A 144,179-nucleotide genomic window follows, 5' to 3' on the forward strand; every position below is an offset into this window, starting at 1 on the left:
AAAATAATGCACGATTTTAGTATACAATGAAGAAAAATGATGGCCCCTTAAATGCAGAGGCGCTAAAAAAGTTATCTTTTTATACATCTGAGTCAGCTATGATACGAAGGACGCTCATTTATAGAAAATGTTGCAGGTTTAATGATTTCATATTTATAGATACTATTCAAGTTAATTACTGTTTTCGTCCTTGTGGGTTGTCAAAAATTACTATTTCAGTCCATTAGTTTCAAAATTGCGATTTTAGTCCCTGTGGTTTCACTTTCGTAACACTTTCGTAACCATTTCAATCCATTTATTCTATAAGTACAGGAACTGAAATGGTTACGAGGTAGACTGAAATGGTTACGAAAGTGAAACCACAAGGACTGAAATCACAATTTTTAAACTAATTGACTGAAATAGTGATTTTTGACAAACCACATGGAAGAAAACAGTAATTAACTCTTTTTACTCTACTATTTATTTATTTAACATATTCAAAGGTGAGTTTTAGGAATTAAAAATGTATATTTATATTGTTGAAATCATTTGTTGCATCAAGTAGTGTTCAAGTATGGCAACTTCATTATTACATTTGGTTTGTCATCATAGGCTTCTCATCGTTTATGTGTACATGGTAGAACTCAGAAAGTGTTATAAATATAAAGTTGTACATACAATATCCAAATAGGGTAAGGGTCACTATTACATCTAATAATTTATTGTTTGTCTTAGCTTATGTACGATTGATCTAATTAAAGAACTATTCGACAAAGTCTTAGCATAATAATATTGTCATATATTTAGAAGATATTGTATAGTATTATAGATAGAGATTAATTTCCATTCTTATCATGTATTGTTTCCCCTATAAATAGGGTATTGTATTCCTTTGATAGGGGATCAATAATATCAAACCATAAACCACTTTTATAGTATCAGAGCTACGGCTCAAACCCTAAATCTTTTTTTTTTTCGATCGGCAGCCTATCGCTTGCATCCGATCTCTGTTCTTTTTTTCTTCGATCATGAATAAAGATGCAGCAACCTCTGACTCGTCGGCCAAACCCACACCCCTCCATCCCGCTTACACCGTAACCAATATCAACACCAAAATCCGAACCCTAGATGGAACCAAAGTGACCTACACTGCCTGGGTCAAACTCTTTCGTTTACACGCGCGAGCCTACAAAGTTTTACATCACATCGATGGCAGTGACCCTCCGGCTGAGACCGATGCCGAGTACTCCATGTGGCTCGAACTTGACGCGTTGGTACTACAATGGATCATCGGCACTGTCTCAGACGACCATCTGCCTCGTTTAATGGGTCAGGTTTCGACCGCCCATGCCGCGTGGCTCAAACTAGAGAAGATGTACCTGAGTAACAAAAAGGCTCGGGCAGTCGCCTTAGAAACACAGTTCTGTAATCTGACTCTTGCAAGTTGTTCGTCTGTGGATGATTATTGTGAGCGGCTCAATGATTTGGCAAACCAACTGGAGGATGTCGACCAACCGGTCACCGAGTCTCGTCTCGTGCTACAGCTTGTCAGGGGACTCCCACAAGAATACGACACCACCGCGTCTCTCATCCACCAAAACAACGCGGATTGGGATACCGCTCGGATAATGTTACAGGACGAAGTTATACGCATGGAAGCTCGTAAGTCCGCTGCCTCCTCTGTCCTTCTTACTCAACAACAACCCATTAACGCCTCTTCGGCCACAAACCACCCGAGCCCCAACCCAAACCCAAACCCGAATTCGTATCCTACTTCTTATGGGATGCGATGTAGGGGGAGGGGACGAGGTCCGGGATATCGATCCAATAGAGGCGGACGCGGACGCGGGACAGGGAGAGCACAATCCGGATGGGTTCAACAAATGCAGATTTATCCTAACTGGGCTTGGTGGGCTCCTCCGCCTTGCCCGTACCCTACTCAACCCGCCTGGCAGCAGTCTAATTTCAGCCCACAGCAGCCCATGGCCCAGCAGCCCTTCGGATCAGCCTTCTCAGGCCCGTCACAGCCCAACAGCAGCCCGCAGCAGACTGTTCAGGCCCAGTACAGCGGCTTTATTCCTGCTCAGCATTCGGACCCTTTCGGTTATAGGTATAATGCCCTCTGTCCGTCCGACTTAAGTGCAGCACTTTCCTCTTTGCAGGTTAATTCACAAGATCCAACAAAATATATGGATACCGGAGCCGAGGCACATGTTACACAAGATCAAGGTATGATTCAAATCCCTTCATCATCTACTGCAAACACTTAAATTTTGGTCGGTAATGGTCAACGTATTCCAATTGTTCGGTCCGGTAATGGTTTTTACCCACTCCCAAACCGAACCTATATTTTACCAAACCTTCTTTATAGCCCCCAAATTATTAAAAATCTTATTTCGGTAAGACGTTTTACTCGTGATAATCAAGTTTCTATAGAATTTGATCCGTTTGGTTTTTCTTTGAAGGACCTTCACAATGGAAGAATTCTATCCCGCCACAATAGCACCGGGGACCTTAATCCAGTCACACCACCGCGACTTCCGCCTCAAGCTTGCTACCTCACCATTGTCTCTCTTTCCTGGCATGACCATTTAGGACATCCAGGCTCTCAAGTTTTAGACATTCTTTGTCGTAATTTTAATTTCTCATGTAATAAAGACCATGTGTCTAGATTTTGCAACTCTTGTCATATTTCTAATAGCAAGCGTTTACCATTTTATGCTTCTAATTCTTATACCTTTGCACCTTTTGATATTGTCCATTGCGATTTATGGACCCCACCTGTCACGAGTAAAACTGGCTATAAATATTATATGGTCTTAACTGACAATTTTTCCCATTTTGTTTGGGTCTACCCCCTTATATTCAAATCCGAAACTTTCCCCACATTTGTTAAATTTCACCGCTTAATTGCCACTCAATTTAACCGCCAAATCAAAACTTTTCAATGTGATCTTGGGGGCGAGTTCGACAATAATGCATTTAAAAACTTTGCTACACAAAATGGCCTTCTTTTCCGCTTCTCATGCCCCCAAACGTCCTCTCAAAACGGACGTGCGGAACGTATGATTCGTCGCCTAAACAACGTCATACGAGCCCTTCTCATCCATGCAAACCTGCCTCCTTCATTTTGGGTGGAGGCCCTTCACACCGCCACATACCTTCACATCCTACCCACCAAACACCTTAATTTCTTCACCCCTACCTTCGCACTATACCTTCGCCACCCAACTTATGAACACTTACGAGTGTTTGGGTGCGCCTGCTATCCAAACACCTCCGCAACCCAACCGCACAAACTGCACCCCCGGGCTATTCGATGCATTTTTTTTGGTACCCACCGGACTTTCGGGGGTACCGCTGCTTTGACCCGTCTACGGGCAAAGTGCACATATCTCGTCACGTCACCTTTGACAAGTCTTCCTTTCCATACACTATCCCAAACACCGTCTCCTCATATGGCTTCTTAGACGATGACCTCCCACCCTCCTTCAAATTTTCTCAAAACCCGACCATGCCTAGACCCACACAGACTGCCGGCCCAGCCCCTTCTCCTGGCCCAGCCTTCCCTCCGCCCCACCCATTACCCACCTCACGTCCAACCCCTTCTCTGACTTACACTAGACGCCCTAAACCAACCCAGCCATCGGCCCACATACCACAATCCTCCACTGTCCCACCCGGCTTTCCACCTTGGCCCAGCCCACCCACTACGGTCCAACCTCATACACCCACTAACACTCACCCAATGACTACTCGCTCAAAAACCGGCTCACTTAAACCTCAAACACCATCAAATTTACACACTTCTACCATCTCTCCTATTCCCGATACCTATGCCAAAGCCTTTACCGACCCTCATTGGACACATGCTATGCAGGCCGAATTTAATGCTTTGCAGGAAAATGATACTTGGGATTTGGTCCCAAGGCCTTCTGACCAACCCGTTATTCGCTGCATGTGGCTATTTCGCCACAAATTTCGGTCAGATGGATCCTTGGAGCGCTATAAAGCGCGTTTGGTGGTTAATGGGAAGTCACAAACTGTTGGGGTTGACTGTGAAGACACGTTTAGCCCAGTTGTTAAACCAGCTACTATTAGAACAGTTTTGTCTTTGGCTGTTTCGCGCTCTTGGCCCATCCATCAGTTGGATGTCAAGAACGCCTTCTTACATGGTCATTTGCAGGAGACAGTGTTCATGCATCAGCCTCCGGGATTCGTTGATAAACGTTTCTCGAATTTTGTGTGCCGTCTGAAGAAATCCCTTTATGGTTTGAAGCAGGCACCACGTGCATGGTATACTCGATTTGCCACTTATATTTTGTCACAGGGGTTTCAAAGCAGTGCTTGTGACAACTCACTATTTATTTTTAAGAAAGGCCCACATACCGCTTACTTGTTACTATATGTGGACGACATCATTCTTACGGCTTCTACGGATGCTCTTATTCAGGAGATTATTAGTGCACTCTCTCGAGAGTTTGCCATGACAGATCTTGGGCGTTTACATCATTTTTTGGGCATTACGGTTACTCACACATTGAATGGATTGTTTTTATCACAGTCTCAATACACTAAAGACATCATTCAATGGGCTTCGATGACTTCTTGTAAGCCTTGTACCACACCTGTGGACTTATCCGCGAAATTGAGTGCCACAAACGGCCCTCTATTTCACGACCCTACTTTGTACAGGAGCTTGGCAGGTGCCTTACAATATTTAACTTTCACTCGGCCTGATATTTCTTATGTAGTTCAACAGGTGTGCCTATTCATGCACGAGCCTCGTGATTCACATTTTTCTTTCATGAAGATGATCATTCGGTATTTACAGGGGACCATTCATTATGGTATTCGGCTTACCAAATCATCTGTCAACTCTCTTGTGGCTTATTCTGATGCCGACTGGGGCGGTTGTCCAGACTCGCGCCATTCCACCAGTGGTAACTGTGTTTTTCTCGGTGATAATTTAATCTCCTGGTCTTCCAAGCGTCAACCCACTGTTTCACGATCAAGTGCGGAAGCAGAGTACAGGGGCGTTGCAAACGCCGTGGCCGAAGCAACATGGATTCGAAATCTCTTACTTGAGCTGCACTTCCCTCTTTTGCAGGCATCCGTGGTTTATTGTGATAATGTGTCTGCAGTTTACTTGTCTAATAATACGGTTCAGCATCAACGGACGAAACATGTAGAGATTGACATTCACTTTGTTCGCGAAAAGGTCTGCTTTGGTCATATCCGTGTTTTACATGTCCCTTCCGCTTCTCAGTATGCTGGTATCTTAACAAAGGGATTGTCTCGCGAGTTATTTTAGTCTTTTCGGTCCAGTTTAACCGTCTGCTCCGCGCCCAATCAAACTGAGGGGGAATCTTAGCATAATAATATTGTCATATATTTATAAGATATTGTATAGCATTATAGATAGAGATTAATTTCCATTCTTATCATGTATTATTTCCCCTATAAATAGGGTATATTATTCCTTTGATAGGGGATCAATAATATCAAACCATAAACCACTTTTACAAAGTTGATACATTTTGTGCCAATTTCTACATATGGCAGACTTTTTTCCCAATGGCAAACTATTGAAAATAGAAAGCAGACGAGCAACAAACTGTGCAGCTAAGCCCTTTTTAAATAGCAAACTAAGTCTTTTAAAAACTATATTCATAGATTTTAGGGTCATAACATTACTATGCAAGAAAATCGAAACAATAAATGGTACAAACATGTAGTGATTGTGGAGGCACACTTTCTCATGATTGGTCCTCAAACCCACAAAAGAGGAGACCCCGGTTAGATCCATACACACGTATTTCCCTCCCATCCATCTAAAGACCAAAATGTCAGCTGGTCTAAGCGTTGACGTTCCTTCCAACGAATCGATCAAGAAATTCACAGGTGCTTCTTTTTTAACAAAAAACTTGGCACAATGGAATATGTTAAAAAGAACGTCCCTAACCAAATCATGTGGTACTTGAACCTTGGTAGCTCTCTACAATGTACTGCTTGCTCCCCAAATGGGTCCAAACACGCCTTGCGACAAACATGGCATGTCTTATCAGCTGAAAAAAAAAAAGAGAAATCATGATCGGCAATACTTAAGGATAGAACGCTACTCCATCAGTAACACATGTAGACTCTCGAAAACGGCCTTTTCAAATGAGAATACAAATGAAAATAACAAATACAATTTGAAATAAAATTACAATACAAATACAATTAAAATAACCAAACACGAAGTAGTAGAAGTAGATCGCCAAGGCCACGTCTTTTGCAAATTTCACTTAAAACAATTTTGTGTTTCCGCTAACAACGCATTAATCCCCCACGATGCAACAACTATACATATTTGTATCATCGAGCCTGAAACGCACCAAGAAAAAGTATGCTAAATATTGCTAGAGTATGCGTGGAGTGATTTGTGTGTGTTTGAGAGCATACAAAGTCTCTCAAAGTTCTAGCTCTTGAAAATTAAAAAAAAAAAACTACGATATCATTTTAGTTTCATACTCTTAACAAAAAACAATTTACCAAACACTTAACTCAATCATACATGATAGCTAAATTGTATTAACGATATCATTTTAGTTTCATACTCTTAACAAAAAACAAATTACCAAACATTTAACTAAATCATACATGATAGCTAAATTGTATTAAACATCTTTGGTGACAATTTAATGATTGGTTCGAACTGTTGGACTTTTACATTTCTACGTTGTCCATCAGCAGTGACTATGAGTAACCGAGCAACGATAACTCATGTCGTTGCCCATTAGCAGCCATAAGCAAGAACTTCTTGTTGTCCAACGTGCAACAAAGTAGTAACTAATCAACAACTATTTATAGTTGAGCTCAAAGTATTAAGTTGTTTGTTGAAATAACCTTAAAAGCATAAACACGACTCTGAATGTCGCGTCACAGAGTGCAAAGCATGGAATATTGTCGTCCTTCGCACCCTCTAAGGTCCCCACTTATTCTATATAGATAGTTAAGCAGTATCAAAGAAATTACAATTTCTCCAAAGTTCTATATTTCCCATATAGGACAATTTCTCACCCATTTCTAACAATTTCTCCATTTAGAACAACGATTTTAAGCATAAATATCAAATTATCTTAAATTGATTTTGGTAACCCTTTGATTCGTTGTGAAAACCACAAACCCCAAAAATTACAATCAAATAAATAATTAATTTTGTCCAAAATCAGTGAAAACCATTTTTTTTCATTTTCACTATTTTCCCAACAATCATAAAGACAGGAACAACCACTGTTTGCTAGCACGATTGACTTAAAACCAAAGGGTCTAGACACTCAAATAAAACAACATCTTCAAAAGTTCAGAAGTTAGACTAAAGTTACATTATTCTTCACCATCGTGACTAGCGACCCCCCCCCCCCTCTCTCTTGGTGCCTCGTAACGCCTGTGGGTAAGTAATGGTATTTGGCAGCGTTATTGAGTGAGAAGGCAAGTGGGTAACGTCGACTAAACATAATCTTAATTAATTATTAAACATGTAATTTTGAGTTTTATATGCACCCGCACACATTAGGCCTCAAAGATGTATTGGCCCAACATCGTTCAAAAGTAAATAAAGACATCTTGAAAGCAAATTCATAGTTTTGAAGAAACGAGCTTTGATTCATTTTTGAAGAAAATGTATTGAGTGCAACCACAATAGTTGAAAGATGTTTTCTAAAGTTGAAGTTCGTATGCATAATCGAATGGATGACGATCCTTTAAACACTAGTCTAGTTTGTGCTATATGAAAACCGTGTTAGTCAATGTTGTTGATGAAGATATAATTGGTCGATTCTAATCCATAAAAGAATGGCAGTCACATTTATAAGAGATACCTTAATAGTTTCTTTGTAGTTTTTGTTTAGTTTGTGCTTTGTTAATGTGATAGTTCTTACTTGACCCATTGTAGACCCGGGTAGAAAACTATAACAAGTTTTATGAAGAAAACTATTTGACAAAGCGTTAAAAATATATATATATATATAAAGGTTACATTTAATGTCATCAAGTTAATAAATCACACATATAAATTACAATACTTAAAAATTCAACCCCCCAAAAAGAAAAATAACAAAAGAAATTGCAAAACAAACCCATGTTCAAGAAAACCCACACAAACCACTAACATCAAATATCGACATCACAAGTAGTCCTTTGAAAACCCTTTGAGGAAGAAGAAAAATGAACCATAATAGGTGCACATGTAACTTTCATGTGGTAGTGTCTTGATTTCCAAGCTCCCACCTTGAACTTTATTCTAGCCTTCAACTTCACAACCATCTCGACCTGACCCGATGACCTCTCCGCTTTAAGATCATGTGCAATCCCATTAGTCAATGACACATCATGTGATGCAAGATTCAACTTAAATCTTGTCGCGTTTCTTTTAGGTTGGTGAAACGGATCAATAGTCCCTCTACTAACGGTTTCATCATCATATAACACATCAATATCAACTTTATTATAGTAAACAGAAACTTTCTTGTTAGGGTTGTAAGCTCGGAGGATGAAGTTGTAGGTTGCGTTTAGGTGGTTGGTATTGGATAAATTGTAGTTGTGGATAGAGGCGTCGTCGATGGAGTAGACTAGCTTTTTGGGTTTGATGGTTAGCCAAATAATGAGGATGGTTAGACCAACAAGGACTATGAGTGCAAGAAAGATTATTGCAATGAGTCGGATAAGCTTGGAGTGTGTTTGCCCAGCCTGATTTTGGGTTGGGGGCTTAGCATTAGCCATTTTTCTCCAAGAATTTGACAACTTGGTGAAGTTATGTTTTGGCTATTTATATTATGCAAAAAGGGGGAATTTTGTTTCAAGAGAATATCTTGCAATCAAGTCTTCACTTTTACTTTCCATCAATTCTTTTATCATGTTGTAATTACCTACATTTGTACATGAAACAAGTATTTGTACAAAATTTAAAAGAATTTAGCAAGAAGTTTCGGCAATAATACAACACACATATTTTAGGACGCAAGGAGATGTGTCCATTAAATTATAAAGTGCTTTGCACCGTTGATCATGGTTAAGATTGAGGCGTTAACAAAAATATTATTGATCTTTCAAATCTATATCAGTCATTTTTAATACTCAGTTAACATTTTTAAAAATTATTTTTAATAAAGAATCATACCATTAAATAAAAAAGTTTTTATCATTAATACGAGTGTGTGTATATATATATATGTGTGTGTATACACATATAGAAAACAACTTTTTAAAAAAAATATGACACTATATGCCATTGTGTGATTACGAATGACGCATCAAACTCTGTTATAATAGTATCCAAGCCATTTATAATGTGACACCTAACATTATAACGAGTCTAACACATTATAACGGTACTTATGAAACTAAGGGTAATATAACATACGCGTCTACCATCTCCCGTATATATATGTGAAAAAGGTATGCATGTTTAAAGTACCAAAATATGTACGTCTATTACATTTATATACATACACATACATATATGTATATCATGTGGGTATAAATATGTATGTATATGGGGAGAGAGAGAGAGAGATGGAGAAAAAAGAGTAATAAATGATGCTTAACTTGCATATGGAGGAAGAATGAATAAGTAGAACTCTCAAGTAATCCTTTTATTCATGTTTGGAACTTCCAACTTTTTGTGAATCCTTTCTTGATCTTGAAGGTTTCTAAAGAAACCCCCTTCAGAACTTTAGATAGTTTTAGCAAATAAAGTAACATAAAAAAATTGGTTGTACACATTTGTGTTATTCATTCTTATAGTTACAATGTTAGTGCAATATAAATTGACGCTTTTCCAAAAAAAAAAAATAGTTAGATTTATCAAGAAATAATGTTGTCACGATCATATGATCTATTCATTTAGCCAAAGCTTTGAAAATTAGAATAACTTTTCTAATCTGCTAGTTTGATTTATTTATTTTATTTATTTATTTATTTATTTTTTTTTGAACGTCAATTTTTTTTAACACATGTCGTCTATAGGACTTGAACCCAGGACCTTCCTCTTACAGACCCAGGTGTTTAAAGGTTTTACCTTTAAAAACAACTAAATCGTTCCTTTTTTTTAGTGAACCACACTAATTGAATGAAAAATTTTAACAAAACTATTGAAAAACTTGTTTCGTTTCCTGTACAATAAGGCCAAAGCCCATTTGTCAATGTTTTTGGGCTTAATGATCATACCACGCCCATGAAATTATGAAAATGTTATGGGGTAATCATTCAACCTAGAGAGCGCAAAAAAATCGTAACGGGAGCCGCATCCGGTAAAAAAACCTGAAATTGATTTTTTAATACCAATGTATTCTATACCCGAAACCGGAACCGACCCTATTCGTAGGATATAGATAGGGTATGCATTTGGATATTAATACTTGGAACCAGAACCGATCATACCTGATTAATACCCAGAACCGGACAAAAACCGGAACCGAAACCGATCATATCCGATAATGATTCTAACATTGTCTTTTAAATTTATGTTAGTGTATTTATTTTTTTTCACATTATACAATGCATATTTAATAGTAACAAACAAAAAACGAGAAAATAAGGTAATAAAAACTCAATAGTGTATTAAAAGAACCAGCAAAAAGGGTATTAAAAAAACTCAAGAGATAGGGTATAGGTTATTTTAATACCCGGTTTCTTAAGAATCAGAACTGAACCCTCCTCGGAACCAGGCACATAGGGTATGGTTTTTTAGTTAAATAACCGGAGCCAAAACCGAACCGGTATAGCAATAACTGATTTCAACCCGTAAAACGAGAAACCAAAACCGGTTCTATAACATGAACCGGTTATTAATACCTGGTTTGTGCACCTCTAATTCAACCTATCTGATCTTAAAAACTAATGGACAACGTTTATCTTTTTATCATCGGAAGTAACACATTTTTTCTTATCACTTGTAACAACATATTTTTATTTTGTTGTAGATGATAAAAGTATGATTTGAGTTTTTAATGCTAAAAGTTTGGGTTTTTTTTTTTTTTTTTTGATATTTGGTTAGTATAATTTTGGGTTTTAACATTTTATTTCCTTTTTACAAATATACCAACCAAACACTTTAATAAATTTGGATGGAATTAAATCCAATTCTCTCAAAACATTCCAATTTCTTTAAAAAATTTTCAGCGAACCAAACAACCCCTAAGCGAAATTAGTTTTAAGAAAAGGGTGACGGATAATCTTCAATTTTGGTGGAACGACAAAGCCATGATGGGCCTTCGTACACATTGTTCCTGGGCTCACCGGCTCGGTCAAGAAACATACCAATATATACATATATATTTTGTTTTGTACATGAGGCCCAACCCAACTGTTTCGATAAGTTATTTGCCAGCAAAACAGATAATGTAGATTTGACATATTCCATACCAAATAGTGTAGAGGGTCGTGCACAATAATTTCTCGACGTTAAGTAACCAAAGTTTTATTTCCGGTATAACTGGATTTGCTATACAAAAGGGGGTTGCGGCGCAGCTTGTTGCCCGTTTATCTACCATTCTTGTGTAATTTTTCTATCATTAATAAAACTATATAGTAGCAAACTGGGCGTACCCACACACAAAAGAAGAGGGGCAGTCGCCCTCCTAAAAAATTAGTGTTTTTTAGACAAAAATCCGGATCGACCCTCTTAGAAGTTCGCTTAAACCCCATGATTACTCATAAAAATCAATCCGAAGTCCGCTACCGATAACATATCAACCGATTCCTTTCTTTAGAATTAGAAATATATTAGCAAGTTGGTGGTTTAAGCCATTAATGGGCGCTTTATTTCCATTTACAAGTGGGCCAGCCAAACTAAATCATAACCCAACACGCAGTCTGAACCATAGTTTATCAAAGGCGTTGGGCGCACTCAAGGCGTATAAGCCCCGTCTAGGGCCTAGGCGCAAAGCGCCAAAAATACGAGAGCCCGAGAAAAAAAAAAGCGCACGTGAATGAAAAATTAAAATATAATATGTAATAAAAAATAATTAATATATCTTGTAGGTATATAAAATTAATATTACTCGCTGAATATATTTATATAACTAATATAATTAGATATTGAAATCATCTAACTAGTTTAAAAAATCAACCTTTTAAGATAATATTAACCTGTATAACTGTGTAAAAAAATATTAACATATGTGCAAAAGTCAAAATAGTGCCAAACTTTTCTCTGCAACACAGTTTTAAGAGTAACCTTTTAGCCAAGTCATTTTTCTCATTTCTCATCATCTTTCTCTAGTGATTCAACCACAAGTACATATCTGTTCTAGATGGATTTGGCAACAATTTGCAGAAGTTCGACGGAAATGGCAAAAATTTTGCCGTAAAAGTCACCGGAAAGTCGTTTTTTGGTCGGAAACTTGCCGGAAGAACGCCTTTAACGGGGCAAGGCGGCATGGTTGCAGCTTGTCTGAAAATTGCGCGTAGGCGCACCAAGCGAGCGCTTTTGATAACTATGGTCTGAACAACTGAACAAGTTATAATTTTGATTAAGTTTTACAAAAAAAAAAAATAAGTAAAATATCTTAGGGGTGTTTGGGATTATGAAATCTCCTTATGATTTTTCAAAAAGTTAGTAAGTCACAATGACTCCTTATAACTTTTCCCCTCACATATACTCACAATACCAAACACCAACAAAGTGCTTAAACCCCATGATTACTCATAAAAATCAATCCGAAGTCCGCTACCGATAACATATCAACCGATTCCTTTCTTTAGAATTAGAAATATATTAGCAAGTTGGTGGTTTAAGCCATTAATGGGCGCTTTATTTCCATTTACAAGTGGGCCAGCCAAACTAAATCATAACCCAACACGCAGTTTGAACCATAGTTTATCAAAGGCGTTGGGCGCACTCAAGGCGTATAAGCCCCGTCTACACAGTTTTAAGAGTAACCTTTTAGCCAAGTCATTTTTCTCATTTCTCATCATCTTTCTCTAGTGATTCAACCACAAGTACATATCTGTTCTAGATGGATTTGGCAACAATTTGCAGAAGTTCGACGGAAATGGCAAAAATTTTGCCGTAAAAGTCACCGGAAAGTCGTTTTTTGGTCGGAAACTTGCCGGAAGAACGCCTTTAACGGGGCAAGGCGGCATGGTTGCAGCTTGTCTGAAAATTGCGCGTAGGCGCACCAAGCGAGCGCTTTTGATAACTATGGTCTGAACAACTGAACAAGTTATAATTTTGATTAAGTTTTACAAAAAAAAATAAGTAAATTATCTTAGGGGTGTTTGGGATTATGAAATCTCCTTATGATTTTTCAAAAAGTTAGTAAGTCACAATGACTCCTTATAACTTTTCCCCTCACATATACTCACAATACCAAACACCAACAAAGTGCTGAAAAACTCCCACTAGAAACACCAACGTATTTCCTTCCTTTGATTTTGTTTCATTATAAAGTGGGTTGTTAAATTGGCCACACGAAATGAAATACCTGGTTTTAGCATGCTTGTTTTAATTTAATAAGATTAGGTTTATCTGTCGGTTTATATGTATAATTATTACTATATCTATCTACTATAATAAAAGAAACCAAGTTTTAGACACGTATCATTCATTGAAGTCATCTATTTTTATAGATAATTAATATCAATTAAAAGATAATTATACAATTAAATTTAATATAAATTTAAACAATTCATATAGGAGATAATATATATATAATATTTTAAAATAGAGTAAATTACAAAAACCATCCTTTATGTATGTCACTTATTGCAAACTATGTCCTTTGTCTTCAATAGTTACAAAAAACGTACTCGATGTTTGCAAACTCTTGCAAGTTATGTCCTTTAACCCTAAATCAGTTAATTTAAGTGATTTATTTATTTTATTAAACTAAAATAGTTAAGGGTAGAACCTATTTTAAAAATATTTAAAAGGTGTTTATTGGTTCTATACTTATATTTTCGTGTTCAATTCTCAACTCAAATACGGTAATCACTATGTTTACGTGACATTTATAAGAACAATCACCCTCCATCGTATATCGAGTATATCCGTTAGTTTTTTTTAAGATATAAATTTTTATTAGATTTATTCAACACGTGTAATAAACGAGGTTTTTTAAAGATATAACATTTATATTTTTTACTATACAAAATTACATTTATACAACTCGTGTAATACTCGGGTTTTTAAAAGTATAACTTTTTTTTATTATGTAGTATATAAAATTAGATTTATTCAATACATATAATACATATGATTTATAAATATATAACTTTTTATTGTTTGGTATATAAAATTACATGTGTTCAACCCGTATAACAAAGCCTCCCGCTTTAGTCTCCATAATGGTCAAACTTAGTCTCGCTTCTCAGCTCGACGAGGTTCTTAAAAATGTAACTTTTTTATTATTTAATATATAAAATTAAATTTACTCAACCAGTACAATATACGGGGTTCTTAAAGATATAATTTTTTTATTATTTAATATATAAAATTACATTTATTCAACCAATGTAATAAACGAGATTTTTAAATATATATTTTTTATTATTTGGTATATAAAATTGCATTTATTCAACCCGTGTAATAAACGAGATTTTTAAAGATATATTTTTTATTATTTGGTATATAAAATTGCATTTATTCAACCCGTGTAATACACGGGGTTTTAACCTAGTATTACTATATATTATTATTATTACTATTACTTTACTATATATTAATAAAGGAATTGAAATGAATAGTGATTTTAATATTATAATAATATATAGTTTTTTTAATACTTTATTATTTTAATATTACAATAATAATTATTTTCTTTACTTTTTAACTATAATCTCTCTTTTAATATCAGGGGTTGTGATAAGTTTTGTGTCACCCGGTATCGAACTAGTACTGGTATCGAAAATACCGGGACAGTCCTGTTCGGTATCAGTACATGAAGGTAAAAACCGGCACTAATACAGAAAAAGCCAAAAGTTTGTGCCGAATTGATATTGGAAATCTTTTGGTTCGGGAAAATCAGTGCTGCTACCCGGTACCATTTGTTCATCCCTGATCACGGTTACCATACGAACAACGGTATTGTACAACTTTTTTTTGTTGATTTTCTTCAACTTTTAATTTTTTCTTTATTAAGTTTCAAGGGTAGGGATGAGCTCGGTGCCAACCGATACAGAATCGGTACTGATACAGAAAATACCGGTTACGGTACCGGTAGGTAAAAACGGTAGTGAACCGGTACCAGGAACGCCAAAAGTCGGTACCAAATTGGTACTTAAGATCTTTCAGTTCGGCAAATTTGGTACCGGTACCCAGAACAATTTGCTCATCTCTGACCACGGGTTTCATACGAACAACATCGTTACTATACAACTTTTTTTGTTGATTTTCTTTCGGTTATCTTTTAGCGTTTTTTTCTACATTTTCTTTTTATTTTTGTCAGCAGCTCCGTTCGCAACACGCTCATAGTGATTTCAAAACACATGTAAACACAGGCTAAATAACAAAAGAAATTTGCCGCAACGCGTCGAACTTCTTTAAACCTAGTTGTTAAAAAAAATTGGCCTTTAATCAATTTGGTTTTTAACTTTTTATCAAGAAAATGACTATGACTTTTGGGCTTCAAACCAATTGAGCCCGTGAATCAGATTACATGTTGCTAGGGGTGTAAAAAAAAAAGTAGAAAAAGTTATAAATTTTGGATATCCCAAATTTTCGGATTCGGATAATGATTCTGAAAATTTTCGGATATTCTGATATTCGAAATATCCGAAAATTTATAAGAAAAAAATTTCGAATATCCAAAGTATCCGAAATTTATATTCGAATATCCAAAAATATCCAAAATATTCGGTTTCAAATAAATAAAAATATAAAATAAAAAGTTCGGATATTCGGATATTCGATTCACTATCCGATCGGATATCCGAATTTCGGATATCTAAAATTTCGGATGCGGATTCGGATAATGAAACTAGGTATCCGAAAATTTCGGATATCCAAAATTTGGATATCCGAGGTTTTGAATATCCCTACATGTTGCCTTGATCTGATTGTTTTATGATAATCGGATGGGTTTTATTCAATTAAATGACTATGACAATTGGCCTAATGGATTAATAACAGTTTTATTTGGGTCTTGATGAAAGTGGATGTGGATGTGTGAGGGCGTGAGGCTACGCATCTAATTGATTTTGGAAAGAAAGAAAAAAAACGATGGAAACATATATGAGTATATGACGGTGGGTTTTTTTTCTTGGTCGATACATACGAATAGAAATGGTACATGGTTTTCTTCTCAAAAAAAATCAAACAAATTCGTTTTTGGAAAACCTCTTGGTCTAATCTGATCGAACATTGATTTTTACTAAAAAAAATAGTTTGATCTGATAGTGTATCATGATTCCAAGAGAAATCCAAGCAATTTGGATGTTCATGTTTCTACTAAATTGTATTTCGTTCTCCAATAAATCAACACGAACTATTATTCAAATTGTGTCATTTTTATTTATTTTTTTTTCTAAAGGATATGTCAAAGTTGTATAATAAAGAATGTATAAATTATCGTGTTCTTATCCATAGTATATTTTTAAAATAAAAAATTTTCTTTATCATTCAATACGGTAGGTTAAAAAAATCCGATGGAAGAGCTTTTGTAGTAGGCAAATTAAAGAGAGAACAAGGGTTTGGGATAATTTTCTGTATATTTTTTTTTTCATGGGAGAGATTTTTTTCATTTTTATTTATTTTAAGAATCTTTCTATATCTTTCTTTCTTATACTAATAAACAAAAATCCTTTTTAGACACGTGTCATTCTCTGGTAATTTCTCACCCTTATTTTCCTAATTATCTCTTCTATTAAATAATTATAATAATAATAATAATAACATCAATTTAACTATATATATTTATCTCTTTTGTTTTCATAATCTAAAATTGATTTTCTTTTTAACTCTAAAGTTTCAATTTATGTCAATTTAATTCTAAAGTTTCAATCTTTGGTATTTTAACCTCTTTTGTTAATTTGAATTTTTACTTCTAATTTAAAAGTTTTCATCTTTTGCAATTTAACCCTTTCAATTTTTTTTTACTTTCAACCCAAAGCTTTTCATCTTTTTCAATTTAACCTCAACACTTTTTTTTTACTTTCAACCCTTATACTTTTCATCTTTCACAAGTTCTCTGTTTAATGTGTCGTTCTAACCCTTATTCCTACACCTGTCTTAAATACATGTATTTATGCCTATGGAATAAAAAATTATAATAATGACTCGATACACATTGAAATTTTGAAATGGTCAAAATAAGTTTAAATAAACTTTTGTGCACCGAAGAAACAGTGGTTCGAATGACCGGAATCGATCGGACCAGGGGTTTAGTTCTTCATAAAAGGGTTAGTCCTCTCGTTTGATTCGGGGTTTGGCTGAGCTTCTTCTCCGAACGATATTTGCAAAACGAACAACCGTTAGACTCGCCACGGAGAGAATGGGGGTTCTCTCCGTGACCACCCTCCGGCATGCTTTGTGAAGTTTTTGGCGCGAAATGTAGAGAATCTTCTTGGAGAAGATACTCTTTTGAATTGCTCATGATTTCAAATTTTGAAAAATGTGACCCTTGGCAGGTGAGTAGTACTATACTGACTGTTGACGTGTGACGTTTTGATAACAGGCTGTCAATTGTGAGATGTGCGTCGTCAATCGTGGCCTACACGCGCGCGTGAGGGTGTTTGTTGCTTCTCACTTGCCCCTAATGCTTCGATAACCGTGTTTTTCCGAAAAAGGGGCTATTACGGTTTTCTAGGGCATTTATGGCGGTGAGTATATAAACCTCTTTTAGTGCCTCATTTTTATTGTTTGCTCTTGATTTTCTTTCGTCTTCCCCACTATTCTCTAGAAATTTTTCCTTTATGTCTACCGGAGAACATCACGAACATTCTTCTGAAGAGATGTCTGCCAGTCTTCCACCACTGAAGTGGTCCTGAGAAACATTCGACAGTATGGTTCGAAATTTTAGGTTCCCTGGCAGTTGGGGTGCTCGATACCCCGATGAGGGTCAGACGGCGGCAGATGCTACGGCCGGGTATATTAACTTGTTCTGGGATTATTTTGCTGAAGGCAACTTCTGATTGTCGGTGACGAGGTTTCTTCTTGAAATCCTTTCATTCTACAAGTTTCATATTCCTCAAATGCACCCCATCGGAATGCTTCATATTCGCCATTTCGAATTCCTTTGTTGGTCGATGTATATTGAACCTACGGTAACCGTTTCCGAGTATTGTATCAAATGTATTGTTAGCAGGGTTTTTATTCCTTTGCCCAACGTGCTTCGGCAAAGAAGATCTTCTTGAACCCCCCAAAGTCCTTTCATGAGTGGAAACCAAAATTTTTCTTTATTAAAGCCGGAGTGATTTCGATAAAGATGACTTTTAGGGGCAAAGAAGATATTGTGCCAAAGACCACACAGACTCCTCTTTCGGAAACTTGGTACCAGGATTTGAAGGATGTTTCGTCGATTGAGCTTCTGGAGAGGGCCCTAGTTGCTGTTGGTATGAGTCTTTACTGGCGGATGGAGTGAGAAGACAAATCAATATACATGGAGGGCGATAACAGTAAGATTTGGGATTTTCTTACTATTTCTCCTCTTATATATATATATATATATATATATATATATATATATATATATATATATATATATATAGGTAGAGGATCCTGTAAAAAAGACTAAAAGTGTGAGAAGGATAAGAAAGAATACACACCATTAGATCTTTGATCTAATGGTTTAGATTAATAGGGACCAAAATGTAAAATTTATTTTATTTTTTGGACTGAATTGAAAATTATAGGGGTAATAAAGTCTTTTAAATCCATTCAAAAGAGGTAACTGTAATTAAAATCCCTACAATCTCTCTCTCTCTCTCCAATTGCACTACTACCAGAGAACTCTCTCTCTCTCCAATCGCAGAAATCGTTGGTAACATGAAACGAAAATCGGATTTCAGCAGTTGTTCTTGTGAATCGGCTTTATGTAGGTCATCGATTGGAGTTTTTTTTTGTGGTTTTTGATCCGATTGATGAAGATCGCATGTTTATTGTGGTGGTTCGAGCGGCGGCGGTGGTGGTTCGAGCGGCAGCGGTGGTGGTGGTGTTGGATCGGCAGTGGTGGTGCCGGAAGTGGCAGTGGTGGTGGTGCCGGAAGTGAAGAAGATGATACAGAGGTGTTATATTTTATTTTCTGAATGGTGTTTTTTTTTCTGAATGGTGTTTTTTTATTTTTCATTAATGGTGTTTTTTTTGTATTGAATGGTGTTATTTTTGTACTGCATGGTGTTATTTTTGTACTGAATGGTGTTATATTCTTTGTACTGAATGGTGTTATATTCTTTGTACTGAATGGTGTTTTTTTTTACTGCTGAATGGTGTTATTTTGTTTACTGAATGGTGTTATTTTGTTTGCTGAATGGTGTTATTTTGTACTGAATGGTGTTATTTTGTTTGCTGAATGGTGTTATTTTTTTCTGAATTGTGTTATATTTAAAACACCATGTATGAACATGCTATGAATGGTGTTATATTTATGGACGGTTATAAGTCCTAAAATCCAGGTTTTTCTCTCTCTAAATCCTTAAATCAAGGATTACCATATTTGAATTTACAATCTTACCCTTTTCAATTAATTTAGATCTAATGGTTGAGATTCTTTCTTACCTTTCTCACACTTTAGGCCTTTTTTACAATAACTCCACTCTATATATATATCTATATATATTAATTTGTTCCCGTTTTCCCTTTTGTAGTTATCTCTTTGTATGTTGTTGCGTACAAGAGAGAGAATGGGAAGATGGCCACCGTTCCGAAAAAGGCTGATGAGGAACGTTGGTACCTACAGATAGTTAAGAATTTTGCCCTTCCGCGGGATGAAGATCTGGTGGCGCAACCTCCAACTGGTGCTGGTAAGCTTGTTTTTTGGTTTTGATTGATATTGCAATATTACTCTTGGCTGTCTTTGCGTGTGGGGTAATATTGCAATATTTTCCTTTTTGAGTAGGTGAGTTGACTAACCTGGGCATAGGCCCTGAGAAGAAGAAACGTGCTCCGGCTGCTAATATTGCGCCGAAGAAGACTGATACGTCGAAGGCTCACTCCAAAAATGTCAAGGGAGGGAAGAAAGGTATGCGCCATTCCTCTATCTCCTGGTGTGATTATGTAGTGGTGTCTGATTCGTTGGAAGGACTTGCGCCTGTAGTTGTGAAGAAATCAAAAGCGGAGCCTCGGGATACCGCTAATATCCTTGCTTCGAATCCTTAAGATCCGATTGACTTGGAGTCGAGTCCAGAGCCCTTTGTGAAGACGAAGACAGGAAAGAGGAAGCAGGTTGAGGTTGAAGCTGAGGCACAGCCTACTAAGAAGGTGCCAAAGAGAAAAATTGGCAAGAGAGGCAACTTGGATTCCTTTATTGCAAAACCTCCTCCAGGTGAGTGTCCTCTTTATTTTGTCTTTTATGCATACCATGTGTTAATATGCACTTTGCTCTTGCAGGAAAATCAGCTCCAACTGCTCACACGGAGCCATCATCTGTTGTTAATGATGACCTTCCGCCTTCAGCACCTCATGCATCGATCAGTGAACAGCTAGAGGGTACTAAATCCGTTGAGCATGAGGCAGAGAAGATTGCTGAGGCGGAAAATCCTGAAGTGGAGAAGCCTGTTGAGGTGGAATCAGAGAATGTTGTGGATCTGAAGACTGCGGATGTTGGTGTTCCAACGTTATGCCATGTTACATGTTACGGGCATGGTGTTTTTTTATTCGGGTTGAACCGAGACATTGGACGTGATCGAGGTGAAGATCGGGTGTCCGTTAGATGTCATAGTGGTTCGAAATCGAGGTGATTCGGTTGCAGTGAAGAAAGGCGTAAACAAACCACGATTAAGGGGGTGAATGTTGGATTAATCGGGTTAGTTTACGGGTCACGGGTTCAGCTCGTGTAACACGTTGCGGGTCAAGTACGGTTTAACGGGTACAGGTCGATGGATAGTGGCATATTGTGCATGAGTGAATTAGACTTGGTAACTAGTTTGACCGAATTCCTTGGAAGTGCACGTTACAAAGCTGCATGTTAAGTTGAAGAGTGGGTCATCCCTATTACCGGTTCTTTAGGATATAGTTTTGGATTTTAATATTTTTAATTCCCACGTTCACATATTGTAGGCTATATATAAAGCCTTTTGTCTATTCAATAAAGAAGTAACCCTTCATTCGTAGACATTCTTTCTCAAACTTCATATTAACATATACATAATATAATTCTACGTGAGTTTTAGTGTGTGTGTGAAGTGGGACCTGAACCAACAGAAACATGATAGATAGGGTTTGTTGTGACGCGTGGGTTATATTGTAGACGTGTGGTGAGCCGAATCAATTGTACTATGTTGCGTTCAATATGTACCACGGTGTATGATAGAAGTAGAACGCTACTAAAGCTTCCTTCAAGGGCTAATGTGCATGTACAATGTATACGTGTGATTTCTTGTGTAACTATTGATTTAGATCTATTTTGCAATTCAAACAATATATTACAAGTTTAATATGAAAATAAAAAAATAAGTAATCTTTTTCTAATGGACAACACACACTTTAAAACTAGAGTGTATTAGTTATTAGAGGGTGTATATTAATTAATTAATTAATTAATTAATTAACTATATATTAATTTGCAACATTTTGTTGCATTGTTGGTTGTAATTTTGGCATAAATAGTTATACACTACTTGATTTACTTTTAACCATATATTAACTTGCCATATCTTGTTGCATTGTTGGTTGTAATTTTAGCATAAATGGTTGTACCCTACTTATTTACTTTTATTTTTAACTATATATTAATTTGCAACATTTTGTTGCATGGTTGGTTGTAATTTTGGCATAAATAGTTGTACACTACTTGATTTACTTTTAACCATATATTAACTTGCCATATCTTGTTGCATTGTTGGTTGTAATTTTAGCATAAATGGTTGTACCCTACTTATTTACTTTTATTTTACTTTAAACTAGTACTTTTACATCTTTTACAATTTAACACCAATATTTTTTATTTTCAACTTTGGTCAGTATACTTTTCATCATTTACAATTTTTTTTGTTGAACCTTTGGTTCTAAATTTTGCGAGTTAACACATCACAACGTGAGTGTGCGGTCAACGTTTTTACGCCTAATTTTCCCGTTTAACAGCCCCGTTGCAATGCGCAGGTCTTAGATCGACTTAGTTATAGTTTTCTATGTTTTACATTTCATGTGTGTGGTTCAATGTTTTTACGTCTACTTTTCTTTTCATTATGTTTTTTTTTGTTAATTTTGGTTGTAATTTTGGCATAAATAGTTGTACACTACTTGATTTACTTTTAACTATATATTAACTTGCAACATTTTGTTGCGTTGTTGGTTGTAATTTTGGCATAAATAGTTGTACCCTACTTATTTACTTTTATTTTATTTTAAACCAGTACTTTTACATCTTTTACAATTTAACACCAATATTTTTTATTTTCAACTTTGGTCCCTGTACTTTTCATCATTTACAATTTTTTTTTGTTGAACCTTTGGTTCTAAATTTTGCGAGTTAACACATCACAATATGAGTGTGTGGTCAACGTTTTTACGCCTAATTTTCCCGTTTAACAGCCCCGTTGCAATGCGCAGGTCTTAGATCGACTTAGTTATAGTTTTTTATGTTTTACATTTCATGTGTGTGGTTAAAGTTTTTACGTCTACTTTTCTTTTCATTATGTTTTTTTTTTGTTAATTTTTTTAATACGAGTTGTTCCGGTGTTAGTGGTCGCTCGCTGTAGTGTGATATTGATGCAACTTGACAGGGTTTTAGGCCCCCGCCGCAACGTAGGGGGCTTAATACTAGTTTAATACCCGTCCGGTGGACGAGTTACGTTGAACAACGTAGCAAACAAAGCTAATCAATATTAAGTGTACACAAATTTAAACAATTTTATATACGCACCATTCTATAATTTATAAAAAGAAAACGAACGTCAACAATTTATAACCACAAATCCATAGAAAATAAAACTGATACCAAAACATGAAAGTTAATTGTTGGATCATCTAAGGGTCTATCGTATGTTTCCTAGTTTACTTCTTAAAAGTTAATGGAAAGTTTACCTTTTGCCTTTATTTATTTTGTTAAACTCATTTGACTCGTATTGTAAACGCCTCCTGGTTCATACGACCCATATCATCTCAGGGCCTGCCGTATGGGTCATTCATATAGACTTGTTCGTATAAAAAAAAATCAGCCTGTATGGCTTTATGCATGCCATTCAACCCTATCAGTATGCTTTCTTTCACATATATAGTTGATCTTAACATTGTTCCATGTTAAAAGTTGTTCTTAAGATATGTAGATTTCACCATTCACACCAAAATCAACTATATGTGTGAAACCCCAACATTTCCGTAATAAAAACTAATGTGAATCATGGTTCTTTGGAACAAATTAAAAATTCGACACTCGTTAAAGTACCTTTAAAAAATAAGACCAGTTTGTTTGAAGATTGTGATCTAAAAAAAGCCCTCTTGAGCTTTTCTAATTACCAGGAGAGGGATGAATTTCAAGCAAATTATGGCTAGCAGTTTTTTCGAAAACCATCAAAATCACCTTAATTACCTAAAGCCCTTGATCCCTTATCTATAATAAAGGACACAACAAACATAGTCCAGATTCTAGGCTACCAGCTTCAACAAAAAAACGTGCCATGAGATGTAGTATTCCATTTGCGAGCAGGGAACAAAAGTATAAAGTATTGTACCGGTCCGCTGAGACGGGTTTTTTAGCTTCGTAATTACAAAAGTTTTTATTTACATTTACATGTATATGAGAACTCATCAAATGAGTTCACATAAGGTGCCACCTGTTTGAGAAAACAAACATTACTTTAGTGCAATTGCAAATAATAGCATGTAATTCAGATCTGTAAGAATTTCAAGGCGAACAAAAATCTCTTTCACTTTATCCGCCGCAGATCAATCACAAACCTTAGTATCATTCGGAGTTCAATCACCGGAAAGCTTGTTCAAAACCAGTTAAGCGGACCTTCTCTCTTTTCTTTTCTTCCACGAAGTTGTGTTTGTATATTGCTTTAGACCTGAGTTCAAGTGTGGTGCAAGAAAAGACATGTGGTAGAAAGGGAAAAGAAGCAGCTTCTAAAACAACGTACACGCTTGACTGGACGACCATGGGAAAGGAGAGATAGGCATACCTGAGAACGACAGAGATAGCAGTGGTAGACCTTGGTCTCGCTGACTACGATGGTTATCACCGTCAAGAGAGGTGATGACTCCGACTTCAACTTTTGCATCCTAATTTTTTTTATCCATTCCCAGACCCCAATCATCAACCCCATGGAACCTCTCCAGACCCCTAAAACGGGAGGCGAGGGGAATGGGCAGTTGAATTGTAGTTATGGTCAAGTGGGGAACCCTCTTATAGGAAAAAAAAAGGCAGGAGAACGTGTGAGCAACAAATTAGGAAACCACACCAAATGAGGAGAGAGACACCCAAACCTCCAAAAACTACTACTTTTTCCGTTATTTTTGGTGAGCTTAAATGGCTAGGATTTTCAACTAGAATAGTTGCCTGCCTACAATGGTACAAACAGAAGAAACTCATTTTATCTAAGTTAATAAGTTTAGAAAGTAAGCTCTATAGTTTAATCACTAATCATACTTAAAAAAATGATACGTAGAAAATTACCATACCAACCGTGACCTGAAATAGGACGTGTGCTCATGGCATTAGAGAAAGTAACATTGGTGAGGCTCCTTTGCCTGTTCCTGACATATCTTTGCCTAGCAAAATCTTTGAAAATCATTCTTTCATCATTTCCAGCTCTACAAGATGCATGATTATTAAAATATACAAATTCAGCAGAGCGATCAATTTGACCAATAACATAATACCTTTAGCCACTTTCTTATGATACACTTGTAGAAAGTATTGTAAGCGTATAACTCTTATTGTGATGTTGGAAAAAATATTAGTATTGATAAAACATATATACAATAGGAATTTTAGAGTGTCTCTTCATTTATAATAACTTATTTCTTTTAATTAACAATATAAATTGATCATTAGAAATTATGAATATGAAAAAATAGTAGTTTTGAATTAACAATTTATTCTTTGGTTTTTTCATAAGTTTAATAGCAACATCCACACCATTGTAACTCCCTTTATGAAGCTTCGATAATTACAAAGAAGTAAGAACCTGCATGATGTATTAAACAAATATTAAAAAAATAGTGTTACATATCAACCCATCCATTTTGTAAAAAGTAAAAGAAATAAAAAGAAAGAGTAAACTTCTGTTTTGCTCTCTGTGGTTTGGTCACTTTAACGGTTTTGCCCCAAACCTTAAAAAATAACCATTTTCCTCCAATAATTTGCTATGGTTTTTCCATTTTGCTCCCCGCCTCTAACTCCATCCAAATTGTCTGTTTTTCATTTTGCTCCCTATAGTGAGCAAAATGGAAAAACCATAGCAAACTATTGGAGGAAAATGGCTATTTTTAAAGGTTTGGGGTAAAACCGTTAAAGTGACCAAACCACAGGGAGCAAAACAGAAGTTTACTCAAAAAGAAAAGATAACTGGACTGACCTGGTGCAAAACTTATCATTATTCGACCTCTACTTTATAAGCAATGGTAGCCACGTACTCAAAGCAGTAATACGCATACATCCATCAAAAAGTTTTAAAATTGAGAGCCTTCTCAATATGAGGTACAAAATCTATGATTTAAACCTATTGTAATCCCATTATTTTCAGCATATATCACCAAAGACTATCATTTTAAAACAAAAATGTAACATGAAATATGATAAAATAAATACCTTACAGAAAAAGGAGATCATTAGAAGGAATGAATAGCTTGTTCTGCCACTCCCAATCATGATTCATGACCTTCCAAAAAAACATAACATGTGAAATAATAGCAACTAATTTACTAAATAAAGCACATTCAAATGTAAAATTTAAGAGCAAGAGATTTCATAACCCTAGGGCTAACATTATATGCCACAAAACAAAAGAGGTTACCTCAGTTTATTTACCGTACGGTTGTCCGAAGTGCCATGCCGGTTTTGGTCTCATCTCGGTTGCCGGAACCACAAAGAGCTCCTTCATTCTTGATATGCTTGAGGTGAACATCCCCATTCGGATGAAAACGATGCAACAGGAGTGAAAATTAAGTTAAACTTACAATTCTGGCACTGGATGAATCGAATTGAAGATCAGAAACGTGACGGAGCTCAGCAGCACTAAGAACGACTTGGTTCGATTCGAAAAGCCCTAGAAGCACAATAACGTGAAAGCTTCAAGAAACAACAGAACCCCTTTTATTTAATCAAAGCTCCAAATTATATTTGTTTTTAAAACCGTACCTGAAATGAAATCACAAGAAGGAGACGATGACCGATCAGGGATGAATCGCCAATTTCTATAGTGGGTTATGGGAAGCTTGGAAGAAGATCCAAGGTTGGGGAGGAGAAAGCGGGACGTGGGGGATGGGGATCTATAATGGGTAGACGTAGAGGTGTACAAATCGGTTTTTTTTTGAAAACCGGTTACGGTTATTAACCGGACCGGTTTTTTTCGTTCAAAACAATAACCGGTTTTTTAATAACCGGTTTCGGTTACTAACCGGTTTTTCAAGTCCAAAACACTAACCGGTGTAACCGGTTGGGACCGGTTTTTAACCGGTTTTCTTAAAACCGGTTTCGGTTAGTAACCGGTTTTTGGGATCAATAATAGTAACCGGTCACCAACCGGCGGTTCGGTTATAAAACCGGACCGGTTATAAAAAAAACCGGTTTAAAAAAAAACCGGTTTCGGTTTTTTTCCGATTTCGGTTCTAAAACCGGTTTTTTTGTACACCTCTAGGTAGAGGGAGAGGTTGAAGAGAACCGCTAGGAGAGTCGGGAGTGGGATGGAAACCTCTAATAACCTATCAAAACTTGCAAACTACTCTGCATAAAAAATAACCTCTAAATTTTAGTAATAACCACCTACTTATTATGGTCAGGATTAATCTCAGAAATAATTGTCAAATTTGAACAGTTGAGATCATTACAAAAATGGTTATTTTTCTCAAAATAGACTGCTGGAAATTTAGAAGGTAACCGCCAAGTTGTGAAGATAGTGGGCAATAAATGGTGGAGGTAACCACCACATACAAAAACCAACCATAACTTTTTGGAACCGCCCCAAGAGCGGTTATTTTAGTGAGTTTAAACGGATCAGATTTTATCTCAGCAAGATCTAACAGTGGATATCGACTTGGAAGGTGGTTAGACTTAATGGGCTTAATATATATATATATATATATATATATATATATATATATAGGGTGGAGTTATTGTAAAAAAGACCAAAAGTGTGAGAAAGGTAAGAAAAAATCTCAACCATTAGATCTAAATTAATTGAAAAGGGTAAGATTGTAAATGCATTAACAAATTCAAATATGGTAATCCTTGATTTAAGGATTTGGAGAGAGAAAATCCTTGATTTAAGGAATATAACCGTCCATAACATCATTCCTTTTAAATTTTTTTGCATCATTCACAGAATCAGAGCCATGTTCATGACATGGTGTTTTAAAAAAATTCATAGTTCAATTCATGGTGTTTTTACGAAAAAAATAAAACACCATTCAGTAAACAAAAATATAACACCATTCAGTACACAAAATAACACCATTCAGTACAAGATATAACACCATTCAGTAAACAAAAAATAACACCATTCAGAAACAAAAAAAACACCATACAGAAACAAAATAACACCATTCAGAAACAAAAATAACACCATTCAGAAAAAAAAAAAAAAAAAACCATCTAGTAAACAAAAAATAACATCATTCAATAAACAATATAACACCATTCAGTCAATAATATAACACCATTCAGTACAAGAATATAACACCATTCAGTAAATAAATATAACACCATTCAGCAACAAAATAACACCATTCAGAAAAGAATAACACCATTCAGTAAAAAATAACACCATTTAGTAAAAAATAACACCATTCAGTAAAAAATAACACCATTCATAAAAGATAATAACTCCATTCAGAAAAAAAGAAAAAACACCATTCACAAAAAGATAAAAACACCTCTGCATCATCTTCTCCACTTCCGGCACCACCACTGCCGACCCGGCACCCACCACCCCCGCACCACCAGCGTCAGAGGGCTGCACATCAGAGGGCCGCAATCTTGGACGAAAATTACATCAGTTGAGGGACATCCAGATCCAAATCGAACAGAATCGCGCCTCAGAAACTCGTGAAACAACAAATTATGAAACGATAATTAGGTTTAGGTTTTGTAAATGAGAACGTGGATCGATTGACGGTAAAATCTGGATTCTGGAGGTTTGTTACTTTTGAATTGGTTGTGATTTCAGGTTTTTAGGTTATTGTTCGATTAATTGGAGAGAGATCGGAATTATAGGAATTTTGATTTACAATTTCCTATTTTGAATGGATATAAAGACTTTATTACCCCTATAATTTTCAATTCAGTCCAAATTAAGAAAAATATTAACCATTTTGGTCCCTATTGATCTCAACCATTAGATCAAAAGATCTAATGGTTGAGATTCTTTCTTACCTTTCTCACACTTTGGGCCTTTTTTACAGGATCCTTTACCTATATATATATATATATATATATATATATATATATATATATATATATATATAATTTGAAGTTTCAAAATGAACAAACTGGCCTTACTTTATAAAATATAAACTAAAGTAGCAAACCTATACAACAACAATAACCATACCCAATAAATCACACAACTAGCTGAACTATTGGGGAGGTGGGATGTAGGTAAACCTTGCCTCTATCCTAAGAATAAAGAGGCTGCTTTCTGAGAGACCTCTGGCTCCAAAACAACCAACAGCCAAATAGACGAAAAATAGATAAGTATATAGCATAGCAGTAGTCAGATATATCATCAGCAAACAACATGTAGGCATATATACAAGAAAATCATATGTAAGGTCTACCTAAAGTGTAAAAGAAACCTACTCCCCTCCAAGACAAAGCTAGGACACGTCCATACCCTCCCCTACAAGTCCTTAACCTTAATCCTAATTCATTTTAGTGTTTGCAATTCGAATAATCAATCAACATGTCTAATATGACGAAACTGGTTTAGGTTAAGAATAGGTTTTGAACTCGGATATGTGGAGCCGATAGGAACCGAATTAGGTAGGTTCTCAACAGGGTAAGGCTTGGAACAAGTTATAAAACCTATTTTTGCTAAAAAACTAATAATAAATTACAATAATTATTATTTTATACAATATAAAAGAAAAGAAGTTGAAAATTAACTATTATATTAACATTCTTTTGGTGGTCCGGCAGAAATATGAGTGTTGCTTTGCTTTTTATGTTTTTTAATTTCAACTTATTATTTTACAAGTACTTTAATCTTTTAATATATTTTAATGGGGTAATCACCAAAATAGCCATTGACTGATCAATTTTTCCAAAATGGCCAACTGAAACGGCTCCCCAAGCCTTTACACGAATTCCGCCACGGCTCAAAAGAGCTTTCCTCATCAGCCACTCACCTATTGCCACGTGGCGACACACCTTCTCTCTCCTTTTTTTTTTGTCATCCGACATCCTTTGTCTTTTCGGGGAAGAAGACAATGACTGAACAGAGGTGCCACGTGGGGTAATCATAAACGCCAAAAGAACGTCTTCTTCGTTTATCCTTCCAAAACCCTAAAAATAACGCAGCCGCCAAGTATGACCGGAGAAGACGTGTCGGAACGGAACTGAATGGAGATTGATGAAGGCGAGAGGTGCGATGGTGCACGGAGATGATGGAGGTCTTAAGGTTTAAACGGTGGTTGTTGATCGGAGTGGTGTAACGACAGTGCCGGAGAAATGATGATGAAGGTTGATAAATGATGAAGGTCGCAGGTGTCGGAGAGAGATGATGGTGACGAGGGTTGCCGGAGAAGTTAACCGGAAAAGATTTCAGCAGAGGAAAGGAGGTCGTCGGGAGATCGTCGGAAGATATGATAAAGGTGAAGGTGATGATGGTGGTTGTCGCCGGAGAAGAAGGAGATGACGACGGTGATTATGAAGGTGGGTTGTACGGTGACCGGTGTTAACGGCGGTGGTCGTTGGTGAACGGTGGCTGTCGGAGAAGAAGACTGGAGACGATGATGTAGCAGGTTAATCGGAAATGGGTGCCAGAGATAATGGTGGAGAAGACGACGGATGATGAACTGATGTCGTGAATGATGAAAATTGGTGGTTGGTGGCCGAAATGACAAAGGATGTCAGATGACAAGGACCAAAACAGCCAAATTGGGGAAGAAGACAAGGACTGAACAGAGGTGCCACGTGGCAAAAGATGAGTGGCTGATGAGGAAAGCTCTCTTGAGCCGTGTCGGAATTTGTGTAAAGGCTTGGGGAGCCGTTTCAGTTGGCCATTTTGGAAAAATTGACCAGTCAATGGCTATTTTGGTGATTTCCCCTATTTTAATATATGTTATCCTTTGAAATCTTGAGTATATCATTACAACGTGCCTGTTTTTATCTACACTTGATATAAACTTTTTTCGAAACCGAGTTTTTAACCTTTTTTCACCTTGATACTGTGACAAACCAAAATGATAACGATCGAATTGCCTACGCGTAACGAACCGAAACGTTACCGACCGAATTAACATCGCATTACGCGGGGGAATGCATAAAAGTTGTTGCCCACCGCGCAACACAAGCTTATTAGAACCCTAGTTATTATTGTAAAATATAAAGTATAAAAAAACCGAAAAAGCCTTTTTTATATGAAATTTGGAGTATGTCGTTACAACATGCCTATTTTTATCTACATCTTGATACAAACTTTTTCCGAAACCAAGTTTTAACCTTTTTTTTACCTTTCATCCTATGGCGATATCGTGACAAATCAAAATGATAACCATCAAATTTTCTACGCATAACGAACCGAAACGTTATCGACCGAATTAACATCGCATTGCACGGGGAATGCGGAAAAGTTGTCGTCTGCCGCGAAGCACTGACTTCTTAGAACCATAGTTATTATTATCAAATACATAAAATACAAAGTAAAAAAAAAAACGATCTGGAACATTACCGACCAAATTAACGTCGCATTGCGCGAGGAATGCATAAAAGTTGTTACCGGTTGCGAAGCACAAACTAAAATATAAAGTAAAAAAAACGAAGTTCGTTTTAATTTTTTCTTTATAGAAATTACAAAGACTTAAATTGCAATATACATAGCAAATGCAATATTCTATAAAGACTTAAATTGCAATATATCAATACATAGCAAATGCAATATTCTATTTTTGATAGCTAATCCCAACTAGAATTGGTTTATTTCTGAATGTCCTCTAGTTCCTTACACTCCAAACTCGAACCCATCCAAACACAAAAGCACCCAATTTCGGTCCAGAAAAGCGTAAACACAATCACCACCTCCACAATACAAACCAAACCCCGCATCACAATCAATCAATCATCAGTCAACCCTTCAAACTTTTTACATGTAACCCATTATACCCCCTGAATTTGCTATAATGACAAAGGTAACATTCTAACTTTGTAAATGTCACTTTGACCCCCCCCCCCCCCCGTTTCTAAAGTTACGAGCTTACACTAAAACTAACTTCGTACATTTTTTATGGACGTGTCGGTATAAATTTGAGTTCTTCTACGCTTGTTTAAAGACGAGCCGGGTCAATTGTAAAATGTTTTTTATGTTCATTTTGAGTTGGAATACATTTTGACGTAAATTTTACCTGGAAACAAATCAAGTCAAACGTAATACGTTTTGATTCGATGGTATAAATTTGTGTTGTCATAAACGTAAATTTAGTTCGGAAACAAGTCTAGTTGATTGTAGTCTATATGTTCTTATTTCGCGTATGCCGCCGCTGCAATGCGGGACGAGTAAAAAAACCAGTATCAACAATAATCAAAATATTTTTTATTACATCATATTTTAATCTTAAATAATATCTATAGAAAAAAAATTAAATTAATAAATTGCCGATCCCAACTAGAATGGTTTGTTTATCTATGTCGTCTTCATACTCGAACCCATCAAAACACAAAAGCACCCAAATCCGGTCCAGAAAAGCGTAAACACAATCACCCGCCTCCACAATACAAACCAAACCCCGCATCACAATCAATCAATCATTAGTCAACCCTTCAAACTTTTTACATGTAACCCATTATACCCCCTGAATTTGCTATAATGACAAAGGTAACATTCTAACTTTGTAAATGTCACTTTGACCCCTTCAAGTTTCTAAAGTTACGAGCTTACACTAAAACTAACTTCGTACATTTTTTATGGACGTGTCGGTATAAATTTGAGTTCATCTACGCTTGTTTAAAGACGAGCCGGGTCAATTGTAAAATGTTTTTTATGTTCATTTTGAGTTGGACTACGTTTTGACGTAAATTTTATTTGGAAACAAATCAAGTCAAATGTAATACGTTTTGATTCGATGGTATAAATTTGTGTTGTCATACGTTTTAACGTAAATTTAGTTCGGAAACAAGTCTAGTTGATTGTAGTCTATATGTTCTTATTTCGCGTATGCCGCCGCTGCAATGCGGAACGAGTAAAAAAACCAGTATCAACAATAATCAAAATATTTTTTATTACATCATATTTTAATCTTAAATAATATCTATAGCAAAAAAATTAAATTAATAAATTGCGGATCCCAACTAGAATGGTTTGTTTATCTATGTCGTCTTCATACTTGAACCCATCCAAACACAAAAGCACCCAAATCCGGTCCAGAAAAGCGTAAACACAATCACCCACCTCCACAATACAAACCAAACCCCGCATCACAATCAATCAATCATCAGTCAACCCTTCAAACTTTTTTACTTGTAACCCATTATACCCCCTGAATTTGCTATAATGACAAAGGTAACCTCTAACTTTGTAAATGTCACTTTGACCCCCTCAAGTTTCTAAAGTTACGAGCTTACACTAAAACTAACTTCGTACATTTTTTATGGACGTGTCGGTATAAATTTGAGTTCATCTACGCTTGTTTAAAGACGAGCCGGGTCAATTGTAAAATGTTTTTTATGTTCATTTTGAGTTGGACTACGTTTTGACATAATTTGGAAACAAATCAAGTCAAAAGTAATACGTTTTGATTCGACGGTATAAATTTGTGTTGTCATACGTTTTAACGTAAATTTAGTTCGAAAACGAATCTGGTTCATTATAGTATATATGTTATCATTCCGCGTACGCCGCCGCTGCAACGCGTGACGAGTGAAAAAACCAGTATCAACAATAATCAAGATATTTTTGTTATGACATCATATTTTAATCTTAGATAATATTTATAGAAAAAAATATTAAATTAATAAATAGGAAAAAAATTAAATTAATAAATTGCCGATCCCAACTAAAATGGTTTGTTTATCTATGTCGTCTTCATACTCGAACCCATCCAAACACAAAAGCACCCAAATCCGGTCCAGAAAAGCGTAAACACAATCACCCACCTCACCACACCGCACCAGAGTCAATCAATCAACCTCTCTCTCTCTCATCTCTCTCTCTCTCTCTCTACATCTTCCGGCAATGTCTCCTCGGCCATCAGAGAACGGAACCGAAGGCGACGACGAGCGAGAAGAAGGCGAAGAAGAAGACACCGAAGACGAAACCAACAACAACGAAGAAGAAGATGAAGAGGAAGATGAACCGAGGCTTAAGTACCAGCGAATGGGAGGCACCGTGCCTACGCTGTTATCCAGTGACGCTGCTTCCTGTGTTGCCGTTGCTGAACGCATGATCGCTCTCGGTACTCATGCCGGTTCCGTTCATATTCTCGATTTTTTAGGCAATCAGGTATGGTTATCGTGTTTTGTTTTGGTTAATTTAGGTTTTGTAGGTTTGGATTTTGATTGTGTTGTGTGTTGAATTAGGTTTTTTGATTGATTTGATTTGATTTGATTGGTTGATGTGAGATCTGAAGCTTAATTGTTGTTAGGTTTAGTATTGTTGTGAGTTTGTGAGATTAGTAGGTTGTATACCTGATTGAATTTGGTTGTTTGTTTGGAAGCTTTTAGGAGAATTTGAATTTATTAGTGGGATATTGGAACACTTAACTGTTAAAGGGACACAGTATAGTAATGATCAGAGCACTCATATAGTCCGATACATGAATGTGGATGGTGATGATGATGATGTTAATAGGATTACTGTGCAGCGTATACGTTTAAGTGGTTGACTGTGGACCGAGGTTCATCTATCTTTGACAACTTCGGTTATTTTCATCTTTCTCCTGTAATAATGACAATGATATTCATGTTAGAAATTGAGTTATTGGGACGAAAAGTTACTTGTTTACTTGAAAAATGAAGTAAACGTATAAAGTTTACAGGACAAAATTCAACGCGTTCAACGCAAATGAAAAAAAAAAAAACAATTATGGGACACTTGTTCCCAGCTTTTTGTCCCAGTCTGGAACTGAATTTTAAAATAATGTTTGTTTTTGGTGATAGTAAACTGGAACAATTCGGTCCTTAGCCATCTGCGTGCGCCAACATGTGCAACACATGTTGAATATTCTCTCATTTCTTCCAGTTTGTATTTGAGTGGTACACGCAGATCATGTTTAGTAGGACTGTAGCACAGTACATTCATAGACGAGGTTTATGATGTGTGTGACATTTGGTGACAAGAATTGAGTCATAACTGTCAGTTTTGAATTTGGGCTTGATAGATATTGTACTCTGTATTGAAATCTGCGCACGTAATGATCACCATTTACAGTTGGACTAAAGTAAGCAATTAAACAAAAATAAGAAGCAAAACGTCACCCCGTATAAGAACTAGAAATATATGAGCACTACAGTACAGTAAACTGACCTTGAAACTAAGACTGTAATCGGTATTAGAAAAATGTTCAGATGGTGGAGATATACATTTCTCTGCAGATGTAAGTTCACAGTGCTGTCCTTTCTCATTTGTAAACCACTGTCAAATAGACATCTCATTTCGTATATCAACTAAACTTTGGTAAAGATAAAGCATGTAAACAAGTTGGATGGTGAAGATTAATTACTCTCTATATATGTCTCAAAGTAATTGTTAGTTTTCTGTTTAGTTTTTTTCATAACGTAATTGCCTATGTGGTATACTGGTATGTATAATCTACCATGTGTTTTATTTCACTCTTATTTGCATAAGGTGATGACACTTATTAGCAATGTACTTTTGCAACGAGTCAACAACAACCTTTTGCATAATGACTTCATTGTAGAGCCAAGTATGTAAATTGTTGGAATAATTGAATTTCTAATTATACTCTTTTACATGATGACTTCTCCCGTGAGCGCTCACTCCCCCGCCCTGTGCAACCTAAAAGTCCTATGGAGACTTGAATTTAATTGTTACAACTCAGTCCGGCCAGGCTATATCAAATCTCAAAAGGCCTGTGAGAAAACAGTCAAAAACCATATATCCTCCAAGTTATATTATTGTATTTTTATATAAATTTGTTTGTTTAAGAATGTGAAAAAAACACATCAAATTGTGAGCATCCTAGATATCTATATCTAACATGTAACATCGCTTGTGAGTTCTAATTAATTTTCACATCAATACTATTTTCTTCATATTTGAATCTCTATTATATCTGATGTTCTTGACAGATTAAGGAATTCAGGGCTCATACTGCTGCAGTCAATGATCTTTGCTTTGACTTGGATGGTGAATTCATTGGAAGCTGTTCAGACGACGGGTCTGTAGTTATTATCAGTCTTTTCACAGATGAGAAACTTAAATTTGAGTATCATCGCCCTATGAAGGCTATTGCACTAGATCCAGATTATTCAAGGAAAGCATCTAGAAGATTTGTTGCTGGTGGTCTGGCTGGAAATTTATATTTTAATGTTAAAAAATGGTTAGGCTACCGTGATCAGGTATTTTGCAGTGCATTTTGTCATTTATCGCCGTTTCGAAAAAAAAAAAAATCCATAAAAGCTATAATATATTTGTTTTGTATCTGTAAATAATAATCCCAATACACAAAATAATCCATAAAAGCTATAACATATACTCTTATTAATTTTTAGTGAATATATATAGTTTTATGATCACATTAGTTCTATTAAATAGATGATTAACGGGTCAACCTGACCTAAACTGTTTGACCTATTTTTCTAAAATTGCCCTTTCCGGCCTGAGCCCATTTTGACCCATCATGTGAAAAACAAAATACATCTTTTTACATAGGTTTTGCATTCACTGAAACACAAAATACATCTTTTTGCATAGGTTTTGCATTCCGGAGAAGGTCCAATACATGCAGTGAAATGGAGAACAAGTCTAATCGCATGGGCTAACGATGCTGGAGTGAAAGTTTACGATGCCGCTAACGATCAACGTGTTACATTTATCGAAAGGCCTAGGGGAAGCCCGCGGCCCGAGCTTCTTCTTCCCCACTTAGTTTGGCAAGTAAGCAAAACATTTCTTATTTCATTACATAAGTGATATATAGTAAACTAGTTACTTCATACTTGTAGTTACTGTATTCAAACATGTTGTATGATATTCACTATTCAGGATGATGCCCTTCTTGTTATTGGTTGGGGAACAGCTATAAAAATTGCGTCGATAAAAACTAATCAAGCGAGGGGGGTAAACGGGTCATATCGGCAAATTACAACCTCCAATATGAACCAAGTTGATATTGTGGCGTCTTTTCAAACCAGTTATTTCATATCGGGAGTTGCTCCCTTTGGTGACTCGTTAGTTGTTTTAGCTTATATACCTGGTGAAGAAGATGGAGAGAAGGAATTTAGTAGCAGTGTTCCATCACGGCAGGTAACTTTTTTTTGTCATGCTGTAATGATTTCTAGCCTGATTCGTAATCTTTAGGTGGCTTTTGGGTCGCAGTCAGGGATTACTATGGACATTGGTTTGATAGTTGGATGACTGATGTTTAGTTTGTCATAATTTTTGGCCATTGATAGGCCTGTAAACGAACCGAACGTTCATAAACTTGTTTGGTGGCAAGTTCATTTATGTTTGTTTATTTAATAAACGAACATCAACATGAACACGATTTTTTGTTTATTTAATTAAACGAATGAACATGAACACACGTTTTGTTTGTTCATTTATGTTCGTGAACGTCCGTTTACGTTCGTTCGTTTATTTTCATTTGTTTCATTTTAAATACATAAGTAGTTATATTTATCTTAATATTAAACATAAAAGGAACTTTCTAACTGCTTAATATAACTAATTGGTAATTGGGCTTTCTCCTAATAAAAATGGGTTTTCCGATGGAATTTATCGTAAATAATCACTAATTTATTTATATTAAAAGTTACTTTATGTTTAGTAAATTATGTTCATTTGCGTTGTTTATTGTTTGTTAAATCATGTTTGTTTAAGTTTGTTTACGTTTGCTGTTCGTTTAGGTTTTAAACTAACACTAACATGCCCTTTTTCTTAATAAACGGACATGAACAAAAAATGTGCTTGATTATATGTTCGTGTTTGGTTAAAGTTAAATTAAATGAGGTGTTCGTTACCTAAACGAACACTAACATGCCCATTTTCTTAATAAATGAACATGAACAAAAAAATGTGCTCAATTATATGTTCGTGTTTGGTTAAAGTTAAATGAGGTGTCCGTTCGGTTCATTTACAGGCCTAGCTGTTGACCTTCTGTTCTACCATGTACTTGGTCAAGAAATTTCTGGAATCCGTCATGATATCAGATAATAAATATTAATACATGAACGTAAAAACATTTAGTAGTGTGTTAATATGGGCTTGGTATTTATCATCATATATGTATCATGTATGTATGTTCCGTTAAATTTACTGCACTGGTAAATATAGTCCATTCTTGGTGGCTTTCTGTCCTCTGATATGCATCTAATATGTATGGATATACATTAAGCAGGGAAATGCACAAAGACCAGAAGTGCATGTAGTGACATGGAACAATGACGAGTTGGCGACAGATGCATTACCTGTGCTTGGATTTGAGCATTACAAGGCGAAAGATTACTCTCTTGCTCATGTACCTTTTACAGGTACCTGCTCATGCTCGTTTCTAGTTATTTTCATATAGCACAAGATGCTTACAAATTTTGAATGTAGGTAGCAGCTATGCAGGGGGTCAATGGGCAGCTGGTGACGAACCGTTATACTACGTTGTGTCCCCAAAAGATGTGGTTATTGCAAAACCTAGGTAAGTAACAGTTGAACTACCGGAAAGAGCTTCACATATGTACAAAAGGAAAAATGTTCTCTATTTTTTTATCATGCACCAGTGGTGTCGATTTCGACCCATTTACTTATGAGTGAGTGGTGAGTTCATTTGGGCCGTGTTTTATCTTAAAGGGGTTAACAAGAACAAGAACAAGTAATTAGTAACCCATTAACTATCTATAAAATAATTTTAAATAAACATGTAAAATGATAATATGCTTCTGATTGACAGGGATGCAGAAGATCATATTAATTGGCTTCTTCAACACGGATGGCACGAGAAAGCTTTAGCAGCCGTTGAAGCTGGACAAGGCCGTAGTGAGCTCCTTGATGAGGTATTCTCTTTAACTTCTTTCAACTTTAATTCTTAGCTGAGTAAAATGCCATTTTCGTCCCTGAAATTTGTCCAGTTTTGCGACTTTCGTCCAAAGGTTTGTGTTTTTTGCATCTGGATCCAAAAGGTTTGAAATCTTGCCATTTTCATGATTTCATCTGACTCGTTAACTCCATCCATTATTCTGCGTTAAGTCAGGGGTATTAACGTCTGTTTAGATATTTTTATTAAACTAAAAACACTATAAGAAATAAAGTCAACAGAGGTGTTATTTCTTAGACCATCCTCAATAGGTCATTTTTTTGGGTTGTTTTTTGCCATTTGTCCACCTTACCCATTCTTTATTATTGTGGGATGCATATTTGGGTGGCATATTTGGATGGCATATTTGTTGAAGAATGGGTATAAACGAGCATGTTGTCAAGAGGTGGTGGGCCAAAGGGTGGGGGGTTGGGTGGTAAATTAAAATTAAATGTAAAAGGTGGTGATGATGTGGCAATGTTTTTATGTGTTTTTGTGTTTTCTTATTGGGTGGGTTTTTGATGTTTTTGAAGGGTGGGTGTTTTTCTGATGTGGCAGCTGACTGGACATGTTTTTAGGTGTTTTTAGTGGGTCTTATTGTGGATGCTCTTATAGTGTTTTTAGTTTAATAAAAAATGTCTAAAAAGATGTTAATACCCCTGACTTAACGGAGAAAAATGGACGGAGTTAACGAGTCGGATGAACTCATGAAAGTGGCAAGATTTCAAACTTTCTGGATCCAAATGCGGAAAAACAAACCTTTGGATGAAAGTAGCAAAACTGGCCAAACCACAGGGACGAAAATGACATTTTACTCTTCTTAGTTTGAAGGCTAAAGAAACTGCCTAGTCAGCACCTAGTGGCTAGTGTAAGTGTGTAACAAAGAAATTGTGTAACAGCTATGGAGAGAACTAGGGTAGGGTTCATGCGAGAACTAGCTTTAAGGAGAGAACCACGAGAACTAATGTGAACACAAACAAAATAAACCCAAAACAAACAATGAACCCTCCACCCCACCACCACCCAAAACAGAATTATTAATAAAAAGTTGCGTTTTTAATGGAAAAAATAATAAAAAAAGAATTTGTGTGTTTTTTAAGCTTTTTAAGATAGTTTTGGTTGTGTTCACAAGTGGTTCTCATGGTTCTCGCGATAAAAGGTGGTTCCTAAATGATCCTCACCCTATATATATATATATAAAAGTGTAAAATACAATATTCCGTACGAGATGAAATTACGCATGTTATGTTGAAAAACAAATAATCACGCATGTTGAAACATGCGTGATTATTTGTTTTTCAACATGCGTGATTAGGGTTTTGAGTTTTATAATGTACGTAATTTCATCTCGTATGTTAAGGAATGTTGTACGTTAACCTCCCCCTATATATATATATTGCACATAGAGTTTATATCTAACCAATAACCGTAACTTGTGAAAAATTTAGGTGGGGTCAAGATATCTGGATCATTTGATTGTAGAAAGGAAGTATGCTGAAGCAGCTTCTTTATGTCCCAAAGTTCTGCGAGGTTCTGCAGCAGCATGGGAGAGGTAAGACATTCTCTTTAAATTAGATCACAAATTGATATGTTTATTTTAATATATTTTCAGCAAGTGAAGCTATGAAAAAGAAAAAAAATTACAATGTTTTGACTCTCGCAGATGGGTTTTCCACTTTGCTCATCTCCGTCAGCTTCCTGTGCTGGTTCCGTACATCCCAACTGAAAACCCAGTACTACGTGATACCGCTTATGAGGTACGAGATTATAGCGGGTTGAGTTGAAAACTTGAAATGTGTCAAAATGGGCTGTCCAAGTTACTAGTTTAGTTAGTCCACTTTTAAGAATGGATAATAATTATTTACTAATTTCCCTTTTTACCTTAGTTATCTTTATAAAAAATATTTGAGTAAAATGCCATTTGAGGTTTTGCTAGTTTTGCGACTTTCGTTCAAAGGTTTGTTTCTCCGCATCTGGATCCAAAAGTATTGAAATCTTGCCATTTTCATCCGGCTCGTTAACTCCATTCATTTTTCTACGGTAAGTCGGGTATTTCCGTCTTTTTTGTTAGCTTAAAGGGCAATTCTATCGTTTTCACACATCTCCAGCGAGTTTACATAAAGTGAAAATGACCGAATTCCCTTTTAAGTTAACAAAAAAGACGGAAATATCCCTGACTTAGCGAAGAAAAACGGATAGAGTTAATATCCAGATGAAAATGGCAAAATTTCAAACCTTTTGGATCCAGATGCGGAAAACAAACCTTTGGACAAAGGTCGTAAAACTGGCCAAACCTCAGGGACGAAAATGGCATTTTACTCTAAATATTGCAAGCCAGTGGTATCCTAAATGCATCTGGGGTAAAATTGTCATTCTATCAGCTAATAATTGATGTTTAAAGTGCACATTTCTTGGGTCAAAATTTTAGTTCGCATGTGGACATTAATTTTGGGACTTGGAGTATTTTCTTTTAATCAGACCCACTTGACCAGTTCGAGATAAAACACAACCCTAATCAACGTTTTCACAAGTAAATGGGCCAAAAAGGATACCATAATGTATAAACGTTACAAACGTCATATCAACTGATTACCTTGATGGATTTATCCGCTTGAAAAACGCAGGTTGCTCTTGTGGCTCTGGCGACAATTCCGTCTTCCCACAAGGATCTTTTAACTGCCGTTAAATCTTGGCCACCTGCAATATACTCTGCGTTACCCGTCATTGCAGCCATAGAGCCCCAGCTTAACACGTCATCCATGAGTGATGAACTCAAAGAGGTAAGAGCAAATATTATTTGTTACCATGCGTGCACATTTGAACTATACAATATAAGCATACTCAATCTCTTCGGTTTTTTGCATGTCAGGCACTGGCAGTGTTATATGAAATTGATGGGCAATATGATAAAGCTTTTGCACTTTATGCTGATGTAAGACCTCACTTATATACCGGTTCTGGTTGAGACGATTCATTTTCTTATTTTTGTCAAAACCACGACGGGTTGGGTTTCCAACGAACTCTTTTTTCATATAAATTATATTAAAGCAGGTTAATTATGATTACAAAAACTATATTATCACAAATTATAGAAAGAATCTATTACTTGAATACAAGGATTTAGGAGGTTTTATAAATTTAAAGTAGACTAATAGGCGACTTTCGGTCCCATTTGATATATAAAACATAACCTAAAATCGACCCATGCATAAGGAAACAGGTCAAAATGACCACCTCTAATTTTGAACAGTTGCATCATATGGAATAGGGTTTTGTGAAGGTCTTTCTTTATGATTACTCATTTACTCCCTTTTTTTTCAGCTTATGAAACCAGATATCTTTGAGTTTATTGAGAAGAATAACTTGCATGATGCCGTTCGTGAAAAGGTGTGAGAAAATGTCATGTGATTTATTTTATATTGAAGTATCAAATGCCCTTTTTTGTAATTTCTGAAATTGACACATCATGTTCTTCATCGATTTGTGCGATCATCTGACCTGTGAATCTTTCATATATTATTTACAGGTTGTCCAGCTAATGCAGATCGATCATAAGCGTGCAGTTTCACTGTTAATCCAGTACCGGGACGTAATTACCCCTGCTGAAGTTGTTTCTCAACTTCTGGCTTCAAAAAAGCAATGCGATTCCCGATATTTTCTCTACGAGTATTTGCATTCACTGTTTGAAGTAAATCCGCATGCTGGCAGAGATTTTCATGACATGCAGGTGTGTTAACATTCAGATCAACCAATTTTTTATCTTAGTTGTTTCTTAGTATAAATTATTACTGTTAGATAAAGTGAGGCCTGTAAATGAACTGAACGAACACGAACAGAGGCATGTTCATGTTTGTTCATATAACTTTAACCGAACACGAACACGAACATATAATTGAACACAACAAACTTAAACGAACATAATTTAACAAACAATAAACAACACAAATGAATATAAATTGAAGAAACATAAATGAACATAATTTGCTAAACATAAATGAACATAATTTGCTAAACATAAATGAACATAAAGTAATTTTTAATATAACTTAATGATTAATTGCGATAAATTCCATTGGAAAACCCATTTTTATTACTAGAAAGCCCAATTACTAATCAATTATATTAAGCGGTTACAAAGTTCATTTTATGTTTAATATTTATATAAATATTAACTACTTATGTATTTAAAATGAAACGAACATAAACATAAACAAATGTAAATAAACGAGAACACAAATGAACGAACATAAACGGACGCTCACAAACATAAATGAACAAACAAAACGTGTGTTCATGTTCGTTCGTTTAATCAAATGAACAAAAAATTGTGTTCATGTCCGTTCGTTTATTAAATAAACGAAACTTTCCGCCGAACAAATTTACAAAGAGTTCTTGAACGTTCGGTTCATTTACAGGCCTAGATAAAGTTTCTTTTAAATGCATGATCATACTACCAGAATTAATGATAATTTTTTACTTCAGGTCGAGCTTTACGCAGAATACGATAAAAAAATGCTACTTCCGTTTCTGCGTAGCAGTCAACATTATATGCTTGAAAAGGTTTGCTAAATTAACAACTGCAAATTTCTACATTCTATGTTTTATTTTCCGATGCTATCATGATGTTTCCAAAACGTGTTTTTTAGGCCTATGAAGTTTGCGTTAATAAAAATTTACTAAGTGAGCAAGTTTTCATTCTTGGAAGAATGGGAAACACAAAGCAAGCCCTTGCTGTTATTATCGACAAACAAGGGGATATCAAAGAGGTTCTTGACATTTTTTTTTTCTTTTTTAAGTTTCAAGTTTTCAACCGTGCCTTAAAAAGTGATATAACAATATAACGTAAGTACGTAACCTTTCTTTTACAGGCTGTAGAGTTTGTTAGCATGCAGCATGATGACGACCTGTGGGAAGAACTTATTAGACAATGTATTAATAAACCTGAAATGGTATATACCATACTTCTTCCTTTCACTATCCAAGCTTCCTTACGTATTATTAAAGCTTAAAACCTTCTAAATTGTTTTATTTTAAAAGAGTGAATTTCAAGGATTGTCCTTTATCTTTATACCAATATTCAGGCGCTGTCCTTTATTATCAAAATTTACGTGTTTTGTCCTTTATGTTTTCATATCATACACGTTTTGTCCTTTAGGCCTAACCCAGTTAGTTTTTTCAGTTAAATTTGGTAATGTGCTTTACACATGAGGGCATTTTTGTCAATTCAAAGGTTGCAGAAGCTTTGAGTTGTAAATCTGACGTTCAACTTACCTTTGAATTGACAAAAATGCCTTCATGTGCAAAGCACATGACCAAATTTAACTGAAAAAACTAACTGGGTTAGGCCTAAAGGACAAAACGTGTATGATATGAGAACATAAAGGACAAAACTCGTCAATTTTGAACATAAAGGACAGCGCCTTAAAATAGGTATAAAGATAAAGGACAATCCTTGAAATTCACTCATTTTAAAAAGAGTAAAATGCCATTTTCGTCCATGAGGTTTGGCCAATTTTGCTACTTCCGTCCAAAGGTTTGCAATCTTCATCCAACTCGTTAACTCCATCCATTTTCTCCGTTAAGTTTGGTATTTAGCATAATGTACAAGAATTCAAAACCCTTTAAGTTAAAAAAAAGGACGTAAATACCCCTGACTTAGCGGAGAAAAATGGATGGAGTTAACGAGCTGGATGAAAATTGCAAGATTTCAAACCTTTTGGATCCAGATGCAGAAAAACAAACCTTTGGACGAAAGTCGCAAAACTGGCCAAACTTTAGGGATGAAATTGGCGTTTTACATTTTTAAAAAATGGATTTATTCTTGAAAAGATGTTGTAGTTGTTACCATACTTCACAAACTACTTATATACAAAAAAAGGTTAAAAATTAGGAAAATAAGTGTTTCTGACCTCTGATATAATCATGTTTCTTTGCTCGTCAGGTTGGTGTTTTGTTAGAGCATACTGTTGGCAATCTTGACCCCCTTTATATCGTCAACATTGTACCAAATGGTTTGGAAATCCCTCGGTTCGTATTAATTATTTCTTGCTTTGATATTATATTTTTTTGTCTGATGCAATTTTATTTTTAATCCTTATGATAGTCAAAGTCAAACTTTCATGGTTTTTGGCATCTTGGTATCTTTATATATGATGAAAAGAATTTGATCCAATAATTTCAGGCTGAGGGACCGTTTAGTTAAGATTATCACAGATTACAGAACGGAAACTTCTCTGAGACACGGTTGTAATGATATACTTAAGGTATTTAAAATTTTCCGATTATTATTGAAATAATATTGTTTTGAGTTAATTACGTTTTTTGCTCTTGTGGTTTGTTGAAAATAGCCATTACAGTCCATTAGTTTAAAAATTGCCAAAACAGTAGCACTACTTTCACTTTTGTAACAATTACAATCCACCTTCACTAACCCCATCCAATTATTCTGTTAGTTTATTCGAAATGACCGGAATCACCTTCACTAACCCCATCCAATTATTCTGTTAGTTTATTCGAAAGTCATTTCAATTAAACTAACAGAATAATTGGATGGGGTTAGTGAGGGTGGATTGTAATTGTTACAAAAGTGAAAGTACTGGTACTCTTTTGGCAATTTTTAAACTAATGGACTGTAATGGTTATTTTCAACAAACCACAGAGACGAAAAACGCAATTAACTCTATTGTTTTTGTTACCATGCGTAACGTGATATGTATTTAATATTAATTGACTCGTTACCCAACCCGCCAACTTTACAACCATTAATAATATGTTAACGTGATATCGGCAGGCGGATATCGTCAACCTTTTAGTAAAATATTACAAAGAAGCAAGACGAGCAATATACCTCAGCAATGAAGAACAAGAATCACGTTCCAACATGAACAACGAAGGGAGTAATCCAATGGAGCGAGCCCCGGTCCTAAAATCCATGGACGCCAAATCGAAAACCCGAGCAGGTGGAAGATGTTGCATCTGTTTCGACTCCTTATCCATACAGGGTGCATCGATGATCGTCTTCTTTTGTTGTCATGCGTATCACTTGCATTGTTTAACGGATTCCACGAATAATATTACTACCCAAAAAGGGACAGGAGTCACGTCTAGTAACTCTTACGCTAATGGTGATTATATAGAGGATGAAGACGATGAAAATGACCAAGATACCCCTTCGGGTGGCTCTCGGATGCGATGTGTCCTGTGCACCACTGCTGCTGGTGGTTGATTTGTGCATGTGTGTGTTTATTTTTTTATTTATGATTCGGGTTTTACTTGTATATTATGTATTGGTGTTATTTAATGGTGGTCGAGTGTAATTGGTGAGAAAATGAGGCTTTTTGTTGTTTAATTTGAGAGATGGACTCGCGAGAAGCTGCGGATGTGTTTATGGACGCAATGCTAAGTTATTATTCTTGAGTCATCTACAGGTAAAGCAAATCAAACAAGAAAAAAAAAATCATGTTTCTTTGCAACTAAACTAAACTTGTCTTGTTTTTGTTATTCTTTTGTTGTAAGAATTTATTCCTGTATAAGTGGTTTTCAGCAGGGATGATCATGGATCGGTTAAGTATGGTTGTGAGGTATGTTTTCTAATAGACTACGACTTAGAGAATTGTAAAGATATTATGTCTATTGTGAATATCTCTTCCTATAATAGAGGAGAGCCCTTTGTCTTATATAGATTATTGAATTAATGAGAATCAAGGAAGTTTACCATTCTAAACTTACGAATCCATCTTCCCCACTCCTATGATTTCCTAATGAACCAGCTCCATCCTACTTATTGGAATCGTATACAATCCCCTTCTTTTATCACCAGCCCTTCTCGTGGCTCACAAAGCACTCCCCCCCCCCCCCTCCAACAGCCCATCTCGAGGCCCACCGAGCCCGACACCCCCTCACCCCACCAATAGCTCCTCAAACGATCAGCCCGACCACCCTTCAACTCAGCCCAATCCCTCCTCCGGCAATAATTTTTCCAGCCCACTCCTTCCCCAAACTGAACCACTATCATCCGACTCAACCCCCAACCAAACTGATTTTTCATCTAACCCACTTATTCTTCGCACGTACTCCAGACGTCCTCGTACGTCCTCTATACCTCAGCCTTCCCCACCCCCACTCGTACCGTTCGCACACGCTTCGTGGATGGGATATCCAAACCGAAACAACTCTTTAATCTACACGCTAAGCTAATTACCCCCATCTCGAAAACTCCCAAAGCTGCCTTGTCCTCTACGGAATGGTACAATGCCATGACTACTGAATTCAATGCCCGTATTAAAAACAGGACGTGGGAATTAGTCCCTCGTACGCCAGACATGCATGTTATACGTAGCATGTGGTTATTTCGCCATAAATTTAGGTCCGATGGCACTTTGGAACGATATAAAGCTCGTTTGGTATGTGATGGCAGCACTCAACAGGTTAGTATTGATTGTGGTGAAACTTTTAGTCCAGTTGTAAAACCAGCCACCATCAGGACCGTTTTGACACTAGCTCTATCTCAGTCTTGGCCTATTCATCAACTGGACGTCACAAATGCGTTTTTGCATGGAAATCTGAGTGAAACAGTATACATGTATCAACCCATGGGGTTTCGTCATCCTCATCATCCGGATCATGTATGCTTGCTAAAGAAATCCTTATATGGTTTGAAACAGGCCCCCCGGGCCTGGTACCAGCGGTTTACTGATTTTGTCTTGAACATTGGTTTTCAACAAAGCAAATGTGACAATTCTTTATTTATTTATCATCATGGACGTGACATTGCCTATCTGCTCATTTATGTTGATGATATAATTCTAACCATGTCACATGATGCATTACGGGTTATGCTCATGCAGAGATTAGCTGGTGAGTTTGATATGAAAGATCTTGGTCCGTTAAGTCATTTTCTAGGCATTACTGTGACTCGTCAGAAAAACTGCATGTTTCTATCCCAACAGAGCTATGCTATGGATATCATTGACCGGGCTGGTATGCACTCATGTAAACCAGTTGCTACACCAGATGACACAAACTCTAAATTAAGTGCCAACTCGAGTCCCATTTTTGATGACCCTACACGCTACCGTCGTCTTGCTGGGGCTCTACAGTATCTCACATTCACTAGACCTGACATAAGCTATGCAGTCCAGCACGTTTGTATGCACATGCACTCCCCGCGTATTGATCACTGGAATGCATTGAAACGCATTATTCGCTATCTTCAGGGCACGTCCTCTTATGGTCTTACGCTTGGACCATTTACAGATCTCTCCCTCCGTGCCTACACTGATGCAGATTGGGCCGGTTGCCCCGACACCCGTCGTTCGACATCTGGTTACTGCATATATCTGGGCTCCAATCTTTTGTCCTGGTCATCGAAACGTCAGGCAGTTGTTTCTAGATCCAGTGCAGAGGCCGAGTACAGGGGCGTTGCGAATGTAGTTGTTGAGCTATGCTGGTTACGAAACCTTCTATTCGAGTTACATCGTCCATTACCAAAAGCTAGCATTGTCTATTGTGATAATATCAGTGCCGTGTATCTCTCTGGTAATCCGGTTCAACATCAACGTACCAAACACATTGAATTGGACATTCATTTTGTTCGTGATTTGGTACAACGTGGTACTGTTCGTGTTCTTCACATCCCTTCGCGCTACCAGATAGCAGATATCTTCACCAAAGGTCTCCCTCGAGTTCTGTTTGATGATTTCAGATCCAGTCTCAGCATTCGGTCTTCTCTCGCTTCGACTGCGGGGGTGTAATAGACTACGACTTAGAGAATTGTAAAGATATTATGTTTATTGTGAATATCTCTTCCTATAATAGAGGAGAGCCCCTTGTATTATATATAGAGATTATTGAATTAATGAGAATCAAGGAAGTTTACCATTCTATCATTTTCCTTTCAGATTTTCGTAACAGATCGGTTTCTATTACAAATGATATGGTCTTTTTAGTTACCGAGAAGATGTTCAGTTACTGTTTTTTTGGGGTCAACTTCATTTCAGATTTTCAGTTAATAAGGGTGTACGGGGTGTTCGCGGGGAGTGGTTGCGGTGAGCCTTGTCCCCGATCGGGAACACCGCCGCCATCAACGCGGGGACCCGAATCGGGGGATGAGAACGGTGTGGACTCACCGCTGGCTTTGCACGAGAATTGAGGAACGGCTATATGTGCAACGGTCGGATTTTAATAAAAAAAAAAAAAAAAATTCACTTTTCTAAAACATATATAAATAACCATCTCATTCACTCCATTTTTTTACACTCAAACCATATTATTCTCACACATTTTTTATACTCTCCAACCACACCCACTTCACTTTTTATTTTTTATACTCTCAAACCACACCCCCTTCACACCGAGCAATGGAGAACCAACCCCGCGAGGCCAAGAAAAAAACTAAGGGACGGGGCTCGCAACCGTCTCGTGGTGGTTCGAGCGGTGCAAGTGCTCAACCACAACCCCCTTTCAGATACACTTCACAACCACCGTTTTTTTTCCAACAACCTTCACACCCCCGGTCGGATTTTAATAAAAAAAAAAAACCGAACTCACCTAAGAGGGGAGTGCCGCCATCAAAAAGGGGTGTTAGGGGAGTATTAGAGGGGAGTTGACGTGGCACTAGTTGGTTGGTTGGGCGTAAGAGAGGGGACTCACCTCTTAGGTGAGCACCAGGGGCGGACCCAAGCCCACTTTAAGGTGGGCGGGCGCACCCCCGGGGAAAAAAAAATTTAGTGTTAAATTCTGTCGAAAATCCCATCCGCACCCCTTGGAATTTTTCGTCCGCACCCCTTGGAATTTTTCGACCGCACCCTTGAAATTTTCCGTCCGCACCCCTTAGGTAAAAAGTGTTATCAATTTATATTTTAATTTTTTTAGTAAACTCTTATTAAAAAAATACTACCTAAATTATATAACTTTTAATACCTAACTAACTAAACCCAAATACCCATACATTTACCCACTTATAAATCCTAACTAGATAGCCCACTAAGTCTTAGCCATTAACTAAACCCAACAATATTTCAAACTATAATAAAATAATTAAAGCCCCAAACCTTTAGAAATTCTCTCCCGCTCTCTTCCTCTCTTGTGTCCCTGCACTGCCAACGAACAACATCACCCAGCGACAACAGTCCAGCAGCTGGCGACCACTGTAATCAGCCACCATACCACCGTCGTTTGACACCAAATCTAACAGGAATCCGAACACGGGTAAGTTTCTTTGTTATTTTGATGATTTTGGTTGATATTATAGGAGAAAAAAAGGTAATAAAGTTGTTAAATATGTTTGAAATTTTGTGTGTTTTGACGTTGTTTATGGTTGTTTAGATAATTTTTAGGGTGATTATGTTGTTTATATATTTTTAGGGTGATTACAACTAACGTTATGATTTCTAAGCTTGAATAGTTGAAAATTAAAACTGAAACATTATGTTATGGAGCGATGAACTTATGTTATATAGAGAAATTGTTTAAAAAATTAGTTTTAAATGATGTTTTGGATAGATTTCAAAAAATGAAAACCCTTAGGGCATCGACGTTTTAATTATGTTTGTAACAAAGTTTACATGTTTTTGATTATTATATAAATTTATTTTGATGTTCGTTTGTTTTACATGACCCGACCCGACCTGACCCGATACGAACCGATTTTTTTACTCGTATACCTAGGGGCCAAAATTTTTAAAATTGTTCCGCACCTCCATGGAAAAATTCCTGGGTCCGCCACTGGTGAGCACCCCTTACACCCTAAATCTAGTCAGTTTTTAGGTAAGAATATATAAACAATACAGAAGAGTAGACAAGTGATTTACTATTTATAAAGAAGTGTACATTTGTAATATTTGTTTTATATTGTAAATCTATTATCATTACTGAATTATAAAGTTTGGTTATAAAAAGCTATAAACGAACCATTGTCTGTTTTGATTGGAATTTTCTTTTGGTTATGCTCAAGTTATTCTGTTTTTTTGTTTTAAATGTTTGTTGCTCAGCTATTATATATAAACTTAACGTACTAAACATACAAACTGAAGGAAAAAATAAAAAAACACGGTGTCATTTTTGTAATTATGAGTAACTATCAAAATTACTCTTGTAGAGTAATTTTGATTTTTTGTAGAGTAATTTTGATCTTTTGTAGAGTAATTTTGTAAAATTACTATGTATCAAAATTACTTTTACAAGTGAATCAAAAGTACCCTGCAAGTTTTTCAAAAAAGTGTAGAGTAATTTTGATAATTACCCTACAAGACCAAAATTACTCTACAGTTTTTTTTTTTTTTTTTTTTTTTTGGGGGGGGGGGGGGGGTTAGTGTAATTTTGATAATTACCATACAAGAACAAAATTACTCTACAGGACCATTTTACAAAATTACTCAACGAAAGATCAAAATTACTCTACAGGTACATTTGTAGAGTAACTTTGATAGTTACTGATAGTTACAAAAATACCACCGCCTACTTTTTCCTTTTCATACAATTCGTATGTTTTATACGTTAAGTTTATTTTTACAATAACTTTCCCCATAATTTATTAAACAACAAACACATGAAGATTTTTTCTTAAAAAAGAATGAAACCCTCAAATATTTAACCTCTGTTTTTAGTCATTGTTTTTTTAGTTTACGATGGAAAATTATTTTCAGTTCTCCTTTTTAAAAATATTGAAGTCATAATCGAACTAAGAAATCGTTATATACTATGTTTATGTTGTTTCAAGTTCGCTTTGCCAATAACGAATCATTAAAAAATAAGCGAACGTCAAATGTTACAACTCCCAAACACAACAAGAAAAACAACTATAAATCCTAAACAACTATTCTATTGACACCAAAACATATGATTTCGGAAATGAGCCGGACACCACTTCTGAATTTAGCCTTGATCTCCATGTTCATCGGAACATCTGTTACCGCGACACATACAAATAGACCGCGATTAAGCATTCTGACCGAAAAGCCAGACTATGTGCCCCTTACTCCTGATTTTGTATTCTATAACTATACACAAACCCTTGACCATTTCAACTACAAGCCCGAAAGTTACATGACGTTCCAACAACGATATATAGTAAATTCCAAATATTGGGGCGGGTCCAACACGAGTTCACCAATCTTTGTTTATATGGGCGCCGAAGCAGATGTTACTTTCCAAGTGTCCGTTAGTGGATTTTTTGAGATTCTAGCTTCGCAGTTCCATGGTCTCTTGGTGTACATAGAGGTAAGTCTTTAGAGAGGATTTCATAAAATCATTGTAGGTATTTTTTACGTGTAATATACGTATGAGACCCTCGGGTTATACTGGTTAACCTCACCAAGAGAAGCATATTAGAGACAGTGGCGGACCCAACAATTATATGCTGGGGGTGCATATGAATGGTTCAAGCATATTTTCAAGGGGTGCGCCCGCCCACCTAGACAGACACTTAGGTCCGCCCCTGATTAGAGAAGAAAAATGGGTTGGTTGAATAGTGGGTAAATACCATAACAAATAATTTTTCTTTTTGATTAAAAAAGTTGGATTAAAAAATATCTAACTAATTTGCAGCATCGATACTATGGGACATCAATGCCATTTGGATCCAAAGAGGAAGCATATAAGGATTCCAATAATCTTGGATTCTTTAGCTCGGAACAAGCTTTAGCAGACTATGCTCAAATAATTCTTAATCTTAAGCAAAATTTATCTGCAACACATTGTCCTGTTATAGTTGTTGGAGGATCCTACGGTGGAAGTAAGTTCTATTTATGGGTGTATACATGTTTATTTAAGTTAACCAAGCTCAAGTTCGGCTAGTTTCTTATCTAAAACTCGAGTTTGACTTATGAGTAGTTTTTTAAGCTCGAGCTTGGCTTTACTTTACTCGCCCGGTTATTATATGTTAGTTATTTTATTATAGACACACATAATACATAACTTTATATATATATGGTAACCGTATCCTACATAATCAAAAACACCTACATTCACTCCTTTTTCCTTAAATATCAGAAAGAATTAATGACCAAAATCTAAATCGGAAGCCTCTTTGTTTTATATAAGATTCAAGGCGTGATGTTTTACGTTTAGAAGAACTGTAATCAGATTCATGGCGTGGTGTTTTAAACATCTGGATAAATTGACTATGATTCAAGTCATAGTTTTTATCTGGATTCCAGAAAACATTGTATTGTGATTACATCCATGGTGTTTTAACATATGGACAATCAATACAAAACATTCCCAGATTTTAAAACACCATGACTATGATTCAAGTCATAGTGTTTTATCTGGAGACATTGTTCATGACGTGGTGTTTTAAACATCTGGAGACATTGTTCATGGCGTGGGGTTTTAAACACCTGAAGACATTGACTATGATTCAAGTCATGGTGTTTTATCTGGAATCCAAAAAACATTGTATTGTGATTACATCGATGGTGTATTAACATCTGGACAATCAATACAAAACATTCCCAGATTTTAAAACACCATGACTATGATTCAAGTCATGGTGTTTTATCTGGAGACATTGTTCATAGCGTGGTGTTTTAAACATCTGAAGACATTGTTCATGGCGTGGTGTTTTAAACATCTGGAGACATTGACTATGATTCAAGGCATGGTGTTTTATCTGGAATCCAAAAAACATTGTATTGCAATTTAAAGATGATGAAAGAAGATATGAACAATATATGATTAAAAGATGTTGCGATTAAAAGATGATGAAGAAGATAAAACAATCAGATGTATAAAATCGTAAAAACAAATATGTTTCCTAAAATTTCTCCTAAAATAGTTAACACATGATCTCATTTCCTTTAATTGACTTTAACTACTATTAGGAGTAAATTACATTATTACCCTTATTCATTAATATAATTGATGGACACATGTCAACACCAGATTATTTCTTATACTTCTCACAATTTGGGCACTTTTTACAGGATCCTTTACCTACATATATATATATATATATATATATATATAGGGGAAGGTTCATTTGAGAAGAAATTTAATGTGAGAATAAAAAGAAGAAAGGGCATATTAGTAAAATGCTATTTCATTTATAACTCATATCATTAATTTTTCTCTCTTTAATTAATTAGTCAACTAATTACTAATTATCCTACTTATAATCTACAAAACCTACACATATCAAAATTTTCCTACATATACCCTACACAATATAGAATTTTATCCTACACAGTCGAAATTTATCCTACACACCTTGAAATATATCCTACACAACTCATGATTTATCCTACACAACTAGTAATTTATTCTACACTTTAAATTAAGTTGTTTTTTTAATTTGAAAAAAGTATATATATTTTGAAAAGGAGTTACAAATTTAATTTAGCTAGTTATTAAATGGGAAGAATACACATTAATGATTTAGTAAGTTTACCAATATACCCTTATATTAAAATTAAATACAAATATTAAATGAAGTAAAATGAACCATTCTTATTGGTTGGAACTTCTTCTTTTTTCTTCTTACAAAAAAATTCTTCTCATTTGAACCTTCCACTATATATATATATATATATATATATATATATATATATATATATATATATATATATATATATAGGGCAAGGATAAATTGAAAACCCATTCGAGTTGAAGAAACCCTGAAAACCCATTAATAACCATTGATTAGAAGAGATGGATGGTTGTGATGTGTTTGGGTATTATCTCTCTTACTTTTTATTATATTAATCATTAAATAGTACATGTAAGGGTAAAATGGGGATGGAGAGTTACAAATGTATGCTTGGGAGGATGCAGGTGCATCTGACTTCTGACTTCCCTTTGATGTAACACATAATTCAAATACATATTAAAAAAAAAGAAAAGAAAAAAGTTCTGACAAATCCCCCTTTCTCGTGCATCTTTTTATTATTAAAAAAACACTATAATTTGTATATCACCCTAAGATCCATTCATGAGATGATGGCTTCTTTTTAATTCATGTATAACATTTTACAAAAAAAAAAGTACAAAAAAAACGTTACATTTTCTGTATAAATTCAAAAAATGTAAACACCCAGAAAACAAGAAAAATGCTTCTTTTTTTTTAACCATTTAAAGGATATCCACATACATAAAAGTGTAACACGTTTTCTTTTCTTTCTCCTCCGACACAAAGTGTTATATTACATCACATTGTTACAAAAGTCGTTCTCCTACTAAAAGATGTTACATGTTGGTACGTACACTACAATTTTTACATGATCAATTTTACGTCACATATGTAACACTTTTTTTGTAACACAAAAAATGTAACACTTTGTTTCTGTAACATACACTTTATTTTTACAATAATCTGGAAAAACAATTGACAACACACTTTATTTTTACAATAATATAAAAAAGTGTAACAATTCACTTTATTTTCTGTAACGGGCATTATTTCTATAACACAAAAAAATGAAAATGTAACAGACATTTTTGCTTTGATTGATTGTTACATTTCTAACACACAAAAAAAAATGTAACCACACACTTTGTTTCTGTAACAGTCACTTTATTTTTACAATAATCTGGAAAAAATGTAACAACACACTTTATTTTTACAACAATCTAAAAAAGTGTAACAATGCACTTTATTTTCAGTAACATACATTATTTATGTAACACGAAAAAATGTAACATGCATATTTTCTTTGATTGTTACATTTCGAAACTAAGACGCAAAGAATTGTTATGATAATTGTTAAATCAAAAATAAACTTCATTAACAATAATCCAACATAAGTAATGTAACTAGCAATGTTACAAGATTTATATAAAAAATATAACTTCATTAACAAGAATCTAATAACAACAGATTTTTTAGATTCAATCATCATAACAATAAACAAGAAGGTAACTTACATTTTAATCCAATACATAAGAACTTAAAATCAAATTGTTTCCATTTTTCAAATCTGAAAACAAATATTTACACAAAAAAGTTGATAAAATCGGTAATAAAAAACAACATATCCAGAAAATAAGAAATTATAAACATTCATCTTCTTGAACAAAAAAATAAAAAAAAAGTTGTAGATCTACAAAACACAAAAAAATAAGATATGCAAAACAAAAAAATTTGCAAATCTGAAAAAAAAAACTGAAAACAAACATACTTATGGATCTTGAGGATCTTTTAGATCTTGAACACGTCATCTGAAACATCATCTTCAACATTGAACATCTTTAGCCGGATCTTGAGCATCTTTTAGATCTGGTAGCATCTTTTCGGAGCATCTTCAATCGAAGCATCTGGAGCATCGTCAAACGTCATCTGAAGCATCATCTTTTTTATTCGAAACATCTTTTTGAACCGAAACCACCGACCACCTCGACACCGTTTTGTTGAGATTTTGTTGATACAATCATGGTATTTGATAAAATGCTATTAGATCTAAAGAAGAAATTGAGGTGAAAAAGCATGAGGTCTCTCTCTTTCCGATTTTCACTGCCTCCCCCTCTCTCTGATCTTCTCTCTCTAATATTTATCTCTCTAAGCATCTCTAGATTTTTACAACGACTGTTTCTTTTATGTTATTGTGGGTTTTTATGATATGGTGACTGAGATTCAATCTTTTAAAAAGGGAAATTGAAAATGAAAAATAACTAAAAGAAATACATGCATTTAATGCAAAAGTGAGAGAGTTGAAAAGGCCCCTGCACATCTTTCAGTCAATGGGTAAAATGTCAAATTTACCCTTGACTTCATCTTTGTGTACAAGTGATGTGGTCGAATCCTAGCCACACATGTGAGTTTCCTGGATTTTTTTAACTAGGATGGGTTTTCTCATTTTATATATGTATATATATATATTCATTATACTAAAAGAAAATTTTGTTATTTATACAAGATTATAGATAGCAGACTCATTTAGACATGCGAGTCTAGTAAGGTTTAGTATCCATTGTGGTTTTATTTATTTTTTTCACTTCATATCACTATTAGATCATATAGTAATTGTCACACCTTACTGACACATCATCATACCACTTTCATTCACTTTTTTTTTTACTAAGACCACCCGTAGTGGGACGTGATTTTTTTAAAAAAATTGAAAAAAAACGCCCCAAAACGCCCCTCTCCCCACTACACCCGGCGTTAGCCGGCGTTATAATTCAAAAAGTTGCAAGCCGGCGTTTTAATTAAAACGCTAAATTGGATGTGCAATAATGGATGTGGCCAGTGGGAGAATTCCAAGTGTAAAGGTGCCATTTCTTTTTTTTTTCTCTATAAAAAATAATTGTTTATTGATTGGAAAGGGCGTTATTGGCATAATGCCCCATTACGCCACTTTTGCTATAATGCCCCATGCTGACTTGGATGCCACGTGTCGGATAATGCCCCATGGTGGGGGCGTTATTTTGTTCCACCACTACACATGGTCTAACCCTTTCTATGGTTTCGCTAGTTTTCACCTCACCCCCCCCTCTCCCCTCACATCATTTTTTAATCGTTACCGATTTATTTAAATCTTGTTTTTTTATATAAACTAGCTTACTTAAATAATTAAATCAATAAATGCAATTATTTAAAAAAAATAACAATAAATGCTAAAATACAATTACTAGCTCATTCGTTTTTTATTCTGTACTTAATTAAATATCAATTTTTATATGTCCTACTAATTAATTAAATAGTTAATAATAATAAGTAATATAATATGTTTAGTTTATAAACTTTTAAGGTTTACTAAATTCAATTTAACCTTGGGTTAAATTGTCAAATAATCTAGAGTTTGTTTTGAAAATATACAAAAGATTATCTTCTTTTTCTTCTCAAAACCCAAATCATCACCAAACCTCCATCTTCTCATGTTTAAAAATAAATAAATAAAAAATTAAAGGTGCAATTAAAAAAAATGGTAGGGTCCCACCTTCTTCTCCCTTTCACGACGTGGCCAGCCCAACCCCACCCCTTTCACGCCCCACCCAGAAGTGTTCCACGCTGGCCACCATTCTAGATTTCCTGGTGGCAGGAGCGTTAGTCGGTAGTGAATGATCTTAGGCTCGTTAAAACTCATCTTGATTCGAGCTTTAGTGGTTAATTATAAATAGCACGTGATTTAATTCTAAATTTTCACCAAAGTATTTTTTATTGATATCATTGTACCTTATACATGCGGTTATTAGACCAAAATATGCAACAAGCATGTTCATGCAAAATTTCAAATCGAATATTAATAAAAAAGGAAATTTGTTTCTTTTTCAGAACTATCAAATAAAATGGTCATATTTTAAAAGTAATTTATTTGTTTTTGTGTATAGTGTTAGCCTCATGGTTTCGTTTGAAGTATCCACACATCGCTTATGGTGCATTGGCAGCATCTGCCCCAATTCTCTATTTCAAAGATCTCACTCCTGAAAACGGATATGCCCGTGTGGTTTCTAATGATTTCAATGTAAGTCTGTCTTTGTTACACTAACTTCATGGACCAATCAAAAGCCGACATCTAACAGCCACTTGTTATTTTTTTGAACGACCAACAAATCAATCCCGAGTACTCTCGGAACACCCACTGGACAAACGGAGTACTCCGAGAGTAACCCGAGTCGTCCACGACCACTTCCGGGGAAAATCCGGTAACCCCCCCGCCCGTAGGCATGACGGTGAAATTACCGGTAAAACCCGTTTGGCTCAAGAATCGAACCCAAACCTGCTTGGGTCTCCTATCATTGTCCACCAGTGACTCACTCTTTTTTTTTGCACCAAATGAGAATCAAACTTGAGTCTTCATAAAAGAACTTAAATCCTCCTACCAATTGAGCTAGAGGTCATTGGCTAGCCACTTGTTATTATACATCAGCTTTAGCTTAAATAAAGAATGGATGGATGTGTAAAAAAGAGGCTTCGTGGAGTGGTAAACTTGTTTAACTTAAAAGACTATGTCGAGATATTATATCACTTTTAGTCTTTTTAACCACAAGACTGAGGACATTAAACTTTTGTATTTTGGACTTAAGTGATTAAAACCACTAAAACACAGAACTTAAAAAGTAATTTACTCTTATTACTATATATACAAAAGGAAGATGGGGTAATAGTGTCAGGCAGTTGTCTGACACTTCCCTGTTAGTCATGCCAATTTATGATTATATCCCCAATTTAAAATTATGATTTTCCCCCCGGTTCCAAATTACTATTTAAACGTAGGTTAAAACAAAATTATGGTTTTTCCACCAGCTCAAAATTACGATTTTGCCTTTGGAGAATGGTGCCAGGCAGCTGCCTAACACTTCCCTGTTGGTCCTGCCAATTTACAATTTTATCCCCAGTTTAAAATTACGATTTCGCTCCCAGTTCAAAATTACGATTTTGCCCATAGCTCAAAACAAAATTATGGTTTTGCCCCCAACTCAAATTTACGATTTTGCCCTCACTTCAAAATTACAATTTTGCCCCCAATTCAAAATAAAAATATGGTTGTGCCCCCAGTTCAAAATTTCGATTTTGCCCCCAATTCAATGTAGTTTTTATTCGTGGCAAGTAGATGTCTAGCACTCGCTCATTGGTCCTGACAAATTAATGTTTTTCCCCTAAATCAAAATACAGGTTTGCCATCGTTTTAGTTTTTTTTAGCAAAACTATGGTAGTGTTTTGGTTTAATTGGTTGACTAAATGTAATTTTTATTGAGATCGTGTTAAAAGTAGTATGTACAAGTAACCGAAACACAAATGTATATTTTATAAAACTAAGAAATATTCGACTTAGCACTCCGCAATACGTACATGGCATAACACTAGTTGTTGATACAATGTTTAATGCAGAGTACAAGTGAAACTTGCTACAAAACCATTAAAGATTCTTGGGGCGAAATTGATAGGGTTGCTGCTCAGCCAAATGGGCTTTCGACCCTTTCTCAAATATTCAACACTTGCTTGTAAGTTACTACATCCTTAAATAGTTACATAATGTATGTTTAGGGACTTCTCTTAATTTGACATATGTATTAAAACTGTCATACATACCAATATCAAAAGATATATCTTTTATCGTTTTGTTAAGTTTAACCAACTATTTTTAGAAGATAACAACCTTAAGAATAAGACTATCTGCTATTGTTTATGTTATGGTTTTACAAGTTTTTAATGTATCTTAATTATTTTTTAATTATTATCAATACTAATTGAATTAGAAAAATGAGTAAACTACAATTTTATCCCCTGGGGTTAGAGCCAATTGGCACTCTGACCCCCTATCAGGAAAATTTTGCTCTCTGACCCCCCGACTAATGGAAAACTCTGCAATATTACCCCCTGCTGTCAAATAACTTAACAGTTCTGTTAAATGGTATGTTAAATGACTATATTACCCTTTTATATTACCCCCTATGCTTTGTTTTAAGCAAACGTATTACCCCCGGTGTTAAATGACTATATTATCATTTCTTATTACCCCTGACTATATTACCCTTTTATATTACCCCATATGCTTTGTTTTAAGCAAACGTATTACCCCCCGGTGTTAAATGACTATATTATCCTTTCTTATTACCCTCTATGCTTTCTTGTAAGATAGAGAGAGGGTTGGGGTAATACAGTTTCTTACAAGAAAGCATAGGGGATAATAAGAAAGGATAATATAGTCATTTAACACCGGGGGTAATACGTTTGCTTACAACAAAGCATAGGGGGTAATATAGTCATTTAATGTACCATTTAACAGAACTGTTAAGTTATTTGACAGCAGGGGGTAATATTGCAGAGTTTTCCATTAGTCAGGGGGCCAGAGAGCAGAATTTTCCTGGTAGGGGTCAGAGTGCCAATTTGGTCCTTCCTTTCCCATCTACATTTGGCACAAACCCCCCAAACAATTCACCCTCATCACGAGCGTGACATAGTCATTTAACACCGGGGGTAATACGTTTGCTTACAACAAAGCATAGGTGGTAATATAGTCATTTAACGTACCATTTAACAGAACTGTTAAGTTATTTTGACAGCAGAGGGTAATATTGCAGAGTTTTCCATTAGTCAGGGGGTCAGAGAGCAGAATTTTCCCGGTAGAGGGTCAAAGTGCCAATTGGCTCTAACTCTAGAAAAATAATTAATTTTCCTTATGAAATTTTATTTTTAAAAACTAACATAATTAGTAATGGATAGCCTCCAATTTGATGCTTTCTATTTATAATATTTACTTTGAAAATACCAACCATAACAACTGGTCCTTCCTTTCCCATCTACATTTGGCACAAACCCCCCCCAAACAATTCACCCTCTTCACGAGCGTGACATACAACCCCCCCCCCCCCCCCCCCCCCCCCCCCCCCCCCGCGGGCCACCACTCTTTTTTCATTGGAGATATGATGTTGGATCACTACCATTGTGGCGGAGGCGTGATCCGATACATAACACATGTATTTATATGTTGACACTTCATCAAAGATAGTTTTGAGGTTTTTTGTATAGATCGTACCTTTTTAGTTAAAAAAAACAAGATACACATCAATTTATCAAAGGTTATCATGGTTTTCACATACATGGTCCTTTCAACAATCTTTGTATATTTCCTAAATTTGTAGTTATGTTTTATCTCAATTTTAATTCTTATATTTATTTTTCCCAAAGGCCATTGAACACGTCACAAGAGCTCAAAGACAATTTGGAGCATCGATATAAATATATGGCTCAGTATAACGAAGATAATTCCTTACTTACGTTCTGCAATGCAACTAATAATAATGAATACGTTCTCAATAAGGTTATGGCGGGATACAACGCCGTGTATGGGCAATTATGTAATCGAGTTTCATCATACAGTCGAAGCAAGGATTTCGGATGGGACTGGCAGGTAGATAGATTGATTGACATTTATATTGAAAAGAGTCACTACTCTGCATACATTAGTAAGTTATGTTTGTATAATGTAACATGCTATATGCAAATATGTTTTATGTAGTCATGCACCGAAATGGTAATGCCAATGGGGCGTGGTGAAAATGATACGATGTTTCAAGCGAAGCCGTTCGATATGGTTAACTATACAAAAGAATGTGAGCAAGTGTTTGGTGTTACACCAAGACCTTATTGGGCACCAATAGAGTTTGGAGGGCATGTAAGTTAACCTATTATTTTCTTTATTGGTCATCCTCTAGAAATTATATGTTTATATCTTTGGCAGGATATTAAAAATGTGTTGAACAAATTTGCAAGTAACATCATATTTTCCAATGGGTTACGAGATCCGTATAGCTCTGGCGGGTAAGAAACACAACTTTGTTAATACATTTATAGTGTTACAAAATTATTTGTCATGAATAAAATTGTCTTTCTTTTAAATGACAGAGTTCTTGAAAATATATCGAACTCTATAGTTGCTATATATACACAAGAAGGTATGCAAGAACCACAAACATAGTTGATATAATTTCAATCACTTGAAACCCATTATAATTTCATATATACCCTTACAAAGTTGAAAATTTTCATGTATACCCAACAAAAACGAAAAATATCATATGTGCTCTTACAAAATAGTTAAAAATATCAAATATACCAAATTTATAAAGAACAATTTGATAAATAATCATTTTCCCTTACTTTTTTAACTTCGAGTTTTCATATATACTCATCTTTTAATTCTTATTTCATGTAACACATTTTAAGCTTAAATTCAAATTTACCTATTTTTATTATTATTTTTTAGTTTTTTTCCCATAAACAATAGTATTTTTATATATAATATTTAAGCTAAATAAATCAAGCTAGAAATGAGTTAATATAATATTTGATGTTAAAAGATCATATATATGAGATTTTAAAGTTTTAGAAAAATAAGGGTAAAGTGTCATTTTATTAAATTGTTTCTAATGAATTTCATATATACGATATTTCAACTATTTTATAAGGGTATATATGATATTTATAATTTTGCAAGGGTATATAGATATTTTGCAAGTTTGTTGGAGTATGTGTGAAATTACCCTTTATTTATTAATTATTAACTATTAATTATATGTTTGTGTGGAAATGATTAGGTCATCATTGTTGGGATATGCACACTCCAATGGATAGTGACCCAGAATGGTTGATTGCACAACGAATGGCAGAGATCAAAGTCATTGAAGGATGGCTAGCAACATACCCACATCCTTAATATCAATGTTAAAATAATAAATTATATGGTGATAATCTATTGTTTTCATTAACATTCACCATTTATTGACCAAAGTTATTATCAAGATCACAACATGTTACATGTTACTCAAATACCATAGTGAGAGGTGGCTTCGTGTTTTAAGCGTATAGTACATTCTAAAATTTTATCCTTTTTACGCAACTATTAAACTTTACTATTTAATATCTATTTAAAAGAAACGGTGATTTATCAATCGGATCAATCTATATAATGAAAACAAGATGATGTAATTTTGACCCCTTTACATATAAATGGAACTGACTGAACCCGTAAGGTTGAGACCGGTTTCAAATCCATTTCGTTTAAACCGGTTTAAATCAAACGAAACTAACAAAAAACGGCCAGAACTAGTTGATAACTAGAACAAGTTTGGAACCGAACTAATCTTTTTTAACTTGAAAACCAGTTTGTAACCGGAACTAAATCTAGCAAAATCAGTTTTTGACTATTGTTAACCGAAAGTCCAGGGTTGTAAATGAACCGAACGAACACAAACAAGGCCATGCTCGTGTTCGTTCGTTAAGGAAATGCAGATGTTCGTGAACACATGGCGAAAAAAGTTAATGTTTTTGTTCGTTTGTTAAGGAATTTTAGTTGTTCGCGAACAATTCATGAACACTATTCACTAACACAAGCGAACATTAAACTTGAAACTAAAAAAACACCATTTACCTTAAACATCGGACACAAGTAGTCAAATACAACTATTAAATGATAAATCAAGAATTCAAGACGCAAGAAATCTACTACAAGTACCATACAATAAATAAAGTTTAGCTAAATTAAGACTTAATTATCCAAAATTACTTAGACATATTCCAAAAAAATGTCTTCTTCCTATGTTTAGATAAGAGTTTACAATTTATTATTTTTTTGATATAATTATTAACTAGTGAAATATTAAGAAACACTAAAAATTTGTAACATATTCACCTAAACAAACATATTACCGAATGTTCATGAATGAACGAAATCTTTGTTTATGTTTGTTCATTTAATTAATTGAACAAAATATTTTGTTCATGTTCTTTCATTAACCAAACGTCACGAACTACAAACCAGTCTCCAACTATATCTGTAATTACAAACCATCGGGTCAAGTCTATAAAAAAATACCCGACCCAAGATCCGTTGACCTAATTCGGGTTATGCAGGACTCAAAAAAACTCAAAACCCTAACACACCGAATCATCGCCATCGTCGGTGACGGAGCTACAGAGAAGATGTTGCGGTTGAAGCACCTCACTTCTTACAGATCGGCGGTTACTCACAGTTCCCGACTGTTGTTCACTCACGAAGATAAACTAATTCTACCGGCCAGTATCCCCTCACGGTTCACCTCCAATCGATTTCTCGATTTCTATCAGGTAAGTTCATTTGAATTCTGCATTTATGTTCGAAACCTAATCCGTAGCCGTTAGTGAAGTCGTATCAAGTGAATTTGATCGATTTGTTGTGATCTAATAGCAGCAGTTACTGCGTATTCTGTTGTTAAAGTGTTAGGGTTTATCCGTTGGAATTTTGTTGTGTTGCCTGTTTAAGTTATGCATTTGTGTTTGAAATCAAACTCGTAGGTATTAGTGAAGTCGTATCAAGTGAATTTGATCAGTTTGTTGTGATTTAATAGCGGCGGTTACTGCGTTTTCTGTTTCTGAAAGTGTTAGGGTTTATCTATTGTAATTTTGTTGTGTTGCTTATTTGAGTTATGCATTTGTGTTTGAAATCAAACCTGTAGGTATTAATAAAGGCGTATCAAATGAATTTGATCGGTTTGTTGTGATTTGAAACTAGCAGTTATTGCGTCTTCTGTTGCGTATTTGAGTTATGTATTTATGTTTGAAATCAACCTCGTAGCCGTTAATGAAGCCGCATCGAGTGAATTTGATCGATTTGTTGTGATTTGAAGCGGCAGTTACCGCGTATTCTGCTTCTGAAAGTGTTAGGGTTTCTCTGTTGTAATTTTGCTGTGTTGCTTATTTGAGTTATGCATTTGTGTTTGAATCAAACCTGTAGGTATTAATAAAGGCGTATCAAGTGAATTTGATCGGTTTGTTGTGATTTGAAACTAGCAGTTACTACGTCTTCTGTTGCGTATTTGAGTTATGTATTTATGTTTGAAATCAAACTCGTAGGCGTTAATGAAGTCGCATCAAGTGAATTTGATCGATTTGTTGTGATTTGAAGCGGCAGTTACCGCGTATTCTGCTTCTGAAAGTGTTAGGGTTTCTCTGTTGTTTTTTTGTTGTGTTGCATATTTGAATTGTGCATTTATGTTTGAAATCAAACTCATAGGCACTAATGAAGTCGTATCAAGTGAATTTGATCGGTTTGTTGTGATTTGAAACCAGCAGTTATTGCGTATTCTGTTGCGTATTTGAGTTATGTATTTATGTTCGAAATCAAACTCGTAGGCGTTAATGAAGTGGTATCAATGGAATTTGATCAGTTTGTTGTGATTTGAAAGCGGCATTTACTGCGTATTCTGTTTCTGAAGGTGTTAGGGTTTTGGTTGCCTGTTTTAATTATGCATTTGTGTTTGAAATCAAACTCGTAGGTATTAATGAAGTGGTATCGAGTGAATTTGATCGGTTTGTAGTGTTGTGAAAGTGGTAATTACTGTGTCTTTGTATTCCTACGAGTGTTAGGGTTTGTCTGTTGTAATTTTGTAATGATGTCTGTTTGAGTTATGCATTTACTGAGTCTTGTATTTGTGAAAGTAAGGGTTACTCTGTTGTAATTTTGTAGTGGTGTGCATTTATGTTTGAAATCAAACTCATAGGAATTAATGAAGCCGTATCAAGTGAATTTGATCGATTTATAGTGATGTGAAAGTGCCAACTAGTGTAATATCTATTCCTAAAAGTGTTAGGGTTACTCTGTTGTAATTTGTAATGATGTCTATTCGATTTATGCATTTATCCTCAAAATCAAACTTATAGGCATTACTCATATCAAGCGAATTTGATCGATTTTTTTGTGATTTGAAAGCGGCAGTTAGTAGTTACTGCGTCTTCTATTCATAGAAGTGTTAATAGTTACTCTGTTGTAGTTTTGTTATGAGTTATGACACCTGTTTGATTTATGCATTTATCCCCAAAGTCAAACCTTTAGGTATTACTGAAGTCGCAACACGTGAATTTGATTGGTTTATAGTGTTGTTAAAATGGAAATTACTGTCTTTTATTCCTAAAAATGTTAGGGTTACTCTTTTGAAATTTTGTAATGGTGTGTATTTGAATTATGCATCTATGTTTTAAATCAAACTCTTAGGAATCAATGAAGTCATATCATGTGAATTTGATCGATTTATAGCGATGCGAAAGCGGCAATTACTCCGTCTTGTATTTCTGAAAGTGTAAGGGTTACTCTATAGTCTATTGTGATTTGTAATGATGCCTGATTTGAATGCAGCTCGGAAATAAGGATGCAATCCAGAAAGAGCGTGCTCGGCTGTAAGTTTTTGGATCTGGTGTTTTGTAAATGTAGTTCGTTCCTGAGTGGATAATATTGTAAGCTTGTGGTTAATTTTTCTTTTGTGTGATTTAGGGCAGTAAAGATGAAATGAATAGGGGATATTTTGCTGATATGGCAGAACTCAAAGAACATGGTGGTAAGGTAAGTTGTTTCTTGAATAAATGGTGTTTTGATCAATGAAGATTATATAAATTCTTTAGGTTTTAGGGTTTAATGGTTTAGAATGTGACGTTGGTTGACATTGTTATGTATACACAGATTGCTGTGGCAAATAAGGTTATAATTCCAGCAATGGCAGCTGTGAAATTTCCTCAGCTAGAAGTAAATTCTTCAAATGGCAAATGTTTCAAACTTCCAATCACTACTTATGGATCTGATACTGAATCGATGAAGGCTGATATCCCGAAAGCTACTTTAATGTGTCTCTCGTTTCGAGCAACCTCTCAGGTTCTAATATGATTTCTTTTCTCATCAATTTAGTATAAGGAATTGTGTTAATCTGTGTGACATCATGATAATTGATTACTTTGTGATATGCGTATTCCTAAAGGCAGTTGAGTAACATGCTTGGTTTATAAAAGCACCAAACGCAGGCTCTCTGAGGCTTACGCTCCTTTCACTTTCTCTTGGTTTCTTCTTTTTAACAAACCTGTATACATTCATATATGGTATATCTATGTATGCCTTGTGTTTTCAGAACTTTTTACTATTATTTGTTAATCGTAGCATGATTAATGATAAACCTGTTGAGATTATTTATATGCAAATTTCTGTATTGTCACAGGATATGAAATATGATTTACCGTTTGATGTAAAGTTTATAGCATGGAATATATTGGACCAGGATCATTTCAGAACCATAAATATTTACAGAACTCGCAGAACTCCTAATAAATAATCTCTTTATTTATGTTTAGGATAATTTTATCAATTATTATGTGTATTTTTACGATTACATAGTTATTTTATCATTTTTTATATGTAATTTTATAATGGGCCAGGATCATTTCAGAACCATAAATATTTACAGAACTCGCAGAACTCCTAATAAACAATCTTTTTATTTATGTTTAGGATAATTTTATCAATTATTATGTGTATTTTTACGATTACATACATGTTAAGAGTAATTTTATCATTTTTTATATGTAATTTTATAATTACACATATGTAAACTAGTTTTTTTACATATATGTAATTAGTGAATATGTGAAATGCTATCTTTTTACAGGCAATGACTGATTCTTGGAGTGCTCCCTTTGTTGAAGCTTTCAAAGACTCAAATAAAGTTCGGTTATATGAGGTATTAAATTGTTGTATCATCTATCACTTCATAATTCTCTAAATATGATTATTGGGACTTAGTTATCACCTCCCAGGTTCATTTTTTCCTACCTTTTTATATAATATTAGGTTTTCTTGCATGCTTTTTCTAGAAATTATGAATTTTTATAGTTTATTTATTTGGGTTGAGTTCATTTCAGAACTCTAAATAACTACAGAATTTTCAGAACTCTTAATAAACAATCATTTTATACATAAGTTTTTGTATTTAAGATCTTTTTATCATCTATTATATGTATTTCTTTGATTACATACATGTTAAAAGTAGTTTACATATGTTTAATTGCCAAAATTATATATATATGTGTCATAACTAATTACATATATGTAAAAAAACTAGTTTACATATGTGTAATTATAAAATTACATATAAAAAATGATAAAATAACTCTTAACATGTATGTAACCGTAAAAATACACATAATAAGTGATAAAATTATCCTAAACATAAAAATATATAAATAAAAAGATTGTTTATTAGGAGTTCTGCGAGTTCTGTAAATATTTATGGTTCTGAAATGATCCTGGCCCTATTTATTTTGTGTTTCAGATATCATTCAGTGAATAGAAATTATGAATTTTTTATTATTTATTTATTTATTTTGTGTTTCAGATTTCATTTATTGAATCCTGGTTGTTATCTCTGACCCCAATAAAGAAGCTTTTACTTCTAATGTTGAAGAAGTCAAAACCGGAGGAAAATGGCGTGTTGCATAAACAAATCGCGTATGCTTTTGGTGATCATTATTACTTTAGAAAAGAGCTGAAGATACTCAACCTTCTAACTGGGTATCGATCTGTTTTTTCTTCTGCTGTATCTTTCTACTTAGATTATGTTACTTCGTTACTTCATCCATTTTAAATTATTTTTTTGTTATTGTTAATTATTCACAGTTACATGTTCTTGCTGGACAAATTTGGTAGAATACGTTGGCAAGGTTTTGGATTGGCCGCACCAGATGAATTGTCTTCACTTCTGTCGTGCACCTCACTTCTGCTTGAAGAAGAATGACGGTAACAGAAGTTCTTTAATTCATAGAAGATTGTTATAATAATACGTGTCAAATTCATGTCCTCGTTAACAATTTTTATGGTTACATTTTGGAACCATCCAACGGCTAAGATAAGATATCTCTTGTTGCCTTCAAGTCTAACTAGAAAAACGAGGACCGAGCTGTCCTTTTTTTCGAAAAGAGAAATTATATTGAGATTATGATTAAAAAAATGCAAAAGGAAGGAGGCGCCGTGTATAAAAATGGTGTAACACCTAAGGCCAACTTCACATCCTTATGTTCAGGATGGTGAGGCTAGCGGCAAGCCCCATTGAGAGTGATGGGTCACTAGCGGTTCTTTTGTAACACACCTTAGGTGAATCTTATAGCGTTGGTAAAGACGCGAGGTATTTGTTTCATGTATGGCTTCAAATAACAACAAATATGTTTTGGATGTTGACAAGAGGAGCTTTGTTAACCATGTTTGGGTGGCGATAATATCGATTGATACGAATGTGACCCGATGTTCACGCTTTTATTGTGATAAATCACACCTAAGATCAGATCTTTGGTTTAGGTGTGTCAATCGATAAGAGAGGTATTAAACAGCAATATGTGTATTACACCGATAAATAGGAGTATAGGACAGCACTTGCAAGTTGCAATAAATCAATACTTTCAAACATGAGAAACAATTTTTATAATCAACAGTTATTAAAATTTGCTTAAAGCCTTGTAGATACAAAATCAAGAATTCATAAATTAAGATAGCCTAAGAGGTTTTTTTTCAACCTTGTGTTGAGCTATTAAGATGCCTGATTTCTAAATAGGTCAATATGCTTTTAAAACTTACCCTTTAACAGGCTTTATAAACTATTAAGGTGTGTCTTTTATCTGTGGTTTATATTATAATTTTAAAAATACGCACGTAAAAAAATGTTTTTTTTTTAAGTAAAGGAATGAAAGCGGTTACTCCAAGCTTTAGAAACTTGAGGAGGTTAAAATGATATTTTATATTGTTTTCAAACATGACAAATCAATTCTTTAAAAAAATTAGAGAAAGAAAATTATCGAAGAAAAATTAAATTAGTAATAGAAACTTGAGGAGGTTAAAATGATATTTATATAATATTAAAGACAAAGGTCGGTGACCTTTGTCTTTATATCCTTCATAAAAGACAAAACAAATGTGCATTCATTTGCTTCCTTTGACTGAGTTCTAGAGTTGGCAGACTTTTCTCTTGCTTCCTTTGATCGAGTTCTAGAGTTGCCAGACCTTTCTTTTTTAAAGTTTTTGACTTTTTTTTTTACATTTTCATTTCTTTTCTTTAAAGTTTTGAACCAACAAAAAAGACCCTTATACTTTCAAGTTTTTCCACTTTACACCCTTAATTTTTTGACATGAAATACTATTAACCTTTATCTTTAAGTAAGTTGCACATTCACTTCTAACTTTCAGTAATTGACAACTTTGACCTTCTTAACCTTTTCTACTTAATAACTTGACACCTCCTTTGGTTTAAATGACTTTTACGACTTTACACCGCAACATGGATAAATTATTATACTTTTTTTATCTATGTTCTACTTATTTTGTGTATGTTCGTAAACTGTATTTGAAAGCAAGCCGGGTCAAATATACTACGTTTTCATTCGATGGCGATGTAATTTTTTTAAATAAAGAGTCGGGTCAAATATACAGTATAAATACGAGTTACTTTAACTTTAGAGCCGCCGCAACGCACGGCGGGTCAAAATCCTAGTTTTATATAGTTTTCAAACATGACAAATCAATTCTTAAAAAAAATTAGCGAAAGAAGTTATCGAAGAAAAATTAAATTAGTAAAGAACGGCCAACAGAATCAATCCCGAGCACTCTCGGGACACCCACTGGACAAATGGAGTACTCCGAGAGTAACCCGAGTCCACCACCAATTCCGGGGAAAACCCGGTAACCCACCCGCCCGTAGGCACGAAATTACCGGTAAAACCCGTTTGGCTCAAGGATCCAACCCAGGTTTCCCTGGGTCTTCTGTTATTGCCCACCAGTGCCTCACTTTGCACCAAGTGGGAGTTGAACTTGCATCTCTCAAGAGAAATGCAAGTCCTCCACCACTTGATCTAGAGATCATTCACAAATTAGTAAAAAAAGTTAATATGTTAAAAAACGTATATTATATACAGTACAGGGTAAAGTTGGAATAACAGAAACTTAAAGGTTAATTTATAGATTGGAGTAGTAGCATATGGGCTAAGATTGTCATTTTTGATAGTTTAAGGATAGTATTAAATTCTGATTAGACTTACGCTCATAATAAATAGTAACTCTGCCTAGTCTATACTATATAATAAAAGAAACCATTTTTGGGACACTTGTCATTATATTAGGCCATGTTTTATAGATAAGTATTAGTTTAGTTTAATCTTTTCTAATTAATTATATATAATCCTCCTACTAAATATTATTTAGTTTAATTTCTAATGGATAATTATTATTTAGTTTAACCTTCTTCTCATTTATAATATTATTTATTTAACTAATAGAGTAAATTACGATTTTGGCCCCTGTGGTTATATCACTTTTACTCTTTTAGCCCAAAAAGAATTTTTAACATCTGAACCCCCAACGTTTTTTTTCTAATCTTTTTGGTCCCTAACGTCTTTTTTCTAACCCTTTTGGCCCATAACATTTAATGGATGAGGTTAGTGTTAGGGGCTCAAAGGGTTAGAAAAAAAGACTTTGGGAGCTCAAATGTTAAAAAATTCTTTTTTTGGCTAAAAAGGTAAAAGTGATATAACCACAGGGGTCAAAATCGTAATTTACTCTAACTAATATTATTTATCATTTATACATTTACGGAGTTTTAAATAATGGGTTAAATTTATTGAGACTTTGTTAACAAATTTTGCTACAACAAAATAATCTATTTATATCAATATAAATTTTTATCTATTTATATAATAAAACATCAATGTGTGACACATTGCGTTCATTGTAGGTATTTATTTTATGATTTTCTCGCCTCACTTCCAAACTTATCTTATATTAATTAAATAAATAAAAGAATGATGAGCTAATATTAAATTTTATCCTACTTTAAATTTCAAATACCATTCTTCTATTTTTTTAATAACCGAAATTGTAAATTATTAATTTAAAACATTTTAAATAAAACAAATTATTTATCACGAAAACCAAACTTTGTATTATTATATTAAATATTTTTATTTTCACTATACAAAATTACATTTACTAACTTTTTTATTATTTGGTACATAAAATTACATTTATTTAACTCGTGTAATAAATGAGGTTTTTCAAGGATATATTATTTTATTATTTGGTAAACAATATTACACTTATTCAACCCATGTAATATATGTGGTTTTATAAATATTTTTTTTATTTGGTATATAAAATTACATTAAATCAACCCATACAATATGGTTCTTATATATATAACTTTTTATTATTTAATATATAAAATTATATTCATTCAACCCGTGCAATAAAGGAAGTTTTTAAAGATATAATATTTTATTATTTAGTATATAAATTTATTTACTCAACCCGTGTAATACACGGGGTTATAATCTAGTGGAAATAATATAAGAATGTATTCATTATAAAATAAATATGTTATATGACCTTTATTATCATTTCTCTAATAAATTGATCATTGACTTTATTACCCATATATCATTATTGCAATTTTCGATGGACGGACTAGATAAACACAACTTTCTCCTATGGTGTATATAAATAACTAGAGTGAATTGTAAGTTTTGTCCTTTATCTTTAGGCCATTTTGCAAGTTTTGTCCTTTATGTTTAAATTTGACGAGTTTTGTCCTTTATGTTTAAAAATCAAGCACGTTTTACCCTTTGGGCCTTAAAAATCAAGCACGTTTTGTCCTTTATGTTTAAAAATCAAGCACGTTTTGTCCTTTATGTTTAAAAAATCAAGCACGTTTTGTCCTTAAAAATCAAGCACGTTTTGCCCCAAAGGGTAAAACGTGCTTGATTTTCAAACATAAAGGACAAAACTCGTCAAAGTTAAACATAAAGGACAAAACTTGCAAAATGGCTAAAAGATAAAGGACAAAACTTGCAATTCACTCAAATAACTATTAGTATGAGAAACTCCACTGCCAACGACCAGAACAGGTGACTTGATTAGAGAGATTTTAGATTTCTAGGTGATGTTGTATGCATATGGTTTTAGGTAATGGTGTAGATATAGCAGCAATGAAAATGGGGTTTCGACCATTAGACCATGTGTAGTGGAAGGGGAAAATAATGCCCCCAAGTGTGGGCATTTTACGCCACGTGGCGGTCCAGTCAGCAAAGGGGCATTATTGGGCGTTTTAGAAAAATGGGTGTAGTGGGGATGGGGCATTATTGGGCATTATTGGGGCATTAAATAAAAAAAAGAAAAAAAAAAGAAAAAATCTTATTGGATAGGACAAGGGGGATGAAATCTGATTGGACAAAGGTAAAGGGTGTTGGGCGTGGTTTATAAAACGCCAAAGGGGCTTTTTTTGATTTTTTGCTTAAAAAAACGCCCCATGTAATGGTACATGGGCGTTTTCAAGCGTTTTTTTTGAATTTTTTTTAAAAAAAACGCCCCATTACACAGGGTCTTACATGTGGCAACAGGGCCGGCTCTGGGCCCGGCAAACCCGTGCCGACGCCCGAGGCTCAAAATTTCAAAGGGCCCGAAAAGTCTTTATAAGCTTGTATACATTTATTAAATTATATATTTAGTATATTTATCCGTTTATTATGCAAAAAAATATTGCTGGTGTAGTGGCAAAAACCATCTAAAAATAATGCAAAGGTCTTAAGTTCGAGTCTTTGCTCCATCACTAAGTTTTTAGTTTTGTAATTCATTTACCCTTAAACGTAATTTTGGGCCCAAATTTTTTCGTCGCCCGAGGCCTAAATTTTTTGAAGAGTTTTCGGGAACGGCTCTGGTGGCAAAATCAGCCAAGTCATTGTGAATCGGTCTAACAACTAACTTAGGGTGGGGGTGTGGGGTCGGTTCACAGAAAAGAGGCCAAAGAATTGGACGTTGTTGTTGTGTATGACGGTCTTGTAGAACCTCTTCAAGCCTTTGCAAATCCTAAACTTGCCGGTGACCGTCTTTAAAAATGACTAACACCAGCCATTGCTCATATATGAGACCATATTGAGGGTTAATTAAATAAACTATTTTTAGCATATCAGCCATGTACAAATTGTGTACGACTTTCTCTAATCATGACTCACACGTATTTATTGAAAAAATCAGTATACTAAGAATTTTATTATTATCTAACTTAAATATTTTATTTATTTTTATATTATTTTCTTTTTTTACTATTTAACTAATATAACGTTTTTTTAACACCCAAAATCCACCTAACTTTAACTCTTTCAAATATTTAAACTCATATCGTTTTTTAAGCGAGCCAACCATCATACCAGTACACCATTAAGTCATAGATGTTTATTTAATATCCAAAATCTACCTACCTTTAATGCTTTCAAAAATTTAAACTAACATCCCCTTTGTAGTGAGCCAAACACCGTAGCACCAAACCACTAGGTCATAAATGTATTTTTAATTACTTAACTAAGGGTGGAGATACAATAGGAAGTTTATTTAACTAAGAAAACTAGAAAGTGATCTTGACCATCCAGTTAGTTAATCAAAGCTAAGATTAAATGATGAAAAATGAGGGGAAGAAAAGAGGCGCATGAGTTTGTTTAGGGGCATTCTAGTCAATCCAAGACAATAGTTTCTCTCTCCTCCAATTCCCCCCCCCCCCTATTTTTTAAACGTTAATAACTCTTTCATACGACATTATTCTTTTAATAAAAATTGCACAAAAAAACAAGCGTTTTTTATCTTTAAAACGAGTATGCTATTGCTATATTTTCGGAAAAAAATTTTGAAAACCCAATTGCGTAAAATGCAATGGAAAAAACCCAGTTGCGTAAAACGCAATGAAAAAAAAACCTAAAAAATGTCATTTTTCTAAAACGCAATGCACCAAAAACACAAAGAAATGTCTTATTTGTAAAACGCAATGGCCAGAAAACAAAAAGAAATGTGTTATTTCTAAAACGCAATAGCCTAAAAACTCATAAGAAAGTGTAGTTTCTAAAACGCAATGGACTGAAAACACATAAAAATGTGTTTTACTTAAAACGCAATGCATCAAAAACACAAACAAATGTCTTATTTTTAAAACGCAATGGGCAGAAAACACTTAAAATGTCTGTTTTTCTAAAACGCAATGGACTGAAAACACATAAAAATGTGTTTTACCTAAAACACAATGCACCAAAAACACAAAGAAATGTCTTATTTATAAAACGCAATGGCCAGAAAACACTTAAAAATGTCTCATTTCTAAAACGCAATGGCCTAAAAAAACAAAAGAAAGTGTTATCTCTAAAACGCAATGGACTGAAAACAGCTAAAAATGTGTTTTACCTAAAACACAATGACTAAAAACACTTCAAAAATGTGTTTTACCTAAAACGCAATGACTAAAAACACTTAAAAATGTGTTTTTTTTCTAAAACGCAATAACCAGAAAACACATAAAACTCTCTTATTTCTAAAACGCAATGGACACATAAAACTGTCTCTGCCCCTTGGACCCCGCCAGGGGCCGCCGCCCCTGGGACCCTGCTACCAGGGGCACTGCCCCCGGACCCCCGCCAAGATCGTAAAACGCAATGACTAAATCAAAAACCCAGATAATAAAAATGAAATTAAAGAATTTCTTACATGGATCGAAGTCGGTTTCTTCAACGATTGACGAAATTTGAATGATTGAAACACTTATCAGCGATCGAGTCCAACAAATCGAGTGATTATCTTCAAAATCACCAGAAAAAACGAGATTTTGTATGAAATTAAACTGAGTTTTCTTAAAAAAAGCTGAAGAACACGTTGATCGGGTGTTTCAATCATTGATTGGTGACGAAAATCGCACTATAATGTAGTGATTATTGAGATAGAAAGTGAAGAAATGGTTGAAGATGGTGAGTTTTGATGTTACTGGGAAGAAGAAGGAAGAAGAAAAGGATAAGATTGACTAAAATACTCTTCCTCTTTATTTTAAATTTTGTCACATGTCCTAATCCTATTGCTTCCTATACTTCCTAGCCAAAATAAACTTCCTATTTGATCTTTTCCCACTTAACTAAATAACTTTGTAATTGCCGAATATAATGTTCCTTCATATGAAAAATCATTTATTTTTGAGTAAATTGCAATTTTACTCCATGTGGTTTAGGGGCGTTGACGCCCTTACCCCCTACTTTAAAAAAAAAATGTTTGCTTACCCCCCGCGTTTGCCTGATTGCATCAATGTTCACCCCTCAACGTGTGAAAAGACGTTTTTGCCCCGGATAATTAAAAAGAATTAGAGTAAATGACAAATTTACACCATGTGCTTTACCTCTGCTAACACGTTTACACTCTGTTTTATTTAAGTCGTCATCTCCGGCGATGTTCCGACCGTTCCGACGATATTCGACCACCGGAGCAAAACTTGCAACTCGTCTCTAAACTAACCGGGTTCATGCTTGCCTAGTCGAACCTATAACGTATGTGCATTGCTCAGTTCAGCCGTCTCATCCCAAACCCATGACTCGTTTGCAACCAACCCTACTCGAAATACCATGAACACACAAGAGAAATACCGACGATAGAGGTCAGATGGACGTTCAAACTCTCTGGCGAGTCTCTAAGGCCATAGACAACAAAGATAGAGTAGTTTACACGCCATACGATGTAACTCCGACGTGCTTCCGACTCGGTCCTGGTGACACCAGGTTTTGCTCCGGTTTGCACCCCTAGTTGTTCCCAAGCAAGCAAGTTACAATGTGTCAAAAACTCAAAATGTTAGGAATCAAACTCGTGAAGCAAATCTATGAAAACAAACAAACAAACCGCAAACATGGCGAGAGATATTTCAGGAAATCAAATTTGGGGTTCGTTGTCATCGTTCATCGAACACCAATGATTATTACAGACCCAATATGGATTTCACGTATCATCACTCCAACATTATCCCCTTTTGAAACCTTCTCATTCTCTGTATCTTTTCCTTTAATCATATCATATACACATATATACATACATTACATTGTGTGTGTATGATTTTAATTGATTGATTCTTGGGTGCACATAAGCTGTTCGATAAAAGTCCTCAAAGAGAAATGGGGGCTTTTATTATTATTCCAGCAGCCGTGTTGTTGTTGTTGTTACAGGGGGTGGTTGTTGTTTGTAGTTTTCCGGTGACTTTGAAACTTGAAAGAGCTTTTCCACACAATAATAATAATAATAATCTGAATCTGGTGGAGTTGAGAGATAGAGATTACTCAAGGCACCGTAGATTCTTGCAGCAAGCTTCTTCAAAAGATGTTATTGATTTCTCTCTTCTAGGCACTTATGATCCTTATCGTGTTGGGTACTTTCTCTCCCCTCCCTCTCTGTTAAATGAAACTCGAGAACATGGTTTTTCATATTTTCATTTCTTTTCCCTCCCCTCCCCCTGTTAAATGAGACTCGGGAACAGAGTGATAAGAAAGATGTTTTTCTTTTCAAAATACAATCTTTTTCCATATATTGATAACAAATAGGCTTGTAAACAAATCGAATGTGAACGTTCATGAACTTGTTCGTCAGGAAGTTCGTTTATCTAATAAATTATTAACGAACATGAACACACGTTTTGCTCGTTCATTTATGCTTGCGAATCTCCGTTTATGTTCGTTTAAATTTTTAATAAATACGTAGTTAGCTATCTAATGGAACTTATTGTAATTAATAACTAATTTATATAAAAAAACCCAACTGGGGTAGCTCAGTTGGCCACCGACACCCATATTCCAACACTTGGATCGTTGGGGTCTCGGGTTCGAGATGTGGCAACCCCACTTCTCTCGAACCCCAAGTGTTGGGAGGGTATTTGCCGCCAGGGATCCTTGTCGGGTGGTGAACTGGGAGGGGGGATCCCCTCCGCGGTCAGGGGTACCGTGCACCTATCCTTTTTTTTAATTTATATAAAAAACGACTTCATGTTCATTTATGTGTGGTCAATTATATTCATTTGTGTTCGTTTATGTTTGTTCATTTATGTTAATGTGTGTTGTTTTATGTTTGTTAAATTATGTTCGTTTTAGTTTGTTTGTTTATGTCCGTTTACATTCATGAACTGTTCGTTTAGGTTCTAAATGGATGAACATAAACGGACACGAATATGCACATTTTCTTAATGAACGAATACGAACAAAAAAAATTGTTCGATTATATGTTTGTGTTCGTGTTCGGTTGAAGTTAAATGAACGTCGGTTCGTTTACAGGCTTAATAACAAAGATGAGTAAGACTATCTCCATTGCTACGTGCGTCCTTAGGCGCCCTTAGCTGCCACGTCATCTGTCACATCATATCCTTACAAATCCTTAAAAACCCTTATTTGATCTCTAACCCTACAAATATCCTTATCCTTCTTAATTTCCACCTCATTACCTACAAACTACACACAATATTTAAATAAAACATTTTTTTTCTTTTACTTTGGGCCCACACACATGCAAAACCAAGTAAAACAAGGCCCTTGTGGAAGGGCTTAGATGCTAAGGGCTTCTAAGGACAAAATCTCACAATGCTAAGGACTTGTAAGAGCCTTCAAGGGCATCCTCCAATGGATGCATTGGAGGTTGTCTAATTTTGCAGGGTACCTTGTAAAATTGTTCTTTGTTGCATGTGGGTTAAGCTTTTTGGGTCCCAAAGCGGATAATTAAATTGAAGCCTTTTTCATAAAAAAAAATAAAATAAATTTGCTTTCAATTCTATGATTCCTATATCATTTGTTTGTATGCATAATTATAGACCATAAACACAACCGCCAACAATACCGAAGCTCAACTTAGCTATATATGATTTTTTTTATGTTATCTTTTAATTTTAGAATAGAGTAAATTACGTTTTTGGCCCCAGTGGTTATATCACTTTTACTATATCAGCCCAAAATAAGAATTTTTAACATATTTGCCCCCATGGTTTCTATAACTAACCATTTTGGCCCCTAAGTCTAGAGATCATGGGGGCCAAAATGGTTAGTTACAGAGACCATGAGGGCTAAAATGGTTAGACTTACGGGCCAAAATGGTTAGTTATAGAGACCATGGGGGCAGATATGTTAAAAATTCTTATTTTGGGCTAATATAGAAAAAGTGATATAACCACAGGGTCCAAAAACGTAATTTACTCTTTTGCTTATATAATAAAATTATTCTTTGTTGTTTAATCTGCAAGTTTCTTTATTTTAAACATTTTTATGTGTATTTAGGCTTTATTACACAAAAGTCAAATTGGGTTCTCCTCCAAAGCAATATCATGTACAAGTTGATACAGGAAGTGATGTATTGTGGGTCAATTGCAAAGATTGCAAAGGCTGCCCTACATCTACTGGACTCAAAGTATTGTTCACACACCCTCATAGTTGTCAATAGCGGCTATAACGACCGCTATAGAGCGCTATGCAGCCATGCGACCAAGTGTCGCTATATGGGTCATAGCGACCAATAGCGTATTTAGCGACAGTTAGGTATTATTTTTTTTGGATGTAAATAGCCATTAGATATAGCTACAAAATAGCTGGATTTATAGGTTTTTGTTAAATATACATGTAAAATAGCATATATACAAGGGTATTTTGATGTAATATACGTATAAAAATTTTCAAAATTCTTTTTCTAGTGTAATCGGATAAAATAGCCGTCGCTATTTGTCGCTAGAGTAAACTTCCGTTTTGCTCCCTGTGGCTTGGTCATTTTAACGGTTTTGCTCCAATAGTTTAAAAATAGCCATTTTCCTCCCTGATCTTTCGAGTTTGTCGCCAGTTTGCTCCCTAATCTTTCGAGTTTGTCGCCAGTTTCCTCCCCCCTGATGGAGTTAGAGGCTGGGAGCAAAATGAAGATAAGTTAGAAAAATCAGGGAGGAAAATGGCTATTTTTAAACTATTGGAGCAAAACCGTTAAAATGGCCAAACCACAGGGAGCAAAACGGAAGTTTACTCTTGTCGCTATTTGCTACGTAGCCTATAGGTGCCTTGTCGATATTCGCTATCGACAACTATGCACACCCTCTTTTATAGCATAATTTCATTGTATATTAACATTATAATGATTAACCAACAACACTGTGTGTGCCTGTGTTTTTTAAATCAATATAGTTTCGAATTGCGTCGTATGACCATTCAAGTTCATCAACATCTTCTGTAATCTCTTGTTCAGACAAAAGATGTTCTATCGGAATCGAATCTGGTGATGCAAAATGTTTAAACAACCGGTGCACTTATAAATTTAACTATGGAGATGGTAGTGCAACGTCAGGATATTATGTGTCCGATTTACTTCATTTGGAAATGTTGTCTGATAATACCAACCAGTCGTCAAATGCTTTATCCACGGTTATGTTCGGGTAAGTTATCGATAAAGGTAAGAGTAAACTGCCATTTTGGTCCCTGAGGTTTGGTTACTTTTGCTACTTTAGTCCAAAACTCAAACCTTTTGCATCTGAGTCCCTGTGGTTTCAGTTTTATTGCCATTTTGGTCCAAAAGTGAAATTAGGTCTTATTTTTTCGTATAAACTCCTGTTATTTTGTCCTTTTCCTCAGGGGCAAAATGGTCATTTTTATTTTTATTATAACATATTATTAATTAAATTAAATAATCCCCATATAAAAGCTGCAGAGGAAACGGACAAAATAGCAGGACTTTATAAGACGAATAATCGAATATGCCCTGATTTCACTTTTGGATCAAAATGGCAATAAAACTGAAACCACAGGGACCTAGATGCAAAAGGTTTGAGTTTTGTACTAAAGTGGCAAAAGTGACCAAACCTCAGGGACCAAAATGGCAGTTTACTCTAAAAGTAAAGGATAATCGCATTAAAAAGTAGCAAAGTTTGTTGAAATTTCAAATTTAGTAATAAACTTTTTTTTTTCACCGGATAAAGAAATATTAAGGTTTCAAAAAAAATTATTCAATGTACAAAGTGATAATGTGCAGGTGCTATGTTGTTAACTTTGACTATATTGACTTTTTTTTTATTGGCATGACACCTGAAAACTGGTTAACTCAATGGATTACTTAAGGTCGAAAAGAGTAAAATGTCATTTTCGTCCCTGAGGTTTGGCCAGTTTTGTGACCTTCGTCCAAAGTTTGTTTTTCCGCATTTGGATCCAAAAGATTTGAAATCTTGCCATTTTCATCCAGCTCGTTAACTCCATACGTTTTTCTCCGTTAAGTCAGTGGTATTTCGTCTTTTTTGTTAACTGAAAGGGCAATTCGGTGTTTTTCAGGGATATTGGGTCTTTCTACATAAAGTGAAAAAGACCGAATTGCCCTTTAAGTTAGCAAAAAAGACAGAAATACCCCTGAATTAACAGAGAAAAACGGATGGAGTTAACGAGCCGGATGAAAATGGCAAGATTTCAAACCTTTTGGATCTAGATGCGGAAAAACAAACCTTTGGACGAAAGTCGCAAAACTGGCCAAACCTGAGGGACGAAAATGGCATTTTACTCTAAACTTTTTTTCATCAGAAAAAAAACATCAAAGTTTCAAAAAAAAAAAAAAATTATTCAATGTAATCTGACCCGTCATCCGGTCAAAGTAATGATGTGCAGGTGACATGTTAACTTTGACTATACTGACTTTTTTTTAATCAGCATGACACCTGAAAACTGATTAACTCAATGGATTACATAAGGTCGGAAAGTTTGATTGTTTTGTCTCAGGTCAAAACCATAGTTGTTAATAGCGAATAGCGACAAGGGACCTACATGCTATACATAGCGAATAGCGACCGCTATTTTATAAATAGCGATACACTTGAAAAAGAATTTTGAAAATTTTTATATGTATATTATATCAAAATACCTTGGTATATATGCTATTTTACATGTATATTTAACAAAAACCTATAAATCCAGCTATTTTATAGCTATATCCAATTGCTATTTACATCAAAAAAAAAAAAAAAAAAAAAACTAACTGTCGCTATTCACGCTATTGGTCGCTATGACCCAGATAGTGACACCTGGTCGCCTCGCTACATAGCGCGCTATAGCCGCTATTGACAACTATGGTCAAAACACTATCTACATCCCAAAATAGTTGGTCAACTTTTTATGCATGTTGGTGAATGGTGAAACTTTTTTTGATCTAACAGAGTTATAAAAAAACAGTTGCAGCACATCTCAATCTGGTGAGTTATCTAAGCCTGATAGAGCGGTTGATGGAATATTCGGGTTTGGTCCACAGGGTTTATCTGTAATTTCGCAACTTGCTTCACAAGGAGCAGCCCCGGATGCGTTTTCTCATTGTCTTGTTGGTGATGGTGACGGCGGTGGTATTTTGGTACTTGGTCAAATCACGGATCCAAACATGGTCTATTCGCCACTTGTCTCATCAGCGTAAGCTTTCTTAGAAATACAGTGTTTGCAATTAGGGCTGCAAACGAACCAAACGTTCAGCGAACAATTCGTTTGATAATTGAACGAATACGAACGAGAAATTCCGTTCGTATACTTAAATGAAAGAACATGAACAAAGGCCGCGTTCATTCATTTATGTTCGTGAATGTTCGGTAACGTGTTCGTTTATGTTTGTTTGTGTTTGATAGTTCATTAATGTTTTTTATTTTTATATTTGATCCAAATACTTCAAAATTCCAACTAATAAAATATTGAGCTAATTACTGTTTTCGTCCCTGTGGTTTGTCAAAAATCACTAATTCAGTCCATTAGTTTAAAAATTGCGATTTCAGTCCCTGTGGTTTCACTTTCGTAACCATTTCAGTCCCTGTGGGTTCACTTTTGTAACCATTTCAATCCATTATTCTGTTAAGTACAGGGACTGAAATGGTTACGAGGTGGACTGAAATGGTTACGAAAGTGAAACCACGGGGACTGAAATCGCAATTTTTAAACTAATGGACTGAAATAGTGATTTTTGACAAACCATAGGGACGAAAACAGTAATTAACTCTAAAATATTTAACAAAATTATTAGTGTATTATATATTCTGTTCTTGAATGCTTGTTTGTGTTCGTTTGTTTTCATTTGTGTCCATGAACGTTTAGTTGTGTTCGTTACCTATAATTAATAAACGAACACGAACACGTTCATTTCCTTAACAAACATAAAATCTTGTTCAGTAAATGTTCATGTACAGTTTGTGAACTCACATATTCCTTAACAAAGTGTTCGTTCGGTTCGTTTGCAGCCCTAATTGCAATTAGTGGGATGATTACTTATTCAAGGTCCAATTCGGGTTTCTTAACAAGTCAAAGGGCTAAAAAATATAAAAATAAAAACATAGCTTAAAGGAAACGGTTGAGATAATATGAATTATCTAGTCATATTTTACAAACTATTTTACTCTATATACATACAAATAGCATGGAGAGGAATAGTGCCATACAACTGAACTGTCTGGCACTTTCCCATTGTTCCAGCCAAATTACGATTTTGCACCGTTCAAATTTATAATTTTGTCATTAGTTTTTTTTTTCTCCTAGCCAAGTTACGATTTTGCACCGTTTAAATTTATAATTTTGTCATTAGTTTTTTTTCTCCTGGCCAAATTACGATTTTGCCCTCAGTTCAAATTTACAGTTTTGCCATCGCTTTTGTTATTTTCCCCTGTTAAGTTACGTTTTTGCCCCTGTGTAAAATTACAGTCATGCCATCATTTTAATGTTTTTTTTTACAAAACTATGGTAGTGTTTTGTTTTAATTAGTTGACTCGGTATAATTTTTATTCGTGTCAGGTGGCTGCCTTGCACACGTTCATTTGCCCTGAAAAATTACAATTTTGCCCCAGTTTAAATTATAGTTTTTCCATCGTTATAGTTTTTTAGCAAAAGTATGTTAGTGTTTTATTTTAATTGGTTGACTCGATTTAATTTTTTTGGTCGTGTTATGAGTAGTATGTACAGGTAACCGAAACACAGACGCACATGCTATGAGAGAGAAATATTCAGCTTAGCGCCCCCGCAACGCGGGCCGGGCAAAATCTAGTTATTTATAAAAACCATATGTTTCCAAAAAAAAAAGTTTATCTGGTCAACATGGCCTGATCCATTTCGGCCCGGTACAAAAATGACCCGTTTTGCGATGTTACCCGACCCGACCCGACCCACAAATGGTTTTTCTAAGCATGCAAAGGGTCATTTATATAGTAACATGCTATTTTTGGCAGGCAGCATTATAATCTACATCTGCAAAGTATTTCTGTTGATGACAAAACATTATCAATTGATCCATCGGTTTTTGAAACGTCACACAACCGAAAAGGAACGGTAATTGATTCTGGAACAACTCTTGCATACCTAGCAGAAGATGCCTATGATCCTTTCGTAACCGCTGTAAGAACAAAAGGGCAAAAAAGTCATAAAGCCATAAACTGTTACATTTTTCTGATGCTTCCAACGGTTTTGCGTAATGTTTGCAGATTACAAAGTCTGTTCCTCATTCTGTTGAGGCTTTTGATGCAAAGGAATATAAGTGCTATATAACTAAGGATAGGTGAATATTTTATGGCTATTTTTAATGATTTTATTAGTATTTTTTTTAAAGTAAAATGACATTTTCGTCCCTATGGTTTGGCCAGTTTTCTGACTTTCATCCAAAGGTTTGAAATCTTGCCATTTTCATCCGACTCGTTAACTCCGTACATTTTTCTCCGTTAAGTGAGGGGTATTTCTGTCTTTTTTGTTAACTTAAAGGGCAATTTGGACCTTTTTCACTTTATGTAAAAAGACCGAATACCCCTGAATTGCCCTTTAAGTTAACAAAAAAGACAGAAACACCCCTGACTTAACGGAGAAAAACTGATGGAGTTAACGAGCCAGATGAAAATAGCAAGATTTCAAACCTTTTGGATCCAGATGTGAGAAACCAAACCTTTGGACGAAAGTCGCAAAACTGGCCAAACCTGAGGGACGGAAATGGCATTTCACTCTTCTTTTTAATCATATTGATATCATTTCAGTATCTCTAAGGTTTTTCCGAATGTGAGCTTTAATTTTGCGGGTGATGCTTCTATGGTTTTAAAACCCGAGAGCTACCTTTTGAGACAGAAGACTGTGGTATTTCCATGTTTAATATCTAAGCTACTTTTTTGTATTCTAATTAGGGCTGGCAATTTTACACGAATACACGACACGGAGTTAACAGGTATCGTGTACCAAACAGGTAGACACGAGATTACCTGTTAATTTTCGTGTATAAACAGGTTAAATACCTGTTAATACCCGTTAGTACACGATAAGAAATTAAATTAAATAAAACTCATCAGCCATGTGCGTGTGGGTTTCTTAATTCCTTTCTATTTTCATTCCTCATTCAATTCAAAAAAAAAAAAAAAAAACCCTAAACTCCCTCTGTAACTCTCAGATAGCATGTCGTGTTCGTGTTTTGTTCGTGTTAACATGTATTAACAGGTAATTTTCGTGTATAACAGTCGTGTTAACAGGTATTAACAGGTAATTTTCGTGTATATCGTGTCGTGTTCGTGTTCGTGTTCGTGTTTGAAAAAAAGGACACGATAAGTTATCGTGTCGTGTTCTTGTATGGGATTTCGTGTATCGCGTCGTGCCTTATCGTGTACGGGTATACACGATATGCCAGCCCTAATTCTAATATGATAGGTGAATATTTTTCTTTTTAAATTTGAACATGCATAAAATCTTTTTAGGGTGACAAGACAGCATGGTGTATTGGATTTCAGAAGGTTAAGGGTCAAGGACTCACAATTTTAGGAGGTATAAGCATTCAAAATAATGTTTTCCAAGTTCCAATTTTGACCTGTTACCTGACCCGCCTGCTTTTACCTTTTAACGGCATATCCTTTTTCATGTAGACATGGTTTTGAAAGACAAGAGTGTTGTTTATGACTTGGGCGGTCAACGGATTGGATGGGTTGACCATAACTGTAAGTCCATAAAATTTTGACTCTTTTAACATAATGTAAAAGTAAGACACTGTTTGAGATTCTAAAACATGTTTTAGGTAAAAAGCTGTTTAATGTGTCTACTAAATCAAGCGGTCGCAGAAGGATCTCAAATGCTAGTCCTATTGATTATAGAAACTCGCTACGTAGTACACTTTATAAGTTGACCCCCATCATGATTTTTGCTTTCTTGCTACATTTGTTGTAGTTTTTCCAATGGAAGTAATCTTTATTTACTTTTGGATTGTTTAGCATACACAATGTTTATGTCGATAGTAACACGAGGTCGGTTTTTGTTCTTAGCATAGGAAGGAACACACACCCATAGAACACCATGTAGAGAGTTTAGACATATGTGTATGTAATACAGATATTAAGTCTTTACATTGTTGTAAAGTGTAAAGTTATAGCTTTGATTACAAATGTTTCTTCTTGTGCTTTATGGTTTGCCATTGCATTCCCAATTGTATATACTCAAAGAAACATTGTGCATGCTACAATCTAAGTAGTTAATACGGTAAAATATTGGATATCGGTCAAGGACCGATATTTGAGATATCGGTTATCGCGGTGGGATGTCGGTAATTTTAATATCATGCTAAAATTATATATATAGCAATTTAACACTAACAATTCAGTATACTCTCATACCATTAACAAATTAACCTTTTGCAACTTGCAAAACACTAACAATTGTAGCAAGTAGAAACTGACTAAGACTTAAAACACTAACATTTAATAATAACAACTAACAATCGGTGCCTACGGGCGGGTGGGTTATCGGGTTTTCCCCGGAATTGGTGGTGGACTCGGGTTACTCTCGGAGTATTCCGTTTGGAGTGGGTGCCCTGAGAGTGCTCGAGATTGATTGTGTTGGCGTTCAAAAAAAATCAAAATCAACTAGTTTTAGACACGAAGGACCAGAGATGAGCGGGAGTGTATTATTCGAGAGATTTTTAGTTGACGATCTCATTTAAATACAACAAATCTATACTATATAATAAAAGAAACCACTTTGGGGACACATGTCACTCATTGGAGCCATCTATTTTTTAGTCTATTAAAATTAAATAATTATTTAAAATTAAATAATTATTTATGAGATATACGTAGAGATATACTATTTAATATATATAATTATGAGATATACGTAGAGATATAGTATAGATTAAAAACTTATTTAGAAAATATACTATTAATATTAAATTATTATTTTTATAATATATTTCCTCAGATAAAGGAATAGGTTACATTATAGTTTTATTTTTAGTTCTATTATTTTTTTTATTTTAGAGAGATTTTATTTTAATATTTACGTTTATACTTTTATATCCAAATTTAGGTAAAATAATTATTTATGAGATATACGTAGAGATATACTATTTAATATATATAATTATGAGATATACGTAGACATATAGTATAGATTAAAAACTTATTTAGAAAATATACTATTAATATTAAATTATTATTTTTATAATATATTTCCTTAGATATAGGAATAGGTTACATTATAGTTTTATTATGTCGTAGAGAGATTTTATTTTAATATTTACGTTTATACTTTTACATCCAAATTTAGGTAACATATTTAAATTGCCTATGCCTCTTTATAATCAGTAATATGTTTTAAATATATTTAACTTTTTATAATCAGTAAATGTTTTAAATATATTTATTTTAAATAAAATATTATATATTTTTTAAATATGTTTTATAAAAATAAGAATATGACTTAAGATGTAAGTTTAAGCAGAGAAAAATTATTATTATTTAATAGGAGAGAAAATGCAGGAAATCAAAATCTGAAATTAATCAGAACTCAACTCTTGTATTACACGAGGTTTTTTTAAAGATATAAGTTTTTATTATTTACTATATAAAATTACATTTATTCAACCCGTGTAACACACGGGCTTTTTAAGATACAACTTTTTTTTATCATTTACTATACAAAATTACATTTATCCAACCCGTGTAATACATGAGGTATTTAAAAATATAATTTATTATTATTTGATATATAAATTCAACCCGTGTAATACACGGGGTTTTTTAAAGATATACCTTTCTTTTATAAATTATTATACAAAATTACATTTATACAACCTGTGTAATACATGAGTTTTTAAAAATATATTTTTTTATTATTTGATATATAAAATTAGATTTATTCAACCCGTACAATACACGGGGTTTTTTAAATATATAAATAACTAGGTTATGGTCCCGTGTGTTACACGGGTTGATTAATAAAAACGATATAATTTATTATTTGTAAATACTTATTAATTTTAATCTACTCTTGATAGTTTTGATTGAACATACATAATAAATTCATCAGTTACCATTAATAACGTTGAATTTCATGGGACAAACATCTAATAACATTGAATTTCATGAGATAAACCTCCTAAAATTATAAAATAAAAAACAAAGTCATCTAGATTCACACCAACAAAACTTGGGAAAAGTTGAATTAAAGAAAGGAATATTGAATTTTAATAATCTCAACTATTCGCCATTGGCCACTAACAGTTTCAATTTCAAACATAACTATCGGTTGTCTCAGCTATTAACATATTGGCTTCCAATGGACTCTGACTAACAGAACCCTAATGTTGTTAGTCTCCGATCGCCGGAAAAACGTTTTTAGCCGGAAAAAGGTTCCTAAAGGTCCGATCTAAGGTTACAAAAAGGTTTTGGACGAAAATGTTGAGTTTTCCAGACAAAATGGAGTTTTCCGACGATGAAAGAATTTACGGCGACCTCAATAATTGGGGTTTTTAGAAGAAAAAAGGTTCCTAAAATAAGTAATAAGGTTACAAACAGGTTTAGGACAAAAAAATTGAGTTATTCGGTCAAAAACGCTTTTCTGGTGACCGGAGACTAACGACGTTAGGTTTCTGTTCGTAAGGGTTCATTGGAGGCCAATATGTTAATAGTTGGGACATCGAGTGGTTATTTTTAAGTTGGGACTGTTGGCAGCCAATGACGAATGTGTTATTATTGAAATCCAATACTCTAAAGAAACATGCAACTATTTCGATTCTTTTTTTACTCAGCTTTAATGCTTTGTGTGCGTTACTTATTGAAAAGAAAAGTCTTGGTATCAATACATGCATCTCAACCCAATTGAAAATGTTCCCATTTTATTTCTTTTATTATATAACCTCGTGTATTGTACAAGTTGAATAAATGTAATTTTATATACCCAATAAAAAAAGTTATATCTTTAAAAACCCTATGTATTATACAGGTTGAATAAATGTAATTTTATATATTAAATAATAAAAAAAATATATTATTAAAAAAAATCCCCCGTGTATTGTACATGTTACATTAAAAATCTAAATCATTAGTAGAAGCCATGAGTTACCTATGCTTATTTTATTATAATTCAATTTTATTAATCCCTATTATTAAGTAAAGGCAGGATAAATATAAATTGAACAAAAATAGTAAAATATAAAATTCATATATTAAAATAATATATTCTTTATTTGAATCTTATTAACATATATTATCTATATCTATTTGTTTAGGATATATTCTTTCTTTGAATTTTATTAACAAATATTATTTATTTCAATTTGTTTAGGGTAAAAGATAAAAAGATAAAACTTATGGATTAAAATAATATATTTTTTATTTAAATCTTATTACGAAATATTATCTAAGCGAATCCTTCGAAATAGCCAAGCCGGTAAGTAGAAGGGCAAGGTGACCACAGGGAAAGGCATTACCAGAAGGAAAGTAGTCCAACTCAATGTCTTACGCATCAGTGGCATTTGAGTGAAAGCAGTAAGTCAGTGGCCAAGAATCATCGATTTTGGAGTTACCAGCTCAAGGCAGCTCATGGGAATTTATTTAAGTAAGAACGATCCCCAGTGTCATCCTCTTCGTCTTCTCTTTAGGAAAGCAAGTCCCATCGAGTTAGCTCTTGGAGTCAAGGCATGCCTTAAGGTAGCGACTGACTTTCAGGTGAATCTTATTAACATATATTATCTATATCTATTTGTTTAGGATATATTCTTTCTTTGAATTTTATTAACAAATATTATTTATTTCAATTTGTTTAGGGTAAAAGATAAAAAGATAAAACTTATGGATTAAAATAATATATTTTTTATTTAAATCTTATTACGAAATATTATCTATATCTATTTATTTAGGCGGGAAAAAACTATTAAGATCACCTCATAAAGCGCCATGTGTCCCCTATATGGTTTACTTTATTATATGTATAGATTTATTATTTAGTATTTTTTTTCATTATTTGATGTATAAAATTATATTTATTCAACCTGTGTAATACACGGGGTTCTAATCTAGTAACAAAATAAACAAACAATTAAATAATTAAATACAACAAAGAAATCGACATAAACAAATTGCAATAACTTAAAATTCAAAAGTGAGACTTATCTTCTTTCTATTGTTTTTCATCCATCAATTCCTTTAGAGTAAACTGCCAAAATAATTCCTGGGTCCCTGTGGTTTCGATTTTGTTGCCATTTTCATTCAAAATCAAAATCTGGTCAGATTTTTCAGTTAACTTCCAGTTTTTTTGTCTTTTTCCTCTCTTTTAATGAAAGGCAAAATGGTTTTTTAACGTTTTATTATAACAAATTAAAAAACCTGACCATTTTGCCCTTCATTAAAATTTAAAAGTGAAGAAAAAAAACTGGATGTTAATTGAAAAATCTGATAAGATTTTGATTTTCGATGAAAATGGCAACAAAATGAAAACCACATGGACCCGGATTCAAAAAGTTTGAATTTTGGACTAAAATGACAAAAGTGACCAAACCTTAGAAACCATTTTGTTCATTTACTCGGTCCTTTAATATAATCTTGGTAGCAGGGGCGGACTTATGTATCAATATCGGGTTCCCAGGAACCCATTCGGTTTTTAATTTTTAGCGTAGATGTATAAGACAAACTGAAAAGGAACCCATAAGTAAAATATTGGGGGAACCCATAACACAGATGCTCTAGTGTTCCACTGGTTAATTGTGCACCCCTTTACCTTGACACTTCGACTTCAAATCCCACATCAGTCATTTTCATTTGTTTTTTTCCGATTTTTTCCTTTTTTCCAATTTTTAGTTGGGGTGGAGCTCAATCAGAGGTGATGGTAGTACTATTAACTGTCATTAAATGGCGTGTGCTCTTTAATTCAAATAAATTTCTGACAAACTCTATTTTAATCTTGATAATTGTTTACTGTAATTCTATGTATGGGGCTTTTGCATAATTAATGTATGTTTAAATGCTAATATCATAACTTGATGTTCATGTGTATGTTTTAAACTATCATATGAAAAAAGTGACTTTAGTGATAAAGTCCGACCCGACTCGACTCGATCCACCCTGACCTGACCCGGACGGAAATTCTAACGTCAAGTTGATGAAAATTAGAGCACATAAAAATTGAATCTAGTGAAAAAAAATCCTAGATCCGTCACTGCTTGGTAGGCTATGACGTGTGTGTAATATGGCTTTTTCACTTTGGGTATTTCCACGCCAACACAACCATATATAGTAAAACTTGTAGCACATTGAACTTTCTTTTTCGCCACTAATACCACCACCCATATAGTAAAACTTGCAATACATTAAAGTTTCTTTTTCGCCACTAATGCCACATTGTTTTATTAAAGAACAAATTACAGGCTATTTAGGGTTAGGATGTTTAACTATCAACAACATACAACATTAAATTATTGTTAGTGTGTACTTAGAAATATAGTTAACTTAATGTGTAAGTAAAAACAAAAACTGTTGATTATATCTATAAACATGGGTCAAAATATAAAACCTAATCATGTTTATTCAATCATAACGTAAATATAGATACCAAGTTAGAGACACTTACTTGTGGGAGTGGTCATCTTTGAAGACGAAGATAAGGCCATGATTCCCGTTATGGTACCTTGGGTTGATGGATCACCTTAGAGAGAATTTTTGTATATTGGTGTTCTTCATAGGAGTTTTCATCTTTATATATTCAACATTAAAGATCAATGAATCATGATCATGAATAATCATCGGTTACGAAACTCTTTACATTCTCTATTAAAGGTACCTAAAGGGAAATCATAATTGCCCCTTAAACTAATCAATAATTACAATTACTACCATCAAGTAATTGTCAGGGATTAGTTATGTCATATTGGTAATGTTACAAAATGATCCGTAAGGCCACATCAACGGGTTATTTCTAACATTCTCCCACTTGGCCGAGTGATCATTTGTGATAAGTATAAGTAAGTTTGGCCAAGTTAAAACATTAATCAATGTTTCAAATTGAAATTGCAAAAGAAAAATACAGTCATTGAGTTATTCTCAACTCAAGACCCCCATTAATCATGTTACAACCCCAAATCAAAACATACGTAAATTTAAGACCAAAATGACTAAGGTAAGCCCTTTAAAATTAATTTGTATAATTCTTGTCTATACGTCATTAGGTGCACATACGTATTTATAGACAAACAAATTGTATAATTGAGGAAAAATAATAACTAATCATTCATATGTACGATATGTTATTATGTAAGGCCTTTAGTAAAACCCGTCTTTATTATGAGCTCTTAAAAAGACTTTGAGTGTAGACCTTAGTTATCGGATCCGCAAGCATATCATGAATGTAATGTATTCGATACAAATAATTAGTTTCCTCTTCTTGTTCATAAACGAACAATAATTTTGTATCGAAGTTTAATGCAGCACCTCTCGAACTGTTACTGTTCGAGGAAATAAGGTAGCTGACTTTTCACAGTAAGTCTTCAATATAGTATTTATATGGAGTTAATAAGTTTATGAGTCTACTGATAAAATTTCAACAACATTTAGTGACAATTGCGTTGTTAATTAACAACATATTATGTCATTATAATTTAGGTTGTTGTTAACAGTTTCTTATGACTCCTCCATAAGATAAATTTGTCTGCAAACATAAGGATTACCCCAAATTGACTTTTAGGTTCTTTTGAATATTACAAAATTAAGGTAAGAATTATCAACCTCTTCTTTATAGTCTTTCTCGTTTCTTAAAGATATCGTAAGATGCTTCACAAAATCTAGAGTGGTCTAATGTTCATCAATGTGAGCAATATCTACACGAGTATAGACTTGAACCTTCGTAAAGCTTCTAATTAATGAAGCATAAGGAAATAATCTCATTTATTATTTTATCCTCTAAAGGAGAGCTATATTGTTTGTTACACATGTAAGAGCACGCTTTAGAGTAAGGCTTATGGGATGAAACTAATGTCCCATTGGGTCTATCTCGGTATATTTTGATATCTCTCACGTAAGTGGTATTTCCGAGATTCATTATATCAAAATATATGTGAGAAATTATTTGACTTATGTAACATATACTTATCCAAAAAGTGCTATCTATATAAGGATAAGTTTACATTAGTTGCTCCCACTCATCTTGAGGTAGGTATATAAATCCACTTAATTCTTGATGAATATAATGCATTAAGATTTCATAACATTTTGATGTTTGCCTTAAACCCATACATGCAATTAATTGACATACAAAGTAAGTGTTCTTGACCTACAGTTTAGAACTTTCAGGTTGTTTTATGAACATGTAAGTCTTTGTTTAAGGAAAGTTGTTTTAATGTTCATATAATGTAGCTCTAAATGATTATGAGCCACTAGAACAACAATGGTCCTCAAAGAAACATCTTGTAAGAAAGATAAGGTGATTCTTTGATAAATAATTCTCTTCTGAGCATAACCTTTAACAATCAATCATATTTTTTTTTTTAGCGTCTTAACGTTTGCATTCAGATTTTGTTTAGTGATGAACACCCTTAGGTAATTCAACCAAATCCCAAACGTTAAAATCAAATTTGCTAATAACAATTCTTACTCCATTTAGAAAATTGATTGATGCTAATGGCTTAATTAGAGGAAGTAGGACTAGTAAACTTTCCAATATCCATTTCAACTTCAACCAAGGAGGATACATGATCATCAAAGTTAAACCTAGATGACCTCTGTAGTTGATTATTGGGTTGTATTATGAGTTTCAGTTTTATGGATTAACTCTTGATTAAGTTGCTATCACTTTCAAGATTCTAAGTGTGTAAGAGTTGGTGCAGTATGGTGTGCAAGAGGTGTAATCAGAGTAAAATTTAATAGGTCTCTTCCCCCGGCCTCTTGCACTTCTGGCAAGTCCTGATAAGGACTTTTATTGCTCCCACTGACTTAGAAATCTTTAACAATTTAGCATGATTATGGTCAACATTAGAAGACCAATAAATTCTAATAGAGAAATAAATTAAAGAAGTTACTCATTGTAGTTTCTCTGTTTGAGGATTACAAGTTTGGCAAGAAATCTGAGTGTGCCCACATTTAAGCAACAATGAAACTTTTGTTAGAGTAGCAGTATATTCTTAAAGAGAAAAGTTGTGAAGGAGCAATGTCTTGTACAAGAGGTGCAAATTGAGGTAGTAACAAGTTTTCACTCCCCTACCTATTGCAACTCTCGCAAGTTAAGATAAAGACATTTAATGCTCCCACTAACCTTTTACATCTCTAGAAATGCTACAAGATAAGTTTCAATGATTTACGTGCTGTGGAACATGTCATATATGTTAAACTTGATTTCCTTAATGTCCAGATGTTTATAAAAATTTTGAGGGACATATTTAGAAGGAATCATAGTATATATGAATTAATTTCTTTAATGCCTTGATCCATTAGGGACATATTAGACACAAGTAAATATTATGATAAATGAATAATGTCTGAATATTCCATTTTGGGATAAGTTCCAATGAAATATAATTTCTAATGGAACTTAATTTATTCCCTTAGCCATTAAATATTAAGGCTTATACACATGCTCATAAGTCTCTAAGAATGAGATTTGATAATATTTCATCCTTCATTAAACTAGTCATGATTTATCATGAAATTTGGTCTTAATGGATGGAATTTGTAAGTCTCATTTTTCTTTTGTTAAATTTTCATTTTCATGATAACAAAAGGTTGTGGAAAAGTGTAGCATCATCTAGTTCTATCTTATAAGGTTTCTATCCAGATTGAGATGACCAACAATATGAGAGTTTAAGGTAAGAGTAACTTTGTTTTAACCATGCAAACCTCACAACTGTCATAACGTAGCTTTTATATTGATACTAAATTCTGAATAATCTACAGAATATATAAGGTATCATAAAACCCAATTATAAAACAGTTTATTATGGTTCTTATAGTCTTAACATAAAATTTTGCCACTAACTCTCATATTAATTATTTGTTGATTTCTGGTAAGTAACCGTATAGAACTAGACTTAACCCATCATGTGTTAATTGGAATATTATCATTAGCAGACTTAAATATCATAAATATCTAACTACTTATCTTAGCCAGCTGTCCCATTGAATTATGGGTAGTCGTGATGCTCATGCCTAGTTTAATGACATAAGTCTGCAGTGAGACTTTCCTTTGAAGAAACTTATAGCTGGAAGTAGAACTTGTACACTGTCTCCAAATCTTAAAAGTACCCTCCTTTTAGGTTTAGTGGCGGTGAGATGAACAACATCTAATTTTCCAGTTTCATGCATTCCTTTTCCTATATATATGCTGCTAATCAACACACTCAATTTCCTTTGGTACTCTTGAGTGGTATAGATGATTCTTAAGGCAACTTATGATATTAGTGGAAAAGTTATATGTAATGCACCGGAAAAGTGTACTGATTTCCATGTGTAAACCTTTAAATTATGAGTCATGGTATTGTACATGATGATGTATTCACATATGCCACTAACTTTATAGTAAGAATCTAGAGTAATGCATGCGTCTTAGGAGTTATTTTGATTCTTCCAAAGAAAATAAATTAGTCTTAGGAAATTTAGAATCTAGAATAGCTCACATGATAGCAATAATTAAGTGGGTTCTTGATTATCATAAGAGATATAATGTTTGACTTATCCCACTAGTCATGCTCTAGTTTTCTTCTGTAAAACTTTTATCAGAAAAGAGCAGTAGAATTATCATATCTTAAGAAATAATCAACAATCCAACAAGAGGAAATTTTGTAGAAACTCTTTAGTAAGCAAAACATTTTAGGTTTTGAAAATAGAGTGGATAAAACAGATGAGATACAAACTTAGGAAGAAACTTGGAGTGATTTACATTATGGGGTAATCAAGTAAGGCAGACACAAATTATTATATTGAAGATATAGTCTACTATAACACCAAAATAACAGACTAATATAAGGTTCTACCTGAATTTTGGCTTTGCTTTGGCTTTGACCAAAATTCAGACATTATGAACGTACATAAATAACAGATTGTCTTGATGTTCTAAATAAATTTGGTTTCGCTTTGGCTTTGACCAAAATTTATGCATTTATGAACATACATAATAGACTGACTTATTGTTCTACATGAACTTTGGCTTTGCTTTGGCTTTGACCAAATTTCATGTATTATGAACATAAATAAATAAAACCAACTTAATGTTCTACCTGAATTTTGGCTTCACTTTGGCTTTGACCAAAATTCACGCATAATGAACGATATAAAATAATAGACTGTCTTTAGTGTTTTACATGAGCTCTGGCTTCGCTTTGGCTTTGACCAAAATTCATATATTATGAACACACATAAATATAGACTGTCTCAATGTTCTACATGAACTTTGGCTTCGCTTTGGCTTTGACCAAAATTCATGTATCATGATGAACATACATACACAATAAGGTAAAACACATAAATATAACATAACACCTTTGGGCCAGAAATGAAATATTTATGTAAATTATGCTAATACAGATAATTACATAAGATGGCATAACTAAAGCTTCAATGTTTAATCAAATGATATCCCGTTGGTTCAATCATCGATCATTGAAGTTCGCCATTTAACTTGCATACTTAAGTTGGACCATTCACAAGTTTGTCCCATATTAGAGCAAAATAAGTAAATAAATAAATAAGGCTTGCAAACCGATTTTGACATCTTTGCAAAACGATTTCATAATTTGCAAGATAATTTTGCCAAAATAATTAACTAATTAGCCGATTTCAATACTTTTCATCTATACCAAATTAAATCACCATTAATAGGTTTGTTGGTGTGTGATTGAAATAAGTCACCAACATTTAGAATAAATTGATTTAATCGATCATCAATAGATTTATAAAAAATAATGCTAATTTAGTGATTTGCAAATTATGCCTTTTTAATATTCATGAAAACCGATTGTCATATAAACGATATACAAAAAAAAAAATTAAATCGATTGCAAAATAAAATATCTCAATTGATTAAATCCTTTTTGCAAAACTAAATCCAATCAAAGAAATAATCCAATTGATGGATTCTTGTTGGCATGGAAATTTACGTAAAATTAAAAATTAATATACCATTAATATAAAATTAATATACCATTAATTCACTAATTAATCACATTGAATAAAATTGAATAAGGAATTGCAATAATTAATATACCATTAATATAAAATTAATATACCATTAATTCATTAATTAATCACATTGAATAAAGAAATGCAATAGAGTATTATGGAACCTAAAAGATGTGCCAATTAATTATCCACCTCTTCAAACATAATACAGTAGGAAACAAATTCATTTCTCTAATAGATATCAAATTAATGTAAAAAAGAATTAATTAAATTCCATAATCCAATAAGCTGTTCGATGGTATTTTAATATTTTCAAAGAATGAAAAGCCTTTTGAATATTTGACTAATATTAAATGACATATTGATACTGATGAAACGTTAGTTTAACTTTACAATCTTGATTATGAATTATGAATAACCAAAATAATCTAAAACAATTCATCAAAATTTAGTTTGTATAAAATTGATTTGCTTTATCTCATTCTGATATAAATTATTAAAACAAAGAAACAAATCAATTTTATATATAATATCCATCAAACAGATTGATCGAACTCAAAGGAATACATCGATTCAAGTGATTGAATTTTGATATAATCAACATTGCTCTGATACCACATGTTGATTATATCTATAAACATGGGTCAAAATATAAAACCTAATCATGTTTATTCAATCATAACGTAAATATAGATACCAAGTTAGAGACACTTACTTGTGGGAGTGGTCATCTTTGAAGACGAAGATAAGGCCATGATTCCCGTTATGGTACCTTGGGTTGATGGATCACCTTAGAGAGAATTTTTGTATAGTGGTGTTCTTCATAGGAGTTTTCATCTTTATATATTCAACATTAAAGATCAATGAATCATGATCATGAATAATCATCGGTTACGAAACTCTTTACATTCTCTATTAAAGGTACCTAAAGGGAAATCATAATTGCCCCTTAAACTAATCAATAATTACAATTACTACCATCAAGTAATTGTCAGGGATTAGTTATGTCATATTGGTAATGTTACAAAATGATCCGTAAGGCCACATCAACGGGTTATTTCTAACAAAAACATCTTATAATAGAAAGAATCTCATATGTAATGATCAGTAATCGTCATGTAACGCAACAAATATATTATATATGATCGACCAAAATAATCATTGGTTGTACAATTTTTATTTTTATTCACTTATTTCCATACTATAAATTTTCAACAATTGTATGCATAGAGTGGGTGTACCCAATGCTTAGGGGACAGGGGGCGGTCCCGTTGAACTTCCGTGATGGCAAATTCAACGCGTGGTAAACAAAATATTCCCACCGCCACCATAAGTTTATAACGCGTGGAACATGCTGCAAAAGTATAACGCGTGATGGCCAGATTTTGTGAGAGAAATTGTTGGTTGGGGGAAAATTGTTGAGTGTGGTGGTGAGTGATGACCATTGCCACTAAAAAATGTTGTGAGTGATGAAAAAATGATTGATAACATGGCGGAACTTGATTGGATGCTTGTGAGTGATGGAATTCTATCACTAGTGACCACCCCCACCCCTCTTAGGAGGATTTTCAAAAAAAAAAACTTGATTTTTCACTTTTAACCCGAACCTATATGATTTTTTTACTTTTAACCCAAAAGTTTTCGTCCTTCGCAATTTAACCTCACAATTTTTTTTACTTTCAACTTCGGTCCCTTATATTTTCCATCTTACGCAAATTTTTCGTTTTACATTCCGTTTTAAATTTAGCGAGTTAACATGGCGCAATGTGTGTGCAGTTCAACATTTTACGTTGTGTATTTTTCCGGTTTGATAGGTTCGTCGCAACGCACGAGTCCTAGGTCAACTTAGTTGTTCTTTTCTATGTTTTACGTTTCGATCTAAGTCATTCTCATTAACACGCTGCAAGTTCAGTGTTGATGGCCCCGTCGCAATGCAGGGGTGCTTAATACTAGTTATAATCAATTTATAGTGTATATTATTAATTGTTTATTGATTTATTTGTTAGGCTGTCCAAAACGCTCGCGGCTCGAAGCACACTCGGATTTTGCTCGGAAAAACTTGCTCGATATGGCCTATTTTGAAACTGACACGACTCGGTTAGAAAGTGAGCCTAGTTTCGCTCGGCTCATAATGAGCCAGATTGGCTCGGTTTGGCTCGCTTGCTAGCTCGGCTCGGCTTAGCTCGGATTATTTTACTTTTAATATATTTTATTTTTATATACATTATAATATATCACATAAAACTAATTTAAGAGTGTAATTTGACATCTATATCAAATTGGAATTTTTATTACCATGCTAATGAATTTATGTTGTATTTCATTGAAATTTTGAATTTTATGTTGTTAAAGTTGATTTTCACTTGTAAACTATTAAGTTAAACTTATTATGGGTATGTTGTTTTGAACTATTGAAACTTTTTAGACTAGTAAATTTTAAGAAACATGTACTAATTTTTCTTTTCAGCCAAACCAAATTAAGCTCAGCCAGCTCAGTTTAAAACCAAATCGAGCCCGATGTTAGATTTTCAGCTCAGTTTAAATCCGAGTTAAGCCAAGCTAACTTGGTTTATAATCAAGCCAAACCCAAGCTTACCCTGTCTCAGCTCGATTTGGCTCGTGAACAACCCTACGATTGATTTCATTTATTTAATAGAATTAAAAGAGTTAAATGCCATTTTAGTCCCTGTGGTTTGGGTCATTTTGTCAGTTTAATCCAAAGGTTTCATTTTTCACCTGTGGGTCCAAAAATGTTTCACCGTCGCCATTTTAGTCCACTAGGTTAACTTCATCCATTATTTTTGTTAACGAGAAGGGCAATTCGGTCATTTTATATAGCCGAATTGTCCTTCCGGTTAACAGAATTGCCTATAAAATGACTAAATTGCCCTTCTCGTTAACAGAAATATGGATGAAGTTAACCGATTGACTAAAATGACAACGGTGAAATCTTTTTAGACCAAAAACAAAAAAAATAAACCTTTAAACTAAATTGACGAAATATCACAAACCACATGGACTAAAATACATTTAACTCGAATTAAAATATAAACGTGCTCAACTACCTATAAGTATAAATGCCAGCTCACCAACCGGCCTTCACCTTTTAATACGCACAAATCCCACCATCCCCCACGGTTAATTCTCCACTCACAAAAAATTATATAGATTCGATCCCCCTGTATCTATATCTATCCCTCTTCTCGAAAGATCTTTCATTCTCAATTTAACCTACATTTCTTCAATCTCAGATCTACATTCATCTCATCTTCAACAACAATGGCGATCAACACCTTCATTCATCTATTAGCCGTCACTCTACTCTTCACTCTCTATGTTTCTCCATCTGTTTCTTCAGATCCAGCCGGAAAATCACCTGCTCCGGCTCCACAACTCGGTTCCGACGATCCAGTTTCACCGCCGGTTCCTTCCGCAGTATCTCCGTCAGCCGGATCTCCTCCGTCACCTCCACCGGCGTCAGATCTGACTCCGTCTCAGTCACCGTCTCAGTCACAGTCTCCGGCTCCTGCTTCTGATAAATCTGCTGCTCCGGCACCGGCACCGGAGACGGCGGATTCCGGTGACTTATCCTCCAGTTTGAAGAACGAAGAAGAGAATAAATCGTCTTCCGGCGGTATGAGCGGCGGTAAGAAGGCCGGAATTGCGATCGGAGTGATTGCTGCTGCGTGTGTTGTAGGATTTGGTGGAGTGTTGTACAAGAAACGGCAACAGAATATTCGACGAGCGGAGTTTAGTTCTGCTGCACGCAGGGAGTTTCTCTAGAACTTGAATTTGTTTACATTATGATTATTGTTATTTTCTAGATCTAGATCTATTATTCAAAGTTATAGTGTCCTTATCATTTTTATACATTATTATGCTGTAAATTTCAGCCAGATCTTGTGGATTCATTACTTATATTCTTTATATACAAGTTAATGTGAGTTTTATATTTGATTATTATAATCATTAGCTTGTTAATTAACCAACTGTTACTTGTTTATTTATGATTATTGATACATTCTATCAGGTGAGTGAATTCCAATTAAATTTATAGTGCAACTCATTTAGTCATAGGGCTGCAAACGAACCAAACGTTCGGTGAACAGTTCGTGAACCGTTCGACGCGAAGTTCGTTTGTGTTTGTTCGTTTATTAAACAAGTGAACACGAACAAGAAAATTTTGTTTGTTTAGTTAAATGAACAAACATGAGCAGGGGCCGTGTTTGTGTATATATGTTCGTGAACGTATGATAACGTGTTCATTTGTGTTCGATAGTTCATTAGTGTTCATTTAGATAAACCCTTGGTTTAAAAAAAGTGTGCCAGGCCTCGGTGCTTTAGCCTACGCAAGGCGCGCATGTTTTACAAGAAGAGCACCCGAGGCGTGTTTTTTAGCAAAAAGTTGACCCCGAGGCGCTTACCGTGTATTTCTAACATGTGTGCAGCAGATTGTTGTACTTCATGCTTTCAGGTTGTACACGTATGTAATTTTCAAATATAAAACTATATAAAGCTTATGTGTGTCTAAATATTGCGTAAATTGTGCTAGAAACCTATAGGAAATATGTGAAAAAACTAAAAAAAGAATATAATCATTTGCGCCCCGGGTACAAAAAGCAGTGCACGACTGCACGTTTTTGCTTTCAGACTTTGTCGCTTTTGTGTGCTTCTTGCTTTTTAAAATCACGGATAAATCTCGAGAAGAGAATTGATAATAATCACAATACATCAATAGATATAATTTTCATGATGCTTGTGTATATTGTTCCTCAATAGATTTAAATTTTGGCAGCATACACTCATTATCTCAATTAAAACTTCTGAGACATCAATAAGTTATGACTTAGCTTTCTCTATGAGCTTCTGCATCCCTGGTTTCGATTTCCTGTTGAGGAACAACATGAGGTGACGAGGATGCAGTTTGGGCGCGTCTTGGTTCAGGACGTAAAACAATCTGGGAATTTATTGGCTGATCCGCAGATCTGTCTTGCCACCACTGTCTTTTTAGTCTTAAAATCTCGACAATAATCGAGCTACCACTCATTGCAATCCCACAGCCTGCGAATGTGGCAAGAAGAATCGACAGAACGGGCTGAACATGAACCTGTAAATGACGTTCAAAAGATAATTATACAATGTGTGTTTGGTGTGTGTGTGTTGGAAAGAAATGGATACAGTTTATAAGCTGTTTACCAGAGAGTAGAAAATATGCGCGAAGATTACAACCAAAGCAAACTGAATCGATGCGTATAGCCACACGAATCTTCTTCTTACTGTAAAAAAAAATCCGAATTTATGAGATATTATAGATATGCTAGGGTGTTTAACACAAAATATGAACACAATGATAACCTCAGTTGGCCGGTTTGAGATTTAACACAAAACAGCCAAACTCAGTCGAACCCGCCTACCTACCCAACACAGCTGATTTTGTTTGTGTTTTGCTAGACCGTAGTTAGCGGGCTGACTAATAACTTAAGTCGAAACCAACCAAACCTGAGAGTGTACTTAGGGTTGTAAGTGAACCGAGCGTTCAACGAACAGGTCGTGAACCGTTAAACGGGAAGTTCGTTTATGTTCGGTTCGTTTACATCCCTAAGTGTACTTACCCATGGTTGACGAAGTCATCGATGAAAGAAGACCCAAAACACACGAAAATGGAAGAGAGAGCGCAATTGCACTTGTACCCATGTTCCCAACCTTCATACAGGAATGTAGTATCGTCAAAATTTATATGCTTCAAAACCCGAATTCAACTAAGCGATCCCAAACAAAGCTTAAATGATATTAGTATAAGACTTACCAAAAGCTGTTCAATGAAGCAGAAGTAGGCCAACATGCTGACAATAACAAGAATCGGCACTTCTTGCCACACCCTATAGACATCACTGCCAAATTCAAACGAAAGCGGTTTAGACTTTAGATACAAACCGCAAAGTGATAAAGAATGCCCAAAATGAATGGTTATGAACTTATGATTAACTTACCTGTATCCGTTTACTTCCATCTGTTGTGATCTACTTGCACCCGAGTTTCGGTTTCTGACAGTACTTTGTATTCTTAAAAGTGTCACAGGTAGGTTTTGGACATCTTGATGACACACATCACAAGTCTTGTTACCTTTGATGCTAAACCATTTTACCGCACAATCTTTGTGTGCCAACGCTAGTTCGCCTTTGCAACTGCATTCCATTTTTAAGGTTTCTCCACCTTCACATAGTTCAACCAAACATATCCTACAAACCGCCTCTTCTTCGGGTATATCTTCACCACCCCCTTCTTCATTATCTAAATAATTAAAGAAACAAGTTTTATAAGAAAAGATTTATATGTGTAAGACTCGAAGATCAAGCTTTATAATCAATAACCTTTGTCGTTAGTTGGAGAAGGCATAGGTGAAACATGATCACAATCTTTCACTCGTGGATTTGAAGGAATCACGCGGAAAAAAGAATCCATTCTCTTGATACTTATATCCTTGTTGAGGACTGGGACTGAACGTGACCTCGCTATATGCACTTGGACTTTAGTCTACAAACAAACCACACGAATAAAAATTTACAACTTTTACATGTTTGTAATCAAAATTACCATCAATCATTCGTTATTAGATGTGTTAAGTCGAACACGTTGGGTAACAGGTCAAAACATATTCAGCTTGATAGAGCAAAAAAACTATTAGAATAACAATTTAAGGTTATATGCATTAAAAATAGACTTTTAGGTGGCTTTGACGCGTTTCACTTCTAACTAACTTTTTTTTATCTCACCGGTCCGAGATAAAACACAAATGAAGTTGACCCATTTCCAAATGATATATGGTCAACACACTTAACGGGCTGAAGGTCAACGTACCTCCAAATTAAGTGAACCACCTGAATTTCCCAGTACAGACTCATGATCCGACTGTACAATGGGCGTAACGGGTAAAGAAGATGTCCTCTGAGGGGTAAAGATTTTAGTAAGTGACCATGATCGCGGTATTGAAGGCTTTTCATGCATAGTAGAAGATGAAGCTGCTGGCATTACATAACTACCATCACTCTTTTCAACATCAAGACTTGTATTCCTGTTTATAAAGTTTAGTTTCGGTAGTAAACTTTTCTTTGATGATTTGATTCTTGAAGAACAATTTGCCGGAGATGCATTGGCATTTGTTCTGCTATTTGTTGAAAGATTGAAGTTTACTTTCTTAGGAGTTGGCGTTGAGGGTATCTTGATATGAACCGATTCTTGAGACGAAGAGGGTTGTGTTGTTGTTCTTGATGGTATCTCCAAGAACAGACTTTCGTTTTTCCAATTTGGCGAATCGTTATTTGCAGTAGAGATCTCTTCTTCAACTTGAAACTATTAACAAAATTCATGCGAACGAACAAATTAACAATATAACACGTATTTTGAAGTCTCGCGCATTTGGCAACCATAAAATATAACAAGTACTTGTCACATGATAGCTAAGTGAATGTATTTATAAAAACATGATAAAAATTTGTTAACCAATATGTTACGTTACGACTAATTTTGTGATTTCTTTTACCCCCCCCCCCCCCCCAAGGCTAACGACAAGGAAGATGTTTTCCTTTTGAACTCGTAAAAAATAAGAAATACCCACTTGTAAAAACTAGTTTGGATTGTAAAAAGGAAAGAACTTTTGGTTCTTTTTGAAGATTTTGTTTAAATGCAATCCAAATCATTTTGCACTAAGTTAAGTTATATCAAGCTTATCACAAGAACAGAAATGTGAAGTCGAAAGCACTTATTTCTTTTTCGCCTTTCGAGTTCCATAAAGTATGCCACTAATCTTGTTATAAATAGTTGTTAACTATTTCTTAGTGTTGTAAACTTGTGATCATAAGGATATACAAGTGGGATTAAAAGTTAATTAAAAGTAAGATTACTTTTTTGCCTCTAAACAAGGATTAGCCTTTTGTGCTTGCTTTTCTTCCTTAATATTAGGAACTTTTCACCTAAGATTATTATTATAATTCGACTTCTAATACAAGTACATAAATAAATTGTTCACATTTTATGCATGATCACCCTCGTTATATACACATGATAACGCCGCAGATTGTAACGTCTTTTGATCAGTTAAAGTAATGATTTTACCATCTTTAAAGTGGAAATCATAAGTTGACATATCATGTGTTTGTTTGGTATATGTTGCAAATGAATGCCAACATAATGTTTGTTTGATTAGTTAAAGCACCCCTATCATGAAGGGATACATCTTGAAACCTACTTTAGTAAATTAATGATAATGGTTTGAATTTTTTATATAAATAAACCAAGTAAAAATATAAAATGGCATGGATGAGAAAGTGTTTTTGGTCCAAAAAACTTTTAATAAAAGCAACAATTTGTTGCTCCTGAGAAAATTCTCTATGATGAATCTGAAAAAGTGACATGTGACTCCATAAAGGAAACAAATTTAAAATCTTTTGGCATTGAAATTAAAGATGAAACCGAACTCCATTGATCTTCCCTCCAAGAAGTAGGCAAACTTTCATAATAATTAACATAAATTATTCATAAAAAAATAAAGAAACATAACTATAAATCATATGACAAGATTAACACACATAGAGTTATCAATCTAATTATCTAAAATTAGCATAAAGTCATCATTTCTTTATTGTTATAAACACATATCAACCTTGTGCAAAATGCAATGGAAATAAATCAATAATATGTATAAGAACCTCTACAATTCTAAAAGATCATCCAAAATAACCATATTATCAGAACAAAATTTGTTTATTTCAGATTATAAATTATTTATTTAGCTAAGCTAACACTTGATCAGCATGAACCTCCAGGAAGTTGACATGACAAACAAACACACCCACATGCTAGAAACTTAACAAGATATACTAATGCAATAAATGACCTGCTTACCGAAAGACCGATAAGCGATCATATATGATAAGGCATAATTCAGTGATTTGAATGAAGAAAAAAGATCAGAAGACAAGGGAAGAAAGTGGAAACCAGCCTTGTGAATAGGGATGACAACTTCTTCACTTTGTGATGAACTTGAATCTTGGTCTTCATCTATAGGCATGATGCTATTATTCTCTTCAGTTTTCATGATTTCATATAAAGTTCTGATGTTTTTTGGATACCAAGAATCTTGAAATGGAAATCTTCAAGAAAAATGGTGAGAGATGAGAGAGATAGAAAGAAAGAAAAGAAGGGTCTTTAATGCTCTATAAAATCATATAGATGGTATGGTGGTGTCATTTAAATCCTTCATTTGTTCTCACACAAAAAACAGGCAAATGGGCCTACTTCCATACTCATATCCTTCTATATTATGTTTTTTTTTTTCTTTTTTACACTAACACCCCCCCCCCCTTCTTTTTTTTCTTTTTCTTTTGATTTTCCCTTTATTTCAATTGTGTCCATCACCGAATCTTGATAATGATGTCACAATGGCTTAATTGAGAATTCTGTTAATGTTACTTTCTTATACCTAAACAAAGTTCACATGGACTACTTTGTAACCATGCATTCCTTTTTGAGCAGCATGTTAGAGTAAGCAAGCAAGGCTTCTTCACTTTATTTGATTTTTTTTTAATATCATTTCCTTTTATTCTCATGTTTTCAGTTTGAACAAAAGCTATTAAGTATGACATGATCACATTACTTAACAATTTTAATATTAACATAATTTAAAAAGTGTTAATAAATGCGTGACAATTTACATCAGATTCCGGAGATCATCTGACTTTCATTATTTGATTCTATAACATATAATACTTGTTGTATTCACACATCCCTAAATTCTTATTCCCACATTCTTTTCACTATATCTCTCTTTATATATATCTATGTATATATAGAGTGAAATAGAGGGAATAGATATGTGAATATTAACACCCATAATAAATCCTTGGATATAAGTAGAATAAGTGACATATATAAGATAATCAATAAATAAAAGGGGAGAGAAACACAGGCTAAATGCTGTTTGTTTGTTTGTTCTTTTTTTTTTTTTTTTTTTTTTTTTTTTGAAACAATAAGAACAAAATAAATTATTTATTTTTCTAATTATGAAAATTTAGTTATATAACAAAATGGTTGAAATGCAATGTTATTTACCTCTCCTGAAATTATACATATATATATATATAATTTTCTTTTATTGCACATGTGTATGTTAATATTTAATAATTAAAAAATTAACCTGGACAAATTCCAATGTTTTTTTTCCAATGTATATAATGTACTTATTTTGATAAAAGTGTGAATTGATGACTAAGATGAGGTGGTGTCAATTATTATTATTATTATTATTATTATTATTATTATTATTATTATTATTATTATTATTTGAAAGTCTACATGAACAGTGGTTTAGTTTTTTTCAATATTGTTTTTTTCTAAGTTTTTAATATTATATTGTTTTTTATTAAGATTTTAAGCATATTTTTCTTATAAAATGAATGCACACTGGTATCAATGTTGTTTGGTTTAGTTCGATATTGTTTTTTTCTAGATTTTCATTATTATATTGTTTTCTTATTAACTTAAGTTTTCATTATTAGATTGTTTTCTTATTGATAGGTTATCAGTCTATCCAAAGCATAATCAATAAAAATAAATAGGGTATTGATACAAATGTTGTTTAATCGGTTTCAATTCGGTTTGTTACGATAGCGGCACGATATCTCTTTTAGAAATAAAAATCACAATGTTGAAATAAAATAAACATAAAATGCAAACGAACTAAACCGATATCAACTAAAAACATCAGTTCTAGTATCGATATATGTTTTTATTGTTTTGATGGATGTAATGTTTTCTCTTTCGACTATTATAGCGAGTGTCGGTAACGTAACGAACTAAATCGATGCCGACTGAATTCCCGCAGCGAAGCGCGGGGAATCTCACTAGTTATTTATTAATAGAAAGTGTTGATGAATAGTAAGTTAATTAATTACATATAAATACTTTATTATTATTACTAGGTTTTAAACCCGTGTATTACATAGTTGAATAAAAGAAATATCTCACGTAAGTAAAAGATGATAAATATCATATAAAAATTGCTTAAAACCTCCCACAGAAAAAAGTTAATTTCTTTCCTTGAATTTTAAAAATAAAAAAAATAATAATTTTGAAATAAATTTAGACAATTTTAGAGGTCAACATATCACAAATAACTATAATTTATATATATATATATATATATATATATTAAAATTTATAATTTACAATAATTTGAAACATATGGCTAGTTCCTTTAAAACATATTATCGACTTTTAAAACAACTATCCGCGATTTTGAACGACAATAACTTTTTCATATGTTAATATAAAAAACACCACGAAAATGAGTTTTTTATTCTCTTTAATTAAGTATTGTACTGATATAAATGCTCGTTTTTATGGTGTAATTTAAAAAACCAATACACCAAAAATCTCGATCACCCCCTTTAAAGGTTTTGTTAAGCCTCCCAATTGCCCCCTGAAAATAAATATTTGGCCCGTTACTACACGCGCAATAAGAAATCCTACTTTTATTATAGAGTATAGATATAGATTATAGATAGATGTACACGAGACTTTCTATAAAACCATATAACTAGTTTTTTTTTTTTTTTTTTTTTTTTTTGTATCGTTAGCTATTCTAAGATATTATGTTTGTTGCCGAATAGAGTAAACAGTTACTATCTAACGCAAGTTGAATGTCTGTTAAAGTGTCATAAGCATCTTGCTCGTTTAGTATAAAAACGTGTATGTTGTGTAAAGATCAATGCATAATCACTTTCATATCTTCTAAATGGTTCTTTGCGTGTGTGGTTTTTTTTTAATTTATATAAAAAGTTAATTCAATTTTCTTCTGGCTTGCACGTGTAGTTTACAAAAAAGAAGATCAATTATAAATTAAATTGTTGACAAATTTTAGCAACCATATGAACTATAGCCAATTAAATCAATACTTTGTAATAAGAAATAAAAATACAAATTTAGAAAAGAAATTCTGTCAATAAAAAAGGTAGAACAAGCAAACAAGTAATATGTGAATGATAGTGATGGTATTAGTGAACAAATCAAAATTTGGATCTTATATTTGTGATAATCATTGACCGTAGCTAGATAAAGTCAAATCCCCGTGATACATACCATAACCATGTGTATTGTGAATGTATGATGTGTCATGCACTTGGTGCCATGAATACAACATAGCCATAAACCCCAAAAGCACCGTTGTTTAGAAAAGAATAATATCATATATCATCAAATAAACTAGTTTTGGATTTATTACATTCATATACTTTAAACCATATATAATATCATATTTATAAAAATAAAAAAAAGATCATGAAATCAAATATATCTATTTTAAAATTTGTGACATTTATATCTTTTTGTTCAGGGTTAGTTAAAAGAATACAATAGAATTAAGTAAAAGTTTTAAAGTTGAAAGAGAGAATATCATATGACATTAATTTGACTCTTTTATTAACAATTAGATTAGATTATAGAATTAATTCAACTCTTTTATTAAAAGTTAGATTAGATTATAGAATTCGACTCTTTTAATAAAAATTAGATTAGATTATAGATCATTTAAACATGCATGCGGTCATCTATATACCAAATCTATCAAAACAAGAAGTGAAATTTATTGCTTGTAAAATATTAAAAGTATTTTTTTATCATTCAACGTGTTATTCTAACAAACCCGAAATAATCAACGTCGAATGCATTGCATAGAAGTGAAAATTATCGCTCTTAAACTAAAGTACTTTATTTAGTTTGTTAAACTATATTGAAGTTATTGGTCTGCGTTTGATTTAACCGGTTAACCTTTAAAGAATCTACATAGAGTTGGATGTACATAGATGACGCTAGTCACTTAACGTCATGTAAAAACAAATTATGTGTTATGGTACCTGATACTCGTTTCATTTTTTTATATGTGTTCGAGACTTGAATGGCGCTGACTCATCAAACATTTTCAAAAAGTGACACCAATAAACCTTAGATTTGTCCGAGTAAACCTACTTGGATGTTATGTTGTTACTTCGTTTGGAGGTCATCTTCACTCATTATCATCATTATATTACGTAGTTTCGTTCAACGTCCGTTAAAACCAACCCAACCATACAAACCGAAGCAAATAGGTTGGCTACGGCAAGGTTTACAATTCGCTTCTTACAATTTCATAACGGTTAACCAGTCCCGTAAACCAAATCAGTCATTTAACCTTTCCTACATACTAATTTTTGTAATATGAAGTTATGTACATGTGATATAGTCATAAACCATCTTTTACCAGTTTGACGGGTAAAAATAATACGAAAATTCAGTGAAACCACTAAATCCAAACCGATAAAAGTAGCCGATGCGGCCAACCTGCCTAACACAAACGGTTTGGTTTATCGTTGTTTCTTAGAACCCTAGTTAGCAGTTCAGCCCAGAATTCTTAAAAAAAATTGGTCCGAGACTTTATTTTAAAAAAAGTGTAAAAGAAACAAATAACAAATTTTGAATGAAAAAAAAAACATGGTTAAGGTGAACTGGAGGACCCCACATTGTTATTGCCAACTGGACAGGACAGCCTCATAGAAGAAAAAAGAAAAAGGAATCACAAGCATAGAACAAAGATGCAAATATTGTGCATCAACTCCTAGTCAACATATATACCTGCAAAAGCAAAAGAAGATGGTCTAAAAGTTCTCTACTATTTGGGTTGTTTTCCCATCTTAAAAAATGAATCTATGCGGCTTGTTTTTTATCTCAAAACATGAAAAAGTTGAAAGTTTGTTTAAAAAAAATAGAGTTTTCCGTAATAATATTGTACTCTACTCATAACTTACACATTCAACAAGTGTTTTAAGTATGGTTTTAAAAATCTCGACTAGCATCCGATTAGTCGTTGATTAATCGTTAGTCGCATGTTCACCGATTTTTCTCTCATTGGCCAATTAATCGCTAGACGGTCAACAGTGGCCCTAGACGGTCCTAATAGCCAAAAATCGGCGGTTCCAAACGTATTTCCTACCAATTACCGGCTAAATTCCGGTCAAGCCTTATAAATTTCTATGATTAATCTTGCCTGGTTAAAAAAATAAGCCGATGAGGTTGAAACTTGTCATGCTAAAAAATTACACATAAATATGTGTGCGTATAATAAAACAGAAGATTACATATAAAAATCTCAACCGAATTAATCCTGGTTAGTCAATAGTCCGTACCCCACCTGCCGACTAACGCCTAACGATTCTTACAATACTAGTTTTAACCCAAGCTCATTACTAACCCATCCATCTTGCCACCTTCGATATTGCTACTATCATTCCAAGAGGCAGAATGTGAAACAAAAATATAAATACGAGTTCTCATTCTTTCTAGAATACAAAATTTTAATTGTTACATATTCAAGTTGTTGACAATGTGAATAACAGACATAAGGCTTTCTTTCTGGCTCATGTGAGATGTTGAATAAATATTTGTATCACCTCTCAAGAAGCATTACTAATTCGCAATGTGCGGTGTGGGGAAAAAGATCAACCGCCATCGCTTTAACGGGCTGAAACGGGTCAGAAGCGGGCATAGATTTGGCTCTCTGGCGGGCCAAGCTAGCACTACTCATATTTCTCCATCCTCTGTTATTGTTATTTCCTTTTTCAGTTTTATCAGCAGACGGAGCGCAAAGCTCAATAGCGTTTGCCATTAAGCTCTCGGGATTACATGAAATATAACTGCAAATCAAAGTGAAAAGAAGTGATGTTAAGTCAAAGAATATCATATATATATTGTTATTGTTATGAATGATATAAAAAAAAGTGAAAGATGGAAACTAACACGAGCCTCTTTAAACCCGAATGAGTTCTGAGAGCTTTAATCACCTGCGGTCACCAAAACCATAAAACAGTAGAGTTAAAAGAGTACAATACATGACCTAATTTCCATTAACATTACACTTTACAGTAATTACAGGTGGTAAAACCTGCGAGTCGCACAACAGTCTAATGGGCCATGTCGGTTTGACCCACAACATTTTGTCCAAAATCCAAATAGGCAAATATAAATTTTGAAGGTTAAATTCATATAATATATATAGGGAATGGATATAATGAGAACCACCCAGAGTTGGAAGAACTTTGAGAAGTTTTTTTTCGCCAACATTTTTTTAAATTATGCAAGAGTAACCTACATGAGGGTAACCCGCAAAAAGGGGTGACGCCATATGTTTTTGTAAAAAAATTTACGGCTGCGTAAGCGATGATTTGAAAATTTAAAAAAAAAAAATCTTTTTTTCAAGGAGTGCTCAAGTTCTTTCAACTCGGGGTGGTTTTTATCTGATTCTTATCCTCTATATATATAGGGTGGGGTTCTAGAGAGTGAACACCAGCGTATCTGTGAACTGAGTGAACAAATCGTGGCCATTGAATTACATCATCAAATAGTAAAATACACTAGTGTATTTTCATCACACATTAATGTATTTTCATCATCAAATCCTGGCTATTGATTTACACTTGTGTATTGATAATCAAGGGTTAGGATTAGTTCACACAGTTCACTATCAAGGGGGTTGTTCACAAATGAACTTAACCCTATATATATTATATACACACACACACTATACATATATATATATATAGAGCGGTTAACATACAAAAGCCCTTATCATACTTCACGTACGCGACAATCCTAACCATCAGATCAGGGCTATAATCACGCATGGAACAGTTAATAACGCATGGAACAGTTAATAACGCATGGAAGAGTTAATAACGCATGGAAGAGTTAATAACGCATGGATCAGTTTGTTTTGTGATAATCACGCATGGGAGCAATAATCACGCACGTTAAGTTGATCAAAATGTAATCACGCATGTTATCTATATTAATCACGCATGTTGTGTTTTGGTCGCGTACGTTAACGTACGTTAAGCCGTGAAGTACATTATACTTTCTCTCTCTCTCTCTCTCTCTCTCTCTCTCTCTATATATATATATATATATATATATATATATATATATATATATATTCACGAAGTTTTTTGTGTTAAAAACAACTATATACATTCACGAAGTTTTTTGTGTTAAAAAAAAAACTTTGGGTGACCTTTTAACCGTATACTTCTTCTAACTACATTTGTATCACTTTAAAGATAAATCTTAACCCAAACGAACCAATTCATAAATAAATTTATACGACGGAAACCGTTACTCACAGTGGGATGAAGTCCAACACGGGGCGGGTCCACAATGGCAACAACGTTATCAAAACAATGCGTCTTACTATCTTCAGCATCTAGTGATTTCTCTTCAGGGGCACTAGTTGCTTCTTTATTACCAATATCGCCATCTGGTTCTTTTATCAAATACTCTTTTAGTAGAGATCCCATCACATCCTCTGCCTGTTGCAAAACGCCCCAAAAACTGTTTAGAAATTTTTTTAACATATGTTAATTTTAAATAATTTAACTGAATTTCATCGTTTTATCCTCACCTTTGAACAGACAAACCTACAATTGTTTATACCGTTTATTTCAGCATTCCTATTTGCATCAGCTACTGCAGAAGCATTCATTTCGATTCCAACAACCTAATAAAAAGATTGCAAGCCAGAATTAATAAAGTTTCTAGAATTACAGATTCTACCTCTAATTATATTCATGGCGTAAAATGCCATTTTCTTCCCTAAGGTTTGGCCAGTTTTGCGACTTTTGTCTAAAGAGCTTTGTTTTTCCGCATCTGGATCCAAAAAAGTTTGAAATCTTGCCATTTTCGTTTAGCTTATTAACTCCATCCATTAAATCGGGAGTATTTCCGTCTTTTTTGTTAACTTAAAAGGCAATTCGGTCTTTTTCACTTTATGTACAAGCATTTAGCATAACAGTGAATTTCAAAGATTGTCCTTTATTTTTATACCAATTTTCAGGCACTGTCCTTTATTTTTATACCAATTTTCAGGCACTGTCCTTTATGTTTAAAATTGACAAAGCTTCTGCAACCTTTGAATTGACAAAAATGTCCTCATGTGCAAAGCACATGACCAAATTTAACTGAAAAAACTAACTGGGTTAGGCCTAAAGGACAAAACGTGTATGATATGAAAACATAAAGGACAAAACTCGTCAATTTTAAACATAAAGGACAGCGCCTGAAAATGGGTATAAAGATAAAGGACAATCCTTGAAATTCACTCTCTAGCATAATGTACAAGTATTCAAAATACCCTTACCAAACAAAAAACAAAAACACGTAAATAAAAAGACGAAGATACCCCTAACTTAACAAAGAAAAATGGATAGAGTTAACGAGGCGGATGAAAATCGCAAGATTTCAAACCTTTTGGATCCAGGTGCAGAGAAACAAACCTTTGGACGAAAGCCGCAAAATTAGCCAAGCCTTAGGGACGAAAATGGCATTTTACTCAAAATCATGAAAAAAACATTGATAGCACATTACCATTCCAACACGGTTAGCTAAAGTAAGACCAATTGTTCCAGTCCCACAACATACGTCAAAAAGCAAGGTATTAGGTCCCAAACAAGCCCAATCTCCGGCAAGTGCATACAACTTTTCAGCTGCAAGGGTGTTCACCTGCAAGATTTCAAAGTTCAATGATTAAAGTTGTATGCTTCAAAAAAAATACAGATATGTAAGCTATGCAGTTAATATCGGTGTTATATCGGTTATATCGGTCCCTTAGTAAAATATCGGTGTCAAATATCGGTCAAAATATCGGTACCGATATTATCGGCGATATTTGACCGATATAACTGATATATCACCGATATTTGACCGATATAACTGATATATCACCGATATTTGACCGATATAACCGATATATCACTGAATTATTGGTGTTAAATTGTTATATATATATAAATTCTGCATTATATAAAAATCCGATATCTCAAGGAGATAACCTATATTTCAAATATCGGTCCTTGACCGATATCCGATATTTTACCGCATTAACTGCATAGTATGTAAGAAGGTGAAAGGGGCAATACTTGAAAAAAGGCTGTTGGAGATATGCAAAACCCAAGATTATTAATATAATCTTGAATCCTTGCTTCTGGAGCAGCTTCAGATTTAACAAGGGGTAGGGTCCGCAACGGGGCATCAGCTGGTGCTACATTGGATACCCCTTGATGATCCTACATATAAATATAAAAAATCAAAAGAAAAATCATAGATATTGGTGGTATTTGTTATGAAAGAAGATTATTGTTTAGAAAACGATACCTGAACAGCAAGTACCGTAAGAGGCAAAGATGGTGACTCTGTGGAAGCTCCCGCCACAAAAGCTTCAGCCATTTTCTCGAGTTCAACATTAACAGCTTCATTATCAAATCCTGCTGATGAAATCTGTGTATCGAAATTCAGACATTATATATATAACAACCTCTTTTTTTCTGGTTTTTCTTTGCTACATTTACAACAATGCCATCAATCCATTTTTTTGTGTGTTCAACCCTTCAACTTTTAGTATTGCCACTTACACCCCTTCAGCTTTCTAAAAACTTTGTAAAATGTCATTTTGACCCCCCGAGTTTTACGTGCTTATTCTTAAGTACGTGGGTCAAATATAATACGTTTTCCTACTTATTTTATGTACATTTTTGGTTTGGTCTACGTTTGGTTCGGAAACGAGTCGGGTCAAATATAATACGATTTCACTAGGCGGTATAATTCGAGTTACTTTACGTTTCAACTCTGCCATAGGCCAGCAACGCGTGTTACCATTCTTCAACGTAAAAAAAACAATATTTTTAAGTGCTTATTTTTAAGTACGTTTTGTTATAAATCCAAGTTGGTTTACGTTTCGAAATAAATTTTCTTGGTAATGAGTCAGGTCATATATAATACGTTTCCGTGCTTATTTTCCCGTGCTTTTTCGAAAACGAGTTGGGTCAAATATTTGACAAAATAAGTTCGAGTTACTTTAAGTTTCGATGCCGACGCAACGAGCGGTGGGTCAAAATGCTAGTTATATAATATAACTCATATAAACAAACTAGAAGTTGCAAACTAAATACAACCTGAACCATAAGCAAGGCTTCTGCAATGTTTGATTCACCCTGTCTCCTTCCTTCTCGGACCTAGTTTAATTGTTCCAGCAAAGAGTGTTAGAAAATAATTATTCAGACATAAATGTTGGTTTCTTATAAAAAGTTAAATGCCATTTTCGTCCCTGAGGTTTGGCCAGTTTTGCGATTTTCGTCCAAAGGTTTGTTTTTCCGCATTTGGATCCAAAAGGTTTAAAAATCTTGCCAATTTCATCCGGCTCCTTAACTCCATCCATTTTTCTTAGATAACTCAGGGGTATTTCCATCTTTTTTGTTAACTTAAAGGACAATTCGGTCTTTTTCAATTTATGTACATGCATTTAGCATAATGTAAAAGTATTCACTTAAAGGGCAATTCGATCTTTTTCACTTTATGTATAAAAATACCCCTGACTTAACAGAGAAAAATGGATAGAGTTAACAAGCCGGATGAAAATTGCAAGATTTCAAACCTTTTGGATCCAGATGCGGAAAAACAAACCTTTGGACGAAAGTCGCAAAACTGACCAAACCTCAGGGACGAAAATGACATTTTACTCTATTATTAATAAAGAGGATAAGTTTCACTTACTGTTAGTTGACGCCAAAATCCAGTATTAGTCATTCTATTCCATATAGGAAAAGTTGAATTTTGTAGAAAATTCTGGAAGATTTCAGCATACTTGCAACTGATTCTAGAAACATTGGGGCAATCTGAAGGTTCCTCAACAGCTGTCACGCCCTCCCTAATACGTAATAATCTTAATACATGAGCAAATACAAACAAAAAACTGAATACGAAATTTAAAAAACCTGAAGTTCCCAAGCAAAAAACCGACTGTAGGTTTGCCCTGTTGAGAATATCCAACCGAAAATTCACATTTGTTGCGGTATCCGTTTACAAGTGGTGATTCAATTATACCCTCTAGTTTGCAAGCAAGACCAGCTGCAATCATGAAAATATATATATATATATACACATTTTTTTTACTTTGGTGACTTAATAATATATAATTAACAATCTTGAAAATCACCTATTTCCCTCGACTTAACTATCCAGTCTGGTAGTGCAACACCATCAGGACAGGCTTTGCGACCATTTCGAGCCTACAAAATAAAAATAAATAAATAAATAAATAATAAACAAATGAAAACCAGGGGTAAGTGTTGCCTACAAGTTTTTTCAAAATTTGCATGATATTCTTCTTCTTGTGCTCCAGCTGATCTGCATAAGACATATGGGCAAGTGGAGTTACAGCATCCCGGGCACTTCTACCCTTCGCTACCAAACTTCCAGGGGTAGAATCGTCATTTACCAACCCTCCATCTTCAGCCTTATTGTCTGGTTCCGATGATGGTTTCACCTTTCTTTCAAATGATCTGGGAGTTGCGTCCACTATCTTTAAGTTTTTATTCCCAATCGGTTTGCCCTGAAGCTTCTGTTATAACAAGGTTCGCTAATTCACTATTACAAGCTGCAACTATTATATGTATTTAGCAAAAAAAAAAAACATATCATATTCAAAAGTAGATGATACCTCAGTTGCAGCTTTCACTTGCTCTACTGTTTCAAAGCTTACAAACCCTACAACCATCCCTTTCCTTGTCTTTGCTGACTTGTATTCAACTCCCTACAACACATTGTGATGTGAATCAACTTAATTAACTGTATAATCAGGCAAAACCTTCAAAATCGAATAAATTGAACAAATGCAGTATAAATAACAATGTAATATAAATCAACCCTAATTAATAATACAATCAGACAAAACCTTCAAATCTGAAAAAACTGAACAAATGCAGTATAGATAACGATGTGATGTAAATCAACCCTAATAAACTATATAATCAGACAAAACCTTCAAAATCGAATAAATTGAACAAATGTAGTATAGATAACAATCTGATGTAAAAAATCAACCCTAAGTAATTGTCAATAGCGAATAGTGGTCATTAGCGACAAGTTACTTGTATGCTGCATAGAGATAGCAACGAAATAACGCCTGATGTTTCATGTTTAGCAATAAAGTAGAAGAAAATTTAAGAAATATTTACATGTATAGTTTATCAAAAGTAGCAAAAATATGCGATCGCTAATCATCTAAATACACTTCTTTCTTCAATCGTGAAACAAAAAACCCTACTGGGCATCGCTATTTATATTTATCAAAAAAAACTAATAAAAACTAAAAAAATAAGAAAAATTTACACAAACGTAGCTATTTGTCACTAAATACCCAATAGCGCAGCATGGGCGCTTTGAGCTATAGCCGCTATTGACAACTTGGTTTTAAAAAAAGCGCGAGGCACAACAAGCACACCTTAGGGCTTTTTCGCTCAGCGCCTAGAGGAATTACAAGAAGCACCAAAAAAGCGCGCTTTTTGGGATTTTCTGGCTTTTGTGGCCTGAGACACGCGCCTCTTGTACCCGAGGCGTTTCAATGCATCTAACTGTTGTACCTTGGGTTTTTGGCTTGTACATGCAGCTAAAATCATACAAAACCTTACTTACCGCTATATTTTGGGTCGGGGAGCTAAAAACCTATGGATATATAAAAATATATATATAATTAGCTTGCGCCTCGGGTACGAAAAGCCCACCGCTTTTGCTCTTCGCGCCTCGGTTTTGGACCCTGTCGCTTTTGTGTGCCTCTCGCTTTTTAAAACCAAGATTGACAACTATGAACTATATAAAAAAAGCCTTCAAAATTGAATAAATTGAACAACTGTATAGATAACAATGTGATGTAAATCAACCCTAATTAATAATATAATCAAACAAAACCTTCAAAATTGAATAAATTAAACAAAATGCAGCATAAACAACAACAATTCACCTGATCAATAAGAAACTTCTTTAAATTATCAGCACTCCACTTCATCGGAAGATTCACAAAACACTTATCAAGCGCAGATTCAGAACATTCTTCATCCGATATTGAATCCTTTATCATAACTCCATCATCTCTATCTCCAGAAGCTTCTGTTCCACCTTCTGTATCCACCTTCATCTTCTTCATCTTCTTCGCCTTCTCAGAAGTCGGATCCCAAGTGTTGTCCGGTCGGATCCGGAGCTCCGCTTCGCCGTGAGCATACCGGCATGTTTCGCCGTGGCTACACGCGGCGCCGGTTCGCCGGAAGTACGAACAGAGACTCGTTTTCCATAACGGATGAACGGAAACGGTTTCTTCTTCGGTTTCCGTTCGTTTTCGTTTCTCTCCGTGTTCGTCATCGACTGGTGGTTTTGTATCGGGAGATTGATGGCCGACGGTTGCGGAGTTTTCCGGCGGATTTGACTCGCCGGTACCGGTGCCGTTCGATGTTGATTCAGACGCCGGAGTATCTAGGGTTTCGGTAGGTATTCGTTTCTCTCCGTGTTCGTCATCGGCTGGTGGTTTGGTATCTGGAGATGATGGAGAAACGGTTGCGGAGTTTTCCGGCGGATTCGGTTCGCCGGTGCCATTGGATGGCGATTCAGACGCCGGAGTGTTTAGGGTTTCGGTTGTCATTATCGTAACGGTTTAGGGTTTAGGGTGGGTTCTATGTTCAGAAGTTAGAAATGGTTTTCAGAGGTTGCTGAAAACGTCACTAGTCCTGTGTTGTTTAATTTTTTTTTTTTTTTTTTTTAAGTAAACTGCTAAAATCATCCCTAAGGTTTGATTCAAATTGCTAGATCAGTTCAAAATCAACTTTTTTTCCTAAAACAGTCTCTGAGCCTAGGTTCTGTTGCTATTTCAGTCCAATAAATTAACACCGTTAGAACCTCCGTTAATGAATGGGTAAAACTGCTAAATTCGTCCCTGAGGTTTGATTCAAGTTGCTAGATCAGTCCAAAATCAAGTTTTTTGAATTTGTTAATTATAAACTTATTTAGCTATATAATTTTTCTAGACTTGCATTAATTTTTTGAATTTGTTGATTATAAACTTATGTAGATTATAAACTTATTTAGGTATATAATTTTTCTAGATTTGCATTAATTTTTTGAATTTGTTAATTATAAACTTATGTAGATTATAAACTTATTTAGGTATATAAATCATTAATATCACAAGATTATAAACTTATTTAAGGCGGGTCCAGTTATATTTATGTTCGTTGAATAAATCATTAATATCACAAGAGAAAAAAAAATGGTAAATAACAGGTTCTTAATGCATCAATACTTGTACCAAATGCATTATATATTTTCTTAAATGTCTTAAAATTTAAGATAAATTACAAGTCTACCCTAAATATATAATTTAAATTTGTGTTTAGTTATAAAAATATAAACAGAATGTAGCTCTTTTGGAGAGCGCAATTTTATTTGACCTGTCTTAAACACTGGTTTGACCCGAACCCGTTTTGACTCAAACCAAAATAATCCTTTTTATGAGACTTGTTCTGGCACGACATGTTGTCCGACCTCACCTGAATGATAAGTATTATTAAATAAGAAACCACTTAATTAAGTAGAAAAAATGAATAAAAGAACTTTATGATACAAATATTAAATTAAAATAATTGATAAATATTAAACATTAAATATCACGATTTAAATAAAAACAAATAAAAATTATGTTAATTTCTTAATATTTAAATTTACATATAATGTTTGTATTTTTCATAACTAAATATTGTTTAAATTAACTGATGTCATATTTAAATCCTTAAATAAATACTAAATATTTACATGGTAACAACAACAGCAACAACATCAAAATAAAATCAGTATTTAAGGCTGGGCCGGTTAAATTACGCTCTTCAAAAAAGCTACATTTATATTTTTAAAACTAATTTTATTTAAATTAAATTAAGTATTATCTTATTTAAATACTTAAGTATATAATTAGTAAACATTTAATGATAATAATAATAATAATAATAATCAAAATAACTAACAAATAATTTTTCAAAATAACTAACAAAAGGATTTTTTTTCTCTTGTGATATTAATGATTTATATACCTAAATAAGTTTATAATCTAAATAAGTTTATAATTAACAAATTCAAAAAATTAATGCAAGTCTAGAAAAATTATATACCTAAATAAGTTTATAATCTAAATAAGTTTATAATTAACAAATTCAAAAAATTAATGCACGTCGAGAAAAATTATATACCTAAATAAGTTTATAATTAACAAATTAAAAAAACTTGATTTTGGACTGATCTAGCAACTTGAATCAAACCTCAGGGACGAATTTAGCAGTTTTACCCATTCATTAACGGAGGTTCTAACGGTGTTAATTTATTGGACTGAAATAGCAACAGAAACTAGGCTCAGGGACTGTTTTAGCAAAAAAAGTTAATTTTGGACTGATCTAGCAATTTGAGTCAAACCACAGGGACGATTTTAGCAGTTTACTCTTTTTTTTTAAAGTAAATTTCATTAAAACAAACCTTCGACCCCCGAACGGGTAAGAGCATACGTACTGGGGCGCGATCAAGCCCTATAGCGCCGAGATGGCGCCATGCACACCAAAACAAAGGGCGATATGCCCAAAAAAATTTTGAAAGCGCTATAATAATCACGGCGTTTTGAATGGGTGAATTGAATTTTTTGACCGTTGTAAACGGTCATTTTAATAAAAAAAAATCAATTTATTTTCCTTTAAATCATTACCTCCTCTCCTATTTTTTTTACCACACACACTCAAACACTCTCATCTCTTCCATTTTTTTTTACAAATCTTGATATTTTATAAAATGCATCCATTCAACCGTGGCTTCATTCCTCCCCGATCAAGTGCGGACCCAAACCAAAGTGGTAATCCTACTCGCCCCGTGTCCCCGGTTCCCACTAGACCCAACCCTTTCGGCTCCGGTTTTCTCGATTACAATCAACAAAGTCCCGGGTTCATGAATCTTTTGAACCAACCGCTATCATGGGACCCTAATCTCTACGGGTGGAACCCAAATCAAAACACGGATGGGATGGGGTCGTCTCAAGCGTTTGGGTCGGCTCAAGCTTTCGGCTCCCCACTACACGAACCCGATGTTGTTCCGGAGACGCAACCCGAGGTACCGGATACGCAACCGGAGACGCAAAAAGGAAAAGCAAAACGGGCACATAAAAAGAAAGTGGAAACCAACCCGAGATTATGCGGGATAAACAATGGGCTCACGACTTTGAGTTCTACTCGAAACCGCATGACCACTTAACGGGAAAAGCTTTGAAAATGGCGTTGGCACAAAAGGAGCGGATTGAAAAAAAATATAACCTTTGATTGTGTAATTTTTTTATGCTAGTTTAATGTTTTTTTTCTAGTATAATGTTTTTTTTTCTAGTTTAATGTTTTTTTATTTTATTGTACTTTTTTTTATTTAATGAAATGAATTTTATTTTTAAAAAAGTTACAAATGAATTAAAAAAATAAAAATTAAAAATGAGTAATGATTACACAGGGGCTTTATGACTACGGCCTCAAATTGCATAACTGTAACAACCCGCACCTTCGTGCGTTGTTACTACTCGATACACTCGTTACGCCTAGCACCGGAGATTCGGATCATAATGTAACTATATCAATTATATCGCTAAATCGAAGTACAATCGAATAATTACGCATATTCTATCGCTATTACAAACCTATTTCGCATAACACTCACGATGATGTCGAATATGGGCCTAAACTACCCTTCTCGATGAGCGTGAGGTGTCAAAATGTGAGTAATCAACGCTAACGAGGGTTATCGGGTGAGTACTATGACTCTAACCGTCATGACGATGATGGCAATATGAGTAAGTGGTGCCCCGATAATCATTGTGGCACATCACATCGTAGAACGCACTCAAAGGCACGCGTAACTCGATCACCGCACTGAGAATTGGATACATAAATACGTATATACGGCCCTTTTGTGATTAATAATAATAAATAATTTAATAATTATATAAATATATGAAAATATGGCTCAAACCGTCGAAATCGCACCAAAAACGGGATCAAAAGGCTTCCGAACGGATCAATTCGATCAGACTAGTCCAATTGGTCAGACCGGCCCAATCAGATAGGCCAGTCCGATCGAATGGGCCAGTCCGATCGGATGGACCAGCCGATCGGATAGGCCAGCCGATCGACTGGACCAGCCGATCGACTGGGCCAACCGATCGACTGGGCCAGCCGATCGACTGGGCCAGCCGATCGACTGGGCCAGCCGAACCAACTGCAGTTTTGCCTTCCTTTCTCCTTCCTTGCCTATAAATACCCCTCCATTCACTCCCAAACACTTGCGTTGCTGCTCCTAACCGAACAAGACGTTCCAGCCCTCAAATCTCTCGATTTCTTCCGAATCTTGTAAGTTTTCAACCCGAATCTTGTACTTTCTTGATCCAAATGCAATCCTTCATCTTTCTATCTTTCGAATCTCGATTTTTAATCGTGAAATCAACGGATTTGGGGTGTTCTAAGGTGATGTCACCACAAAGTTCTTCAAAGGTGATGTCATCCCATGAAGAACAACTCAGATTCGGATGATTTACGTACGATTCTTCATGAATCTCAACCAAATCAATGTTTTTCTAATCAAAAGGCCACGGATTTGGGTTGTTCGGATAGATTTCATCACAAAGTTCTTATGAACTTCAAGTGTTGACCTTATATCATCAAGAACAACTCAGATCCAGGGCATTTCCTAAGTAAAATCAAGGTTTTTACATCAGATCTAGTGATAAAATGATCGATTTCGAGTTAAACACGGAAAAACCGACAAAAACGACCAGTTCCGACGAACGGGGTGATTCCCGGCCGTTAAAACAGGTCGGAATTGACGGGATTTCAGTTGCTTAACACCTCATCGTAACGTCCTAACCCAAAACGCTGAAAAACGCTCGAAAAATCATCGAAAACAGCCGAACAGGATGGCCAATCGAGCAGCTAGTCGATCGAACAGCTAGTCGATCGAACAGCTAGTCGATCGAACAGCTAGTCGATCGAACAGCTAGTCGATCGAACAGCTGGTCGATCGAATGGGCCTGTTCGATCGAACAGCTGGTCGATCGAACAGCTGGTCGATCGAACAGCTGGTCGATCGAACAGGCCCATTCGATCGATCATGCCATCTGACCAACCAAGCCCATCCGACCGACCAGGCCCACTCGATCGAGTGGCCTGTTCGACTGGGCCAGCCCAATTACAATTTTCAGCCCAATTTCACCATTTTGTCCGATTTCAACCCAATTTCGCCCGATTTCACGCAAATCGATACCGTTTAACGCATAGTAATCTATCACTCACATAAATTATCTGGAATCAGGATATTCTCCGGCACCGGTTCCGCAAACCTAACCGAAAACGCGCTGTGAGTATACTTGACCCCTTTTATCGAATTTTGGGTGTAACATACGTTCCATAAAAACCAAACTTATCAAACGAATGATTTAATTGGACTATTTATCACTTGCGAATAACTGTTTGCATAGATATACGTGATGCTAGTACATGTATGCTAGGACTTATACTCGTGACGTCCCACCAAGACTAGTATAGTACTATTTCGCCCGACGGGGTCTAGTTATGCCATCAAGAGTCGAGCATCGAGGACTTAGCTGGTAGTATCAGTTTTGTGAGTATATATGTTGTGTATTACGTTTATGCATGTGGAAATTCGCAGCACTTTTAATCTATCACACTATCACATATCAAACCTGTATACTCGCCAATACTTTTGTATTGACAAAGTTTTAACGTATGTTGCAGGTTTAGCCGAAGTTTACATCAAATCAAGCTAGGAAGTCTAGAAACTCATCTAAATTATAGGTTGTCGGATTTGAATTGTTCGAGAGGACAAGAAATCTGTGATAACTTATGTGATTGTATTGTTTGTTAGTATGGGATGACAAATGTAATAAATATTATCGCAATATAGTTGTTATGGATTCTCTTGAGCAATCTGATTCGCCTAGTGCCGCGCCCCGATGATTCCGCCATCGGTTGGGGTGTGACAGATTGGTATCAGAGCCATAACTATAGGGAATTAGGCAAAGTTTGAGACTCGACCTAGTCCGGGTCGACGTCTTAGAAAAATTGACCTAGTCTATAGTCTAAGTACCTACAGGCCGACTCTTACGAACTCGTTAGGGTTTGTTTGGGCCAACTTGCTACTCTCGATCTAATTTGTTGAAAGTTACAACTATTGTGTGAACACCGCATACTACAGCTCCACACAAAGAGCCTTTTCTAAGGCTAGAATATTACTTAGCCTTTCCTAAGGCCGACACAGTACACATGTTTTCAAAACTACTCGCATAACAAAACCGAGTGATCTAGTCGAGACCAGGTGTGAAAACCAATAACTCTCGATAGGATCACTCACTCAGCGTATTTTTCTAGCACGAGAACTCTTTGTTGAGCTAGGAGTGACATCCACATCTCGACAAAAGGTCTCCATTTCGAAATTCTGGTGGAACTCTCGGATTTATTCGATGAGCACAACCACAAATGGGAACGAAGTTGTTAAGCCAGGGGTGAAACCCATACCTTAATCAACTGTTCCACTTCATAAAATGGTTTACAAAAAGCTCTCACCAAGGACACGACCATAACAACGACTCAGGCTGCGCGAAGACTAGAGAGACAAATGTTAGGAGCTGCATCCCAGTGGAAGCGTGAGTCCTCTAGGTCAACGCGTATGCCCGAACTTGTTGGTTATAGTCGGGTTACTTGGGTGGTCAACGCCTAAACACCCAAGGCATTCCATCTAAATTTTACGTGTATGGATTACGTCTATGAGTTTTCAAATTTAAGCTTTACGATTTACCGATTTCTCGATTTATCGAATTTATGAACCTCGATTTACAAAGCGCACAACCTGCACAGCCATCGCAATCTAAAACAAAGACCGAATGATCGCAACAAAACCAACGTCTAAGTACTCGAATTCGCTTACGCTATTTCTCTTGTCACGTCCTCGCAAATTCTGAATCAATATCTATGTGTAACCTACAACTATATCTATATGTATTAAATACAAAACGAATCAATTATGTGAGAGTTTAGGAATCTAGAATTTTCCTATGTGGCTCCTATGTGTTTAAATTAAATACCAAGTTTTGATCGAATCGAATCGCATCAAAAGTTTAAAAATCATTATGATCGAATCTCATTCCGAATCCTTCTGTCTAGATGCCTTCCAACAACTCGATCTCGAGACGAGTAGCTAGGAGAAGAGCCCAACGACGCGCCGATAAGAGGATTGCCTCAATTGTGACCAAGGAAGTGGTCAAGCTCATTCCTCAAATTGTCGCGCAAGTGCACTCTCAAAGCCACTCTCGAGCCCCGGAAGACGTCAAGACGGAATCTGCATTCCTCTACAAACACTTCAAAGCCTGTGATCCGATGCCTTTCACGGGTGAAGGAGATGTTTCTCAATTACTCCAGTGGTTCGACGCCATCGAGGTTACCCTTCGTCAGAGTGGGTGCCCCGAGGACCTTCAAACTACTTGCGCCACCGGAGTATTCCAATCCCGAGCACTCGATTGGTGGACCGCCGAACGCAACAAACGTGGGATCTCCGCAGCTTACGCCCTCTCATGGGGTGAGCTGAAGGAACTCATGAAGGAAGAATATTGTCCCCCTCACGAAGTCCAGAAGCTAGAGAACGAATTCTGGGAAATCAAGCAAACCGAAGGTGACAATGCGAGCTATACAGCAAGGTTCAAACAGCTCAGCATAATCTGCCCAAGTCAAGTCGACACTCCGAAGAAAGCTATCGCGAAGTATATTCGTGGCTTACCAGGGTGTGTGGGTGATTTTGTCGACGCTGCAAAACCTACTACCATCGAAGAAGCCTACCGTCTAGCCGCAGAGCTCAACAGCAAACGAGTCGTAAACGGATTCTTCTCCAAGAAGCCTGTCAAACGAGCTCATCAAGCAATCATCATCAACTCGTCCGACGATTCCTCTGGAGAATCGGTCGATGGATCATCTGACAGCTCCTCGGAGGATTCTTCTAAGAATTACTCCGACAATGCCTCCGCTAAATCGTCAGGCGAATCCGAAGACGACGCCGCATCAACTCAGGAAGCCCAACCGAGCCGCAAACGAAAGACCGTGAGCCCAGACTCTTCAACAACTGGACTGCCGCAACCCGAACCTCTCCGATCAGTCCCAGTTCAGTCACAACGCGCTTACAATGGATCTCATCCCCTGTGTTTCACATGCACGTATCATCACCCGCTAGAAGCAAAATGTCGCTATTGCGCAAATTGCAACTGGTATGGGCATTATACGTCGCAGTGCCGTACAGGACCGTGACCTGGAAGGAAGTCATCAGCAACCGCCGTCTCCGCAAGTATCCACTACAACGTTATTTTGATCCTAATGTTGTTGTAATAATCCGACTTATCGCTATCATTTCTGGAACTTATTTCATATAACATCGTGTGTGGATTCTATTTCTCTTACAATCGAGCACTATCTAGACGCTAGCACTATGTACTATATTATGTATTTTATCCCTATAACACTCTTAGAATGAGGTACGGTATACGTGCAAGGGACAACTAATCACGGGTGCACACGGGATTATCTTGGTCAGTGCACGGAGATCGTAGTGAAGTTCTAATGGTGCCATAACGTTTAAAAGCACGGTCAAGGCCGTGTCAACAAAGTGTGACACCAAAGCACGGGGCATAAGTAGTAGGGGTGACGCGGGGGTACGCTTTACCATACTACCGAAACTTCGTGAAGAAAGTGCCATGTGGAGTTGGACGTTATTAGACCTATTATACTATTATGGTTAATTTGACACTCTACCATCAATCACAAGGCGTAACAAAACTAAACCGCATCACTGCGAGGCTTCTCGTAAGTCCGCGTACACAAATTGCCACATCGATGAACTTAGGTAAGTTCACCCCGAAGAGCAATTGGAGCAACGCGAGACTGGTCGTAAAGTCTAGAACGCAACTTAATCGCAGTCTTGCCGGATCAATCTCGCAATCAAATCATTCGATAAGTGGCTCGAAATCGCAATCGCATCATGTGTTTGTCTAGAAATCTCTAACGCTAGTTGTTGTCAATTGTGTGAACTTCTATCAGCTGGTGTGGATCGTCTATTGTGGATTCGCTAGACGAGTATCGAGAATCACTCGCCGCCTTCCACTCTTAACGCGCCTCGCACCTAATCCACCAACTCGATACTCTTATCATGGTTCGCTATTACTTATCAATGCACGCATTCTACGTGTCAGGTTAGCGCACAAGACCTCGCTTCACGAGACGAAACTAACAAGGTTGAAACATGGTGATGTTTTGACCGTATTAGTTGACCTTGTGGAAAAAGGCCGGGTGGGCTAGCCTTAGTACTATTCGTGGTATAATCAGTTCAATCAATCGTCTATCACTCGCAACGCAACAATCGACGCTTATCAATCTGTCGGAATCTATTGTTTATCGATGTTCGAATGTTACTTGGAAGTCATCGCAGGTGGTGTAATGTTAGGGTGCATGACATTGCTTCACAAGATAAAACTAATATGGAAACATGGTGGTTGTCATATTAGCAAGTCTTGTGGAAACGTGCCATGCGAACTTCGTGTGGAATCAAATCGAAATCTCATTTACCCGAATCAAAATCGTGTCATTCGTTGCCCAACCAAGCATACCATATCAGCGTTGTGCGACCGGACTACTCGCACCCGCTGCCTACGCTTGGTTTGCATCCAACTTATTTCTATTCAAAACTCGGTCTAGCACCGCATCGCTAGGATCAAGGAAACCGAAATTCTATCTGTGTCGTATCGGCACACGTGACACCGCCGCACGAAACAGAGATAATATGGGTAAAACATGGTGGATACGCCGCTGGTACTTCCTATATATAAGTGTTTTAGTCATATTAACAAACTTTCGTGGGAAAGTGCCACGTGGGGCCCGATGTAAATTGTTTTCTGTATCATTAAAGAAAAACCTATTTTTATAAAAATTTTTACTAAAACCGTTGGACAAATGAAATTCCTTACAACATGGAGAAAACATTGAATCAGTTTGGCTCCGTGCCCAATGAAAATTTCATAAGTCCAATTCTTTTCTTAAAAACCTTTGCAATGACCGACAGGAATCTTCCCGAGAACGAGGGTTCGGCAGTCGAGTTCCGCTCGAACCCACGTTGTAGGAAAGTTTTCTTAAAACTTATTTTGCCACCTGATTCTTTTAAAATGTAAAACTCAAAACCTGTTATCAAATAACAAAACCCTCCACATAGCGCTGGTGTGGACATCAAAACGGTCGACACCGCGCCATGAGGAGATTCTTCTTAATTAACTTCGGAAATTAATCGAGTATTGGTAAGTTTAAAACGCTATGGAATTGCTTTTTGTGTGTGTTATCACTTCTAAGTAATCGAATCGTATGCTCTCTCTATTTTCACTCGCCAAATCGTAATCGATCGCTCGTTATCTAGACGCTAATAATCTCTACTCTCAATCGCATCAACTCTTACAACCCTACTATTGGATTAATTTCGGGACGAAATTTCCTAAAGGAGGGGATACTGTAACAACCCGCACCTTCGTGCGTTGTTACTACTCGATACACTCGTTACGCCTAGCACCGGAGATTCGGATCATAATGTAACTATATCAATTATATCGCTAAATCGAAGTACAATCGAATAATTACGCATATTCTATCGCTATTACAAACCTATTTCGCATAACACTCACGATGATGTCGAATATGGGCCTAAACTACCCTTCTCGATGAGCGTGAGGTGTCAAAATGTGAGTAATCAACGCTAACGAGGGTTATCGGGTGAGTACTATGACTCTAACCGTCATGACGATGATGGCAATATGAGTAAGTGGTGCCCCGATAATCATTGTGGCACATCACATCGTAGAACGCACTCAAAGGCACGCGTAACTCGATCACCGCACTGAGAATTGGATACATAAATACGTATATACGGCCCTTTTGTGATTAATAATAATAAATAATTTAATAATTATATAAATATATGAAAATATGGCTCAAACCGTCGAAATCGCACCAAAAACGGGATCAAAAGGCTTCCGAACGGATCAATTCGATCAGACTAGTCCAATTGGTCAGACCGGCCCAATCAGATAGGCCAGTCCGATCGAATGGGCCAGTCCGATCGGATGGACCAGCCGATCGGATAGGCCAGCCGATCGACTGGACCAGCCGATCGACTGGGCCAACCGATCGACTGGGCCAGCCGATCGACTGGGCCAGCCGATCGACTGGGCCAGCCGAACCAACTGCAGTTTTGCCTTCCTTTCTCCTTCCTTGCCTATAAATACCCCTCCATTCACTCCCAAACACTTGCGTTGCTGCTCCTAACCGAACAAGACGTTCCAGCCCTCAAATCTCTCGATTTCTTCCGAATCTTGTAAGTTTTCAACCCGAATCTTGTACTTTCTTGATCCAAATGCAATCCTTCATCTTTCTATCTTTCGAATCTCGATTTTTAACCGTGAAATCAACGGATTTGGGGTGTTCTAAGGTGATGTCACCACAAAGTTCTTCAAAGGTGATGTCATCCCATGAAGAACAACTCAGATTCGGATGATTTACGTACGATTCTTCATGAATCTCAACCAAATCAATGTTTTTCTAATCAAAAGGCCACGGATTTGGGTTGTTCGGATAGATTTCATCACAAAGTTCTTATGAACTTCAAGTGTTGACCTTATATCATCAAGAACAACTCAGATCCAGGGCATTTCCTAAGTAAAATCAAGGTTTTTACATCAGATCTAGTGATAAAATGATCGATTTCGAGTTAAACACGGAAAAACCGACAAAAATGACCAGTTCCGACGAACGGGGTGATTCCCGGCCGTTAAAACAGGTCGGAATTGACGGGATTTCAGTTGCTTAACACCTCATCGTAACGTCCTAACCCAAAACGCTGAAAAACGCTCGAAAAATCATCGAAAACAGCCGAACAGGATGGCCAATCGAGCAGCTAGTCGATCGAACAGCTAGTCGATCGAACAGCTAGTCGATCGAACAGCTGGTCGATCGAACAGCTGGTCGATCGAACAGCTGGTCGATCGAACAGCTGGTCGATCGAACAGCTGGTCGATCGAACAGCTGGTCGATCGAACAGCTGGTCGATCGAACAGCTGGTCGATCGAACAGGCCCATTCGATCGATCATGCCATCCGACCAACCAAGCCCATCCGACCGACCAGGCCCACTCGATCGAGTGGCCTGTTCGACTGGGCCAGCCCAATTACAATTTTCAGCCCAATTTCACCATTTTGTCCGATTTCAACCCAATTTCGCCCGATTTCACGCAAATCGATACCGTTTAACGCATAGTAATCTATCACTCACATAAATTATCTGGAATCAGGATATTCTCCGGCACCGGTTCCGCAAACCTAACCGAAAACGCGTTGTGAGTATACTTGACCCCTTTTATCGAATTTTGGGTGTAACATACGTTCCATAAAAACCAAACTTATCAAACGAATGATTTAATTGGACTATTTATCACTTGCGAATAACTGTTTGCATAGATATACGTGATGCTAGTACATGTATGCTAGGACTTATACTCGTGACGTCCCACCAAGACTAGTATAGTACTATTTCGCCCGACGGGGTCTAGTTATGCCATCAAGAGTCGAGCATCGAGGACTTAGCTGGTAGTATCAGTTTTGTGAGTATATATGTTGTGTATTACGTTTATGCATGTGGAAATTCGCAGCACTTTTAATCTATCACACTATCACATATCAAACCTGTATACTCGCCAATACTTTTGTATTGACAAAGTTTTAACGTATGTTGCAGGTTTAGCCGAAGTTTACATCAAATCAAGCTAGGAAGTCTAGAAACTCATCTAAATTATAGGTTGTCGGATTTGAATTGTTCGAGAGGACAAGAAATCTGTGATAACTTATGTGATTGTATTGTTTGTTAGTATGGGATGACAAATGTAATAAATATTATCGCAATATAGTTGTTATGGATTCTCTTGAGCAATCTGATTCGCCTAGTGCCGCGCCCCGATGATTCCGCCATCGGTTGGGGTGTGACAATAACGCCCCATAAAGCCCCGGGTGACGTGGCATGCCACATGTCGCATAACGCCCCCGAAAGGGCTTTATGACTACACATGGCCTAAAAGGTCAAACAAAACACACTCCTGACCTAAACGGGCATTGGGCAAATAATTACAACATATATAACGGGTATTTACATTATTCCTCCCATGTTAGATATTTACATTAAGATCTATTTTTAGCCCAACCAAATCCCCTCGACTTAATATCCCCTAAAATATCTTGCGAGCCACGTTTAATCTGTTTGAAAATCATCTCATTCCTTCCTTTCCATATAAACCAGCAGGAAATAATCACTAAACCGTGAATGATCTTTTTCGCTTTCTTACTTAACTGAAATGTCCATAATGTCGTTGAAATCGAATATGTAAATAGGAGGGATGTTGCATCAAACACTAAAACACGACCAAACCCAGTTAGTCACTACGCACGCAGTGAAAAGATGTTCCATCGTTTCCTCGTAAATATCATAGAAAAGACACATAACAGATGTGATGTCGACGTTCCTTTTTCTTAAATTTACTCTCGTATCTAATCTATCCAAGTTGCATTTCCAAACCATAATATTGCATTTTAAGAGGCACCCATTTGCTCCAAACAAAAGTAGGAAGATGGTTATCCCCTCTATCATCCACTAACGCCTTTTTAACGGCCTTCACCGGAAAACCGCCCGAACCACCACCATCCCAAATCCAGTAGTCTTTAACATTTGAGAGCGTAACCAGGTTGAGAACATCTTGACACTCCTGCCACTACCTAAGCTCAGCGACCGACTCAGGCTGTCTAGACCAATTCCATGAAAGACCACCATTTTCCTGATCCAGTGTAAGTCTATCCGCCACCCTGCACAGTTTAAACAAACCTATACCAAACAGATGAGGGCACATTTCCATGAATCGAAAATCGCCCACCCAGGTGTCAATCCAAAACCGAATCTCATTCCCGTTCCCCACCTTACCCAAAATTTGGCGATTTAAACCCTTCCCATTTATCTTCATTTTAGAAATCGGAGTCACAGTATTTTTTAACACCCCGAAATGTTACCGTTAAGTGGAAGAAAGTTCCTTTGGTTATTTTTAAATAGCAAGCTTCCACCACTTTCCTCCCAATATTATGGTTGTCCACCCTATACCTCCAACCCCATTTAATTAAAAGAGATTCATTAACCTCTTTGAGTCTGTTAATACCCAACCCCTTTTCTTCTTAGGCCAAGTGACCCATTCCCATGCCATCCAATTCGTTTTCTTAGAAACACCGGACCCCGCCCAAAGGAATTTTCTCATTTTAACTTCAAGAATCTTACTTATACCGCCAGGGCCTTGTCCAAAAAAAAAGTAATAAATAGATAGACTTTACAACACTGAGTTAATCAAAAAAGCCTCCCCCCAATTAAAAGAGATTTTGCTTTCCAAACTGACAAACTCTTATCAAACACCTCAATTATCGGGTTCATGTTAATAATTCTATTCATATTAGCTCCCACCGTAATTCCCAAGTAAGTAAACTGAATGTTATCAGTTTTACACCCAATCACCTCGGCCATCTCAGTGATATCGGAATCATTCACACCCAACATGTATAAGTTTGATTTATAGGGATTAATTTTTAGGCTAGAGCACAAATAGAAAATCCTCAAACATCTTGATACATTAACCACATTTCCCCTATCCCAATCCCCCATTATGAGAGCGTCATCAGCGTAAAAAGATGAGAGATAGTCGGGGCCGTTATTTGGGTTTGAATCCTTTGAACAACCCTTATTCTCCAGCTTTACAAAAAATGCAAGACAGAGCTTCCATAACCAAAAGGAACAGAAACGACGACAATGGGTCTCATTGCCTAATACCTTTGAAGCATTTAATTTCGAAAGTAGGAGACCCATTCACTAAGACCGAAGAACTCGTCGAGACTAAAACCCCTTCATTCCATTTACACCATAACTTTGGAAAACCCATTTGACCCATGATGCCCAAAACAAACTTCCAACAAACATCATCATATGCCTTTTCAAAATCGATTTTTTAAAGGAAAACATTTTTTTTTGACCCAAGCAATTATTTCGTTTAACATTAAAGGACTGTCAAGAATGTACCTTACTTTAAGAAATGTCGTCTGATTTTTCGAAATGATAGAACCGATAACCTTCTTGGGCAATTTGCAAAGATCTTAGAAATAGTTTTGCTTATCACCCCGATCAGATTGATTGGTCTATAATCTTTCATTCCCATCGGGTCCTTGTTCTTAGGGATAAGGGTTATAAAGGAGGAGTTGCACCCAACCGATATTAAACCTTTGCTGTAAAAGGAAACTAATATGTTAGACCACCCACTATGGTGATCAAATTGTTCAATCGGTTGCAACGTGGATAGTAAGACAAAATTGGTAGTTTAGTAGGCTCTTGCCTCTTGGAGAAAAGACCAACGTTCAAATCCTGACATTGGGTGTAGTTTAGTATTTATGGGTGTAGAAGTAAGAGTAATGTAACATTTGCCATTCAAAAAATAATAATAATAATAATTGACTTTAATGCACGACCAGGTTGTGATGCCAACCATTGTTTGCAACCAACTTTAATTCTTTTTTCTTTTTTGATTATTTAACTTCTATTTCTTAATAATATTTAATCCCTTTTCCTTTTTTTTTACTATTTAACTTATATTTCTTTATATAATAAAATATTAGTTTAGGTTGGGTTGGGTTGTGAATGTGGGTGAAAAATTGGATTGGGTTTGGTAGGTGGAACTGTGGAAGAGAGAGAAACTAGTATTTTAATAAAAGATTAGGTTAGATTGGATTGTAATAGTGAATGGTCATAGTGAAATTGTTCTCAAAAAAATTCTAGTAGTGTGTGTTGTTTAATACACTTTTGATTTTATTATCATTATCATTTATTACAAATAATCATTATTTTTTTTGAACGACCAACATAATCAGTCTCGAGCATTCTCGAGGCACCCACTGAACAAACGTAGTACTCCGAGAGTAAACCGAGTCCACCACCAATTCCGAGGAAAACCCAGTAACTCACCCGCCCGTAGGCACGACAATGACATTACCAGTAAAACCCGTTTGGCTCAAGGATCCAACCCAGATTTCCCTGGGTCTTCCATCATTGCCCACCAGTGCCTCACTCTGCACCAAGTAGGAGTTGAACCTGCATCTCTCAAGAAAAATGCAAGCACTCCACCACTTGATCTAGAGATCATTGGCAAATAATCATTATTAAAAATCAAATTATTTATTTGGTTTTTATATGGTCTGGGTAAATCTAGGAATTTTGTTTCATAATAGTCACTCACGTTAATGGCAAGAATTTAGTCGGCATCGATTTGGTTTGTTGTGGTATATATACGGTGATAAATGGTATACAATTATGAAGGGTAGATTGTGTCGTTTAAAAAATTATAAGATTTTTTTCGTATAGGTGGGAGGGAGATATAATCGTATGAAACTAGAAAATGTAGTCACGTATGGGGAAATGTAGCCCTTTGAAAAATTTTAATTTTAATTTTAATTTTAAAATGATTAAAAATTAATAAAAATAATAAATTGAATTTCTTAATACTAGCAGATAAAAATAGAAATTAATGAAACTTAATAATTTTGATATATGTAAATATATAAACCAACTGGAATTGATTCCCACGTTGCGGGGTCGGTTTTTTAACGTGATTTGAGCGTACTAATTTTTTTGTAATTGCTTATCGATCAAAAGTAGACCAATCGAAGACGTTCATAAAAATAAGTACAAAAACGTATTATATTTGACATGACTTATTTTTGAAATAAATTACAACAAAACATAAACCAAATTATATGTATACAGAGACGTACATAAAAACAAGCACGTAAAACTCGATGTGATCAAAATGTCATTACGTCAAAACATAAATCAACTTGAATTTATCCTTACACGTACATAGGGTATGTTTGGCATGGAGCTTTTAGGAGTTTTTAGCTTTAAGCTTTTAAGAAAAGTTTCTGCTTAATAAAAGGTCTTGTTTCGTTGAAGAAACTTTAAGCTTTTAGGTTAGGAGTTTCAAGCTTTTGGTTGAACGCTACTACTAGTAGCGTTTAGAAAGAGCTACAAGCTTTTAGGAAAAAATGATTATTTTAACCACTAAAAATAAGGAACTTTTTAATGCACCAACTTTCTAAATTTTTAGCTATGTCCATTTTGGTCATTTTATACATTTTATTAAAAGCTCCAGCTACTCTACCAAACACCAAATATATCTAAAAAGCTACAGCTAGTAGCTACCAGCTACAGCTTCCAGCCAACAGCTACCAGCTTCCAGCTTTCAGCTACCAACCACCAGCTACTTTTGCCAAACATACCCATAAACTCCATAATTTAGACTAACTGAAAACGTCAATGAAAATAAGCACCGAAACGTATGTTATTTGACATGTCTCATGAAACGTAAAACACTCTCGAATTTATACCGTCTAATTAAAATGTATTATAGTTGACATGACTCGTTTTTTTTTAAATTGATGTCGAACTGTAAACCAACTTGAATATATATTGACACGTAAAAAAAACACGTAAAACTCAAGGGGTCAAAATGACATTTTACAAAGTTTTTTATAAAATTAGGGGTCAAGTAATTTTGTTCTCAAATGTAGAAGTAATTTTAATAATATAACTAACACGTATCTATTATCTATATTAAAACAAAACACTTTGGTGCCACTTGGCATTATTTTAATCCTCTAATTGTCACCTGGCATCTTCTTACGCCTCCTTTAGTACATTTAGGAGGGAAAACATCGCCTCTTTTTATTCCATTTGCTTCTTTAGTACGCTTTTGCTCTTACAATACTCTATCACCGACTTTCAAAATTGAAACAAACCCTAATTCTCGCTACCTTCCTTTCTGTGATGAATCTTTCTACATCCGTCACCAGATCTCCTCCCTCATTATCCTAGCCACCATCTCCATCTCCTCCCTTTCTCTGTCATGAATCTTTCTCCAGGCGATTCTAGGGTTTCTTTCCCGGTCGCTTCAAGATCTAATTCACGTACCATCTATAACGATCGATTCATCTTTATTTAGGTATTCTTGATTTTAGGTATTCTTGATTTTATCTAGATTTAACTGATGATTATACCAGATTTTGACTTTATTTTTCTATGCTTTTTTGACAAGGTTCTTCTTTATATGATGTTAGGGTTTGTGGGATTATACCAGATTTTGACTTTCTTTTTCAAAATTTTAAACAGGGTTCTTCTTTACATGATGTTAGGTTTTGTGGGTGTTTCTTGAATATTAGATAGAAATATGAGAAGGTTCGGATTGGATTTTGATATTCGATTTGAGTATTTGGGAGAAAAGTCTATAACTTTATTTAAATTTGGGCAATGTTTATTGGTCTGGACCTCTTATTTTTGTAAATGATCAGATGTGACTTTTGACCTTTTCGGTCAAACAAAACATATCAAGATCTCAAATTGGATTGTGATACCAGATTTAGAGGAAAAGGGAAATATTTATGTTGTTATAGCTGCCATTCAGACTAAATACGTTATCAAGACGATGCAATGATCACAATATCAAGAGTTAAAATATAGTTCAAGATTTGGAGCTCAGTCACGGTAAGCTTATGCTTCATTCCCCTGTGTATTAAGTACTATGATTTTTTATATTAATTTAGTAGGAGTATATTGCGTCTTACGTAATTCTGTATTTTTAGATTAGAGATTAATCGAGTAAAAGACAAGCAACATATAAATATTGGCTAGGATGATTCGTGGCGCTACACAGGCAAATTTGGTGGACTCAGGCATGTGACTATTTTTTTGAACTATATAAACATTATAAAGGATTCAAGTTTATGCTTTTACAAGGCAATCATGTATGGGAAAATATATAACACATGTTGTTGTTGTTGTTTTTTTTTTTTTTTTGTCTAGAAGTTATTAGATGGTTGCAATTTATGTGAAATTTATACTTAATTCAGGTTTGTTTGTGTTGAATTTGAGATTTTGTTTAATTTGTGCTGATTTGTTAAGGATGTTTGGTTTGGTTTGTTCAGAGACCCATGTTCCTTGGCAATATATCTTTCCGGCTAATCTAATGGCGTCATCACCAAGGTACAAAATTAATGTTTATCTAATTTGTTGGATTTAGTTAATTTTCTTTCGATTCTCTTGATTTCACGACTGTTGTATTCTTTTTTTTTAATTTTTGGGGTTAATATTGTTTTGTTTACTTTAAGTCAGATCTGTATGTTAGTTAGTTATCAGTCTTTGCTAGCAAGGCTTGCACTTTTTCTTTTGCGTTGTTCTCAGAGTCGGTTTATGGCGATTTGGCTTCTTCTTTGTTCATGGAGTTAGGTAATGGTTTAATTTCTTTTGTTGCTTTGTTAATCTTCGATTTTGGTGATGTTGATTTTGAGTTTGGATTTTGCTTCAAATGGCATCATTTTACTTCTCAATATTTGTAAAAAAAAACACAGTTACTGTGTGAAAAAAGGGGCATTTTGAGTTGATATAAAAAAATTGTGGCTGCTAGCATAGGGGGAGTTTGACTGGTGTGAAACATGGGTTATATATGCTGAAAAACAGTTTGTTCGAGTTACTTCTCTGTAATGTTTTAATTTCGTTTGCTGTTTCGTGGCAAATATTATAGTTTAATATTGGAAAAAATAATCTGGAATCACAAAACCAGGAACCGAATAGGTCGGAATTAGTATTGAAGTTTGAAACTCATTTGAGTAATTTCATTCAAATATCTTTGGTGATGGATTCTGTTAAAGTTTTTAAATGATGAAGATATTATGAGTTGAGTGATGAAGATATTGTTAAAAATATGGGTTGAACTTTTATATATTGGGTTACAGGTTTATACTCACACAAAGGAAAGGGATACTTTTACGTTGAGAGCACAATGAAAAAGTGATGCCACTACTCTTTCTAACATATGAACTCTCATGATTCTATGATATAAATTATTGTAATAATCCTTTCTCTTATAAATTTTAAAGGAAGGTCTTTCAAAGAAACAAGCTGCTCAATAATCTACGATTTGGAAAATGTGGTTCAGTGTTCAGGTCCGCACTCTCACCAACAATTTGGTTCAATATTCACATCTCATTAGTATGTTTATTTAATAGTAATTTACGACTCTGTCATCTTGCGTTTTGTAGGTTTTATCATTTGTCCTCAGCTATTGAGCAACCAGAGCAAAAGTGTTAGATCAAGGAATGCCTCATTAATATGCCCCGTGTAGTACGTTAACTATTTAGTTTTAACATGCTTTTATTATATCTATTACTCAATTGTTCATGAGTTTAATTCTGTAGTTTTTTGTTTTGTTTGGTGGTGTAATTTACATCATGTCCAGTTGTTTCTTTCAGGAGGTAAGGTTAGGTTTTAAGCTAACTTCATTTCAACCTTTGTGTTTGTTAATGTTAGTATTTGATTGCGTCGGTGGGAGGATCGAATGGAGACTCTGCTTTTAGCTATGATGTTACCAGCTGTGAAACTAAGGTGTTCTCTATGATGATTTTCTCCCTGAGCTTAGCTCATTGTTTGTGTTGTCTTTTGATACAAAATGCAATTACTTTCTCGCACTAACTACAAACATGTTTTAAAGTTTTATGATTAGTACTCATTTCAACAATATAGTTCTTTGTTTTATTTTTTTGTTTACAGGAGTATGGTTTCAAAGTATTTTCAACCAACAAAATGCTTTTGCTTGGACGCTAAGGAAGCAAAACCTATAGAAGAGTTTGCACTCAATAGTTATCATCATATTGATTTTAAAGTTTCATATGTGTTGCACAAACTGTTGCCTTTATTTATGTATGACGATATTTGTTGTCATGGAGTAAAACGAATTATTAGATACTCTCTAGATTCTAATTAGAATTTTCATTATAGATTTGAACTTGACACCGTAATATAGACATGATGGAATTAGTTTTTTTCATAGTCAATTAACAAGTTCTTCATTATTTAAGACCAATGTTTTAAAAACCAGTCGGTTGAACAGGATGCCGGATGCTTGGTCGGTACGAATCATACCGTTAAACTAAGGAAACGACAAAGAAGTTTTGCCGCCGGTAAATTGGGTTATACCAGTTTAAGCCGGTGTACCGGTACCGATATAACCGGGTTAAAGGTTGAAAATTAAAACTTTTAATTTTTATGAGCCTAAAAAGGTGACTACTCATCTTTTAAATGATCATGAACTTATGAACTTGGTGCATTCAACACTCCAATGGATTAACTTGAAAAGGATGACGTTGATAATGAACTTTTTGGTTATTTTTTGACCATGGATTAACTTCTGGAATATTTATGTATTATGGAATAATATAGTTTGGATTATTTTTTGAGTTAAAATTATATTATATGAATTTATATGGTTAATTAGTCAACACGGTTGAACCGTCTGGTACAACCCGTTTAAACCGGTTAAACCATTTTTGAATCTAATCTGGTATGATTTAAAAACCGGTTTTTAAAATATTGTTTAAGACTCATCTCATGCATGTATCTATAATTGCTTTACACATTGTCATATATGTTAATATCATTAATAATAACAAATCTTTAATTAGCTTCTTAAATTAAATGTAAGAAATTACGTAGTTATTTCCTTAATTTACAATCATGAAATTAGTCATTCAATCATTTCCATAAGAAAAATTAATAAAGATTTTGATTAAAGTATTTAAATCCTTAATTTACAATCACGAAATTAGTCATTCAATCATTTCCATAATAAAAATTAATAAAGATTTTGATTAAAGTATTTAAAGATACTCTAACCTATTTTTCAACGATAAAGTATTAGTGTTATCTTTGCATTGTATAACTTATATTTCAATTTTTTTATTTCTCTATTAGGCTAAGGGGCTGTTTGGTAGCCGCTGAATGGTCATTAAGAGGGTACCTCTTAATAGAACCATTAAGAATTTTACCAATGAGAAGGTAGAAGAATGTGACATGTGATGATTTACCATTCAGAGGTTACCTCTTAACCATTCAGACTTGAGGTTACCTCTTATTCATTCAGATGTTTAAAACTATTAAGAGGTAGTATCTGAATGATCATTAAGAGGCTACCAAACAGCCCCTAGATGGTGTGAGGGGCATGGGTTGGGTCATCAATCTCCACATAGGACCATTAATAGATTGCTACACCACCCTCTTGCTTTATTGGTTGGCATGGATTAAACCATCGTAACCATGGCAGTGGCTTTGGATGATGGATCAGAAGCATGTAACATAACGTTATAACCACAACCTCATGACAGTGGCTTTGGATAAGGGTCATGAGCACACCTTATAGCCTTAGTAATGTCTACATCAATATAGCATGTGGATTTCAAATAAGTGAATAAACGATGCTTGCATTATTTTTGCATTAATACTGCAAATTATTCACAATTAATACTATAATTTGTTGATTTATGTATGTTGGTTATGATACCACAAAAGAGAAATGGAAACAAGAAATACCAATTTGTTGAATAAACCGAATGTTTTGAATCCAATTATACAATAGATGTAAGGATAATTAGGTTTTGGAGGAAACAGGTGTACATCTAAACCAACTGCTACTCTATACTCTATCGAGAGATGATTCTTATGGATAAGCAAATATAGTTAAAATTATAATAATATTATAATTTTTCACAAGAAGATATACTTTGCATTCCACAAAATGTCGCAGATACATAAAAGTACGTCCGTATTGGTTAAGGATCTTCGTACACATAATATTAATGGTCAAACAAGGTTTGTGAATCCATTTTTGATGTTATTGAATACTTTTGTTTTCAGTGTATTTTTATGTATGTTACTAATAAATTTTTTGTTCATATATTTTGTTTACGATAGGTAAGGTGTTGTTGGATGACATGATATAACTGAAGCCGAACATATTTCGTTTGGTGACATGGCAGTTGATGTCAGCAAATTAGGTTAGTTTGGGAGTGCTATCGGCTAATAAGTTAAAAGTTGAGAGTGGTGTGGTACAAATCGAAAGTTGAGAGTGTTATTGACCAATTGATGAAAGTTCATGTTATTTAAATCCAATATTTCTTTTAAAAATGTATATACAATTGTGTTTGATAAAATTTATATGGTCCAACAGTACGTTCACTTATAATTCGCTATCCACTATCTTCCATAAACACAATATTACACAAATTTGCATCATCATGTATCTCGAGATATTACATTATTTGTCTCATTGTAGTTTACTAATTTATTATTACTTGAACGGTTATTTAATTCAAACGATTACTTCAATAAATTAAAGTTATTCATTTGTGTTTTAGTCCACCCGCGAACCTCGCGGGTTCTTAAACTAGTTATTTATGTAATATGTCAACAAGGAAAAAAGGTTGGTTGCATAAGTTAAGAAAGTCTTAATTGTTATGAATGCAATCATTTTATGGCCCAACCCAATGTTTATGGGCTTTAGGCTTTTAGGGATTCTATTGTACTAGTTTATATATATGATGCATATGTCAGATGAATGAAATGATTGAATCAGTTTCTCTCTATTTCTCTCTTGTTTTATCACACGTTATCAGCACGACGCTTTCCAAAATTCCTTAGTTCTGCAACCGAATTTCCATTCATTTTCTTTATCTTTCCACCCTTCTGATTTGTCATGATTTCAATAACCCAACCCGAACCATCTTGACCATGGCCACCGAACCACGTCACCGGTCGCATTCGGAAACATGATCGTCGTGTTTGAAAACCCGACGGTGGCAGAATTCATGAATGCTAGATTGATGTGCGTATAAACACATCCGACTGAGAATCGGATATCGATCAAGAGCCGTATACAACAATTGAGGTAAAATATCGAACCAACTTCCGTGATTTATTGCACAATACGTATATCATACATATATAGATATATATTATATAGATTATTCGGTATGGTTCTGTAAATTGATTTTTAGTTTCCGGCCAATAGTATTATGTAAATTAGAAACTAAAAGTAAAGAAGATGAATACAAAGCTAATATACCCATAAATTAGCCCTCTCAAATATCCACATATAATTTTTGTAGTAGATGAACAAATAAAGTAGAAAGTGTTATTTTTACATTATGTGATGCAGTCTTAAAAAAAAGAATTATCTTTTCCGGCAACCGGAAATCGTTTCCGAAGAAAATGACCGTAACCCATTGGAATCTGTTAGTTGGCCGAATTTGGTGGAATTGTAGATCAAGGAGTTGTTATGGTCAAAGCCCAGCAACTGTTTTACTCGGTCAAAAATTCAACCAAGTCATTAATTATCCCAATCAATTTAAAAGTTGTTTCAAGCTCAAACTTTTATCATTAAGTTCTTAAACTTCTAGATCAAAAAGGAATTAATACATATCAAAAGTGTTAAAATAATAATAAATGATATATCCATGAAAAGTATGGTGTTTTGTCAACTGGGTTTTATAAACTATTTTTATATATAATTGATAAACGCATTAAAGTAAATAAATCATAATGTTAATTTTTTTGGGTTCTTTACATTGTAAGATCTGTTATCGATCATTATGATTATTTTATTTTTTACTGCGCAATGATATAGGTTGTGGCATTTAGCACAAATAAATTGGTCTTAAGCTAGTTAAGTAAATTAGTTAATTATAATGAATCGTAAGTTTTTGATCATTCAATTTGTTACACTACTATTCATTGTCAACATATTAGTTGTATGATTATTCTTATCGTTTTTGTATAGCTGCAAAACAAATATTGATAGATATTAATATAGTCAATAGTTCACAAAATATATATATATATATATATATATATATATGAAAAATAGGTAGTGGTATCTTAGCTTAAACAAACTACATAGATAGATGATGAACCATCTTTTGAAGTCATTGTTTTTCTCTGTTATAACACACGAATAAGTTATATATGTTAAAATACATTTATTATTATTATTATAGAAGTATAGAAACCACAGTGGTCTTATTATGAAGTTATCTCATGTTAAGTAATAATTAAGAAGAATAAAGAAACATAAATTCAAATAAATAACGTTTTATAATGAGGTTAATGAG

General features: G+C 34.7%; 8 protein-coding genes and 1 long non-coding RNA gene across 18 annotated transcripts; 5 read left to right on the forward strand and 4 right to left on the reverse strand.

Annotated features, from left to right (window-relative positions):
• Positions 1-7,962: 7,962 nt before the first annotated feature.
• Positions 7,963-8,776, reverse strand: LOC110898592 (uncharacterized protein At1g08160). The gene has a single exon (XM_022145394.2). It carries the CDS (start codon positions 8,746-8,748, stop codon positions 8,140-8,142), a length of 609 nt encoding a protein of 202 aa, XP_022001086.1. The 5' UTR covers positions 8,749-8,776; the 3' UTR covers positions 7,963-8,139.
• A 15,004-nt stretch (positions 8,777-23,780) lies between these two features.
• Positions 23,781-26,538, reverse strand: LOC110902955. Of its 6 annotated transcripts, none has more exons than XR_004877480.1 (6): positions 26,424-26,538; positions 26,080-26,331; positions 25,875-25,944; positions 25,642-25,785; positions 25,203-25,251; positions 23,781-24,874 (listed from the first exon to the last, which is right to left on the reverse strand). It is a non-coding gene; the product is annotated as an uncharacterized LOC110902955 (long non-coding RNA). The 6 variants fall into 6 exon arrangements; XR_004877479.1 differs by having other exon boundaries at positions 23,781-24,624; positions 24,738-25,251; XR_002571550.2 differs by having other exon boundaries at positions 23,781-24,129; positions 24,244-25,251.
• Positions 26,539-33,530: 6,992 nt separating this feature from the next.
• Positions 33,531-46,154, forward strand: LOC110898591 (vacuolar protein sorting-associated protein 41 homolog). The gene is made up of 19 exons (XM_022145393.2): positions 33,531-33,936; positions 35,745-36,014; positions 36,370-36,549; positions 36,658-36,918; positions 38,012-38,144; positions 38,212-38,302; positions 38,555-38,657; positions 40,126-40,229; positions 40,341-40,434; positions 41,302-41,457; positions 41,547-41,609; positions 41,999-42,064; positions 42,204-42,404; positions 43,160-43,237; positions 43,324-43,443; positions 43,546-43,626; positions 44,619-44,704; positions 44,859-44,940; positions 45,468-46,154. Exons 1-19 carry the CDS (start codon positions 33,670-33,672, stop codon positions 45,900-45,902), a joined length of 2,871 nt encoding a protein of 956 aa, XP_022001085.1. The 5' UTR covers positions 33,531-33,669; the 3' UTR covers positions 45,903-46,154.
• A 5,397-nt stretch (positions 46,155-51,551) lies between these two features.
• Positions 51,552-62,940, forward strand: LOC110901271 (lysosomal Pro-X carboxypeptidase). The gene is made up of 9 exons (XM_022148110.2): positions 51,552-51,895; positions 52,223-52,409; positions 57,941-58,074; positions 59,442-59,554; positions 61,242-61,464; positions 61,573-61,728; positions 61,795-61,874; positions 61,959-62,008; positions 62,651-62,940. Exons 1-9 carry the CDS (start codon positions 51,566-51,568, stop codon positions 62,767-62,769), a joined length of 1,392 nt encoding a protein of 463 aa, XP_022003802.2. The 5' UTR covers positions 51,552-51,565; the 3' UTR covers positions 62,770-62,940.
• A 990-nt stretch (positions 62,941-63,930) lies between these two features.
• Positions 63,931-68,846, forward strand: LOC110898589. 3 transcript variants are annotated; one of them, XM_022145389.2, is made up of 7 exons: positions 63,935-64,178; positions 66,223-66,263; positions 66,363-66,426; positions 66,544-66,732; positions 67,517-67,588; positions 68,243-68,418; positions 68,524-68,846. In XM_022145389.2, exons 1-7 carry the CDS (start codon positions 63,960-63,962, stop codon positions 68,639-68,641), a joined length of 879 nt encoding a protein of 292 aa, XP_022001081.1. In that variant the 5' UTR covers positions 63,935-63,959; the 3' UTR covers positions 68,642-68,846. The 3 variants fall into 3 exon arrangements, with proteins under 3 accessions (XP_022001082.1, XP_022001081.1, XP_022001083.1); XM_022145391.2 differs by having other exon boundaries at positions 64,002-64,178; positions 66,358-66,426; XM_022145390.2 differs by lacking the exon at positions 67,517-67,588 and having other exon boundaries at positions 63,931-64,178.
• Positions 68,847-76,035: 7,189 nt separating this feature from the next.
• Positions 76,036-86,080, forward strand: LOC110898588 (aspartic proteinase-like protein 2). 2 transcript variants are annotated; one of them, XM_022145387.2, is made up of 10 exons: positions 76,036-77,095; positions 78,981-79,110; positions 79,866-80,113; positions 81,888-82,115; positions 83,906-84,071; positions 84,158-84,231; positions 84,698-84,794; positions 85,403-85,469; positions 85,568-85,639; positions 85,717-86,080. In XM_022145387.2, exons 1-10 carry the CDS (start codon positions 76,845-76,847, stop codon positions 85,863-85,865), a joined length of 1,482 nt encoding a protein of 493 aa, XP_022001079.1. In that variant the 5' UTR covers positions 76,036-76,844; the 3' UTR covers positions 85,866-86,080. The 2 variants fall into 2 exon arrangements, with proteins under 2 accessions (XP_022001079.1, XP_022001080.1); XM_022145388.2 differs by lacking the exon at positions 78,981-79,110 and having other exon boundaries at positions 76,040-77,095; positions 79,927-80,113.
• Positions 86,081-100,190: 14,110 nt separating this feature from the next.
• Positions 100,191-101,035, forward strand: LOC110898587 (skin secretory protein xP2). Its single transcript, XM_022145386.2, has one exon. The coding sequence runs from the start codon at positions 100,349-100,351 to the stop codon at positions 100,850-100,852; it is 504 nt and encodes a 167-aa protein (XP_022001078.1). The 5' UTR covers positions 100,191-100,348; the 3' UTR covers positions 100,853-101,035.
• Positions 101,036-101,764: 729 nt separating this feature from the next.
• On the reverse strand, positions 101,765-106,294 carry LOC110898586. 2 transcript variants are annotated; one of them, XM_022145385.1, is made up of 8 exons: positions 106,068-106,294; positions 103,928-104,413; positions 103,441-103,603; positions 103,060-103,360; positions 102,876-102,960; positions 102,682-102,772; positions 102,266-102,345; positions 101,765-102,176 (listed from the first exon to the last, which is right to left on the reverse strand). In XM_022145385.1, exons 1-8 carry the CDS (start codon positions 106,161-106,163, stop codon positions 101,916-101,918), a joined length of 1,563 nt encoding a protein of 520 aa, XP_022001077.1. In that variant the 5' UTR covers positions 106,164-106,294; the 3' UTR covers positions 101,765-101,915. The 2 variants fall into 2 exon arrangements, with proteins under 2 accessions (XP_022001077.1, XP_022001076.1); XM_022145384.1 differs by having other exon boundaries at positions 103,928-104,419.
• Positions 106,295-111,398: 5,104 nt separating this feature from the next.
• Positions 111,399-119,682, reverse strand: LOC110898585 (zinc finger CCCH domain-containing protein 24). The gene is made up of 14 exons (XM_022145383.2): positions 118,938-119,682; positions 117,639-117,731; positions 117,276-117,539; positions 117,135-117,207; positions 116,914-117,046; positions 116,693-116,846; positions 116,095-116,154; positions 115,298-115,420; positions 115,063-115,209; positions 114,512-114,646; positions 113,550-113,645; positions 113,272-113,457; positions 111,893-111,936; positions 111,399-111,789 (listed from the first exon to the last, which is right to left on the reverse strand). Exons 1-14 carry the CDS (start codon positions 119,607-119,609, stop codon positions 111,543-111,545), a joined length of 2,427 nt encoding a protein of 808 aa, XP_022001075.1. The 5' UTR covers positions 119,610-119,682; the 3' UTR covers positions 111,399-111,542.
• Between the last annotated feature and the right edge of the window lie 24,497 nt (positions 119,683-144,179).

Source organism: Helianthus annuus, chromosome 13 (genome assembly GCF_002127325.2).
Source record: "Helianthus annuus cultivar XRQ/B chromosome 13, HanXRQr2.0-SUNRISE, whole genome shotgun sequence".
NCBI classification, from domain to species: domain Eukaryota; kingdom Viridiplantae; phylum Streptophyta; class Magnoliopsida; order Asterales; family Asteraceae; genus Helianthus; species Helianthus annuus.

What these genes read in the sequence shown, in the direction of transcription:
- LOC110898589 (XM_022145389.2), top strand. Translation starts at nt 63,960, where the DNA reads ATGCAGGACTCAAAAAAACTCAAAACCCTAACACACCGAATCATCGCC. An exon ending in CGTTTCGAGCAACCTCTCAG is followed by an intron (nt 66,733 to 67,516) that starts GTTCTAATATGA and finishes ATCTTTTTACAG; the next exon opens with GCAATGACTGATTCTTGGAG. An exon ending in ATACTCAACCTTCTAACTGG is followed by an intron (nt 68,419 to 68,523) that starts GTATCGATCTGT and finishes AATTATTCACAG; the next exon opens with TTACATGTTCTTGCTGGACA.
- LOC110898591 (XM_022145393.2), top strand. Translation starts at nt 33,670, where the DNA reads ATGTCTCCTCGGCCATCAGAGAACGGAACCGAAGGCGACGACGAGCGA. An exon ending in TTCCCCACTTAGTTTGGCAA is followed by an intron (nt 36,550 to 36,657) that starts GTAAGCAAAACA and finishes TTCACTATTCAG; the next exon opens with GATGATGCCCTTCTTGTTAT. An exon ending in GTTGTAATGATATACTTAAG is followed by an intron (nt 44,941 to 45,467) that starts GTATTTAAAATT and finishes TGATATCGGCAG; the next exon opens with GCGGATATCGTCAACCTTTT.
- LOC110898588 (XM_022145387.2), top strand. Translation starts at nt 76,845, where the DNA reads ATGGGGGCTTTTATTATTATTCCAGCAGCCGTGTTGTTGTTGTTGTTA. An exon ending in CTACATCTACTGGACTCAAA is followed by an intron (nt 79,111 to 79,865) that starts GTATTGTTCACA and finishes AAATCAATATAG; the next exon opens with TTTCGAATTGCGTCGTATGA. An exon ending in TGCTATATAACTAAGGATAG is followed by an intron (nt 84,232 to 84,697) that starts GTGAATATTTTA and finishes ATATCATTTCAG; the next exon opens with TATCTCTAAGGTTTTTCCGA.
- LOC110901271 (XM_022148110.2), top strand. Translation starts at nt 51,566, where the DNA reads ATGTTCATCGGAACATCTGTTACCGCGACACATACAAATAGACCGCGA. An exon ending in ATTTCGGATGGGACTGGCAG is followed by an intron (nt 61,465 to 61,572) that starts GTAGATAGATTG and finishes TGTTTTATGTAG; the next exon opens with TCATGCACCGAAATGGTAAT. An exon ending in TGCTATATATACACAAGAAG is followed by an intron (nt 62,009 to 62,650) that starts GTATGCAAGAAC and finishes GGAAATGATTAG; the next exon opens with GTCATCATTGTTGGGATATG.
- LOC110898585 (XM_022145383.2), bottom strand. Translation starts at nt 119,609, where the DNA reads ATGACAACCGAAACCCTAAACACTCCGGCGTCTGAATCGCCATCCAAT. An exon ending in AAGCCTTGCTTATGGTTCAG is followed by an intron (nt 115,421 to 116,094) that starts GTTGTATTTAGT and finishes TTCGATACACAG; the next exon opens with ATTTCATCAGCAGGATTTGA. An exon ending in GTAGGTTTGTCTGTTCAAAG is followed by an intron (nt 113,458 to 113,549) that starts GTGAGGATAAAA and finishes GTTTTGCAACAG; the next exon opens with GCAGAGGATGTGATGGGATC.
- LOC110898592 (XM_022145394.2), bottom strand. Translation starts at nt 8,748, where the DNA reads ATGGCTAATGCTAAGCCCCCAACCCAAAATCAGGCTGGGCAAACACAC.
- LOC110898587 (XM_022145386.2), top strand. Translation starts at nt 100,349, where the DNA reads ATGGCGATCAACACCTTCATTCATCTATTAGCCGTCACTCTACTCTTC.
- LOC110898586 (XM_022145384.1), bottom strand. Translation starts at nt 106,163, where the DNA reads ATGAAAACTGAAGAGAATAATAGCATCATGCCTATAGATGAAGACCAA. An exon ending in TTCTCCAACTAACGACAAAG is followed by an intron (nt 103,361 to 103,440) that starts GTTATTGATTAT and finishes TTAATTATTTAG; the next exon opens with ATAATGAAGAAGGGGGTGGT. An exon ending in GCTTCATTGAACAGCTTTTG is followed by an intron (nt 102,773 to 102,875) that starts GTAAGTCTTATA and finishes TCCTGTATGAAG; the next exon opens with GTTGGGAACATGGGTACAAG.